The sequence below is a fragment of the Sciurus vulgaris genome (assembly GCF_902686455.1).
Source record: "Sciurus vulgaris genome assembly, chromosome: 4".
Taxonomy (NCBI): Eukaryota; Metazoa; Chordata; class Mammalia; order Rodentia; family Sciuridae; genus Sciurus; species Sciurus vulgaris.
This window is the reverse complement of record NC_136464.1, coordinates 146268225-146412403: the sequence shown is the minus strand read 5'-3', so window position 1 is coordinate 146412403 and position 144179 is coordinate 146268225. Positions and strand designations below refer to the sequence as shown.

General features: G+C 39.4%; 2 protein-coding genes across 5 annotated transcripts; one reads left to right on the top strand and one right to left on the bottom strand.

The window, feature by feature from the left end:
- Positions 1 to 63811: 63811 nt before the first annotated feature.
- Positions 63812 to 136205, bottom strand: NUDT15 (nudix hydrolase 15). 4 transcript variants are annotated; one of them, XM_079137688.1, is made up of 4 exons: positions 135887 to 136205; positions 131440 to 131636; positions 128118 to 128230; positions 63812 to 63874 (listed from the first exon to the last, which is right to left on the bottom strand). In XM_079137688.1, the coding sequence occupies exons 1-4, from the start codon at positions 136045 to 136047 to the stop codon at positions 63827 to 63829; spliced, it is 519 nt and encodes a 172-aa protein (XP_078993814.1). In that variant the 5' UTR covers positions 136048 to 136205; the 3' UTR covers positions 63812 to 63826. The 4 variants fall into 4 exon arrangements, with proteins under 4 accessions (XP_078993814.1, XP_078993813.1, XP_078993815.1 ...); XM_079137687.1 differs by lacking the exon at positions 63812 to 63874 and adding an exon at positions 107101 to 107247; XM_079137689.1 differs by lacking the exon at positions 63812 to 63874 and adding an exon at positions 122173 to 123041.
- On the top strand, positions 95044 to 118575 carry MED4 (mediator complex subunit 4). Its single transcript, XM_079137681.1, has 7 exons — positions 95044 to 95204; positions 107571 to 107637; positions 110505 to 110675; positions 113048 to 113105; positions 114539 to 114625; positions 116039 to 116170; positions 118029 to 118575. The coding sequence occupies exons 1-7, from the start codon at positions 95080 to 95082 to the stop codon at positions 118199 to 118201; spliced, it is 813 nt and encodes a 270-aa protein (XP_078993807.1). The 5' UTR covers positions 95044 to 95079; the 3' UTR covers positions 118202 to 118575.
- Positions 136206 to 144179: the final 7974 nt, after the last annotated feature.

The window sequence follows — 144179 nt, the reverse complement described above, 5'->3', positions numbered from 1 at the left end:
TATAAGCAGGAAGTTTTGTTCATTTTCTATTTTATGGAAACTAGACTATTTTCATATTATTTTTTAGTTAGAAAATGAAAGCAAATTTTCTTTAGGAAGTATTTTTGTCTGTTCCATGCAGTTGTAAGAGTATACCTGAGACTAGATAATTTATAAAGAAAAGAAGTATATTGGCTTCCAGTTCTGGATGCTGGGAAGACTGAAATCAAGGGGCTTCATCTGATGAGGGCTTTGTATCATGACATGGTGGAGGTCATTGCATGGTGAGAAAGCAGGTGTGGGCAAGCTCTTTTCCTCTTCTATAATGCCACTAATCCCGTCACAGGGGGCCTCATCCTCATGACCTCCAAAGGCCATCAATATATACATTTGGGGAAGCCAATAGAGTTTTCTTGTGGGTTTAAAGGCAATCCGACTTTACCACCAGGTCACTTCTATACTTAGGTTTCACAGATACCAAAAGTGGTCCTTATTATATCCAGAACTCTGCTGTCATCACATAGGACACTGCTAAAGGCTAAAGTTTCCTGGTAGATCAGAGAATTGGAGAGGTGGAGATGGACCTGTGGGAATGGTTGGGATGGTGAGTGGAAATGCCTGCTGTTCTAGATCTTATTAAGACTCCTTGAGAAATGACTCAGTGTGCTAATAGCAAGCACTGAAAAGGTGTTGCAAAGTGGCTTCCTTTACAGAGGATACAAGGTGATTGACTTGAAATGGTGATATTACAGCAGAATTGGAAGACAAAAAGGACTCCAGGAGATCCCATATACATGATCTTAAATAACTCTCAAAACAATGTACTGATTGACTTTGTGTGAGTTTCTAATACAATTCTAATACAATTTCTCTAACAAATTGTCACAAACTTTGTGACTAAAAAAAAAAAAAAAAGTATTCTTTCACAGGTCTGGAGGCCAAAAGTCCTAAATCAGTGACAACAGGCTGACATCAAGGTATTAGCAGGGCTGTGCTTCCTCCAGATGTTCTAGGGGAGAATCAGTCCTTCCTTCCTGCTCTCAGTTTCTGGTGAATGCCTTTGTTTGGGACTTCATTGCTTCAGTTTTCAAGACCTGCACCTTCAAATCTTTCTCTGTTCCTTATATGCCCTTAAATCATATGTAGGTCAGAGAAGAAATCAGAACCAATGATAAAACAGGTAATAATTGTACATGCCTGAAAATGTTCAGTGGTTCATATTCTAACACCTGTTCCATTCCAATCATATTACGAGGGGTTTGACTCTGAACTGGGCACATACTTAATTTTTGCCATCGAACCTAAATCTGTGAAGCAATCCCTTCTTCTTTCTATCAAGAATTAAAAGAGTAGATGGCCTCTCTTCTTCATCTAGACTTTGACATATCTGGATATGATGCTTGGGATTACTTAGCCACTTTGATATTGATATTTGAAAATCAAAGAGCAGGATATAGCCTGGGTCTTTGATGGCATTATTGAATAATATATGAAAAACTGCAAATCTGAGTCTATTCAGACTTCCTATTGAGTTACTTAAGACATTTCCTCTATGTTGTTAAAAGAGGTATGCATGCTGTATTAGTTATCTATTGCTACGTAACAAATCAGCCCTAAATTTTGTGGTTTAAAACAATTATTAATTTTACTCATACATTTTTAGTTTGGGCAGGGCTCAGCTGGGATGCCTTTGCCTTTCCCCCCATCCCCCTCCACTGCCAGTGGTTGTGGCTAGTTTGAGCACCGAAATGTGGGCTTTCAAGATAACTCACTCAAGTGACTCACACATTGGTGCTGGTTGTCTACTGAGCTCAGTCAGGGCTGTGTGCTGGGCCCTCAGTCACACTCCATCTGGGCCTCTTCACAGATTCCTTGGGCTTCCCCACAGCATGGTGGCTCAGTTCCAAGATATTCAAAGAACCCAAGCAGAAGCTGTATTCCATTTTGTAATCTCACCTTGGAGGTCACACAGTGTCACTTCTTCTGGAGTCACAAGCCAATCAGATTCAAGGGAAAGAACATAGCTGTCACCCCTCCGTGAGCCGAGTGTCAGAAGAATGTGTGACTTTGGTTGTCACAGACAGCTTGAGAAAGTATGCTCTGCCACAAATACTCTCATACATGAAAGAACACAGATAGAATGTCAGATATAAAGTATAGTTGTAATGTAAAGAAAAAAAAAAAGCAAGGGCTGGGGTGTAGGTCAGTGATACCTTGCATGCTTTAGCAAGTGTGAGACCCTGGGTTCAATTCCCAGCACCAAAAAACAAAACAAAAATCTAATTTAAAAACTTCCAAATGAAGAAAAATATTTGAGTATCATATTTGGCTTGGCTAATGGTGCATTATAAGTTAGTTAAAGTTTTTTGGAAAAATGTTTAACAGTGTGGATATTCTGACACAATATGAAAATATATATGCATGCAATACAAACAGTAAACAGGATGATTTTTTGATTTAATAATTATATGGATATTAAAAATATCTACAAATTTGTAGATAAAAGTAAATACACATATTAACAAAACTACTAAAATAGTATGCATGAAATATTAGAACTATGCTATATATACACATTTGCATTGATAGATTAGAGGTATATATGGAACAATGGAAATTTAGTTTAGTGGACTGAGATTTTTTTCTCTAAATTTGCTTAAATGAATAGTGCTGGCAGGAGGATGGCAAGTTCCAAACCAGCCTCAGCAACTTGGTGAAACCCCGAGCAACTTAGGGAGACCCTGTCTCAAAATAAAATATAAAAAAGGAGCGGGGATGCGGCTCAGTGGTTAAGCTCCCCTGGGTTCAATCCCTGCTACCAAAAGTAAATAAATAAGTAAATAAATAAATAAATAAAATTTTAAAATAAGTTAAATGGATAGTACTAATAAATAATTTTAACCCATTATATAAATCAAATATATCACAAGTTCCAACAGTCATAAATACAATAGATTAAAGAAAACTCATGAATCACCAGACTTTTAAGGAAAACCAAAACTGAAGGACAAGCAGTAAATTTAATAAACATAAACATGAATGCCCAAGGAAATAGGTATTAGAGCAAATAAGATTTAAAATTGCTATAATTACAAACCTTAGAGATATAAAGCATACTGCAATCATAATTACTGGCAGTTTTGTTTTATATTACTTTTAGTACTGGGCATTGAACTTAGGGGAACTGTACCCCTGAGCCACATCCTTAGCCCTTTTTATTTCTTATTTTGATGTAGTGTCTCCCTATGTTGCTTAGGCCCTGTTTAAATTGCTGAGCCTCCCTTGAACTTGCAATCCTCCAGCCTCAGCCTCCCAAGTAATTGAAAGTACAGGCATGCACCACTGTGTCTGGCTAGGCAGTTTTTAAAGAATTAGTTTTTGATGAAAATAAAAAAATGATCATTGAAATAATAGGCCTGCTGGGCATGGTGGCTCATGCCTGTAATCCCAGCAGCGTGGGAGGTTGTTGCAGGAGGATTGAGAGTTCAAACCCAGCCTCAGCAATTTAGTGAGGCCCTGAGTAACTCATCAAGCAAACCCCTGTCTCTAGTAAAATATAAAAAAAAGGGCTGGGATGTGGCTTTGTGGTTAAGTGCCCTTGGGTTCAATCTCTGGTCTAAAAAAATAAAAATAAAAATAATAGGCCTACTAGACAAGCCAAATAACAAAATAACTACACCAAAGAATAAAATAGTGAATTGTATGAAATGAGCACAAGAATTCAATTATAATAGAGCATACCAGACAGAAACAGAAAGTACTTCAAAAAAGAAATGAAATGATAAATTAATGCATTTTAATCACAGGAATGTATTTTTTGAAAAGAATAAAAACATACACCTATGGATAAATGTGGCAGGTAAACTTCTAAAATGGTCCCCAATGATGTTTGTTAGAAATGCAATCTTGTTTTAGTTTGTTTTTGTACAGAAGAACTTCAAAGTACAAGTTGGTAAGTTCTTCATAGAATTATTGTGAGAATAATTATCACCAAATACACCTCAGTTGCAGTTTACAAAGTCAGATAGTTTACTTTTCTCTCAACCACACTGCCATTGCCATACTGTGTGACTAAGATTTTTTTTTTTTTTTTTTTTTGCCATTGCACAGTGTTGAAATAATCCAACAATTTTCTCTTATCTGTTGCACAATAGCACTGAGTCAGAGAAAAATGTATGTCTTAAGTCAGGTCAATAAGAATCATATTAATAATAGTAGCCTTAAACTGCATATTTAGTGTACTTTATGATTAGTAGTTAATTGTAATGAGAAACTAATTACCTTTGTATCATAGTTCAGGTAAGAAGAAAGGCAAAAGTTGCATGATTTTTCCATAGCTGTCATCAACAGCAAAATTGGAATATTCCATAATTTCCAACTCTCTGGTATTTCCTTGGACTTCTATAATGGATTTTTGGTTTGGATAGACTTAACTTGTTTCAGGTAAAGATAATAAGTAATGCTGATTGAACACTGTTATATCCAGGAACTGTGCCAAGTGCTTTATGTGTATTAACTCAGGTAATCCATCCACAGGATGTTCACAAAAGGCAAGTAGTATTATCCCCATTCTAAAGGTAAGAAAAATGAGGTCTAGAGATAGTCAAGGACTGTACCAAGGTCCTGCAGGTAAGCAGCAGAGTCCAGTATGAAGCAGGCAGTCTGGATGTAGTCTTTACTCCGAACTTTGTGTGCGGTGGAGACACTTTGGTGCTGTGGAATGGAGGTGCTAGGGGATTTCAAGTTTTCATGGGGTGGAAAATGAGAAATGAATCCTATTATTGGCATCCAGGAGTGTCCCTAAAAGAGTTTTCGCTGCCCGGAGTAAATGCTGGTTCTAACAGTTGATTTGTAACCTCTTTCTGTTGACTTCTTTTCTTCCTCTTTTTCTATGGATTGACAGCCAGGAGGAGTGGCCACTGGTACCAAGCCAGCAGGCCTCTAGTGCTGAACAGTGAGTACACATGGAAGAGGAGCTTAGCGACACTGGAGGGAGGCACACATATGGTGAACTTTTAGATTTCAAATGTGGAAAACCCAGCTTCATTCTTTTACCATATTGATGTTTTTCAAATCACATCTGTCATTGGTTTTGCTTTTGTCAAGATTTTCATAGAAAGCCTTATCTATACTTTACCAGCTAGTGACCATATTTTTAATTTTTAATAATTAGTAATAAAAATATATGCTAAACAATTAGGAACTAAAATATTGGTGATTAGTAATACAAAGCTCACTGTAACAGATTTGTATAGATCAAAAATGTTTCACTTGGATCACAAATTTACAGGTAAATACAAACCCACAAAATTACTGAAGAAGACATTGCCATTTTTTTCTCTTTTCAGTACTGGGGATTAAATTCAGGGTGCTTTACCACTGAGCTACATCCCCCATTTTGTGACAGGATCCCATAAATGTGCCAAGGCTGGCCTCAAATTTGCCTCCTGACTCAGCCTCCCTGAGTAACTGGGGTTACACCATGCCTACCTAAAACACTGGTGAATTTAAATAATAATTTTGGAGTAAGAGCAGGACTCTAAGAAAAACGATGTGTAACAATAAAGGAAAACATCAATACATTAAATTGCACAAAATCTTCTCATGAAAATGTACCATAGCTGGGCATGGTGACTCATGCCTGTAACCCCAGCAGCTCAGGAGGATTGGGAGTTTAAAGCCAGCCTCAGCAAAAGTGAGGCACTTAGCAACTCAGTGAGACCCTGATACAAAATAGAACTGAGGATGTGGCTCAGTGGTTGAGTACCCCTGACTTCAATCCCCTGAGTCCTGCCCCCCAAAAAAGTACCATAAAAACCAATAGGGTTAAAACAGGAGGACAAAATTTATAACACTTGTGATAAATACCTCTTTTAAATACTATACAAAGAGCTACTTCAAATTTAATAAGATTATACCTATAAATATAACTAAAATTATAAAATTGCAAAGTATGTAGTTTACAAATGAGCATATAAGATGCTTTGACTACACTCAGAAATAAAAATATTAATATACCAATGAAATGTAATCTTTGATACCAAAGATTTAAACTTTTTATAGTACTCAGTGTTGACAAGGATGTGAAAATGTGACCTGATACAACTTTTTAGAAGGCATCGTAGTAGTATTCACGAACATTTAAAATTCTCAGACTTTTCGATCAAGTAATTCCACTAGGAATCAATTCATGCGTATATTAATACAGACAACCCTTAATATTCATGTCATGGTGCTATTGTTTGTAATGAGAAAAAAAAAACGCAAACAACCTAAATGTTCTTTGGCAAGGGAGAGGATAAATAAACTTGATGTTTCCCTTCCACAAAATATTATCCAGCTTTTAAATAATGAAACAACAATAAACATGCTTACTTAGCTGGGCACAATGGCCTGTGCCTAGGTCCTAGGTGCTATTGAACCCACGAGTTTAAGATCAGCCTGGGAACATAGTGAAACCCTATCTCAAGGGGAAAAAAGAGTGCTTACTTGGAAACATGTCCAAAACATATTATTCAGTGGAAAAAGCCATTTGCAGTATGTGTGGTATGATCCATGTGTGTATGTGTATCTGCTCAGTGGTAGAGCACTTGCCTAGCACATGTGAGGCACTGGGTTCAATCCTCAGCACCACATTAAAAAATTAAATAAAATAAAGGTATTGTGTCCATGTACAACTAAAAAAAAATGTTTAAAAAATGCTAAAATAGGCTGGGGATATAGTTCAGTTGGTAGAGTGCTTGCCTTGCGAGCACAAGTCCCTGGGTTCAAATACCCAGCACCGCAAAAAAAAAAAAAGCGCTAAAATATAGTATACACATGTGTTCATCAGGATGCTCTGTTGCAAGTAAACAGGAAAGCATGGAATTTACCAGATTCTATAATTGGAAGTATAGAGTTTGACTGGGTTTAGAGTTGGTGTTAATGGCTTAGTCTAGTAGCCCAGTTTGATTTCCACAATTCTCCTGGCTCCAACTCCTCCTCTAACTGGTTCCTGCAGTAGAGTTCACCTCCAAGCTTGGTTTGTTTGAGAGGAGACCCTCAGCAAATTTCCCTCTGCATCTTATTACTCTGAACTAGGCCATGGTAGTGACTCATGTGCCCATTCTCAACCCAGTCCTAGGGCAGGCAAGCATCTGCACTAATGATTTAGCCTTGGAAAAATGGTTACTGTCAAGGAAGAATAACTGAACATGATTGAGACAAATCATAGTTCACTTAAGAACTGGGGCTCACCAAATGACATGGCAGCTATACATAGAATAGAATGGATCAAAGAATTGTAGGGGCAGACACAGACTTTTAATTTTCACTTCTTGGTCTTCTACACCATCATTTTTTTTTATATAGTTGCATTTGTCTGACTCAGAATCTTAGCAGGAATTATATGAACAGATGGCGTACTCAAAAAGGTTTAATAAAGAGACTTTAATGAAGAGACTGTTTACTAAGGTGTGGGCAACTTTCAAAGAACAAAAAAAGGGGTGGTGAAGCATGCAGGGACTAGCAGCAGCAAGAAGTTGCCCTACACCTGGGCTCGAAGTGGGGAGGGGATGAAGGGGAAGGCAAAATGGTGATAAGGGAGCCTAGGGTGAGCTGTTGCTAAGGAAAAGAATGAAGAGCAGCTTCCACCTGAGCAATAGTGAGGCAGGAAGGCAGTGCTAGTGTGGGGAAATAATTAAATACTCCTGTCCTTCAGTCTCCTGTTGATGTTTCCCATTAGCCAAACCCAACCAGAAACTCAACCACAGTCCATAAGATGAGGCAATCTACAGAGGTCAGCTTCCTGGGATTCAGAGCAGGGGAGAGTGGTGGAAAAAGAGATCCTATGGTGGCAGGGGTACACTGATGGGGCAATCAACCAAGTCAGTATATTAATGGAAAACATTAATACTTGTGTTGGTTAGTTTTCCATTACTGTAACAAAATGCCTGAGACAATCAACTTATAAAGAGAAAAGGTTTTGTTAGCTCATGATTTTGAAGTTTTCAGTTCATGGTTAGTTGGCCTGTTGCTTTGGGGCCTGCAATGAGGCAGCACAAACATGGCCAGAAGTACATGATAGAGGAAACCCTTACCTCATGACTAGAAAACAAAAGCGAGAGAGGAAAGGGAAGGGTTCCTAATGTCACCTTCAAGGGCACAGCTCCAGTGACCCTCCCACTAGACCCAATCTCTCAAAGGTTCTACCACAACCTAATAGTGCCATGGGCTGGACACGAACCTTTAACACACAGGTCTTTGGGGGACACTTATCCAAACCATAGCAATACCTTTTTTAAATTAAAAAATATGGGAAATCCTTTCAGTGGCAGTTGCCATGGAGAGGAGGGGAAAATGGAAAGTTGTTGGAATGGGTAGAGAATTTCAGTTTTGCAAGATAAAAAAGTTCTAGAGACCTAGGACTCTTGTACAACAATGTGAATGCCCTTAACACTACTGAATTGAACATTTAAAAATTGGTACAATGGATTCTGGCCATTCTAATAATTGCGTAAAGGCATCTCCTTTTAATTTACCTTTCCCTAATGACATCTGATGTGGAGCCTCTCTTCTTGTGCTTATTTGCCATTGTCTATCTTTTTTGGTGAGATGTCCTTTCAGATATTTTGTCCAATTTTTAAAAATCTGGGTTGTTCATGTTCTTATTGCTGAGTGTGAAGGGTTGTTTGTATATTTTGGGTATGAGTCCTTTATCAGTCCCATGTCTCTTGCAGTCTGTGGCTTGGCTTCTTGTCCTTTTAACAGTGTCTTTTGCAGAGCAAAACATTTTAATCCAGCTTATCAATTCTTTCACTAACAACACCAAATGCTGAGAAGGACATGGAGCGGTGAGGACTCTTGTTTATTCATAGTGGAATGCAAAACAGTACAGCTACTTTGGAACACAGTTTGGCAGCTGTTTACAAAACAAAACATAGTCTTACCATACAATCCCACAAACTTGCGTATGCACAAACACCTGTACAGGGATGTTTATGATAGCTCATAATTGCCAAAAACTTGGAAGCCGTTGAGATGTCATGGGTAGGCGAGTGTATAAACAAATTGTGGCGCATTTCTACAATGGAATGTTATTCAGTTGCTCATCGTTATGACATTTAATTCCACTGAACTTCAAACTTAAAATGGCTAACAAGGTATCCTCTAATGCCATGGATGTTGTATCACAATAAAAAGATAAATGTGTAAAGAAGCCAGCCACAAAACAGTACGCTCATTTATAAGAAGTTCAAGGACAGGCAAACCTAATTGGAGCTGGGGTAGAGTTGCAACTGCAGTCACCTTGGTGGGTAAGGAAAGGATGGTGTGCATGGGAAGGAAATCGGAGGAAAGCAAAACAAAGTGTGCATTTCAAGGAGCCTGTAAAGGGGACAAATACGGTACCGTTAGCTTGGAAAACCTAGAGCGAAGATTTTTTTTTTTTTTTTTTTTTTTTTTTTAGGAAGGGGGAAATCAAATGTATTTTTAGCCTGAGGAACAGATGGAGAGGGAAGGACGACGGTGCAAGAGAGGGAAGAGACAGATGACATCCGGAGGTGTGCGGGGAGAGGACGGAGCGTGCAGAAGCGGGGTCATCCTTGGAAGGCACGGGGACACCTCTTACGCTGTGACCATGAGAAGGAGCAAGGACATGTGAAGGCTGACAAAGCCAGGGAGTGAAAGGGAAGCATGTCAAAAAAATTGGGAGTTGCCTAGTCTTTTCTTCACCATATTCACCTGCCTCTCCCCCCCACATCACCACTATCCACCAACGACAAGAACATGTCACTTGAACTTCTTCCCATCTGAACATATAGGTATTTGTTTAGAAGACCTTTAAGGCTTATTCAAGAGGCAACGTTTTGTTTTACTATGGATGCGGATTTTAGAATAAATCAGTTGGAAAATATATGTATTTTTAATTTCCTCTGTGTCCTGAATTTAATAAATGCAGCTGGGAAATTGATATCTTAGACCCAAATTATGTTGGGAATAGAGAGAGCTATCTGCTTTCCCCACAAAAATTCTGTCTTTTTTTTTTTTTTTTTTTTAAGTGGAAACTTTCTTTTCATTTCACAAAGAAAATTGATTTCAGACTTAGATAGCAAAATTAAATACATTCACATGCACTTGATGTATCAAAATTTTGTTAGCAGGAGGAGAATAATTGGAACAAGATTCCTTGTCTATTCAGAACACCGAAGATTTCATTATATTGTATCAGCCCATGATAAGATTCTGGGAGGGCTCTGGGATGTGAAGTCTCATTAACTTGGGAGTAGAGGCTTTTGTTGAAGGATAGGCAATATTGCGGTAGAGGCCTAGCTAGAAAAAAAGTACTTCATCAAAAGTGTTCTGAGAAGCCCCTATCGAAAAGCACACACACACAGTTCAACAGGTCAAATTATGAATGGCTAATGCGTCAGAGGGGAATGGAAATTTTCAATAATATTTAAAAAATGCAAATTAAAATAATACTAAGATCCCACTTTATCTCACATAATTAGCAAGGTTAGTACTTAAGGGTAAAGTGTGGATTGCTTATATAACATAAATTGATTTAACTTTTTTCAAAAAAGCAATAAAAGGATGTGTTTCAAAAGACTTGACAATGGTCATACCTTTTGGATCGATATTTTGTAGTGCCAGGATGCCATTTTTCAAAGAATTCAGAAAAGTGGATAAAGCTTTCTCTCATAAACATATTCACTAAAGTGCTGATTGTGAGAGCAAAGGCTAGAAACCCGGATGTCTTGCTATGAGGATATCAATGAAAGATATATATGACAGGGTAATTTTTATAGCCAAGCCATTTAAAATGTTTATGAAGAATTTTTAATGATGTGGGAAAATGCTATGTAGTAATAAGTGGTTCAGTACTATTTTTACTGTGTATATATACAAAAAGATGAGAAAACATCAAAATTTAAAGTAGTTATCTCTAAGTGACAGGGTTTTAGTGATTTTTATCCTTCTTTATACAGCTCTCCATTTTTTCACAATAGATGAATTGAAAGTTATTTTTTGGTAAAGGAAGAAAGTTCCCTTTGATCATTTTTGGTAATGGTTAAATCCCTGTTCTCTGGTAAATGGGCCAAAACATCTAGCTAGTGTCAGCTATTCACTCAACAAGATTCACCGAGAGTAGGTGTACACGAGGTGGTACCATATGTTCTGGGAACCAAGGACAGAGCAGACACCCAGACCTCAGACTCAGGCTGGCCCTCCACCAGCTTGCATTTTAGCGAAAGCTACAGCATATTCATTTTCTAAGGCTGCACAACAAAGGACCACAGATTAGGCAGCTTAAAAAATAGAAATGAATTTTCCCACAATTCTATAGGCTAGAAGCCCAAGATCAAGGTGTTAACAGGTTTCTCCAGAGTCTCTCTCTCTCTGGCTTGCAGATGGTGGTCTTCTCTCTTTTTCTTCATATCATCTTCCCTCTGTGTCTGTATCCACATTTCTTCTTTTTATAGAGATACCAGTCATGGTGGATGCGGGTTTGCTCTAATGACCTCATTTTTTTAAAAAAAATTATTTTTATTGTAAACAAATGGGATACATCTTGTTTCTCTGTTTGTACATGAAGTAGAGACATACCATTTGTGTCCTCATTTTAACCTAAATTACTTCTGTAGATATTATCTCCAGATAGAGTCACAATCTCAGGTACTGGGGGTTAAGGCTTCAGTTTATGAATTTTGGGGTGACACAGGTTGGCCCATAACGTCTAGCACAGCTGTTGTGTCAGGAAGAAGGGCTTGAAAAGCGGAGACCAGGCATTATTCTTGCACTCTCGGCACTTTTGTTAATTTCTAGAAAACAGTGTTGTGTTGACGATGTTTCGGTACTTGCTGATTTCGGTTTTCCTCGGTGTGTTTGTACATTTTGTAGCTTCTTTAGTTCACAGATTAACAGGAATGGAACACATTTTCATCCAGTTTTGATGAAATGCAACTGACATTTAAAATTTGTTTTCTCTTCAGTGTCAGAGAATGAATATTTATTCTTTGATGGCTGATATTACAAAGTCATTCATTATCTTTCCGAGAACAGATTGTGGTGTGAATTGATACCTGCTGAGTTCCCAGATGAGTATGTCATGATTCCCAAGAAGGTTTTGGCTGATTCTAAAGTCCCTAGAGCTGTAAACAAACAGAGGTCTGGGGAATGAATAAATTCTGCCTAGGCTAATAACTTCTCTGTGACTAGTTTTTAATAATATACAAAATTCACAAGAGTACTTTTTAGGATACCATATAGATTCTAACTTAAATTCCCGATTTACTTCCTATAAACCTTTCATTTGTTCTCAAATCCTTCATGACATGTGGCAGACTACAAATAAATTCGTTTAAAAATAAAGCAGATCCTGGAGGCTGCATGAATCACAATTGGAAATGTTTGGTATAGTGCATGCGTATGTACAATTCATTGCCCCTCCAATCCGAGAAGGGATGAGATGTTGCATAATCACTTGAGCGGCAGTGAAAAGGTAGGGTAGTCTAGCGATGCAGGACCTGGGCTCTGGAGGCAGCTCCAGCACTCCCCGATTCCAGGAGGCTGGTGAAGATGAAGTGAGTGAACCCTCAGAGAGCCCGTGCAGCAGCTCCTGCTGCATAGCAATGTGTGCAATATCTGAGAGCTGCTATTATTAGATTTTGCAGGGCTGACTTCCTGTCTTTGATGGGCGCTGGCCTTCTTGCCCTTTTCCCATGCTGCCTTCAGGCTTAACTCTAGTCAGTTACCCAAGGTCTAGTTCAGAGTCAACAGTGAGTTCTCTATGACAACTTAGAGCCCTTCTGCGGATGACATTTTAATAAAGGACACACTTGACCTCTTATCTATTCGAAGTTCAGCCTCCAGCTTATTGGATCCACCCAATTGCAGTGATCCTCTTTTCTATGGCTAGCAAAATTAAAATTTGCATAACTTTGGAAGGATATTTTTTTCTTTTTTTAAATTTATTTTTATTGTAAACAAATGGGATACATGTTGTTTCTGAGTGTACATGGAGTAACAGCATACCATTTGCGTAATCATACATTTACATAGGGCAATGTTGTTTGATTCATTTTGTTATTTTTTCCTTCACCCCCCACCCCTCCCACCCCTCTTTTCCCTCTTTGCAGTCCCTCCTTCCTCCATTCTTGCCCCCCTCCCACCCCCTATTAGGTGTCATCATCCGCTTATCAGTGAGATCATTCATCCTTTGGATTTTTGAGATTGGCTTATCTCACTTAGCATGATATTCTCCAATTTCATCCATTTGTCTGCAAATGCCATAATTTTATTATTCTTTATAGCTGAGTAATATTCCATTGTATATATATACCACAGTTTCTTTATCCATTCATCAATTGAAGGACATCTAGGTTGGTTCCACAGTCTGGCTATTGTGAATTGAGCAGCTATGAACATTGATGTGGCTGTATCTTTGTAGTATGCTGATTTTAAGTCCTTTGGCTATAGACCAAGGAGTGGGATAGCTGGGTCAAATGGTGGCTCCATTCCAAGCTGTCTGAGGAATCTCCATACTGCTTTCCAGAGTGGCTGCACTAATTTGCAGCCCCACCAGCAATATATGAGTGTACCTTTTTCCCCACATCTGGAAGGATATTTTTGGTGTTCTTCCATTAACCTAGAAGTACTTCTTATTCCCCTGGATTCTTCCACGTCATCTGTGAATAGTCCCCAGAGCACAGTCTCTCCCACATCCTGTTCCCTCTTAAGGCTCTTATGGTGGCTTCATAGGACTCAGTTGATTTCAACAGGACAGCCACGTGGTTGCTTTTCTCAGTTGGCAATGTCCTTGTTTCTCTTCCCCCAGCATTACACCTCCTTTAGTAAAAAATGGTACCTCAAACCTCTGGGATCTTACTGTTATTCCTCAGTCTTGCCCCTGATTAATGCTTACTTATCTTCTAGGTTATGCTCATTTGCCCTTGTGAATTATTGCCTGGAAAATGTGCTGCCTTATTTATACACTTTTTGTCACTCAGATTATAGACTCCTTAACAATAAAGGACATGTCCTTCAATTCTTTTGTAGGTGACCCTACTTTTTTAGATATTTACTAAATATTGCTTACGTTGGTCTTTTTTCCCCTACCCACAATTACTCTCCTCTAGCTTTTTCTAGCTGGTCTCCTTATGTTGACACAGACCGTCTAGACTTTTCTATCCTCTTTTTTATCTTGTATCCTCAGGTATCTTCTGATACTCATTTTACTCTTTTCTGCCACCCAATCCATGTTATTCCAGTGAAATTGAAGATATTTCTCAGAGTCCACGAAAGGGGGGAAATAGGCAAAGCAACTACTCCAGGTAGAACTGAGGCTTTCCTCTTTATTGGCTCCCACAATCTTCTTTATCGCACCTTCTCAGGTACCTTTCACTTATTTCTCTCTTTTTGTTGGATTGTAAGACTACCTCCTGTTAGTCTCATTAATCTCTAGTTCTTGGCCCCTTGCCCAGAACACAGTAAGTGCTTAATAAATGTTTATTGAGGAAATGAAAGATTTGCCCATGAAAATACTAATACTTGTCCTATTCTCTTTTGTTTTCTAAAAGCCTAGTTTTAGACTAATGCTGTAATTTGTGGGCACTGGCATCAGAATGCATGATCTATACCCCAGTTCCACCATTTCATGGCTAGGGACAGAGGGCAAATTACCTTCCCGAGACTAGTTACATCACATGTAAGATCTCACAGGGATGTTGTGACAATTTTAATACTTAGACCACCACAATACAATATTCAGTGAATGCCTTAGAAATTTAGCTATGGTTTGGATTTTAAAAAGGATATTAAAATGTATTGATATTTCCTTATACACAGAGACCAGGAAAATTACTAATGTATCATTCATTGAGTAGGCAATTCTCCAAAGGCTGTGCGTGGGAACAGGGACAGAGTTTTTACTCATGTGAATAATCAGCAATGTCAATATCTAGACATTTTTTTCATAATTAAATTTTTTATTTTAAAAATTTATAGTGGACTGGGGATATAGCTCAGTTGGTAGAGTGCTTGCCTTGGAAGCACAAGACCTTGGGTTCAATCCCCAGCACCACAAAAAAAAAAAAAAAAAAAAAAAAATTATGTAAAATGTGTGTGACACAAAGCTTGCCATCTAACCATTCTGAAGCAGTTCGTACAAGGTAAGAGCATTAAGTACAGCCCAATGTAGTTAGTCATCACTCCCATTTCCAGAACTCCCTCCATATTGCAAAACTGAAACTTTACCATTGAAATTCTCATTCACCCGCCCCTCCCTCAGTCCCTGGCAGTTACCATTCTACTTAATGTCTTGATGAATTTGACTACTCTGGGCATTCATTCTAAGATAATTGTTTCTTTTCAGTTATACATGACAGCAGAACCTATTTTGATATGCAAGCATTGAATATATCTTACTCTAATTAGGACCCTTGTAGATGTACATGACGGTGAGCTTCACTGTGGTGTATTCATACATGTACATTGTAAAGTTATATCAGATTCATCCCACTGTCCTTCCTTTTCCTATCCCCCCTTTTCCCTCCATTCCCCATTGTCTAATCTATTGCACTTCTGATCTTCTTATTGTGGGTTAACTTCTACATAACAGAGAAAAGATTCAACCTTTGGCTTTTTTTGGTATTGGCTTATTTCACTTAGCATGAACGTCTCCAGCTCCGTCCATTTACCTACAAATATCATAAAAGCATTCTTCTTCACGTCTGAGTAATATTCCATTGTGTATATAGACCACATTTTCTTTATCCAGTCATCTATTGAAGAGCACTTAGGTTGGTTCCATAGCTTAGCTATTGTGAATTGATATGGCTGTGTCACTGTAGTATGCTGACTTTAAATCCTTTGGGTATATACTGAGGAGTGGGATAATTGGCCAAATATAGGTACTTCATTTTAGTAAAATCATATGGTGCTCGTCCTTTTATGTCTGGCTTATTACACCTTGAATGTCTTTAAGTTTCATCCATGGTAGAGCATATGTCAGAATTTTCCATTCTTTTAAAGCTAAATACAATTTTTAAAAAATTTTATTTGTTATAAAACATTCCATTTCTATTGCTATGTGTTAATGTGTCCTGATTTTTATAACTATAGATAATGAAAATTGAGCTCAATCTGTATAAAATTATCAGGTTTTTTCTGTATAAAGTTATCCAGGTTTTTTGAGGCCTCAAATAATAATAGAAGATTACAATGAAGAAGAAGGAGGAGGAGGAGGAGGAGAGGAAAGACAAATCTGGTGTCCAAGAAACCACATAAAAGCATCTTTTTGCTTTTACCGGAAACATATATATATTAAAATGCATCTGAGATTCTGTTTAAGAAGCAAAGGAAAAGAGTTGTTACAATGTGTGACTTTGCTGTGTCTACCACTGATGATTGCCACATCATCTTGGTCAATGTATTCACTGACCATGAAAGTTGAAGACATGCACTTCCTTGGTAATATTGAGACTGAGTTGGCAAATGATCTCTGTGCTCTGGGGTGGGTGGAAAGGTGAAATGGAAGCTATTCTAACCTGCCAAGACTTGGGTAAAAGCCCTTAAAACTGTTTCTTTTCCAATAATTGCTAAGATTATTAAATTGCAAAACTGGATAAGGACACTTCTGGCACGTATTTTACTTCAGACAGCAAGCTACTAATGAAAAACCAGTGAGATATTAGAGAAGGAAAGGGCAAAAATCACATATAACAATCTTGGTACTTTAAAATGTATTTTTCAATTGGAATGAGAACTCTGATAACAAGCCCAGGAAATTCGCGAGGTATAGATGTTCTCTTTTCTTTTAAGGGAAAGAAATTTTAAATTGGATTTTATTTTATTACTCCAGGTGGAAGAAACATTTTTACATTCATTATTTATCCCCTGCCTAGCACAAGAATTATTTGAGGCAATTGAGAGAATATTAAAAATGTAATGTAAGAAATCGGAATAGAATTTCTCCTGCTTGCCTTTTGTTGTTCAGGCACTGACCTTTACTTTGAAAATATGGACAGAAATGTTTCACAAAGAACATAAACTCTGATGACCATGAGGAAACAGTTTGAGAAGCTTCCGGGATGGCAGTGGCTGTGTCTTATCCACCTAGGGTTGGTTGGTTGTGCTCTCTCTTGTAATTAGGATTTTCTTGGCCTGTAAATAGAGTAGCCATATGTTCTAGATTTTTTGGGACAGCCCCAATTAAAACATTCTTTCCTGTTGTTAGACCATGTGTCAGACCATGTGTTCTGATATTTTTATGTAAAATGTGGTCAGCTGAACCAAAACCCTTCGTATTTCTCTACCGGACCTTTTCTTCAGGGTATGTAGGGGTCTGTGTGTCTGGGCTGGGGTCCAAGTCCTAACCATGGTTTGAGATCCAGCTGATGTCTTTGAATTTCTGTAAATCCCATAAATCTCAGTGTGATTTCTTCTACCGTCTCCAGCTGCCTCCCCTCTCCCGTCTCCTCCACCTGGAACACTGCCTCGCAATGGTTGCACACGGTCTTGTATGGTTCTAATTGTTGTATGTGGGTTAGTCTCAGCTCCTTGACAAAATTCTGCAGTCTGGAGGAAAGGAACATTGCCTGAATTTCCCCCACAACTTCCATTGGACCTCACTCAGTGCTAGACATATATATATATATATATATATATATATATATATGTATATAGTAGCCCCTGGTTTTTGTTTTTGTTTTTTGTTCAGGGCAGTAATGTCTTTCAAAAAAAAAGTCCAGAACCCTGAACAAACCTGTAAATAGTCTTAAGTAAACCCTCACCACATCCTTTCAGAGTTCAAAAGTATATTTTCAGTGTTGAATTTCTGTGTGTGTGTGTGTGTGTGTGTGTGTGTGTGTGTGTGTGTGTGTGTATGTAAAACCTAGCCCATGTGTACTCAGGTAAGTTTTATGACTTTGTTATGTTATTCTAGACATATAGCTAGATATGGAGTTTTCTATCAGTTCTGTTTTAATACCTCTCTTCTTTCAAGCCCTCACCATGGGTGACCTCTTAAGCCTTGGTGCTCTACTAGCTAAACATTTGCTCCATGGAGTCACTTACAAGGAGGACCTTTACCCCTAGGTGATTTCTAGCAAATCTGCATCGCTCTGTTACCATCTAGGGGTGCTGGGTTCGTTGTCTGTGTTCAGCAAAAGAACAGGATATGATAGTAAGCAAGAAGTAGGTTTATTGTAAAAGAGAGAGAGATACAGAGATAGACTTCTCTGAAGAGAAGAGGCCCTAGAGCTGGGAATCTGATGGTGGAGTTTTGGCCTGTTCTTTTTATGGTCTCTGGAATTTCCTCCTTTCCTCTCTCCTCCCCTGTCCACATGCTCCTTCCTGTTATTGATTGGTCCCTCTGTCCACCCATCTGTTTTTGTATTTCTATTGGATCCCCTGCTTAGGAGTAGGAGTACAGAAGTGTCTGCCTGGTCGGGTCCTCCGTTTGTGTCCATGAGCACTTCTGTGAAGCAGGAAGTTGACCTCATGAGAAGACCCTCTCCCTGCTCCTTTGTGCTGGCCCTACCCCCACCTCCTCACTCGCCATCTTGCCCTGGCTGCCAGAACCTTCTACATCTCCCTCACCTCCCCTAGCTCTTCTCTATATTCCTGCAATAGGCAGAGGGTGTAAGCCCTGGGGAGACATGAACAACAGTAGGAATCAGGTTAACCTCTTCAAAATATCCACAACAGATGAGATTTGGCAGGCCCATGGTGGGGTTGGGCCTGTGTGTGCTGGAGGGCTCCAGTAGTTCTGATTTCAGAGAACCACAGTTCCAGAACTCTTAGTACCAATTTCTAATGACTTGTTTTAGGGCCTCTTATCAGCAGGTCTCAATCATGCCACCTTCTCTATCCAATTTCCCTGTTTCTTTCAATATTAATGCTCTTCTTTTTTCTGGGGAATTGGAATGTTTAAGAGGATTAATGTGCCATAATTGTGTGTTTAATGTGCGAGATTTATAGGAGTTATTTAAGAACTTGGAGGAGGTTTTGCTCATTAGTGATAAGTTTACTCTGCAGGTATTTGAAATGTTAAAATAAAAATTGACTATTAAATTTATAAATGCAGTTTAAAATGTTTGAGGAGATTTAATTATCCAAGTTTGTAAATGGTACTGATTTCTATATTTAGTTTCTTTAACACGAACTCACCAATTATTAATCAAAGAAAAATGAATTATTCTTAATTTGCATATCAATATTAGTAATTTAAACTCAAGAAAAAAATAGATTTTTCATTTTGGAACTTTAAAAAAGGAATTTAATTTGCTATCCCAGTGTGTATAAATTGTTTTTCTACTCCTAAGGATTCCTTTTCTGCTCTAGTCATAAATAAATGAAAACCAACCTCTGACAACATCAAAAGACAGACCCTCAATATGTTTAAAATTAACTGACATGTTTGTCTTTTTGTTCCTCAGAGTCCTGAAATTTCTGGAATATAAGTGATCCATGAAACCTTTCTTCAGTCTGAAGAGAACTATTAGCATTTTTAAAATTCTCTGTTAAATATAAAGTTATTTCATCAGGTATGGAATATGCAATACTTTCACATTACAGAAGGACTTTGCTCTGGATTGTAAGTGAACTATGTTAGTGCAAGCAGAACACTAATTAAATGATTGTGACTTTTCTATTAGTGGAAAAAGATCTCATACCTGGCACCCCAACCACTCTATCACTTTTCTTCTTAGGGACTATCTAGATTTAGAAGAAGGAGAGGCCTGGGGTTGTAGCCTAGCACTTGTGGGGCACTGGGTTTAATCCTTAGCACCACATAAAAATAAATAAATAAAATAAAGGTATTGTGTCCTTCTACAATTAAAATTATTAAAAATAAATAAACGAAAGAAGAAGGAGAGCAAGAGGAAGAGGAAGAGGAAGAATTACTATGCCAGCAGATTCAAACACAAATGCAAAACCCAGTTCCTCGGATACTGGGAGAGTTGAAACTGTAGCCGGCTCTTTTCTCACTTCCAGACTTTGCACATCTGCTCACATAAAACTGCAAATGAAGCCACTGCTACTGCATAGGCACACTATCCTTGATTAAATAACTGGACAGATGCCAGAGTATTTTTCATGCTCTCACACAGCAGGGTCTACAGTGAGTACACAGTATCAAAGGACCTGCATGTATGTATGTATATGTGATTTTTTTTTGGTACTGGGGATTGAACCCAGGGGTACTTTACCACTGAGCTACATCCCCAGCCCTTTTTATGTTTTAACTTTTGAAACAGGGTCTTGCTTGTTGTCCAGGTTGGCCAGTAACTTGTGATCCTCTTGTCTCAGCCTCCCAAGTTGTTGTGATTGCAGGTGTGCACCACCACACCCAGCAACAAATGACCTATATCATGACCTATAATGATAATCCCACACTATCTTTGGCCAAGCAGTTTTTTTTTTTTTTTTCCTTTGGCACCTTCTTGCTATTTATGTTTTTGTTAAGGGGAAAAAAAAAATGCCTACAACACTACCTTCTAGATTTATTAATGGAAGAATACCATGCAATTGCAAAACAAATAAAAATTGCCTTGGGTAAGTATTATTTGTGTGAACAAAGATTTTCTTGCTCTTGTAAACCAAAATAAAATTCTTGAATAAATTGGATGCTCAAACCAACACTAGATGCAACTATCTTCTATTACTCCAGAGTTAAAACTTTTGTGTTTTTTATCAACCTCCTTTATGTTTCAGTGGACTCTATTATAAGTACATGTTATACGTTTAAAGCTATCAAATACATGTCCTAATAAAATACTGGTGTTCCCCCCGCTCCCACCTCTTGCTTTATATTGTTGGGATTTCACGTAAGATTTCACTTTTAGAAAGGTTTCCCTTCCCAGGAAAGTCAGAAAAGCCTCTGGTTGACCTCAAGCTAAGGGCCCCCTAGTTTTCTTCTGGGATTCCAGTCTTTCCCCTCTCTATCTTATATGGTGCACCAACACTGACATCGTATCAATTTTCCTAAAGATTTCATTATATTCCTTCCCTTTTCAATGATCTTTAAAGGCTCTTTGTGGACCACTAACTTAGATTTCATGTCTCTGGGTTGGCTTTTCAGGTAGACATGCTGACTTTACTCTAGATTCCCCGAGTCACCCAGCAGACCTCCTAGTCCGGGAGAGGGATGGTGCCTCCATTGCCTTCTCTCCTGCCCTTGACAGGTCCTGCTAATCCTCCTGCACAGAGCCATTACCAACCTCTTAGAACTGCTGTGTGAAATGAAGCCAGTTGCCATCAGCTCTTTTCTAGTCAGTCTGTCTCCTCCCTGTGCCCCTCTTGTGCCCTGCATTTTGGTTCACTATGTCCTTAAATCTGAGGTTTTTCCCCCTCTCCCTTCACCTATCTAATTCTTCTTATCCTTCAAAGTCCATACACCCATGAACCCTTTATTAGCATCCTGAGTTCACAATGATCTTTTCTTCCCACAGACTTACAACTAAATTTTGCCTAAGAAGTTTCTTTGTTCCATGGTCTTCCCACTGGGGTCACAAACTTCTAAATTTTTTTTTAATGGACAGGTTTGTGAAAAAAGCTCTTAAATGCAATGGATAGGACTTGAGTTTAATCTCAGTTCTGTCATTCACTGATTCTGTTCTTTTAACCAAATCACTTACGCTTTCATATTCTTGCTTTTTCCTCTGTTTGAAGGAATAATAATCTCTGTTGTGTTTTTTAAAAATAGGTTTTTTTGTTATAGATGGACGCAATACCTTTATTTTATTTAATTATTTTGCTGAGGATCAAACCTAGTGCCTGGCACACGCTGGGCAAGTGCTCTATGACTGCGTTACAACCCCAGCCCTCTCTGTTGTGTTTTAAAATAGAATTGTCACCCATGGAATGGTCTGCTGCTTGTTCTGGCTTCCTTACTGGAGTCACCAGGGATAAAGTGATGGGTGTTAAGCCATTCCAGTGGAAAAACCTCATCTTCTCAACCCATCTGGAATTACAGGCTGTAGGGATCTGACTGATGAGAATATAGCTCACAAGAGACTAGTGGCCCTTGCTTCTTTTCTATATTCTCTCCCTAAGTGACTCCTCTAATCCCAAGGGCTTTAAGTGGTTTTCATATACCAGTGACCTCCAAATGTCTGGGACAGCCTGGACCTCTCTACTAAGCTTCACTGTTATATTATCTAAAGGGACTTTTCTCCCAGGAGGTCTCACATGCTTCTCAAAATGAACAATTCAAATTGAACTCTTGCTTACTCCATAATCTTTCCACTCCCTTCCAGAGTCATATCTGATCTATTTTTTCCTACATCATTTTAGTGAATGAGAAATGGCTCAGGTCAGAATTCTGAGACTGCTCTTTAAGGCTTCTTTGCTACACCCAATGTCTCACCAAGCTCTATTATCTTATCTTCTAAACATATCACAAATTTGTCCCTTTTTGGTCTTCTGCTACCACTCTTGTCCAAGATTCCATTATCCTTTGATTGGACTCTTGCAAAATTCTAATTTGCCTGTCCATTTTTACTTTAATGCCCCTTCAATCCATTATTTACTCAGCAACCAGAATCATCTTTTTTTCCTCCTCCTCCTCCTCCTCCTCCTCCTCCTCCTCCTCCTTCTTCTTCTTCTTTTTAACAGTTCTGGGGATCAAAACCAAGACCTTGTGCATATTAGGAAATGTTTTACCACTGAGCCACATCCCTGGCTCCAAGAAAGATTATTTTTTCTCTTTTTTCTGGTACTGGGGATTGAAACCAGGGGCACTTAACCATTGAACACATTTTATTTTTTGTTTTGAGACATGATCTCACCAAGGTGTGCAGGGCTTGCTAAGATTCTGAGGCTGGCTTTGAACTTGCAGTCTTCCTGCCTCAGCCTTCTGAGACACTGGGATTACAGGCATGTGCCACAGTGCCCAGCCATGAAGAATTTTTTAAAACCCCAAATTTTATCATGCTTAATCTTTTTAAAAAATATACATTTATTAGTTATTGATGGACCTTTATTTAATTTATTTATTTATATGTGGTGCTGAGAATTGAACCCAGTGCATCATCCATGCTAGGCAAGCGCTCTACCACTGAGCCACAACCCCAGCCCTTATCCTTACCTTTACACTCCAAGTAAGTCCAAACTACTTCCAAGTGGCTATTAGGGGCCTTGGTGATCTGGTCTCTGCCTACTTCTACTATCTCATTTCATGAGCTCCCTGTTCTCCTTGATTCCTTTCAGTCTCGTTGACCTTTCAGATCCTCCAATACACCAAGTTCTTTACTACCTTCTGCTTGACAGCTTTCCCTTCACCAATGTCTAACCTGCCAAGACTTGAGTTAAAGACCTTAAAATTGTTTAGCAATTGACATTCCTCAAAGTATCAAAAAAGCCTTTCCTATTCCTCTATTCTAATACGGTCTTTAACACGAGATGCAACTGTACTTTTGTTCATATGAGTATTCGTTTGTCTTTTCCCCTCTAGACTAGAACAGGAGGGCAGCAACCACTTTCCACTAATACCTAGCTTACCACCATTTCAGCATACTGACAACTAGGACCAAGGGATTTGTAAGATCTCCAGAAAAAATGTTCTGTGAATTTTACCTCTCTGGCCTTCCACAGTCATCCCTTTTGTTTGGCTTGTGCTGGATAAACAATATCAAATTCTGCCTTCCCATTCTTCAGTTCCTCTACCCTTCTAATAAGTCTTCATGATTACAAGCAATTGCATTGCTTCAGATAGATTATAATAGCATCGATCGGGTAATAGAAATACTCAACTAATAATAACAATAATCACACTACGCACATTTGTATCATACTTTATGATGTTCTCAGTGCTCTTAATGTCTACTATCTCATTTAATCCTGGAGTCTGGGTTTGAAGATATAGTTCACTACCTCATTCCTTTGGATAATTTCTAAAGTTGTATCAATAGCAGCTTATATCTAGTTCATCATTGAAGGAAGGATGACTTTAGTTGAAGACTGAATATATGCTTTTTGATGTTAACTTTTGGTAGTTTCATCTCCAGACAGAGACCTTTTACCAATACTCAAACTCTGGGGATTCTCATTGCGTGTTCCCCTCAGTTTACTGACTATAATTCCTTTTAGGATTCTTAGGACAGATAACAGACATACTACTAACTCATATTTATCAATGTATATTATATACCAGATAAAATCCTAAATACTTTACATGCATGAATTTATTCTGATTTTAAACTGCCTATGGCATAGGTTATTTATCAGACCCATAGGTTATTTATTAGAAAGGGAGATATTGAGACAAAGAGGCTATGTCATTTGTCTCCTTGCTAGTAAGAGGGGAACTTAGAATGTGAACTCAGCAGTCTGACTCTAGGGTCTAGGCTTTTTTGCAGCGAATATGTGAATGTCTATTCTTTAATGACATTATTCTTTAATGTGTTCACCAGCACTTTGAGCAGTGCTTACTGTGTGCCAAGCATTTAGCTTGGTGCAGACACATAGCTTGCACTCTAATGAGGAAGATGGGTTTGAACAAATGACTAATGATGTGTTAGGAAATCCCACACTGTGCTGCGGGATCATGGAGCAAAGGGACCTAGTTTAATCTGGAGGTCAGGGAAGGCCTCCCTGAGGAATGGCTTTTGGCAGAGGCCTGCAGAATGTGTGTGTATAGGTTAAACAAAGGGGAGGACAGGGAGACCAGCAGTGGTGCAGAGCAGTCCATGAGTGCTTGAACAACTAAGAGAAGCCAGGACCTGGAGTTTCTAGAATAAGGAGGCAAGAGGGATGAGGTGATGCTGGAGGACCAAGCACCAGTTCCCATCATAAATGGCCTCAGATGCCATAGGAAGGGTCTTGGATATCTACTGAAAAGATCTGAAGATTGCAGAGCTTTTGAAAGACTGCTCCAGCTTCAGTGAGAAGAAGGCAGTGTGATTCATGGGAAAGGTTTGGTCCATTTTGTGTTGCTGTGACAGAATATCTGGGACTGGGTTATTTATAAAGAAAAGGAATTTATTTCTCAGAGTTCTAGAGGTTGGGAAGTCCAAGCACACAGCACTGACATCTGGAAAGGGCCTTTGTGCTACCTCATAGCATGGCAGAAGGGCAAGAAAGCATGCCCAAGAGACAGGCAACAGAGGTGCTGAACTTTCTATTATAACAACCCTCTCCCATGATACCTGAGATCATGGTATGCATCCATTCATGAGGGCAGACCTCTCACGGCCTAATCACCTCTTAAAGGTCCCTCCTCTCAGTACTGTTATAAGGGCAATTAATTTTCAATGTGAGTTTTGAAGGGGACTTCGAATCATAGCAGGAGGTCATCGCAGTCTTGCAGGAGAGAGAGGCTGGCAGAGGGAGCAAGAGTGGCAGCAGTGGGGGGGGCTCTGAGGGATGGATGGGTCACAACATGCAGGAGGGAAAATGGTCAGAACTTGATGATTGACTGGATGTAGAGGGTGAAAGGAAGGGAATCAAGTTTTCTGACTTAAACAAACTTTTGACCATGGAACAAAGTTTTGACAAAGGGAAACGGAAGCAGATTTGGGTGAATGGATTGATGAGATGATGGATCTAATTTCAGGGTGTTGAAATAGAAGTGCACGTGTCCATCCAGCAGTTGGATTATAAGGGTCTGAAGCTCAATGAGGAATAGCCAAAGATAGAATTTCTTTAGTCCTAAAATGGACATTTTTCATGTTTACTTTCTAAAAGTAAGATGTGTCTTGAAATTAGTTGGTCTATTAAAAATGTTTATTCTTCTGAAAATTAGTATTAAATTAATGATAAACTATCACTGATGGTATCTTAAAGGATATTCTATTAAATAAGAATATCCTATAAAAACCTAATTAATTTGTACTTAATGGTGTCTTGAGAAATCAGAGGAGACTTTAAAACATCCTTTTGTCTTGAACAGAGATCATTAACAAAGACAAAACTCAGCACTAAACCCTGAATTTTGGCACAAATGCCAAATTGGTAAAGTCCAACTTAATGAGGCTTTACCATAATTGTTAGCAGACTTGAAGTGTTTGTTCTTTTTAAGTAAGTCCAAATCATTCCTTCCTCTATTTCTACCTCCAACACAATTTTGCTTACACCATTAACTTGATTAGCAGTCTCTGTCTACATTTTGCAAAGGTATGCTTTGTCAACCTTGGATAGAATAATGTGCCTAGGAACTTAATAGGGTTTTTCTGGGCATAAAATATTGCATCTTTTAGTATTGTGGCAGTGTTCATTGCCTGCACCCTCAGCCACCTAGGTGGGAGGAGATTTATAGAAAGAGAAAACTTAAGTTTAGCAGAAGAATTTTCAGGCATACTTTCCTCAAATGTCACATCATCTACTGACTCTAAGGTGTTTTTTGGCCATTATACCATAATATCTCCTTTATTAATTTAATATTTATAAGGGCACATATAACCTTTCCAACTAGATTTTCACCTGGTAAGGGTAGAAACACAACTACTCTTGTGAAGTTTTTTGTTTTGTTTTGTTTTTCATACTGGATATCGAACCCAGGGCCTCATACAAGCTAGGCAAGTGCTCTACCACTGAGCTATACCCCCAGGGATAGCTACCTTCTTTAACCCTTAGCTCTAGGCTCTTTACTGACCTCCTGCTCCTTTCTTTCTAGCCAGATCTTAGTGGAGCTCTCCAACTAAGATCCTCTAGGTCTCAGAGCCTAACTAATCACTGGCATAACAAAGGCACAGGAGGCTTTAAAAAACAAACCTTTAATTATTAACTTGTTCTATGAAACTGGTATTACCCTAATACCAAAACCAGATAAAGATATTATCAGAAAGAAAAACTGCAAACCAATATTTCTCATGAACATAAATGCAAAAACTCTCAAAATATTAATTAGCAAATCAAATCCAACAATGTATAAAAAGAATTATACACCACGAACAAGTAAGATTTATTCCAATTATGCATGGCTGGTTCAACATTTGAAAATTAGTCAACATAATGCACCACATCCGCAGGTTAAAGAAGAAAAATTACATGATCACATCAATTGATGGAGAAAAATCATTTGACAAAATGCAACACCCATATTATGACAAAAACTCTCAGCAGACTAGGAACACAGGGGAACTTTCTCAGCCTGATAAAGAACATCTACCAAAAAAACCTTACAGATAGCCTCATAATTAATGATGAGAATCTGTATGCTTTCCCCCTAATATCAGGATAAAGGCAAGGACAGCCTTTCTCTCTGTTCTTGTTTGACAATATACAGGAAGTTGTAGCCAGTATTGTAAGACAAAGAAACAAAACGTATATAGATTGAGAAGGAATTAAACAAAACCTTTATTAAGAAGTAAAGAGAGGCACTTGAAGTCTCTTTTAGGATTTGTAGACTTTCCTTATTGCATATTTTCTTCCTATTTCAAAGATGTCTGCTCTTATCTTTATCATTGCTTTCCTTCTAATTCCTTTGGGTTTATTTTGCTGTTCTTTTGCTAGCTTCTTAAAATGAAAGTTTAGACCATGTGGTCCATTGACACACTTGTATCCAGATGGTTTAATATGCCATGTTTTCATTATTATTTAGTCTACATTTTTTTTTTCTGATTTCACTGCAATTTCTTTTCACCCCTGCAAACTATTAAAAAATGTGTTGCGTATGCCTTTACGCCATGTACAAACAGAGAAACAACATGTATCCCATTTGTTTACAATTAAAAAAAAAAAAGTGTTGCTTAATTTCCAAACATTTGAAGGGAATTTTCTAGTTATCTTTTTCTTATTAGTTATCTTTTTCTTATTCATTTGTAGTTTGGTTCCATTATAGCAAGAGAGCATACTTCGTATGATTTCAAATTTGTGAGACTTGCTTTATGGCTTAGCATATGGTCCATTTTGACAAGCTCTCATGTGCTACTGAAAGCAATGTGTATTTTGCAGTTGTTGAGTAGAGTGTTCTACAAACTTCAATTAGGTCAGCTACCTTGTTCAAATCTTCTCCTCCTTACCGATTATTTGTCATTTGTTCAATAGATATGGCAAGAGGGCTAAAATTTCCAATCAGAATTGTGAATTTATCAAATTCTCCTTTAGTTTTATTTACTTTGCCTAATATATAGTCAAACTATACTTTTTTTTTTACAAATTATTTGCATATTAGATTTTAGTTGCATGCAAATTTAGACTGTTTGATCTTACTGTTAATTAATCCCGTTATCATTATGACATGTACCCTTTATCTCTAGAAATATTTCTTGCCTGGAAGTCTATGTTGTCTGCTATTAATGTAGCATACTAATTATCTTTTGCTTATTTTTTTAAATTCTTTTTCTTTATGACTTTGTGTCCTTATATCTAAGTTGAATCTCTTCTAAACAACATATAGAATTTGTTTTTATATCCAAAAGAAATTTTGGCCTTTTAATTTATAATCCATTAGCATTTAATGTAATTGAAGTTGAGCATGGGGTATGTGCCTATAGTCCAGCTACTTAGAAGGCTGAGGCAAGAGGAACGCTTGGGTCCTTGAGTTTGAGACCAACCTGGGCAACAGAGCAAGACCCTGTCTCAACCCAAACAAGTAAAACATTTAATAAAATTAGTAAAATATTTATGTGTAAATCTATTCTCTGATTTGTTTCTATTCCTATCTTTTATTTCACATTTCTTGCTTTTGGGGGAAGGGAAGAGTCAAGTGATTTTTATTATTCCCTTTTTTCTCCTATTTTAGCATATTGGTTATTACCTTTATGAGGCTCTGGATTATTTTATGTTCTCCTAAAATGGAGGCAGGCAGAATGCAGGTGAATCCCTTCAATCCTGTCAAGCTGGGTTTTAAACTTTACTAAGGTTAGTCTGTTTCATTTGTGCCTCTATGACCAGGCTGTAGTCTTTTGGGGTGTCAACTAGAAGTTTGGGTGGGCCTCTCACCACTCTCTTCAGTAGCACAGCACCGAAAATCTTTGCTCAGCTCTTCAGCCTCACAGCTGCTGCCGTCTCTTCCTTTTTCTTGCAGCTTCTATCTTTGCTTGCTCAGCTTAGAAGCTGGCACACAGCTTAAGGGGAGAGTTCTGCCTTTGCTTCTCTGCAGTTCTCTCTGGGATTTTACTACCACATCCTGGCCACTTGAGCAGCTTTGAACACCACTGTCTCTTCAGCTCAGTGGAATTGCTGCTTGCTCTGTTTCCTGCCTTATGAATTGGGGCCAGGGTGAATATGAAGCTTGCTTGGATGTGGCTGCCTTCTCTTAGACATATCTGCATTAGCTCCTTTCCAGTGCCTTCAAATGACTATGCTATGTGTTTTAACCATCTCTGTCGAATGTTTTCAGCTGGAGCATTAGCTCAGTATAGGCTACTCTGTTATGGTTGGAATCAAAAGGCTTCTTCTGGGGCTGGGGAGATAGCTCAGTAGGTAAGAGTGCTTGCCTTGTAAGCACAAGGCCCTGGGTTCGATCCCCAGCACACCCCACACCCCCCAAAAAAATGTCTTCTTCTTTCACAATTGGCATACTATACATTTAATAAGCCTGAAAGAACTCCAGAGAATGAAATAAAGAAACCATGAAAGCAAAAAAAACCAAACTGCAGGCAACAGAACTTCAGTCCTAAGACTGAAGGAAGGAAAAAAAGAATAAGAATTAAAAAAAAAAAAAAAAAAAAAAAAAGGAGGTTGGACAGGGAGCCAGGAGGCTTGAGTTCAAAGTACCACCTGTTTCCGGCATGAACTATCACGGTCTTAAAACAGTAGTCCCCGTTATTTACAGGGGTTCCAAGATTCTGCATTTGATGCTAGAAACTGTGGATAGTACCAGACCCTATAGATACTTTTTCCCTTATACATACACAACTATGAAAAAATTTAATTTATAAAGTAGGTACAGTATGTGATTAATGTAACTCAAAATAAAATGGAATTATAAAAATAGACTCTAATAAAAGTTATATGAATGTTTAAAAAATAATCCTGTACCAACCTCTTCCCTTTCCCACTTTGGTAGTATTTGTCATTAATGCCTCCTTGACCTCAGTTCCTTCAGGAGCAAGCAAAGTATAAGTGAGTAAAGAAAGACCACTTAAAGTGGCTTCCCTATCTTCCTAACAGTGTTGTACGAGATCAGCTTAGCCCTGAAGGCAAGGTTCACAGAGTGCCTACCCACAGGGACCTGGCTGATTTAACAATTTTATAGTTCTTGACAATTTCTTCTCATGCTCTATTTTTCTTTATTCCCCTTAATTAGAACTGTGGCTTAGACAAAACTGTGACCGCTGTTTCCTCCCCCGTCTAGGTCAAATGGTCCTGCTCAACCTCTAGAATGAAAGAGAACACAGGTGTTTGAGTGGGAGGCTGGTTTCGGGAGAGCAGGATAGCCTGGTGGGCCTGACCAGAGAAGACTCCCTGTGGACAGGCTAGAGAGGAAGCCAAACGACCAGAAAGGTTTGGGTCAGTGTGGAATCTGAACAAAATGGGCCAGAAATGTGATTCAAAACTAGAATGGCATGATGTTTGAATAGCCATATTGGTGTGTTCTTGTGTTTGGAATGACCCAAAACAACTGAATTATTGGACCTGATGGGAATGAGCTTCAGAGGCACGATCTCATTCTGTCTCTGATTACTTTTTCTGGGCTTTATCTTTGCCCAGGCCCCTCTGGTCATCATATTGTCCTTTATGTATTTTACCAGCTTCACCCTGGCTGATGTTCCTGTTGGTCATTTCAAGGTCCCCTTACATCTTTGCACACAGACTTTATGTTCTCATTGATAATCTGGCTCTTAGAGCATCGCTTCCTATTTCCAAATTTGGGGTGAAGACCTTGTTATAATCCCCACATCCTGATTGCACAATGAATCTCATAAACTTATTTCCTGACCTTCACACCAGTCTGGAAGGTCATCACTTTCATTTCAAAGATGTGGAAACTGAAGGTCACAAATGCTACGGCATCTGCCAAGGTCAAAAATCTTAATGTTTCAGCTTCTTTTTAAACACAGTTCCGACACCCCAAATTCAGAGATCTGCCTGCTGCTGCTGAATAAGTACTAGATGAGTAAATTCCCCCAAATCCTGAAGCCATCTGCAGAGAAAATGGGAACTAAAGAGAAAAAAACTCCCCAGTCTAGAATTCTTTCATATCTTTATGCCTTAATTTATGTTCCTCCTCCTAGAATCTCATTTGTTCACATCTTTTGAATACCTACCATGCGCTAAGAACATAGTAACACAAGACATAATGCCCATAGTCCAATAAAAGTATAAATGGGTATAACCTCTAAAGATGGCAATTTAGTGGGCTGATTTTTGTTTTGACACCAAGGATTGAACTCAGGGGCACTTGACCACTGAGCCCCATCCCCAGCCCTATTTTGTATTTTGTTTAGATACAAGGCCTCCCTGAGTTGTTTAGCTCCTCACTTTTGCTGAGGCTGGCTTTGAACTTGCAATCCCCCTGCCTCAACCTCCCGAGGTGCTGGGATTACAGGCATATACCATGGTGCCTGGCAGTGGTATTTTTCATCTTCCAGATGTTCATAATCTTTGACCAGCAATTCTACTTTAGGAATTACATACATGCATAAAGCTTATAGTCTAATGGGAACATTGACAAATACATAAATACATGCAAAGTATATGATCCCAAACTGAGATAAATATATTATGAAAGAAAAAAGTGGTCTATCAGGGTTCTACCAGAGAAACAGAGCCAGTATTTACATATACATGGCAGGTCGTGGGAGAGAGACAAGAGTTGACCTCGGTGGTTGTGGGACTGACTAGGCAGATCTGAAGTCTGTTCTGCTGGGAACTCAAGCAAGAACTGAAGCTAGAAAGGGGAATTTCTTTTTTCTCAGGAAACTTCAGTTCTGCGCTTAAGGCCATTACTCTGATTGGATGAAGCCCATTCATATTAACAAAAATAATGTCATTTAGTTAGAGTCATTTTAAGCTGAGGGTAATCATGCCTGATCTTCACAGCCACACCTAGGTTAGCCTCTGCTTAGAGAACGGGGCACTAAAGGCTAGCCGTGTTGACATATCAAACCAACCAACCAAGAGGACTAGAAACATGTTGCTTCAGAAACAGAAAATCTAATCCAACTACCTGAAACAGTAAGGAAACATGTTGGCTTATGGGACAGGAAATCCAGAAAGTGGCAGGCTGCTTTGGCTCTGGCTGTTGTCGACATACCCTCGACCCTCTGAGCAAGCTCGGGCTGCTTGACAAGATGGCTGCCATAGTTTCCAGGCCTCATCTCCACATAGGGAAGAGAGAAACCAGCACTCCCTGTGACGGGAAGATTTTCAGATGCCTCCAGCAAACCTCCTTTCACATCTCATTAGCCCAAATTGGGTCACGAGTCATTATTTGGGCCACTCTCTGTGACTGGGGAATGGCGTGTGCCAACAGACTTGGTGTTGAGGGACTGAGTCAGTTCGAGTGAGAGGAATGGGTGACTGTGATTTCCTCAGGCTAGGACCTCCTCCACTTTTTACAAATAAAAATGCTTGTACAAACAGGAACAGCTCAAAGCAGCCCTCCTAGGGCTCCAGATGGCCCAGCCATCCCTGGCTGTCACAAGGGATACATATCTTTGCCCACAGATGGGTGGAAACTCATTTATTGGGTTAGACAAATTAAGAAACTCTCCTTTCGGGATAAGATCTATTCCCAAGCAATAAGGCTTCTGCGCAATGGGGGAATAAGTGGAAAGGCTCTTGAGAAGACATGGGTGTTAAGAAGAAGGCCCAGCAATCCTGAATGTCTCCTAAGGTTCTGGTTTCACTGACTGGTTAGCTGCCAGTCGTTTGCTACAGCTGTATTATACCAGCTCACAAAAGCCAACCTCACCCCCAACTCCATGTTCAGTGGTGGAAATATTTACACCACTGAAATTGACAAATGATATAAATCAGTGTGTTTTATAATGGGGGAGCGGGAGCTGGCTGTTACTCCTTTATCAGCACAGCAGGGTAGTGCCATGCCCTGCACGAGAGGTGCACTGGACAGCCTTGGTCTTCAATTCCTTGTGGGAATTCTGCTCATCCTTTTTGTTGTCATTGTTAAACTGATGTGAAATTCACATTAACACAAAATTCACCATTCTTTTCGATCTCTGAAAAGCTCACTCAAGCTCATGTGTTATTGCCTCTTTATTCTTCATTTTGATATCCTATTTTATTTTTTGAGAAGGTAATACATTTATGTGGTTCCAAATGTAGAAGTTACAGAGATAGACAATTTTTAAAAATTCCCTCAATTATTTGCCCCAGACATCCAATTTCCTTTCCTAGAGAAAACCAATGTTTTTCTTTTTTTGCATACTTCCAGAAAATAATGCAATAAACAAGTAAATATTGAGAATATCAAACACATAGGTGCATGTGTGCACATACACACACTAATACACAAACAGAAATATTACAGTGACTTTGCTTGGTTGTTTTGATTATAAGATACATGAAACCAAGTATCTTGGAGATTGTTCCACATCATTATAAACAAAACTTCCTTATTCTCTTTTACAGCTGTGTAGTAATCCACATGCCAATAAACAGAGCTGTTGTGAATGCCTTTGTCCATACTTCTATTTGCATATGTGTGGGTATGTCTGGAGGGTAAAGTCCTATAAGTAGAACTGCTGGTCAAGATTATGCACATTCAAAAGACATTGCTAAACTTCCTTCTGCCAAGATTATGCCCATTTATATTCTTATTAGCTTGTTTCATCTCAGCATTATCCAAAAAATATGTTATCAAACTTTTTGTTCTCTTCCATTTGATAGACAAAGAACGATATATCATTGTAATTTAAATATCCTTTCCTTTTTGAGTGAGTTGAGCATTTTTATATGTTCGTGAGCCATTTCTATTTCCTTTCTGACTACTTATATCTTTTTTCATTTTCCCCCCCATGGGGTATTTGTCCCCTCTTTTTTATTCCATTGTAGGAGCTCTTTTCATCTGAAGGAAGTTGTCCTTTTGTGTAAGAGTTGTAAACACTTTCTCCCCCATTTTTTATTTGTATTTTGGTATTGTTTCTAATTGGTTTTCCTATGCAGTTTAAAAAATTTATATAGGTGAATCTGTCAAAGTTTTCTTATCTGGCTTCTTGAATTTATACTTAGGTCTTCCTTACCTTAAAAACTGTCAAAAAGTTTAACATTTCACAGAATTAAAAAATACAATAGATAAATATACGAAAAAATGTTCAACATCTCTAGCAATTAGAGAAACGCAAATTAAAACTACTCTAGGATTTCATCTCACTCCAGTCAGATTGGCAATTATCGAGAATACAAGCAACATTTAATGTTGGTGAGGATGTGGGGAAAAGGCACACTCATACACTGCTGGTGGGTGGTGCACCATTATGGAAAACAGTATGGAGATTCCTCAGAAAACTTGGAATGGAACCACCTTTTAACCCAGCAATCCTACTCCTTGGTTGATACCCAAAGGACTTTAAAATCAGCATACTACAGTGATGCTAGCCACACCAATGTCTATAGCAGCCCAACTCACAATAGCTGAACTATGGAACCAACATAGGTGTCCTTCAACAGATGAATGGATTAAGAAAATGTAGTACATATACACAATGGAATATTACTCAGCCTTAAAGAAGAATGGAATTATGGCATTTGCAGGTAAATGGATGGAGCTGGAGAATATCATGCTAAGCGAAAGAAGCCAATTCCCAAAAAACAAAGGCCAAATGTTTTCTCTGATATATGGATGCTAATTCACAATAAGGTGGGGTGGGGTGTGGTGCTAGGGTAGAGTTACTTTGAATTAGGTAGAGGGGAATGAAAGTGATAGCGCTGTTTACCTGTTTACCGGTGAGTCCTGCTTCCTCAGGTGTTGAAGTATAATGCCGAGAAGCACGCCGAGACAAGTGTAGAGTAGAAAGTAAGCTTTATTAAAGAAAAGTAGGGATATAGCTCAGTTGGTAGGGTGCTTGCCTTGCGAGCACAATGCCCTGGGTTCAATCCCCAGCACTGCAAAAAAAAAAAAAAAAAAAAGTAAAAGCAGACTTCTCCCGGGTGGAAGAAGGGGACCCAAAGGCTGAGTCCATCAGATTGAGCAAATCTTGTCCTTTTTATAGGTTTTATTCTCCCGTTCTCTCCCCCTTATCTCTTTCCTTCCTGCCTACGTGATTAGGCCTGGTTTTGCATAAAGTGAGAAGCGATGGGCAGGGGGAGGGTCAAGGTGATTCAGGCAGGTAAGGGCCCAGGGGGAATTAATTAGCATCTCCTTGTCTGTAGTCCATGACAAGGGCAGGTAAATTTGGTAATCAATGGACTCTGCAGGTCCTGGACATTCCATTTTTCCAGGGCAGTCTGCAACTTCCAGAGGCAGATGGCTTTCATGGCCCCATTTCCTCGATTTAACCTGATCCCCTATTCTACACTAACTTCCTGTCCCCAATTCTGGCTTCAAAAGGAGGGGCGGGGTATGGGGGTAGGAAGGGCAGTAGAATGAATCTGACGTTATTACCCTATACATATATGACTACCTGACTAATGTGATTCTACATTATGTACAACCAGAAGAATGAAAAATTACACTTCATTTATGTATAATGTATCCAAGTGCATTCTATGGTCATGTATAACTAATTAGAACAAATTTTAAAAGGACATGAAAAATTTAACGTATTTTTTCCTCTAGTATTTTTGTGCTTTCTTTTTACATTTAAATCTGCTTTATCTGGGTTTGTCGAGTCCCTACTCTCCCCCATGGATTATGTTGTTGCTTCAATTTTTTTTTTTTCATAGCACAACACTCTTTATTGTTATTTTAAGCTATTAGGTTTGGGGGGGGTTTGCTTCAATATTAGTATCATAATACTCATCTTTCCTCTACTGTTTCAAAATTCTGACTTTAGACATTGATTTACAGGTGAGGATGCTGCAAGAGTTGATACCTGCCATTTACACACAAAGGGACTCTCCCTGGTTTTGAGAAGGGACCGCAAAGCCTACATGTTTTAAAAAGATGTCTGTTTGATTTCACTTCCTACTAAATTTTATGTGTGGCAAGGGTGGGACGGGGAACACAAAAGTTCTTATCAAAGTTGAGAACATGGGTTACACAATTTGTTGATTTCATCCTTTTTATTGAAGAAAAAAATCATACATGTAAGTGAAGAGGGTGGCATGTAGCTCATGCATAGGCCCTGGGTTTGACTCCAGCATCACTGGAGAGAAAGAGACTCAAATACAGGACTAATTTCTATTTTGACCCTCTGCTTTCTACGGCTTGCTTAGTTCCTTCCTTTATCATGAAGTGCCTCATCGATTTCTTGGGTAGCTTCAATTTTGCTATTAACCACATTTACGCCGGACAAAAACGAGCATTGTGAAACTCCGTTAAACAGTCTATACCAAAGGAAGTAAAGTTCCTACTCGTAAAACAACATTTTGGTCACTTTTTTTTTTTTTTTTTTTGAGAATAGGAACTTCCTTTTGACTCAAGCTAATCTTGGCATCTGAATCTCTAGATAGTGGAAACTTCGACAGTCATTATTTTTAGTTGAAAGAAGTTAAAAAAAAAAAAAAAAAAAAAGAGGAAGTGCAGATAGCTGACAGTGGCCGGAGGTGGCAGCTGTCACATGCTGGTCTCCAGACACGGTCTAGGACCAGGGCTCCTTCTGCATTGCACACTCTTGTAGGATGGGTCTCTGGGTAGCAGGCTGGAGCCAGGAGGCCAGCCATGCAGCCTACGGGATCACTCATGAAGAATCTCCTCCGAAGGATGAGGAGGTTGGCCAGCTGAGGCTTGAAAAAGAAGTAACCTCATTCTCCAAACTACTCTGAACACCTCTATGTGTTACGGGGGGAAAGGTGCATTGCACACAGTCCCAACTCTATAGAACAGCCCTGGACTCCATGAAAATATGTCCTGGGTAGGGCACAGGTAGAGAACAAACTCTGGGATCTTCAGCTGGTGCTTGCCCATGCGAGATGGTTGCCCAGGGCAGACTGAGCCAGGATGACGTTTAGGTTGTTCTTTTGCCCAACTGGGAGGTAAGAGAATTTTGTCTTGGTCTTGTTTTTGTCAAACCCCTGACTCACTCCTTACTGTCCTCTGGAACTTTCTAGGTGTTCCTGTGGCCCTGGGCATCTCATAAATTATTCCTTCACTCTTAATACCATGAGACAGAAGTAAGGACCTATTTTTCCTTGTGAGAGTCACTGGCCCATTGAGTAAAAAAAAAGGCCAACCCACCAAAATAACCACATCCTCAAGTCAATTATTAGATCTATGTTATATAAAGAAAATACAACATAATTTAGTAAATACAACACAAATACAAATTGCATTCCTACTGTGTTTGCCTCCCGAAGGGGAGAAGGAAGAAGGGAATGTAATAGTAGAGAACGTAGAGAGAAAAGAGACAGGATATGAGAGGGGACCAAGGATTCAAGGTAGGAAAATGACATTGTTGACTCCTATAGAGGTTTCCCTTGAAAATGTCAAAGTAAAAACAAAAACAACTCTTCCTAGTTTTCCATGGTTTTCATCCTTAACTAGAGAGGGTTGATTCTGACTGTAGTAGTCAAACCATGATCCACAGTGGAAACTATTTTCTAACCTGCAAAGGCAGGAACTAAAGTTAACTACACCAAAGTCCTGGCAGAAGCCAGGGAACTGGAGAATCCGCCTATTGGCTGAAGGTCACGGCTGCAGTAGGGGAGGACAGAGCATGTGCATGTGTGCCAGGCATCCATACTGAAAGTCATCTCAAGGGTTCTGACGCCAGTGAACTTCACTGGCCAGCCTCCCAAGTATTTGCCTTTTGATATGGACCTCTTAAAAGGCAGGTCCCCCTGTAATATGCAGAGGAATAAGTCACTAAAGATGGCACTTCAGGTGCTACTACAAGAAGATATTTGTTTCCCTGGAGGGAGGGAAGAATTTTCTATTCTAGCAGAAACAAAAAAAAAAAAAAAGGAATTAAATATTTTTAGTTTCAACTCTGCCATTGAGAAGAAGAGATACTCTCTAGACATATTTCTGTCAAGATTTATTTTCCCCATCTCTAACCTCCTTTCTGACATTGTCCACATCTAAGTGCAACTTTTTTTTGGGGGGGGAGGGAGCACTGGGGATCTGACCTGGGGCAATTTACCACTGAGTCACATCCCCATTCCTTTCAGTTTTTTTTTTTTTTTTTTTTAATTTTGAGACAGAGTCTCACTAAGTTGCTGAGGTTGGCCTGGAACTTGTGATCCTCCTGTCTCCCAAGTCACTAGGATTATAGATGTGTGCCACTGCACCTGGTTAACAGCTATAGATGCTACTGGGAAAAGAGAAGAGGTTGTGTGAGGGGGACCCTCCCCTGTTTCAGCTATCGTCAGCTTTTCTGGCTCCCACTTCTACAAGACGACAGGGAGGGTCCCACCCACTGTGACTAACATCCCTGTTGAAACACTTAATTTTGTCCCCCTGAAGCATCGATGCGACCCAGGTGCTACACCCCCACTCTGACTGTTAACAAATAAGCTGCCGCTGCCGTAGGAAGTATTTTGGTGTTGGGGGTGAGTGCAGAGAATGAGTCACTGTCTATTCATTTTCTAGAACCTTCTGTAGCAGAATGCCCTTAGAGACTTTGCTAATGTAGCCTCTTCTAGTCAATAAAGTCAATGACAATTCCATCTCCAAGAACATAGTTGGTTTGGGGGTAATGATTTGCATTTAATGAAAACAATAATTTCACACATCCTCTAGAAAACAGGATTTGGCTCTCGTGTGGTGGAAAGTGCTTTTTGTCTTTTGTGCTAATCCAGTGAAGTTTCAGAGTTCAGAGACTTTCTTCACTATCAATGGATTCATAAAGATAAATGGAAAGTTCTTTGTCAGCAGGTTGGGGAGGTAACCAGCATTCAGAAGATCGTAGCTACCTACAGCAGGAGGAACTGGTTTTCTGCAACCAGTTTTATAAAACTAGTGGGGAGACTGATTTCCATTCAGGCAGAAGTGCTACAGCTGGTCTGTTCAGGATTTTCATGCCTGCCTCCTTCTCAGCCCTTACCTTGTGTCAACTGAAGTGAGTTCTACCTCCCTTGGTTTCAATTTCAGAAATGCAATTTCTCTGAAATGGCTCTTCACCGATAACCTGAGTACCCTGGACTGGCCCTGGCCACACCTTGCTTCTAAGGCAAATAAGCAACTTTAATTTGGGCTCCCAGGTGAAAATAACAGATAGTCATCAAGAACAGAGGGCCCTTGTCTGGACTTGCTCAGAAAATCCCCACTGCAGAGGAGGCTGCAGCTGTCTCTCCAGCTCCCTTGTGATGCATCCCTCATCAAGTAAGCAGGAAGTTTAATTCTGTCAAATATTAACCCTTGTCCTGACAGCCTTGGTTGCTTTAGTGGAGAGAAATGAGGGTAGAAAGTGAAGGAAAAGAGAAAGGAAAGAACCTGCAGAAAGTAAACAGAGGGCGAGCCAGGAAGTAAGGCAGGATCAGAAGGAAGAGATTAGTGAGAGGGTCAGCGGGTTGGCCAGACCCAAGGGGCTTCTAACACCACCATCTGATCAACTTTGAGGTTCTGTCAGAGTTTCATTCTTATTGACATAGAAAAGAACATAATTACTGAGGGGATAAAGTCAGGTTAAAAACAGCATTTTCAATATGTTTTTCCTCTTAAATATATGTTTGCATAAATTTTTGGAAAGTTATGAATAAAAATTTTAATTGTTACTTTGGAATGGTAGCATACAGATATGTGGATTTGTTTTTTTGTTTGTTTGTTTTGGTACTAGGGATTGAACCAAGGGCTGAGTCACATCCTCAGCTCTTTTTATATTTTTTAAATTTACAGACAAGGTCTCACTGAGTTGCTTAGCACCTCGCCCATTGTTGAGGCTGGTTTTGAACTCTCGATCCTCTTGCCCCAGCCTTTGGAGCTGCTGTGATTATAGGCATGTGCCACTATGCCTGGCTCCATTTCTGGTTTTTGAAGGGCACAGATTCTTAAATTTTACAAGTTTTTCTTAATCAGAGTGTACATGAGAATGAACTGGGAAATTTTTCAAAATATCCTGGCTAGGACCCCACCTAAGGTAGTTCCGATTCAGAATGATCAGGTAGGGTCTCAGTAGGAGTCTTTTGAAAAAGTTTCCAAGGTGTTCTGAGCTTATCCTGCTTCTGGAGAATCTCCTGGAGTGCAAAATGATTCTCTGGACTACTCAAGGGAAATATTAGAACGAATTTCATTTCCCAATGCATTCTATATATTATGCTATATCGATATGGATATGACATGTGCAATTTGCAAATAAATTGACATATTTGAGGGTGTGTTAAAATATTTTTCTTAAAAGGATGGGCGATCAAAAAGTTTCAAGACAGCTGTTTCAGAAAACTCAACTAAGATTCTTCTCTGGGCCGAAGTACCAAGGAGGAGAGAAACTTCACACCACTGACAGTGACTCACTCTGACCTACTTTGTTTCCTGCTTGTGGGTGTATTGTTTTTTACTGGTCTGGTGTCATCATTTGTGGGCATATTATCTTCCCAGGTAGGCTCAGCTGTTTCCTTTGTAAATACGCATGCACATACATGCAGCTCCCGCTGAGGTCTGCATTTGGGAAGCACCCGGAGACGCCAAGTCTGATCATTATTTCACAGTTTACCTGCTATACCCACATCTTCTTTGAAAAAAAAGAAAAAAAGTCAACTGGATTGTCTTAACTTGAAAAGTAATGCAATTCACAATAATTAATCATTAGTGACAAAATATCAATTAACAATTAAAACAACAGAAAAAGATCAAGAGTGAAAAGGAAATCTCCCAATTTCCAGGTAAAGATGGAGGATAGAATGCCCACAAGTGCACATCAACTTTTTCTCTCTTCTGAAAAAAAAGGTAAGAAATAATAGAAAGAACTTTTTTTTTTTTTTTAACTCTCCATAGCAACAACATTTTGAAGGCTGGAAAGTAAGAAATGTGGTCAAGGATATCACAGACTGCAGGAAAACTGAATCCTAAGTCAGCACTGAGGAAATCTGAGAAACCTACCAGAATCCCCAAAGGCTCAGGAATTGGCAACCCAGGCTGCTCTGGGAAGAGGTGGGGCCTGCTAAAACCAGGAGTGGTTCTGTTTGGGAAACAATTAGACTCCCGGGCTCCTCTGCTCCCAGCAAAGCCAAGGCGACACCCATCTCCAGAGAAACCAGAACAGAAGGTCTGTAGATTGGAGGACACCTGGCAGAGCTGAGGGCTGGGTGCTGTCCTGGAAACTGAGGGAGGAGTGGACCCATGCGGAGACCAACTGCTCTGTGCCCACTGGGCTCCACAGTGCCGGCAGCCAGAATGATGTGCTCTGGACGTGAGCCTGGAAGAGTCTACTCAAAGAAATTTTATCGCCCCCTGTGATGGGCTGACAGATCTGGCTTCATGGGAATGTTATAGGCCAGACTATGGGGGAAATGACTGGACAGACTCCATTTTGCTCTGAGACTCCATGTTAGTAGGAAATAAGCTTTTCCCATGGGAACACTCCGCCTGTGTGTCCATCATCGGTTGCTTAGCATGACATGGTTAGCAATACAAAATGACGATTCTTATGTAATGAAAACTTGCTCTCTTTTGATTCCTATGGCTCCTAAACGATGTACCATGTGAACAATGATTGTGTGGATGTTAGTCACCATTCTTTAGTTTGTTCCCTGGTAAGGGTTGTTTTGACCCACTTCCGCCTCTGTTGATGATCTCATGATGTTAGTTTGTAATTTCGAATCTTAGCAACGGACACTTATGATTAATGTGATTTTTGGTATAAGAACCCCTGCAACCCTATGGTCGGGGCTGTTCTCCCAATAGCCATTTTTTGGGGCATTGTGTGAGACAGTCAGCCGGCCAGCTTAATAAAGACTCTCAAATTTGTACTTCTCGGTGGTGATCAGTCTGTTCTTAAGTTGTGCCCCATAACACCCCCAAGGGAAAAAATCTCAAAGGCATTTATGTGGGGGTTCCCCAACTAAAAAACCCAGTCAGAGCATGTGGTGGAGCCTCTGGTCAATAAGCCCCTCAAATTTGTAGCCTCCATTCTTAAACAAGAGGAGATAATCTAGACTTACTAGACCTTTTAGAAAGGGTCTCTCATGAATTAAGAGACCAAAATGAATAGAAAGAAGTGACTTTGAGAAAAGGAACTGAGTAGGTTGAGGAAAACATCAAATACCCTTTGATTAATATCCCCAGAGTTAAGAGATAATATACTCACCAAAAAAAGAAGATGATGTAAAAAAGGGAACATTGGGGAAACAAACAAGAACACTTGGATATTCTGATTTCTCTTCAGAGCGTATAAATCTTTCACCTTTTACTAACGATATCTATGGAAAGGAACAACTCTTCTAGGTGAGCACTGTGGTACAAGCCTGTAATCACAATGACATGGAAACCTGACTCAGGAGGATCAAAAGTTCAAGGCCAACCTCAGCAATTTAGCAAGACCCTGTCTCAAAAAAGTAAAATGAAAAGGGCTGGGGATGTAGCTCAGTGGTGGGGCCCTCCTGAGTTTGATCCCCAGTACCCCCCACCATACTTGGAAATTAGAAATATGATAAAAATAAAATTTCAGTAAAAAAGAACTAGAAAATAAAAAAGAGAAAACCTCTCTGAAATTTGAACAAGAGAAAAAATAAAATGAAAGCAAAGATAAGAAAATCAAGAGACCAGAACAAGAGGTCTAATATATGCAAATAGGAGTTTCAAAAAGAGAACAGAGACACCAGAAGAGAGGAAGTCATTAAAGAAATAATTTGGTCTTTCCTCCCAACTACCAAGCATGCATTTCAGGAATCCTCATGTCCACATGAGGATGGAGAACAGACCCACACCAAGGTGCACCCGTGGGAAATCTCAGAACATTGAGGACAAAGAAAAGATGCTATAAGCATCCAAAGAGGAGAAGAAAATGAGCCCTGTGTAAGACATCTCACCAGCGACCTTCTCAAGGGGAATCATTTCCAAATTAGGATTCTATATCTAACCCAAAACAACAAGTAAACTGAGACAGAGGACACAAGTTTCCAACCAGAAAGGAGAAGAATCCCCGGATGAAGGTGAAGAGAGATCCCAAGGTCGGGGGACGGAGGGTCTCAGGTGCAGGCTAGAGTAGGGTGGAAGACTCCAGGAGAAGCTTTTTTTTTTTTTTTTTTCCCCAAGGATTGGTGAAATTATCAGAACACCTAAAGGTTCTGGATTGCTTGGGAACAAAGACAAATGGTAAACATCAAAAACATCAATGCATAGAAACTGAAACAACAAATAACAAGACAGTTATTAGCTCTAGGAACAACATAAACGTAGGCAAGAAAGGAAAAGTGATTACAGTGTAGAAGTGTGTCACAGTGTGAAGAGTTTTGTGTAGTCAGGATAGCATGAACGTTGAAGATTCACCCCACCAACATGACAACATAAGTGGATTGGGAGAATGGGGGTGGGGGACATAAGTCTGTACAGGGGAGGGGGCGGGGAGGGGCGGGAGAGGCATCAAATCCTGATCTGTGCTGGGGAAGAGTCAGATAATGGTTGAAATGGAAACATCAAAGCCTAATTTTTCAACCATGTTAATTTACAGAATTAGAGATAAATAACAAAAGAATCATCTAAAAGGGATTAAAACGTGGGGGAAATGGTGATATAATAAACCTTGTAGAACTTGTATGATAAACCTTGTAGAACTACTTGTTAGTAGATTATGTGCATACATAACTCTCCTGGGGAAAAGGAAAAACAGAAAAAAGTATCTATTAATAGCCTACTCAGGAAAATAAAGTCAATCTCTTTTCCTTTTTGGGTTCCAATTCCTCCAGCTCTGTTCACTACAGACCCTCACTGTTCTTGTGAATTCTTTAAAAAAATTCCAATGGCTATACACCTAGGCTGGCTCCTAGGTGTATCGGTCCTAGGATTCAGATTGACGGAATCCTCTGAGTCAGTGTCGACTCTGCACCACTGACCTCACCTTTTGAGGCTCCCAGAACATTAAAAAAGGAAAAGTTGTAAAAATGGGATTATAGAACTGTAATATGCTTTGCAAACAAACACCTTAATCAGATACTGAAAGATGTCAGAAGTCCACCTTTCAGTGCCTTTGCGAATGGGAGGCCCAGGCTGAGTGGCCTTCTGCATCCCCCTCACCGTGGCACCACACCGCCCTGAGACAGGTCTGGTCTCCGGAGCCTTTTCTGATGTTGCAGTCTTCCCCTGCCCTGTCTGTTTTTGTACTATTTCCTTCCCTTTTCCAGAAAGTGCACTATTCTGCTTTTACCTCCACTGAATTGCATTCAGTTCCCTGCAACTCCTCTGGCCTTCCCTCAGCTGGCTGTCACCTGTCCCTTGAATCACTTAGCCCTTCATTCTAACAACCATCAATCATTAATCAAAGCATCCTCCTTGGCCTGTTTTCCACCTTGGTGACATTCACGTTTAATGGGCGAATGCTCACCATTCCATGGTGCAGGTCACACATGAAGTGTTGCATCACCAGGCCCAGTCTCTGTGGTCACCCCATGTGCTGTGTCCTCCCAAGTTAATCATAATCCACAGGGACTCACTCTCCAGGTATGCGGCCACCTCATAATTATGTGGGTTAGAATTGCATTTTTAGACCAGTGATTTGCAAAGCTGGCTGCATACTAGAGACACCTAGGGAGATTTTTAAAATATAGATTCTGGATCTTACCACCATCCTATTTTAACTGTGTTAAAAACTTGGCCTAATAAAGGAGCCTGTTCTCATTAGATAAAGAATCTTCTTTGTTTCTTCAAAGACAAGAAAAGGAAACTAGTGGTGATGGTTTGCAGGGCCTGGCTGAACAAAGAAGTCTGTCAGATGTTTAAGTTCTACTTTCCTTTTCTTGCATTCTAAAGAAAAAGATTGTTTTTTGTAGAACATGGTCATGAGTATTGTTTTCATTTCGTAATCCTGCTATAAGAAAAAAAAAATTATCTTAAATTTGGTGGCCTAAAACTACACAAATGTATTATCTCACAGTTCGGGAGGTCAGAGTCTGGCAGGGGTCTCACTAAAGAGTGACAGCTGCAATGTGTCCCTGCTTCTAGAGGCCACCCACATTCCCTGGTCCCTGGCCCCATTTCTCCAGCAACGTTTAACGGAGTCCTTCTCACGTGATGTGGGCATCTCTCTGGCCTCTGTCCTACCTTCCTCTTCTGCTTTTAAGTACTTTTCAATACATTGGGCTTACCAGATAAACCAGCATAATCTCCCTCTGAAGATCAGCCAACTGGCAACCCTCTGTTTTTGCCGCATGACCTAACATATTCACAGCTTTAGGGAGTTTGACCTGGACATCGTGGGATGTGGGCAGGCATTATACTACTTCACAACCATATTTAGTATTTTTCCAATAACCTTTAGGTATGATATGAGTGATTTTAACCCACACACACTCTAGAATTCCAGATGAAGTTCCCAGGTTCTGGGGCACAGTGACACACCCTTCCTTGTATCTGGAGGCCTATCCTGGAACTCAAGGACCTGCTGTGACCAGGTTCTGCTTTTACATCAGGCTGGAGAGAAATTGTCCAATGGCTGCAAAATAGATCATCTCTGGGTTAAGTTCCATCCACCATTAATCTCTACAGCTGCACAGGGATGCAAAGTCACATGCTCCCACGGGAGCCTGAGTACCTTTCTATGCTTTCCTCTGAATCAGAAGCTCAAGTTGCAGGGCCCAGTAATCTGTATTCTTGAAGACTACCAGCTTACTTCTGTGTAGTTAGGTGTAGAACATAATGTTTTAGTTTAATGAATATATTATAAGGAATAAAATATAAAGTTTGCAAAAATAAAGGTGTGCTAGTAGCATCTATTAATTCTTTGAAATACCTTCATGTGTGTGTGTATGATGGAAGGAAATCAGATGAAAAGAATGCTCTTTATTTAAGAAAATCCAGAGTGGGGTTGTGCCTCAGTGGTAGAGCACTTGTCTCACATGCAAGGGGCAATGGATTTGATCCTCAGCACCACGTAAATAAATAAAGGTATTACGTCCACCTACAACTAAAATTAAAATAAAAAAGAAAATCCAATAGATTGAAATTATATTTACAATAATAATAATAATAATTTCCTTTAAACAGCAAATTCCCTTGTGAATTTAAAATATTTGTCAATTTGCAAAATCCAATTTACATATTGTTTCCAGGAACATTTCTCTTGCTTTAAGCATGGTGTACCTGAATCCTGAAGAAGCCTTGGATTTTAGGGTGCATATCTAATTTGTCTGAGGCGTCCGTTGACCACGTCTTCTTCCCCTCGGGTTCCAGCTGCCAGTCTTGTGCAGGTGTGCGAGTTCAGCGATGCCCTTGTTTCTGTAATTGGGCTCACCTGGCAACACCTCGCAGCTCAGCCCTATGCTCCCCTCTGGGTTTTCTTCCCAGTACCAGAGGAGTTTCAGGAGCCCCAGTGCAGCACTGCCCCAGGCATCCAACAACCCTGATCTTGGTCCTCTCTTGAGATAACTAGGTCCTCAGCTTTTTTTTTTCTAAACCCTAGGCTATGGTGGAGCTTCTGCTTGAAGTTTCTGTCGTCCTTGAACCTTTCTTACTGTTCCATCCAATGGCAGGCTCTGGCAACACATAATTGGAAACCTTAACCTTGTGCAGACCTTGAGCTTGACTCTCACAAGATACACCTCGGGCCATGAGCATGCGGTGCAGGAGTAGGCTTTGCTGTCCCCAGCTGAAGACTTCACTGCATCAGCCGTGGGCTCTCTCCAACTTCCACTGAGTTGCTCGAGTAGTCTCACTGCGCCTTCTTCATACTGGAATTCAGCTCCCTGGCTCTGTCTGCAGCCCTGGGCCTCAGCCTGCTTGTGTGGACCCTTCACACCTTGCTCAATTTTTTTTTTTTTTTTGGTACAGGGGATTGAACCCACAGATACCTAACTACCAAGCCACATCCCCAGCCCTTTTAAAATATTTTATTTAGAGACAAGGTCTTGCTAAGTTGCTAAGTGCCTTGCTAATCTGCTGATGCTGACTTTGAACTCTTGATCCTCCTGCCTTAGCCTCCCAAGCTGCTGGAATTATAGGTGTGCACCACCTCACCCAGCACCCTGCTCAATTTTTACTGTTTCTTCTCCTTCCAGGATTACAGTACACATCCCCAGCTACTTATTGAGATCCTACTTTGAAGCAGCTCCGATCTATCCATCTTAACGTGGGCATTCACTCCATCTGAGAGAGCAGTCTCTTAGATTTCCATACTGACCCAGGGTGAGCCTCAGGGTCACCCTCTGCATGCAGCAGTTGGAATGGTCACCCATCCCTCATGTACTGTTATCCAACCTGAGATGGATAACAGTACATGAGATGGGTTACCCTTACCTCTGGCCCCATGGTGTCCTGGAGTTATTTGAGTCTCAATCCCCCCCCCAAATAAATGTGAGAACCTGGACAGTTTGTTTAACTTGTGTGACGCTCAACAGGCTTGATGGGCTTCCTCCAATCTAAATGATAGGATTTACTTCTTAAGGTGGCTGTGTAATAATCTATTTAAAATTACTTGTGCTAAGCATTAGGTAGTGTTGCAGGGCACAACTTAAGAACAGGCAGATCACCACTGAGAAGTCCAAATTTGAGTCTTTATTAGCCAACTGGCTGACTGTCTCACACAATGCCCCAAAAATAGCTTTTGGGAGAACAGCCCCGACCATAGGGTTGTAGGGGTTTTTATACCATAAGTCAGTACATCAATCATAAGTGTCTGTTGCTATGATTTAAAACTATAAACTAACATCATGAGATCTAAAATCATAAGTAGAAGGGGAAGTGGGTCAAAACAACTTTAGTTGGGTACAAATTAAAGAATGGTTACTAATATCTAGACAATCATTCTCTGATAGGGTACATTTGTCCAAGAAAAATAGGAACCAAAAAGAGAATAATTTTACATTATATAAGAATTGCCATTTTGTGTTGCCAAACCTGCTATGCTAAGCAAATGTTGATGGGTACAGAGGCAGGGTGTTCCCATGGGAGAAGCATTTCCTACATGACATGGGAGTCTCAGGGTAAAATGGTGTCTATTTAGTCATTGCCCATACAGCCTGACTTATAACATTTCCATAGAACCAAATATGTCAACCCATCATAGGTAGGGCAGTATTAGTATTTCTTTCTTCTTTCTCCCTTACTCTCCAGTGAGTACTGGACCAACTGGCTAAAGACACATATGGCTCATGGCCAAATAAGACCAGAAATTTCTATCTGTTTCTCCTACCTCATCTCTACTTTCTCAGAGATTAAGGCAGGCCTGAGCCACTTGCAATTTTTGAGGCTCTCAGTGTATTATATAAATGTTCAGCAAATGGAAATACAGGAAACAGGCTAAGAGAAAATATTTATCTGATAAAATACCTGATAAAGGTCTTGTGTCCAAAATATACAAAGAACTCCTAAAGTACAACAATAAGAAAACAAACAACCCCATTAAAAAGTGGACAAAGATCTGAACAGGTACCTCACCAACAAAGATATGCAGGTGGCAAATGACCATATGAAAATGTGTTTTACATTATGTCATTAGAGAATTGCAAATTAAAACAATAGTGAGATAATACATTTGCATACATATAGAAATGCCAATCCAAAATGCTGACAATGCCAAATGCCAAAAAAGATGCAGAACAGCAGAAGTCTCCTTCACTGCTGTTGGAAATGCAGAAGGGTGCAGCCACTTTGGAAGACAGTTCAGCAGTTTCTTACAAAACTAATGGAATCTTACCGTACGATCCAGTATTTGTGCTTTTTGTTATTTACCCAGTTGATTTGAAAATATATGTCCACCTGGGCACAGTGGAGCACACCTGTAATCCCAGCAGCTCAGGAGGCTGAGGCAGGAGGATTGCAAGTTCAAAGCCAGCCTCAGCAACTTAGTGAGGCCCTAAGCAACTCAGTGAGACCCTGTCTCAAAATAAAATATAAAAAGGGCTGGGGATGTTGCTCAGTGGTTAAGCACTCCTGGGTTCAATCCCTGGTACCAAAAAAAGAAAGAAAAAGAAAATGTATGTTCACAGAAAAAATGCACATGAATGTTGATAGCAGCTTTATCCACCATTGCCAAAAATCAGAAACAACCAAAATATCCTTGAATAGGTGAAGAGCTAAACATATTGTATCTCCAGACAATGGTATATTAGTCAGTGATAAAAAGAAATGAATTATCAAGTCTCCACAAGACATGGAGGAAACTAAAATGCATATTGCTAAGCGAAAGAAGCCACTTTGTAAAGGCTACATACTGTATGATTCTAAATAGTTGTATTTTGGAAAAGGCAAAACTTAAAGAGATGATTTTAAAAATCGGTGGGTTTAGCGGAAGAGGGTGAACAGGTGAAGGGATGCTTTACCACTGAGCCACATCCCCAGCCCTTTTTATTTTTTATTTTTGAGACAAGTTCTTTCGAAATTACTGAGGGTCTCATTAAGCTACTGAGACCAACCTCAAACTTGTGATCCTCCTGCCTCAGTCTCCTGAGTCGGTGGGATGACAGGTGTGTGCCACCACATCCAACCAAAAACTCAGTGCTTTAAAATCAAAGCAAAATATAGTTTATACAATAATGCTGCTCAAAAAGTAACTGTGGGATTATAAACACCTTAATCCATAATGCGTGACGGGTGAGTGGTCCAGAAATGAGAGCGTGCTCCCAGCTGGAGCGCAAGTATCATCTTGCAATGCTCTCAGTGTATCTCTAAGCACGTGAACCCTCACTTCCAAATGACCAGCTTGGAGATGCTTCCTGACGTGAGGCCTCTGTTAAATAGCACCATAATGGGCTCCCCTGGAGAGTCCACCTCAACCCCAGCAGTTCTGGTCTTAGCCTGTAGGAGGGCAGCTGCCTGCAGGGAGACATTTCCACAGTGTGAAGCGCCTGTCTGCCTAGACTGCCAAGCCTCCCCAGCCTCGCCATCTCCTCCTGGTCCTCATGCATCTGCCTGAGTCAACCAGGTAGCAGGAGTACAGGAGGCAGCCCCCCTTTAAGCACCGTGCTTTACCTGCTCAGCCAGGCTTTCTCCTTTGTTTGGAGCACACTGGGTTACTAGTGCCCGACAGAGATGGGGCTAGCCAATAAGAAAGGAGAAACGGTTTCCTCTGAGCGGGCCTTCCTGCCAGAGCCCCTTCTGCATGCGGCTACACTGGCTCTGCTTCCTCTCTTCCCAGGCACAGGCCTAGTCAGAAACCAGTTTGTGGGCTGGGGAGATAGCTCAGTTGGTAGAGTGCTTTCCTTGTAAGCACAAGTCCCTGGGCTTGATCCCCAGTACCCGCCCCCCCCCCCCCAAAAAAAAAAACAAAAAACAAAAAAACAGTTCGCTTGTTGACTTCACATTTCTTTCACTTCTTTCCATTTTTTTCTCTTGATAGTGATAAATATTCCTTCCAGAAAATTCATAAGTCACAGAAATATATAAAGAAGCACAGAAAAAAAAAAAAAAAAAAATCACCCTAAGTCCTGCCTGACCCAGAGAGAGAACCACGGGCGTTGCCGCTTAGTTCCGCATTTCAGGCCTCAGCCTTGCAGAGTTTGGATTTCGCCCTCTCCATTTTACTAAAACCGCTCTCCCCTAGCGGGTGTCGGTGGGAGGCCATCTTTCCGATGTGCTCAGGGTTCTGTTGCGTCTTCCTTCTCAGGGTCTTCGGCCCTGCAGTTAGTTCCCTTTTCCTGCCTTGGTCGTCTCTCCTTTACTGACCCCTTCCCCACTGGTGTGCAAACATGCCTTGAGAGTGTTCATCTTGAAACTTCCCTTAACCCGGGTATCTCCTCTCCACTCCCTCTTCATGGAAAAACATCTCCAAGGAGACACCCTGTCTTATTTGCCTTCTCTGCCTCCTCACCTCCCGCCTCTTCCCTTTACTACAGCCGGGTGTGTCTTTTTCGGAAACGGCCCTACCAAGATTGTTAGTGGCTCCTACTTTGCTGAGTCTAATGTCACTTCTCTCTCCTCTTGCTTCACTTCCCTTGGCATGGTTCACTTCCCCCTTCTTCCAGAAATAATTTTGGCCTCGGTAGATAAACACACTGTCTTGGTTTTTCCACTTAGTTCACTCCTCTTTTGCAGACTTGTTAACTGGTTCTACTTTCTACGTCTGACTTTTCACTGTTGATTAATTCCGGGTCTTCTCTCTATAATCGCTACTTGGTAAACTACCATCCCATTGTTATAAGTCTCATTGCAAATCTCTCTCTCCAGTTATGGCCCTTGGAATTAGTTCAGATTGCATAGGAACATACCCTCTGGCCCCACTCTAAAAAGGTTTGTCTTTTTTTTTTTAGTTGTATGTGCCTTTACTTTATTTTATGTGGTGCTGAGGATCAACTCAGTGCCTCACATGTGCTAGGCAAGCTCTCTACCACTGAGCCACAATCCCAGTTACCACCCCCCACCATTTATTAAAATTCAATACATGAGAAATTTGAAGAAAGGAAAACTAGGACTGCTATGGTGCCTTGGCAACCATCAGAGACTCTGGAAACTCCTTTTTATCTGTTTTATTAATCCTAACTTTTGGCTTCCATCCTCAGGGACTCTTCATTATTTCAAGATGGCTGCTGGAATGCCAACTATTTCTCCACATCCTAGATTGCAGATAGGAGAAAAGAGGGAGGACCAAGGGGCTCACCTCCAGTGAGGTTAAATCCTTTTTTAAAAAAAGAGTCTTTTCTAGTTTTTTTTTTCACAAAACTTCCTTTATATCTCACTGGCTAGAATTTAGTCACATGACCACACTCAGCTTCAAGGAAAACTGGTAAATGTAGTCTTTATTTCAGATAGCAACGCACTCAGCCAAATACCAGGATTCTGTTACGAAGGAAGAAGATGGATGAATCTCAGGTAGGGCTCTAACAGTCTCCACCACACCAGCCCTGACTTCTTCTCTAAGCTGTATCCCACCTCCTTTCAGGTGTCTGTAACAGGCATTTCAAACTAACTTTGGACCAACCTCTGGATTCCCCCAATCCTCAGACCTTTTCCTCTGGAACTTTCCATTTTAGTAAATGACTTTCTTACATTGTTCAGACTAGAAAGCCTAAAGTCATTTTTTTAAAGTTAACGAAAACCCCAACATATTGAAAAGCAGAGGGGAGTCTCCTTGTACTGCCTCAAACTCCCCTCTCCTCTCCCACCTGTCTAGGTGGGTCCTTTCCATGAGCGCCCACACATGCCTAAGCGAGAAGACCTGAGCTGATTCCCAGAGTCTCCTGTGCACCCCTCTCTGCTTCTTGTTTCGGTTACATTCACAGTAAGGGTAGTACCATTTCCTGCTGTGCCAATCCTTGCCCCAGTTAAGATACGTGCTCGGGGGTCCCTCTCTCTCTGCTCCCTCCTGCTTGGGTAAGACTGACTTCTGGTTTGTGTGACCCTTCTGCTGGACAGTGCCTTCCTATCCCTCCAGCACCTGTGCGGATAACACACTTTGTTCTATGTTCTTTAGATTACTTGTTGGTCAGAATGGTGTGGCTCACCTTCCTCTCTTGAATATAAAATCCCCGTGAGTGCCTAGGACCAAGCATGGTGCATAATATACAAGCAGTAAATGTGGAAGAATGAACCAACAAATTGATCCCTGGACATTGACAGACCTTGCTCTGAACCTCAGTTCTACCTCCTTACGTGATGTGTGGGCAAGTTACTTAAGAGGTCTCAATTGTTAAAAAAAAAAAAAAAAGGCATGAGACGACCTATGTCACAAGATTACTTTCAACCAGGAAGATAATTATGTAAAATATTTAGCATAGCACTTGGCACACAGCACTCAAAATATGATAGCTGCTATCATTAATCACTACATATCTGCTGGTTTTGGTCCTTGAGAATATTTCCTTCCATTCTCTCCTCTTCTGGCTTTCTGGATACCATGCAACGCTAGTGTCTCTGGAATGCTTCAGAGCGCGTGCCGTGACCACAACCCTATCAGAGGACTGCCTGATCTTGACCCTCCTCGCTGGGCGTCTGGTATTGCTCAGCCATAACTGTCTGGACAAGGAACAGGCACCAGATCCAAAGGTAGCATCCATGAGTTGGCCTAGGAATGACTCATGCTCAAGAGCTCTGATCAGCTGTTCTCTACGATGGGTGATAAGTAACTCAACAGCGTAGGTGACTTCTCCGATGAAGGTGGACAGTAGAATATCAGGAACAGCTGAAGCAGGAACAAGAGGTTCCACAGTGTCAGGGCACCAGTGCTGGGTTGAGGGACACAGCCTGGTCTCAAGAACTGCTCTGGGTCCTGATGCCCTTGTAGGCCCCACAAGTCCCACCTGCTATTTGAGAATACCTTCCAGCTTCCTGTACAGCTTCACAGTAACCTCGAAGCATTAGGTCACGTATCTCTGTTCCTTGCCTGACCAAGAAATCTAACAAGCACCCTCCCTTGGCAATTTCACTGTGTTGATTCAACAGCCTCTGGTGATCAGGAGCTACGATTAGTCATCCACTCCCTCGCTCTCGTAACTCGAGCACGCCCCTCTCTGCTGGTAATTCACCAACTGCAACTCTGTCCCCACCTGGGCCTTGAAAGACCTACTCTAACTTCTGGGCCCCACCGACACCTCAAAAGAAGCACCTTCCTAACAGACTCATGATTTCTTCCTTCCTTCTCTGACACAATCCTGTCCCTCCTCATCTGTGCCTTGTCTCAAAAAATGACACCACCTAGTTCTAGAGACCAAGGCCAGAGACCCTGGAAAGATCTTTGCCATGTTCATCTCTATCAACCCCCACATCAATCAGCATTTGTGGATGCATTGGTTTCTTTCTCTTTATAATGATCTTTAAGGAGAGGATGACCTACCTCAGCCTTTCCCCTTCACTTCTCCTGCCTTACTCAGTCTTCCCCCAGCCATGCTGACCTGCTTGCCAGTCCTTGAACAGGTCAGACACAGTGGTGCCCCAGTGCCTTTGCATATGCTATTTCCTTTACCTGCAAAGAAAAATAAGCTTTTCTTGAACTCCATCATGTGTTTGCTCAAATGTCTTAAAACTACCTTTCCTTATCATGTTTAAATTCTAAGAACCTGCCAACAGATTCTCTTTTATGTTTCTCCCTAGGTTTCTAATATGCTATAAAATTTACTTCTACTTTTACTTACCTATTTTCTCCTACTCCCTACCTTGTGAACCCACACCATAGAATGTTTGCACCACAAGGGCAAGAATATATATTTTTTTGTACTGGGGATTGAATGCAGGGACACTTAACCACTAAGCCATGTCCCCAGTCCTTTTTATTTTATTTTTAAAAATTTGAGACAGGGTTTCACTAAGTTGCTTAGGGCCTCACTAAGTTGCTGAGGCTGGCTGTGAACTTTCGATCCTCCTGCTTCAGCCTCCTGAGTCACTGTGCAGGTGTGTACTGCTGTGCCTGGCAAGGACAGGAATTTTTATCTCAAAGGCTCCCAGTAGTGGCTTGTACATTGTGAACACTCAATATATGTGAGGTTAAGTAAGTAATTAACTAATGAATGATTCCATCTCTTCCCTGCTGCTGTTCCTGTGCTCTTCCTGCACCATGCTATACCGTGGGTAGGTTTCTGATCCACATGGAAAAATGACAAGTCTGGTAATTTGCAGCTGCCGTCTGGAATGCCGCAAACTTGTCCTAAGAAGCTGCATTCTCGTCCTTCTAGACCATTAAAAGCTAAGATCTGTCAGAATGTCCTCAGCTACAACAAAACCTCCATCCTTGCCACCAAAGGCGGCATCCTGTACCTTCTGAAAAGCCAAAGTTCCATCTGGATCTTCTAGGAGTTCGATGGGGCCTGAGTCCTCCACCTCTCTGTGAACTTTTTTTTTTCTGCTCAAAATGAAACTCTCTTTTCTAAGATGTAAATATCAGTTTGGGATGACTAATTTCTATCCAGAAGTCATGCAATATTCTGGTTTTTGAAAAAAACATTTTCCCCTTATAAAAACATATCCATAGCACACACCTGTAATACCATCACCTTGGATAACGGAGGCAGGAGGATCACAAGTTCAAGGCCAGCCTGGGCAACTTAGTGAGACCCCCCCCCCCCCCCCGTCTCAAAATAAAAAATAAAAAGGACTGGGGATGTGGCTCAGTGGTAGAGCAGCCCCGGGTTCAATCCCCAGCACAGAAAATAAATAAACAAACACATGCACATTTCAGAAATGATTTTTAAGTACAGGGGGACAGGGAATCACTCAAAGATAATCACTATTTGTATTTGTCGTGTCTCTTTCTATGAATATTTTCCACATAAATATATGTTTATTTCCTCTTTTTAATAAAGACTATTATGGAACTCCAGACATGGTGGCACATACCCTGGCTCAGGAGGCTGAAGCAGGAAGATGGTGAGTTCAAAGCCAGCCTCAACAATAGAGAGACGCTAAGCGTATCTTTAAATAAAATACAAGATAGGACTGGGATGTGGCTCTGTGGTCTAGTGGCCTTGAGATCAATCCCTAGTACCAGCCCCCTCAAAAAAAGATTATTATGCAATAAGATTGTGTGTGTGTGTGTGTGTGTGTGTGGTGTGCTAGGGACCCAGCCCTGTGCCTGGTGCGTTCTAAGCAGGTACTCTATCACTGAGCTCTATCTCCAGTCCCATAGTTTTCTTTATTTTTATTTTAATTTTTTTTTTTTTTTTTTTTTTTTTGGTACCGGAAATCAAACTCTGGGACACTTAACCACTGAGTCACATCTCCAACCCTTTATAAATATTTTAATTAGAGACAGGAGATAGGGTCTCGATAAATTTCTCAGGGCCTGCCAGGTTGCTGAGGCTGGCTTTGAACTCGGATCCTCCTGCCCAATCCTCCTAAGCCACTGGGATTACAGGTATGCGCCACGACTCCTGGCCCATAATTCTTTTTTTTTTTTTTTTTAATTTTTTATTTTTTTTAGTTGTCAATGGGCATGTACTTATTTATACGCAGTGCTGAGATTTGAACCCAGTGCCTCACACATGCTAGGCAAGCACTCCACCACTGAGCTACAACCCCAGCCCCCTGGCCCATAATTCTTAATAAACATTTAATCTAATTTAGGTAACTACATTTTTTCCTTTTTAAAAAAATCATTCTCCTACATTTGAACACAATATTTCCAGCTTCTTGTGTTAAACTAAAATCGAGATGAGTTGCTTTGTGCACATGGCTTTTCTAACTTTGTCCTTGACAGAATTCTCAAGAAGAATTCTGGATCAAAGGGCCTGAGGTGTGTGAAGGGTGATAAAGCTCTTGATACAGCTTACCTGCTTTAAGGAAGTATTTTTCCTGAGCTCCTTTGGGTGCAAGGAATCACTCAAGTTATCTCAGTCGTTGGGAAGTTTGTAGGAATGACATTATAGAAATCCTCAGGGTAGGAATCCAAGCCAGGGAAACAGAACTGTCGTCGCCTAAAGAACGAACAGATGTTAACTGACCTGCACAGACTGCACTCCACGGTGCTTCTGGGAGCCCCGGGGACTGGCTGCCTTATCACTCTGCAGCAGAGGCAGTCCGTGAAACCCTGCCCCTGAGATCTGCCATTATAATTGGTCTGTTGTTTTCGGCTCCCGTTGCAGACTCCTCTACCAATTTCCCCATAGACGCCATCTGATTGGCTTGTTTAGACTGAATCGCTACTTCGGGCAGTCTCCTTGGTCACATGCATAGATGATGCTATCTTTGGTCAAGTGCCCACCTCTGTCTTAATCCTTTGAGGGGTTGTGTGAGTAGAGCATAGAACCTCTGTGTCCAAACATGATAATCTGTGCGTAATTAAGATATTTAACCACCAATGGCTCGGGCACCCAGCAGTCACTGGATGTGCGACATGGAGTGTCCCTACTAGATACCTAAATGATGACCCGGGGGGCACAGGGATCTGTCTCTCCAGAACCAGTGTGATGGGTGCACAGCCATCAGGAGGGCTAGAGACCACAGCAGCACCATTCACAATAGCCAGAGGTGGAAGTGACCCCAATGTCCATCAGTGGATGAATGCACATGGAAGGAATATCATCCACAATAGAAAGGAATGAAGCACTGGCCCATGCGACACTGTGGGCGGACCTTGAAAACATCATGCAAAGAGGAAGAAGCTGGACACAAAAGACCGTATGCTGTATGAGTTCATTTATACAAAATACCCAGAATAGGAAAACCATTCGGGACGGAATGCAGATGGGTGGTTGCCAAGGACTGGGACGGGGGCTGGGGGTGGGGTGGGAGAAACTGCTCAATCTAAGGTTTCTTTTTGGAGAGATGAAAACGCTTTGGAATTAGAGGTGGGCTCACTCCTTCTTGCCAATGCACTAAATGCCACTGAATTGCTCACTTTACAGTGGGTAGTTTTATGCTTTTCAAATTCCAGCTTTTTTTTTTTTTTTTTCGGTGCTGGGGATTTGAACCCAGGGCCTTATGCTTGCGAGGCAAGCACTCTACCAACTGAGCTATATCCCCAACCCCCAGCTTATTTTTAAAAAGTACATTTAAAAATGTGCAAAGTTGCTATGGACAAGTAGTCACTGGCCTTCATTTTTAGTTTTGCCTTGTTCGAAGGTCCATTTTCTTTCTTTCTTTTTATCAGTAATATGTATTCATTGGTTTGCCAAATATTTACCAAGTGTCTTCTGGATGTCAGGTACCGCTCCTGGTACTGTGTGGGGTATGGCAGTGAGTGACAGCCCCTTCCCTGCTGGAGGCTAAGAGGCCAGCCCTACTCGCCTTTCACACAGTGCCTTGAACCACACGTGTGCTGAGCACCAGGAAGGGGCTGCACGTAGCTTCACAATGTGTTTCCTGGCTTAGTCTAGAAGATCTTCTGGACAAAGTGAGTTTTTATGTGAGATCTCGAGAGTGAGCAGTTGTTGGATAGTTCATAGAAGGTGGCAGATGGAAGCAGTCCAGGGATAGGGCAGTAGGGAGAGGGTACACCAGATCCCTGAAATGGGAAGGAGACTTAAAAGGATTTGGTTCTTTAATCCTTTAATCCCTGTAAGCAATGGGAGGTCTCGAAGTGAAGAATCTTGAGGATTGTGTGCATCTGAGGTATAACTAGATTAATTTTTTATCCGACTCTCGGGATTGGAAGTGTAGCCCAAAGGCAGAGAGCTTAGTATGTATGAGGCCCTGGGTTCAATTCCCAGTATATATGTATAAAAAAAAAAATCCCACTGTAGATCCAACAACCCTCCTACAGGATACTCATCCAAAGGCAAGGATAACTGCAACTCCAAGTTCCTTGCAGCATTAGTCACAATGGCCAAGATACTAAATCTACCTAGGTGTCCACTGACAGATTGATGAATGAATAAAGAAAAGGTGGTAACCAGACACAACAGAATACTCTTCATTGATTGAAGAACGGTTGGAATCCTTTCATTGATGGCAACGTGGATGAACCTGGAGGACGTGATGATAAATGAAGTAAGCCAGGCACTGACAGGGGAACACTGCAGGATCTCACTCACACGTGGAATCTGAAAGAAGTGGATCTGGTAGAAGTCAGGGGCAGAAGCTGCCAGAGTGGGAGGGAGGGAAGAATGGGGACCGTTGGGTCCATGGGTACAAAATCACAGTTGCAAAGGAGACATAAGTTCTCGTGCTCCATTGTGCAGTACAGTGACTATCGTTACTACTCTACTGCACATTTTAAAATAATTAGATGGGATTTTAATGTGCTCACCACTAAGAAATGATAAACATTTGAGGCAATGGACTTGCCTAACACCCTCACTTGATCATCACTCAGTGTATAGATGGACTGCAACATCACGCTGTGCCCCGTGCATGTGTACAGTGATTATGTTCCAATGGAAACCAAAACAGAACTAAGAGAGAGAGAGAGAGAAAAAAAAAAAAAAAGGTCCCACAGTGTATGAAATGCCATGTGGAGTCCTGCAGAAGGGCAGGGGGCGAGTTACAGGGTGTTGCCATAGGCTTTTCTTTTAAACAACAAAGATTATATATATTGAGAGGGTACAGCACGTTTTGAAATCTGCACACACAGTGGAATGGCTAAATGACATGTATTACTTCACGTGCTCATTGTGAGGTGAGAACACCAAATTACTGCCTAACAAACTTCGAGTGTGCATGTTGTACAGTCAATCTCAAGAACTCATTCCTCCTGTCTAAATTTTGTACCTTTTAATGAAACTCCCTCCCCCTGCCAAGTCCTTTCCCTCCCTCATCCCTGGTAACCGCCATTCGCTACCTTGTTTTATAAGTGCAATGAGTTTAGATTACTCACGTGAGTAAGAGCATGAGATTTTTGGATTTCTGTGCCTGGCTTATTTCACTTAGAAAATGTCATCCAGATTCATCCATGTTACTGATGACAGAATTTCATCTTTTTAAAGCCTGAATAGTATTCCATGTTGGATATATACCACCTTTTCTTTGTCTTTTCATCTGTTGGTGGACTTGTCTTGAGCTATTGTGAATGACATTGCAATAAACTTGGGAGCGGCAGGTATCTTTTGAACGTATCAATTTCTTTCCTTTGGATGTATAGTCAGTAATGATATCTAGGTCATATGTTAGTTCTGAATCTAGTTTTTTGAGGGACTTCCATACTCTTTCTCTAATGACTGTACTAATTTACATACTCACCAACAGCATACCAGGGTTTCCTTTTCTCCATAATATGACCAGTACTAGTTGTCTTTCATTTTTTGACAATAGCCATTCTAATGGATATGAGGTAATAGCTCAATGTGATTTTAATTTTTGTTTCCCTAATGATTAACGATGTTTGGGCATTTTTTTTCCCCCATGTTTTTGCTGGTCATTTGTGTGTCTCAGAAATGTCTATTCAGATTCTTTGCCCATTTAGTAAAAATCTTTTTCTTTTCTCTTTCCCTCTGTGAGAGGGAACCTAGGGATTCTGTACCACTGAGTTACATCCCCAGCCCTTTTAATTTAGAGACAGGGTTTCTCTCAGTTGCCCAGATTGGCCTTGAACTTGCAATCTTGCCACAGCCTCCAGTTACTGGGATTACAGGTGTGCACCACTACATCCCGAATAATTTTGAGAAAAATTTAATGAGAGAAAGTGGTGGTTTGGACTAGGGTGATGATGATGGAGAGGATATTTAGAAGATAAAATCCAAATGAAATAACAATAAATTTCTAATTTTCAAAAGCTAACATCGGATAGATGAGTATCATAGACTCCTGAAAAAAATAACAGACAACTACTGACATATAGATAGTTCATTGGTAAAAATGCCTTTTTCTCTATCTTTTTTGACTTCATGCCCTTTGATTACCAATACATGTGACCACAATTCTGTAATATCACTTTAAAAAGTAGATGATTCAGTCTCTTCTTCAGTGTGATTGGTTGAAAGTGTTTTATTGTTGACAGCGGAGACGAATAAAGCATTCCACTCCACATAGACATGTTTACTATTTGAAGTGCTGCTATAGATTTGTGTTCTACAACCTAGAAATTTATATAAATTCTATTTCACATCATTCCCATTAAAAATGATAAATGTAACCTGTCTCCGTGGTGCATGCCTGTAAATCCCAGCCACTGGGGAGGCTGAGGTAGGAGGATCACAAGTACAAAGCCAGCCTCAGCAACTTAGCAAGACTCTGCGCAATTTAGCAAGACCCTGTCTCAAAAGAAAAAATAAAAAGGGCTGTGAATGTGGTTCAGTGGTTATGCACCCCTGGGTTCAATCCCCAGTACCAAAAATAATTATAAGTATATGGAACATTTGTAATTGCTAAACATTCCCAACAGGATAAAACATGTATTTTGATCAGATATCTGTAAAACCAAACATTCTGTTAATAATCTTCCATGTCTAACAATAATCTCCCACAGGTTGACTTCTGTTTTTTTTGGGGGGGTGGATACCAGGTACAGGTATTGAATATTGAACTCAGGGACACTCAACTACTGAGCCACATCCCCAGCCCTATTTTGCATTTTATTTAGAGACAGGGTCTCGCTGAGTTGCTTAGCACCTCACCATTGCTGAGTCTGGCTTTGAAATCCTGATCCTTCTACCGCAGCCTCCTGAGTCACTGGGATTACAGGCGTGTGCCACTGCACCCGGTCTGTAGATTGATTTCTGACTCCACGTGTCTCAAGCCTTGTTTCTTTTCTACTACCTACCTAATTCTGGTATGAAGCACTCTAGGACATATTCATATTTTAATATGACTGCTGGCCATACATGGGCAGCGAGTGCACCCTGTACAAATGAGTCCTACTATAGCCAATGTTATCTTCAGGTCAATTCTCTTCAGCCAAAGTGTCCAATGCCACTCCCTTGCCATATTTTATAGGAGCAAGTGTGATGGGGGCAACATCCCAGTTTAAAGACAGCAGTGGTTTTAATCAATCATGATTATTAAATTATCTCAATTCGCAAAGTCTTCAAAGACAGAACATGTTGAAAAATTGTTGTGGCACCTGCCAGGGTCTGGAGAAGGACTGTACAAGTGCGGGGACCTGAAGTGTATGTGATTGTAGTTTGCTGAGAGTTCTCCCTCTGGCTCTGTGCATTTGTGATTTTCTTTCTCTTTCTTTGTTTTTTGTTTTGTTTTGTTTTTGTTTTTGTTTGGTACCAAGGATTGAACTCAGGGGCACTTGACCACTGAGTCACATCCCCAGCACTATTTTGTATTTTATTTAGAGACAGGGTTGCTTAGGGCCTCACTTTTGCTGAGACTGACTTTGAACTCACAGTCCTCCTGCCTCAGCCTCCTGAGCTGCTGGGACTACAGCTGATTGCCACTGCACCCAGCTGCATTTGTGATTTTGCTAGATATTGCCAAACTGTTTCTCCTAGAACTTGTACCATTTTCCCTCCCCTCCTGTTGCAACTCTTCCCTTCCCAAGATCTGGGCTGCCAAGCGTGTTCTCAAACGCCTAGCTGTTTGGAAATCTGATGGGGAGAACAAAAAGAACTTAGTATAATTGTATCATTCATGTTCCCTGATTAGGAGTGTGTCGGAGCATCTTAGGTGTAAGAGCTGTATGTCCTTCATTTTCTGCAAATTCTCAGTTCATTTTCTTTGCTCTTTCCTATTCCATTATCCATCCTTCACTTATTGTTTCTATGTTGGTAGATTAGCTTTTCATCTCAGTACTGTTTGCAAATAATTTTTATCTGTTTTATTTTCTTGTATGTGTATGTTTTGTTGTTATTTTGCCAGAAAATGTTTGTTGTTAATTATTACAAAAACTTTATTTACTTTCTCTTATAACTTCTGAATTTGTCATAATAGTAGAAAGGTCTTTTCCACTTCAAGATTGGTATTTTTCCCCCTTCAAAAATTTGGTATTTTTTTATTTTTAAAATTTTTTATTGGTATGTTATAATTAAATGTAATAGTGGGATTCCAAATGTCATTTTTTACATGCACATAATTTCAATTTCATTCCCCATTACTTCCCCTTTCCCTCACTTGCTCTGCTTCACTGATTTATTATTTCTTTTTATTTAAATCATTATTGTTATTTAAATTAGTGCATTATAATTATACATGTATACATATTTATATGTGTGTACATAGATGGAATTCACTGTGGACATAGCGTGTTTGGTAGATTTCATTCCTGTATGTAGTATTTTATACTCAATTTTTTTTTTTAATATTTGAAATCTTTGATTCATGTGGTATGGAACATTTTTAAAAATGGATGATTTATGTGAGGTTTCTTCTGAAGAAAGTGGACTTCTAGGTACTATTCAAAGAGAGGATACTGTTCCTGAGCCTTACCTGCCCAATTAAACCTGCACTTCTAATTAAAGTTTGAATATTGCTTTGTCGTCCTTATCAAGCCTGTGTTCACTGGACACCTGTTACGTGTTGTGTCATTACACTTTCCTGTGTCGACCATCACAACTTTGGGAATGGGAGAGTTCCCAATAGGACCGGTCTACTCTCAGAAATAGAAACAATAAATAAATGTAATGCTCGGCAACCAAAAATAAAAATGCGTCATGCTTTCCAGACATCTTAATATTCATAGCTGCACAGAGAGCCCTGTCCTTTCTTCATGGTTGGTGCCACACGCTTCCTGTGCAGGAACTCGCCCTTCTGGGATGAGCAACCTTTGTAGTACAGGTACTTATTTTCCAAGAAAAGATCAAATGCTCCTCTCGACTGGAAACACCCACTCTCCCTGTTGACTTTAAGGGCTTCTCGCTCTCATGTTCCAGACGTGTTCAAACTAAACCCTGGTCAGAAAAGTGGGTCTGGGTTCCCACTGCAACCTCTTGTCTTTGACTCTGAGATTAGATCAGAGAAATAGGCTAAATGGGGTGATGTAGGTGAAGGAAAGCAAAGTAACAAATATGTAGGATGAACAAATCCAGAGGTCGAATGCACAGCGCCAGGCTATACTTAGTAATATTGCATCGTAGGGGGAACATTTTTTTAATTTTATTTTTTATTTTTATTTTTAGTTGTAGATGGACACAATATCTTTATTTTATTTATTTATGTGGGGCTGAGGATGGAACCCAGGGCCCCGCACATGCTAAACAAGTGCTTTACCACTGAGCCACAACCGCAGCCAAATTTCTAAAGAGTAGATTTTAAGTACTCTCGCCACACACATGCACAAACACAAATGGATAACTCAGTGAGATGCTGGTGACCATTAATTTTCTTGGTTTCAGTAGCATATTCGCTACATGTGTATCAAAACGCGATGTTCCCCTTAAATACATACAATGAAATAAAAAAGTTTTTTAAAATTTGGGTATTCTTTATTCATGATCCTAATTTAAAAATTGTGTAAGACTTTACATTAATTAATACTCATTCAATATTCCAAAAGTAGTCCTTTCTCTGGCGTCGATGAATCACAGTCGGTTGTACAGTTCTTCCTTTGGTCCTTCACAGAGCTCTTTGAGCAAATTCAGGGAGCTGAAGTCAACTCCCTGCTGAAGAGGAATTCCAGCTCTGGAGCGCGATCAGCAACTAAAGGACAGGAGGAAAGTTAACGCTGAAAGGTGCCTCCGAGGTCTCTCAGTTAAGCCCCTCATTTTAAAGATAAGGCAGCAGACGCCCAGAGACAGGAGCTTAATGACACGTTACCTATATTCATCTTGAGCCATTACGCCCATACATAAAAGAGCTACTTAGCCTCTCTTAATTTCATTTAATTTGTGTAGTTACTATGTTAGTTTTGTTTACCCTTAAAATATGTGGAAGTATAAAAGAAAAAGTAGAGGGGAAATTACACTAAGCCTCCCTACATGAGAAAATCATGGCCAGACAGAACCCCATCAGCCTCACTGCTCATTGGCTGTGTGATTACAGCCTAGTTACTTAATCTTTCTGAGTCTTGTTTTTTTTTTTGAGACAGGGTCTTGCTAAGTTGCTGAGACTGGTCTCAAACTTGAGATTGTCCTTCCTCAGCCTCCCAAGCCATTGGGATTACATGTGTATGCCACCATGCCCAACTGAGCCTTCAATTTTTTTTTTTAAAATCTCTTAAAGAACTATAATAATATTCATCTCATAGTGAGGATTAAAGTATATCACAGGATAAAACATTCAGGTTAGTGAGGCATAGTTGTATTTAATTGTTAGTATATTACTACTACAGTTGTGATAAAACTATAAAATTTTGTATTATATTTTTTAACACATTATATCAAATTTCCCAGGCCATCAAAGAATCTTTATTAATACACATTTCTTTTTTGCAGGGGCAGTACCAGGGATTGAACTTAGGGGCACTCTATCACTGAGCCACATCCCCAGCCCTATTTTGTATTTTATTTAGAGACAGGTTCTCACTGAGTTGCTTAGCACCTTGCCATTGCTGAGGCTGGCTTTGAACTCCCGATCCTCCTCCCTCAGCCTCCTGAGTCACTAGGAATTAATATACATTTTTAAAAAATGTCATGGCCATCTTTGTAGAGAAAAAAGGATTATTTTCCATTTTGAGCCCAAGTTCACATATACCTTCTTCCTAAAAGGGAGGGAATAAGGCTGAATTAGCAGTTCCCAACAAAAGAAAAAGGAAACAAGGGTTAATTCAGAGGAACTATTTTGGAATAAACAGCTGGGTTTATAAGGTATGTGTATGGAAATGCTTTGATGCATGCATTTAGAGAGTAAAGGACATAGAATAATTGATGGCTATAGTGGCAGATCAAAGCATCTCAAGCGCATCGCAGTCTGTGCAGTTAAACTGTTTGCACTTTCCTGCATTTAGTGTGTGTATTTTGTGAGCATAATAATAATTTGTCCTCACACAGGACCTTTCATCTGAGGAGGAGCTCAAAGCACTTTGAAGATGTTAATAAGAAAAAGACCTGCTAATTAAGATTGCTCAAAAATAAAAACTCTCCTTTCAGCATGTTTACATGATTGCTGGGAAGGTCTGACTCAAACAGATTGGCTATCACAGGCAAGTGGTTTCATATGTTCTCTTCTTAAATCACACTTTTGGATTTTGTGTACTAGCAAAATGGTTTTCTCTGTACAATCACACTGGAGGTAACATGAATAATTTAATAGTTTATAGCGTTCTTGATTTGGAGCGCATACCTTATAAATCAAACCCACGAAAATAAGTTTAGGAGGACAGAGTATTCCCAGATCTTTCTAAAATTATATTTGTTAAAGGAAATTCAAATAGCAAGACTTGTAGAGACCTTTGTCCCTGTTCATCAACAGGATGACTTTGTTATTCCTACAGTCTTCCACCTCAATTTCCCCACATCAGACACACGAAAGCAAATCCCTGCATAGATGGATCAGTTTAGTTAAATCTTGCCAGTTCAGTTAAATCTTGCCTAATCTCAACCCTTGTACAGAACACCCTTCTCTCTCCTACCTGGGAAGCTATGTTACTTATCCAACTACTTAGTATTTAAGTCATTTTTATGTTAGTTTTTTATAGTTCTCCTATACAAGAAAGTAAACCCAAAGAAGGCAGAAAATATGTTTTACTCCTATTAACATTCTGTAGTAGGCTTAGCACAAGGCCCGATTCTTAGCACAACATATCCATTAAGAACTATTCCTTTTAAGCCAGGTATGGTGGTACACGCCTGTAATCCCAGCAGCTCGGGAAGCTGAGGCAAGAGGATTGTGAATTCAAAGCCAACCTCAACAACTTAGCAACTCAGCGAGAGCCTAGTAAAATACAAAATAATAAATATATCTCTAATAAAATACAAAAAGGGGCTGGGGTGTGGCTCAGTGGTTAAATGCCTCTGAATTCAGTTTCCAGTACCAGAAAAGAACTACTACTTTTAATTAAGAATTTTATTACAGCATTTTTGAAATAGAAAAAAGAATGGGAAATACCACAAATGTCCATCAATAGTGCACTGACTAAAGTTATGATGCATCTATATAGTAGATTAATATGTCAGTATTAAAAAGAATAAGAGACACTTGGAAAAGTTCAATGATATAATGAATGAAAAACTCGTGTAGAAAAACATATATTTTAAGATTTTTTTTTTTTTTTTTTCAGAAACCAGACCAAACTAAATGGACAAATGAATGATTGATTGATGTGTGGAATGGAGACCCAGACAGACTGATCAATTTTTGTTGTTGTTGTTATTCATGGAGAAAGGAAGCAAATTATCAATAGTGAGTATTTCTGGCGTGTGGAACTGAGGCAAGAGGGCTGATTGTGAGGAGCTAGTCCTTTACTTTCTACTTCAAGCTCTGTATTGTTTGAAGTTTTAGCAATAAATAAGTATATTGGTCCTAAAAATAGGAAACTGTTTATTTACTTGAAGTTTAAATTCATTGAACTTGCTTCACTTGGGCAGGTGACCTAATATCCCATATTTCTCAACTTCATGGCCTTTCTGACAGAGCTTTTGGCACTGAGGACAAAGTCTTCCTTTTTCTAGAGTAAGCATTTGGCCCGATTCAAACTGACTCCCTTGGGCATCTCCCTGGGGCACCTTTCCAGGGTCTTGCTTTCTAAACTTGGTATTCTAATGGGCCGGGACAGATTCCCTGGCCCTCTCTGGAAGCTGTCAAAATCTGTCTGGTAACTTTCCTAGTCCCTTCTGGTCTCTAATGAGGCATTGACTTTTTCATTTGTAAATCAGTTTAGACAAAAGTCAAGCAGGAGCTTTTGCTGCTCCTGAACCCGCTCTGCTCTTCCCTTCAGTTGTTGAGCTCTCACTTTCTTGAAACTCCTGCTGCCCTGGAGATGATCAGGCACTGCTACCTGGACTAACGTCATTCTTCATTCTGGTGGGTGTTCTGATGGCAGGACTGTAACCTGTTTCCCATACTTGGTTCAGGTTGGCTTGCTGCCAGCACGATTGTCTCATTGAAGGAAAACTCAACACTCTAAAATAGGAGAACAAGAAGGAATTTGTGGGAATAATGGAGATTAAGTCACTTTGATGGGATCTGTACTGGCCATTTTCAGTGAGGTTGGTTTAAGGCCGATTTGTGGTTACATAAACCTGCCAACAATACGGAAGAGGAAAGAATACCCCCTGGTGGTAAAATTCCATCTCTGCACTGTTTCCCCTAAATTTCAGCTCCTGTTCCAGTGGCACATTTATTCACAGGAGTCTGTAAGTAATCCTATCAATCTTAATTTTTGAGTGATATACAGAGATATAAGCATTAGAATTTCCATTTCCTTATTATGCTTCCCCCCTCAAGGTACTGTTATTTATCACATAGATAAAATGCTTAACTTTGTTTTGTCATTTTATTTATGGAAAAAGAACCTCCATCATGACATGCGAACTCTAGAACCCTAATTGGGTTTTATGTGCCATTCTTAATGAGGTTGTTACACTTACTGTTATGCTCATTTCAGGATCATTTTGTTTTTCAAAATGATGTAAGAGATTTTGGAATACTTACAATGTGAGACTCCCTTCTGCTACAGCATTCAGAATGCACTCATTGTCTTAGACTGGAGCCTTCCTGTCCATCTAGTTACTCATTGCAGAGAACATGATCAAAACAGATGCCCCAGCTCTTGCAATGAGCAGCCCTGGTGTGGAATGTTCAGTGGAAGTCAGCATTCCTGTGGATCCTGGACATTTGCCTTCCTGAGCTCTGCCTTTGACTTTCCTTTTGGGAATAATGCCAGAAAGGTCACTGTTTGTGGTTCAGAATATTCCTTTTAGTTTCTGTTTTGTGAGAACTCCCTTTAAAGCCTTTTCCCTTGACCGTTTGTCCTCCTACTCCTGAGATTGCTTCTGAAGTGGAAAGTTTAATAAATCCAGGGTTCCTGCTGGGCCGCTAGGCATTGCTACTGGCTCCTTCACTTGTCAAATAGAGAGTAGAACGTCCTTGGTGAGGCTGAGGCCCTGGGACTAAGGTGAAAGAGGATAAAGAAGGTTCAATCCATTATCTAAAACTTGCATTTGCTCCTTGTCAGGATGCTCAGGGGCCAGCTGGTAAAACAAGCTACCTTTCCTGTTTGCCTGCAGCTTCAGGGTTACCCCAGGACCTGGGACTCCAGTCTAAAACCCAGGATTATCCCAAGCCAACCAGACATGCTGATCACACCAGTGCGGGTTTTCAATTGAGTAAACAGTCCTCTTATTTTCCCCTGTTAATTGTCATTCCTTTTTTACCCCCTGTGCTTCAGTCCTGTTCCTGATCCATCCTGGTAATAGCCGTGATACTTGAAAATGATTACACATTGAGGGTTTACCACATTTCAAAAGGGTCAACCATGGAAAACTTTTCATTTGAGTTTTAAAATCACACAGATGTGAACTTGAGACAGGCACGCCTACACTGCTCTACTGGAATAACTTATCTTTGTTTGTGGGCACACACAGTGAAGGCTGACTATTACTTGCAAGGCCCAGTGGTGGGGGTGAGAAGCTGAAGGGATACGCAGATAAATGCCAGGACGACTCCCAAGTGCTCCCAAGTGCGTGGCGTGGGAGGTGGAAGAACAAAGGAGAGCTGTGGGCTGGGACAACTGGGAGAAGCTTAACCCAGGAAGTGGGATGTGGAGAGGGATGGAGAGGAATCACAAGAAAAGGTAGGCCTTCGATGAGAAGAGACGCTATTGCGAGCAGAGGAAATAGCTGCCTGCAGACCCAGGGATGCCTGGGTAGAAGCTGCATGGCTGGTTTCCTGAAATGAAGTTAAATTTTCAACTGGGTGATCAGTTGGAAGAGGATGAGGACAATTCCCGTATTTCTGCATTGTTGCATTTGCATTTGTTATAAGCAGAATGAACACATTACCAAACAGAGGAGCATTTCTTTCACTTCCTGTCCCTCTGCCAGCTTTTACAGTGTTAGAGCTGGTCTCTCTACAGAATTACCCAACTGTGTCAGTAAATACTTGGGGTGCAAAGAACTGGAACACTGTCAAAACTGCATACTGCTCCACCCTTCCTTCTACTGAGCCCAGGACAGGGCGGGGCAGCCCTAGGAGTGTGAATGAGAAAGCCATCCTTCACCTCCTGAAACTAAGTGCTGGCCACAGACATTTGGAGCACCAGACCAGCATTCTTGTTCCCAGTAAATGTATGAATATTTCCACATGAAATAGGATTTGAAATTACTACTGGTCTTCCTGACATTTTAGTTCTTGAGAGTGGGTCTCCAATGGTCTTATCACAGACTGGACAGAGCAAAATATCATAGCATGATTTCACCTCAATGATCTTTTCCTTACAACAATCTCACTGTTCTTTAGTGAAAGGAAACTTTTTCAATCCAAGCAAAGAAAATGTGAAGATGTGTTTGTAAACCAGATTACCACCAGCATAATTGGGACTAAGGAAGACAGAAACAAAAACAAAAAGTACCTTCAGTGAGATCTGAGAGAAGAACATCAAGAAGGTTCTTATAGCTGGTCCACAAGTGCTCAACATGAATGGTTTTATTTCCCCTCATTTAAAGTAAAGTTTTCAAATACTCCTGGGAAGATTTTGCCTTGCTGTAGTCTTATACTAAGAGCCTGCATCTGTATTTTCCCTTTGGTGAGGAGTAGATGGGGCCTTGGGTACTTAAAGAGAAGACATTTGCAGCTATGAGGAAATGTTGCCAAAAGGGAGGCATAGGAACAGGTGTTAATTTTCCATCACTATGATAAGACACCTGAGACAATTAACTTACAAGGAGGAAAGGTTTATTGTGGCTCATGGTTTCAGAGATTTCAGTCCATGTTCACTTGACTCTGTCATTTTGGGGCTAGTGTGTTATCACAGTACATCATGGTGGGCACACATAGTGGAGGAGACCTGTTTATCTCATGGCAATTGTGAAGCCAAAATAGATAGGGAGGGGCCAGGATCTCCATATCCCCTTCAAAGGCATGCCCCTCAAAAGCCTAGCTTCCTCCCACTTGACCCCATTCTTTCTACCACCTCCCAATAGTGCCATAGGCTGATGCCCAAGCCTTTAACAGGCCTTTGGGGGACATTCAAACTATAGCAGATCATAAAACCAAAGTTCTCATAGTCAAAATTACTGAAACTCATAGTAGCTTTTCAATGAAATTGAATCACAGCATCACTCAGAAAATAGTCTGTAGTTTTGATTTTCTTTTTCTTTTTTTATCTGTGATTCCTTCACACTTATCTGGGATGGTCTTGATCACTTACCACCTTCTTTTTGTCATTCAGTTTTCTTCCTCCCCTCAACTCCTGTAAACTGTTTTCAACTGCCCTGTTTCTGATCTTGAACTTCACTTTGGTTCTTGCTGGTTGAGTTTATTTATTAGCTTTCAAGGACTGCCTCTTTTTTCTAAGGAATCGTGACTGCCACTAGGTAGTATTCTGTCCTTCAGAAAACATGAATGCCAGGTTAAGTTATTGAGTTGAATAACCGAATCTTTTAAAAATACTGTGATTGCCCTTCGGTGTCTTATTTGATTTATTTGAAAACATCAGTTGATAACTGCTATCCCTATGCTTGTAAACATGGGAGGGACATTTCATTAGATAGTGTAAGTGTGGATTGATCAGATACATTCTCCTTTTTTAAAAAACTGGCTACATTTTTTTTGTGTCCACTGATCCTTAATCGTATCCTAGCTGAGACTCCTCCTCCCCCACATTCAGTTTGTCTCAGGCATCCTCTTTTCCACATCTTTTTGTAAATCATTATTTAAAAAAAAAAAAAAAAAAAAAAGCTTTGCAATTGGTTTTGCCCTTGGTGATATCAGATAGATCACTATCAATTGGAATTAAATGCTAATGTAAGGTGTTTGCTATTAGGTTGAAGATTTCCTTGGAGAGGGGCCCAGTTCTCTCTATCTTTTTTGATAAGCAGCTACTTTCAAAGTCCTGACTTGAAGATCCTTATTTTGAATTAGAAATTCTTATCTCTAAATATTCGAACAGTCCCAGACAATATGGGCATCTCCAAGTTTACCAGACAGGCATCTCCAAGTCTACCAGACAGTCACCGTCCACTGGAGCTCCACATTATAAGTCTAGGAAGTACATGGGCATCCATAGTAGACTAACTATTGTATTAAAGGGTGGTCTGACACCCAACCAAGAACAGCTGTAGACGAATATTCTACCATTTCTGTCATTTAGATACCACTGCCTCGTCATGGTACTGTCAACAAGTTCAGCCTGGTTTATGGCTGAAAACACATTGCATCTATCAGACCATTAGCTCTTTCTGCGTTCTTCTGGGTCAGGAAGCTGACAAGGAGAAATAACCCAGTTTCCAAATGTGGACTCAGAGGCATAGAGAATTTAAATAGCTGTGACAGGATCACTAATTCAGACCGCAAAGTGGTGTACTTGTAAGACCAGGAAGGGATCAAAACGGTCCACAGGCCTGAAGGCAGAAACCGCTGCAGAGCCTGCGACTCTTCTAGGTAGCAGAAGAGCTGACTGACCTAGGACGCCTCTGCCTGGAACTCCTCCTGTTCTTAACACACAGAGGTAACCAGGCTGACTTGAGGCAACGTTGTCCACATATGGAAGTCTGTCCCTCAGGTTATCTTCTCTCTGAGTCAGTCTTCTTTTGGTCTGTGGCTAAGCAAGTGGACTCCTGGACTAGAAATGCCAGAATTTAAACGTTGGCCCTGCCACTGTGACTTGGGGCAAGTTATCTCACCTCCCTGTGACTTTGTTTCCTCTTCCGTAAAATGGGTATTATTAATAGTACCTGCTTCAAACGGGGTGCTCTTGATTGTATGAGTTAGTTGTGGAAAGCACATAGAACCTGACATATAAATGCTTAATAAATAATGTTTCTTTTCTTCTAATTTAATGTGCTTTCCTTTCTTCTTTGGAAAGCCCTTCCCCTGGCAGGGCCTCACTTCTCTTACTTCTTTCTATCCAAATAGCAAAGGATCCACACTCAGCCATTAACTTTCAGTGAGAAAGAGGTTCATGTCACCCCTCCGCCAGCTGATTTGCCTGTCAAGCTTTGTCTCTAATTGTAGAATGAAAAATCTTTACACCCTGATTAAGGAATTTAGGGGACCATCGATGTTTGGTGGGGTGGGGTGGGGAAAAGTAGGAGATGAAAAGAGGTAAATTTTCAGTTACCCTTGAAACCCTCCAAAAAGAAATCTGCTTAAGTGTTTTTAGAAGTAATTGTGTGTGTGTGTGTGTGTGTGTGTGTGTGTGTGTGTGTGTGAATGTATTGGAGATTGAACTCAGGGGCATTCTACCACTGAGCTACATCCCCAGTCCATTTTATTTTTTGAGACAGGATCTTGCTAAATTGCAGAGGCTGGCCTCATACTTTTCAATCCTCTTGCCTCAGCCTCCTGAGTCCTGGGATTATAGGCCACTTAATTGTGTGCCACCACACCCAGTTGCATGTACTTTTAAGATTTCTCTTCTGCAAAAGCTTAATTCTACCTACCTAACCAGAACCCCCTTCCCATCAATTTTTTCTTAATAAATCCCTCTTCCATCCCTATCCTGTTTCTACCTCAGCAAGAACATTCCCTTTTCTTACCCTCAGTATTTTGTCCTCTTTTCTCTCTCTAAACCAAGACCTCCAATCATCAATAATGCAGGGTTCATGTGTTCTCTGCTCTCATGGGGGCTGGGGTAGGGGCTTCTGACCTAGTTCTGCTCACTCCAGTGCTCTGCTCCATGATTATAATATGAGGACCTGAAGTGAGAAGACAGAAGCTGCGAAGCATGATTTTTCATATATAAAAGAAACATTAGTTACATATGTGATTACTCATCACTTATGACCAATGGCCTAACAGCATAATAAAATAGTCTGTTATTAAATACATAAAATATGCACTTTATTAGTGTTTATTTGGAAATAGCAAAACTCTATTCACACGATGGTCAGCCTTCTTCATTAATTGCTTTTGTAGCATTACCATTTGATCATGGCCTTGCCCCTCGCATTTCTGCTTCCGGGCGTGTGTAATTAAAGATGAGAGACTGGAAACTCAACTCCCAATTCTGCCAGGAGACAGGGATAGCCGGACAGGGGGTGGGGGGCGGGTAGAGGTTAGAGAAAGAATTCCCCTAGGCCTGATATGACTTTCCCCTGGGTTTGTCCCTAAACTTTACCACCCACGGGTAATCTTTTAAAACCACAAGGCTTCAAAGGCTGTGGTTCTTAAATTTAAGCTTCAGTCATCCTTGAATGACAACCTTGGTTTTTTTTTTTTTTTCAAACAGAAGGAGATATTAGAGCTTATGTAGCATTTTGAAATGACATATACAACTTGACTCATCAGAAACACTGGCTGTTTTGCTTACAGGTCTGGGAAAATTTGAGGTGGTTGTTAAAATCTTAGTTTTTGCTGTCTGACCTTATTCTCATTTCTCTACTTTTTTTTCCCTTCTTATTTTGGTTCGGGGATTGCACCCAGGGCCTCACGCATGCTAAGCACATGCTCTTCCACTGAGCAACACTTTCAGTCCTTATATTGTTTTAAAATGTCCTTTATTAAAATTCCATTATCTCCCCCACCCCCATTCCTACCCCTTTCTCTGTGTCTACTTTCAATCACAGCAGCCAGAGAACCAGGTGTCCTTTTTCCCAGTGCCCTTCAGTAGAACTGGCCCTGTGGTCCTGTCTCACTGCATGGGAAAGGCAGGGAGCTGGGGCCTGTGGAAGGATGTTTTTTTCTTGATAAAATAGAGCAGCTCTCTTACTGCCCTGGCGTCCCTGTTTCCTGCCTTGTGATGTTGTTATGCAAAGATGTGATGGTTGGAGCTGTGGAAGTCACTTTGCCACCATGCCTTTCTGCCATGATGTTCTACCTCACCTTGGACCCCAAGCAATGGCGTTGGCTGACCACGATGGAACCTCTGAAACTGTAAGCCAAAATAAACTTTTCCTCCTCTAAATTGTTCTTGGCGGAGATTTTGGTCATAGTGGCACAAAAGCTGACTACAACACTCCTTAATAGTTAGAGGAGAATATGGTGCAATAAACTACAGAATCAATCTTTCCTGGTGCATGGTAAGCTGGTCCCTCCTCTCCAGGACATTCCACTTTGGCAGTTGTATGAATGACAAGTTTGGAGTTTCAGATATCCGTGCTAATCATGTACCAGGGGGATATCCCTCTGCAGGTGAGTCTGGAGGCTGTTGTTCATGCAGTTAGTAAAGGGTGTGGCTATATACTCAAGCTTCACTGGCCATTCGAATGGCAAGGACTGTGTAGTCTGTTGTCTGTTCCTGTGGTACGACTTCCTCCCCAGGCCCTAGGGTCAGTATTGCTCAGGGAGGAGAAAAGCAACCCTGTCCCCAGGCAGCTCCTTCAGCTCCCCGTTGCCCCACAGACCGGTGACCTGGCCCCAGAAGCTGCCCTCTCCTCTGCTTATAGATTTGCAGGACTTTCATGAGGAGCTCGTTCTCCATTGCTTGGAGGGGTTGATGGATTACTGTTCTCCTTTTATTTGATCTTGTCAATCCCATGTTTGAGATGTCTTGGAGACAAAAGGGTTTTTACTGCTGATTCCTTGTTGCCACTGTCCTGACCAAATCCCTCTTTACCAAATGAGCTCCCCTGGAACTCACTACTGCCATTGCGAAGCCAGAAAACAAGATCACGCTGGCTCTACTCCAAAAGCTCGTCCACCACTCTTTCCCCAGTGTCCTTCCCTCTGGGAAGTAGCCGTGCTGAGACTATTGTAATGATGATTACAGAGCAGCTAAAGAAATTCATAACCCTGTCTACATCAGGCAGAGGGAGCCCTTGCCTCTCAGAGTTACTATTCCATGGACAGGTACGAGGTAAACAGGTCTTCTGTACTCAGAAAGTGTGGGAGCTCTTCATTTTAAAAATATACTTATTTATTTGTTTTGTGGTACTAGAGATTGAACCCAAGGCCTTATGCTTGTTAGGCAAGTGCTCAACCACTGAGCTACAACTCCAGCCCTTTAAATTTTTTTATTTTGAGACAGGGTCTTGCTCAATTGCCCAGGCTGGCCTCAAACTCAGAGTCCTCTCTCCTCCTCCCGAGTAGCTGGGATTACAGGCATGCACCACCATACTTGGCTCTTACTTATTTTTGAATCCCACAAAAGAGTCTTGTTTATCCAGTTGCAGCTTTCTCTATTAGAGGCTCAGACCAGCCTCCTGGGTGGATGGATTGGAAGATTAGAAAAAATTATGAAAAAAAGTGATTCAACTTTTCTTCTTTCCAATGGTTCCAGGATTCTTTTTTAGTAATTCTTTTGCCTCAAGTCAATCTATCGTGTCCTCCCTTTACTTCATTTATTGTTGTGGTGATTTTTCTTTAATGCCAGAAATTTAGGATCCATCCATCCATCTACCCAACCAACCATCCCCATACCCCTCTAGTAATTGATTTGCTTTTGAAACATTTACTGAGCCCCTCCTCTAAGTGGCTTTCTAAGCAACTGGGGTTACAATGATTAATAATACATAATCCCTGCACATGAGGAGCTTGTACGCTATTGAAAAAGATTGAAAAGTAAATAGGTAATTATAGTTCTCACACAGTGTAATAAGTAATGTTGCTGCCTTCCTGGCACAGAGGGGATGCATGCCAGCGACCTTGATCTTCCCCTTCTGTCTTTGTGGAACAGGCCTATTCCATCCCACTGCGACTTCACATCAACCTCATTAGACTCTCCAGGGTCTGGGCTAAAGTTCAATTTGTAAAAGGGAAATGGAAAGTGCTGGCCATTTGCTAATGAACCCATTCACTTCAGAAGCAAAAGTAATATATCAGTGATCCTGGGAGAAAACATGCTTTGCTGCTTGAGTCAGCTTTTCCTCCTTTCCTTTTAAAAATGAATTACGCGGAGCGCTGGCAAACGCTAATATCTGAAGTGTCAGGGCGCTTATCCAGTCAGTTCAAAATATTTACTTTGAATTGCAAATTCACTTCCCAGGGTTCTGTGGATGCACTGCGGTGTTTACAGTTTAAAATGCTGCAGATGAACAATTATTTTGTCACGCACCTCGACTCTGAACATGTCGAAGAAGCATACTACCTTGTAGTTCTTTCTTAACGTTCTAGTCCCAGTAGCAGTCACCTTTCCGATGGGGCTAACTTGTACAGCGCTGCTGCCTCCGCGCGCCCCCTGCAGGCTTCTCAGATAACCTTGATTTAGACCTGTGTGACCTTTCCCCGGGCATGAGAGGACATTCATGGCATTTGTTGTATAGATCTTAGGTTTGTCTTAGCAACGTGATTGGATATATGTTGCTGTCATCTTAAGCACACACCTCAACTTGTCTTAATTGTTCCCAGGCAAACCGTGGGTTTAATACACTTCTATCAAGTACTTTTAATAAGCTACTCCCACCCCAACCAGGCACCATGTAAAACACCAACTCTGACTCTCACTCGCGTTTCATGACCTTAGGTCTGATTTTCTTCCACAAAAAAAGGAGAGTCTTACTCGTAATGGAAATTTATACAGTTTTCTTTGTTTCCATAAATGAGACTACAGGTTGTGTTTCTCAAACCCACCAGCCCAAAGCTGAACTTTCCATTACTTTTAAGACCAGTCTCTTGAATTTCTCACCTAAATTAATGTCACTGCTTCCACACCAATCTCTGCCACCCAATCTAATCATCCAACTCTTTCCCCATCCCCTCAATTTCTCCCTCTCTGTCCTCCTAAACTCAATCAGCTGACCAATCTTTGTTATTTTAACTGTTAAATATTTCTCAAATCATCCACTCCTTCTTATTTCCCACTACATGGTTCAGACCCACATCATTGCTTTCCTGACCTGTTGCAATACATCCTTAATTGGTTTCTCTCTTTTTGTCTCACCCTATACTCCTTCAGGGACTTCACCACATGATTCTGTTACTCCCTTGCTTAAAAATTTTCCTTTGAGGGCTAGGGGTGTAACTTAATGATGGAGCATGCACTTAGCATGCGTGAGGCCCTGAGTTCAATCTCCAGCACCAAAAAACCATATATATATATATATATATATATATATATATATATATATATTGGTGCATTATGATTGTCAATAATAGTGGACTTCCTGGTTACATATTCATACATACACATAACATAATTTGGTCAATTTCATTCCCCAGTATCTCTCCTTACCTCTAGGTCTCCCTTCTATTTTGATAAGATCACATACACTCCCTGTTCCCCTCAATTTTTTTTTTTTTTTTTTTTTTGGTCTCTGGCTTCCACATATGAGAGAAAACATATGACTTTGACTTTTGGAGCCTGGCTTATTCTGCCTAACATAATGTCTTCAAGCTTCATCCATTTTCTTGCAAATACATACTTCCTTTCCTCCTGATGGTGCAGTAATACTCCATTGTGAATATACACCACATTTTATTTATCCATTCATCTGTTGATGGACACCTAGGGTGGTTCCATAATTTAGCTACTGTGAATTGTACTGCTATAAACATGGGTATGCATTTATGGTTATGGTATGCTGACTTTAGATCTTTTGGATCAATACTAAGGCATGGTACAGCTGGATCATATTGTGATCCCATTCCTAGTCTTTTGGGAAAACATATGTTTTCCAACCATTGCACAGTTTCTTATCTAATTCCTTGATTGATTTCAAATTGATTTTTCTGTGGGGCGAGAGACAGGACTGTAGTTTCATCCTTTTACATAGGATATCCAATGTTCCCTGCATCATTTTTTAAAAAATGGCTCTTTTCTCCAATGTACTTTTTGGCACCTTTGTCAAGCTGATAACTGTAGATGTGTGCATTTGTCTATGTGTCTTTTGTTATATTCCATTGTCTGTGTGTCTGTTTTTATGCTAGTATCGTGCTAGGGATTTTGTGTGTTATTTTTATGGTACTGGGGACTGAGCCCAGAAACACGCTACCTCTGAGCTACATTCCTAGCCCTTTTTAAATTTTATCTTGAGATAGGTTCTACTTAAATTGCCAACGCTGGCCTCAATTGAGATCCTCCCGTCTCAGACTCCTAAGTACCCAGGGATTACAGGCATGTGCCCCCATGTCCAACAGTACCACACTGTTTTTGTTAATATGACTCTATAGTATTATTTGAAATTAGATATAATGATGCATCCCACATTGCTTCTCTCTCTCTTTCTCTTTTTTTCTCTCTCTCTTTGGCTATTCTGGGTCTTTTATTCTTCAATATGAATTTTGCAACTGTGTTTTCTAGTCCTGTGGAAAAATGTCATTGGTATTTTGGTAAGAATTGCACTGAATCTGTAGATTGCTTTTGGTTAGATGGCTTTCTTAACAGCATTAATTCTGCCTATTGAAAAATGGGAGATCTTTTCATCTTTTCGTGTCTTTTTCAGTTTCTTTCTTTGGTATTCTATAATTTTCATTATAAAGGTCTTTGAACTCTTTGGTTAGATTTATTCCTAAGTTTGTTTGTTTGAGGCTATTGTCAAAGGAATTTCCCCCTGGATTTCTTTTCCAGCAGATTCATTATTAGTATATAGGAAAACTATTGATTTTTATATGTTGATTTTGAATCCTGCCCACATTATTTTTTCTGGAACTTCCCATGGGGGTAGTCCAAAAAAGGCAATCACTCAAGCTTTAACCAATCAAATAATGTATTTGTCCTGCTTCCTCATTCACCCTATAAGAAGTTTCTCTGTCTTGCTCCTTTGGTGGAACCCCAAGCTCGTGCTAGTTTGAAGCTGCCCAATTCATACATCTCTGGCTTCTTAAATAAACCTCTTAAAGACTGAATGTGCCAAAGTTCATCTTTCAACACTGTGTATGTGTCTGTATTTCTCAGTAGGCTGAAGTCCTGGAGAACATGGAGCAGACCCTCATTGTCCCATTGCCCTACACAAGGCCTGGGACATGGTTGGTATATTGTTCAATTCTCTTGTGACAAACCCAGCCAAACTCATTTCCAACCAGTGCCCCTTCCTTGAGTCCCACCCCACCCCTCTCTGTCCTCCTAACGTCCTAAGTCCTTGGCCATCGGGGTTTCCATCAACCCTTCACTTCCCCTTTGCTCTTTGACCTAGTTCCCCAAGAATGTGCTGGAGCACTTCTTCACCAAGAGTCAGTTTTCCACCTTGGTTCTTTTGCCTTCGGCTTCTTTGGGCACTGCTTCTGGGTTTGTGCCCTCCTGCCTCAGAAGTGGTTCTTGTGGTCAGCATCACTCTCAGAGGAAAAAAAAATGGAGCGAGATGGATTCATGAAACATCATGACCAATATTTTTTGTTCTGAATCCATGTTTCCAAGGCACTGTTTTTGGTTCTTTTTAGAGATACGTGACAGTAGAATATATTTGGACACATTATTCATACATGGAGTATAGCTTATTCTAATTAGGATCCCATTCTTGTGGCTGTACATGATATGGAGTTACACTGGTCATGTGTTCATAAATGAACATAGGGTAGTTATGTCCGACTAGTTCTACTGTCTTTCCTATTCCTTCCCTTCCCTTTATTACCCTTTGTCTGGTTCAATGAATGTCTATTCTTCCCTCTCCTCCTTTATTATGTGCTAGCATTCACATATCAGAAAGAACATTCAACCTTTGGTTTTGGGGAATTTTTCTTAGTATAATAGTTTATTTTACTTAGTATAATAGTTTCCAGTTTCATCCATTTACAGGCAAATGTCATATTTCATTCTTCTTTAAGGCTGACTAATATTCCATTGTGTATATGTATCACAGTTTCTTTATCCATTCACTGTTGAAGAGCACCTAGGTTGGTTCTATACCTTGGCTATTGTGAACTGAGGTGCTATAAACATTGATAAGACTGTATCATTATAATATGCTGATTTTAAGTTCTTTGGTTATACACCAAGGAGTGGGATAACTGGGTCAAATGATGAGTTCATTCTCCATGGCTCTTTTGGATCATCATTGAGCTTACCATATTACAAAGCAGTTGATCCATAGGCATGGACTCCTGCAATCACTCACAAGTTACATTTCTCATTTTAATTGTCTTAATTTGCATTGTTTTATTAACTTCTTAAAAATTATTTTATATAAAATAATTATAGTTTCACTCAGATTTTTTACATTGCAAGAAAAAAAAAATCAAGTTAGCTTGTATGTGGGTGGGAGAGGCCGCCTCACATGGGGCAAGACTGGAGACAGGGATCAAGGGAATTCATGAATAGAATGCATGAACCTTAGGGAGCTGAACTTAGAAAGTGGCCAGGAACAAGGTCATTTCTAGAAACTGACACTCACCCTCCTTTCTTCTTTCATGGGCCACGTGGTCTCTTTCTTCTTACCACTCTTTCCCCCCATACAGTACTCTGCATAGCTTTTGTCTTGCTTATAGCATTTACATATTCCTGGAATTACTTCTTCCTAAAATTTGGTTTACATAGACCATCATGGTCTCTTCAACTTTTCTCTGCATCGATTTCATTTCATGTAATTTTGTTGGCTCGGTTTCCTTAGAAAGTTGGCTCCAGTTTAACTTTTTAAGCCATGGATAAATAAATATGTACTCAGCCTACTTTGCTTCATCCCATGACAAATATTCTGCTCAAATACCTGCCATCTCTCACTTGAATTAGCACAACACCTTCTAATGTCTTTTCCAGGCATCATCTACCCCATTCTGGATTCATTTTCCATACCCTTCAGAGAGTTCCCATTGTTACCATGATAGAATACAGTTAGTTGAACATCCTTCCAAGATTCCTTGGGCTCTAACCTTTTGACTGGATCCCTAGGCACATTCTAATTCCCAGCCTCATCTCTCCCCTTTCCATCTTGCACTCTGCCTCTCATCATAATAAGATTATTTCATTTGTGTAAATATACCAGGTACCCTCTCTCATCCATTCCTTCCATCTGGAAAACTTTCCCTTTTCCTTGACAACTGACCTTTTCCTATTCAACCTTCAGCTCAGCTTAAGCATCACTTTCTCCAGGAAGCCCTCTGTCATGAGGTTACTTGACTGTGCTGCTCTGTTTCCAAAACACTGTACTTTCTCCATCATATCAAAATAATTTGTTTTGCCCGTATTTAGTTGTTAGTCTTTTTTGTAGAATATAAGCTTCCTGATAGCCAGGACTGTATCTGTCTTGCCCACTACTTTATCCTACTGGATAACAGGTACTTAAATGTTTGATAAATGAGTGAAAAATATCACAGGTCACTGGTGCTACTAGATATTGGAGTGAGCGGTTCGTGACAAATATGTGTTCTTTTGTCCCAACTGATACACCTTAAGCAGGTCAATGAGAAGAGAAGCATCCTTAGCAGGGGCTGTGACCCTGATAGGTAACCCGATCAAAATGTTTAGCATTGTAATCTACTCTGTTTTTGTGAACTGGATGTGAAATGACTTTATCAGGTTGTAGGCCTCCCATGAAGCTCAACCAGAAGCAACTTACTGCCCTCTCCACTGTCACTGTAGCAAGAATAAAAGACCAAGCCCTTGCTGTGATCTGCAAAGGCCTCTGTTTTGTGCTCACTTTGTCCCATCTACCCCAGCTTGCCACCTTGCAGCCTTCTCGTTTCCTCACGCGCCCTCACGTTACCCTATCCAGAGCCTTTGTACTTGTTTTCATTCTGCTCCCTCCTGTTTTTTTTTTTTTTTTTTTTTTTTTAATGGTGCTGGAGATTGAACCCAGGGCCTTGTGCTTGCAAGGCAAACACTCTACCAACTGAGCTATCTCCCCAGCCCCCTCTCCTCCCTCGATCATGGGATCGAGGCCTTCCCTTTTGTCCCTTGGTTCCTAGCTAAAGCGCCACCCTCCTCAGAAAGCCTTTCTGTGACCAGCCGACATGGCTCTCATGTTTCATAACATTTATCATAAACTGAAATTATCTGGTATGTTTTCTGCCTCCCCTCTAGAAAGTAGGAGGGCAGGGAATTGTTGGGTTCATCCTCTGCTGGAACATCAGAATCTACAATGGTATGCGTAGGACCACAGTTGCTCAATAAATATGCTGAATGAATGAAGGAACAGGAAAGTTTGTGCTCAAAGTTGGGCAAAAACTTTCTATTTGAACTCTCTCCAATCTTCTACCATCACATTCAGTTTCCCGAGAGAAATGTAGGAAGGAGACAGTTGATCCAAGTGTGCAAAACTGGCTGATAGACGTTCCTGTGCTGTCTGCTCCGCCCTGTGGGCTTCTCCCTGTCTCTACCCTGCCGGCCTCCGACCTTGACCCTTTCTCATGACGGCTCAGGGCCGAGGCAGTCCCAGAGATCTTCTTTTTTCCTTTTCCCTGGGGCCACCCTGAAAATGCCCAATTCTCTGGGGGAAATGCCAAACAAAAATTGTAAGCATACCAATTATTACCCGAAATAAGAGAGGATTAATTAGAGTTTTATAATTTCTGGACTTTTTTGTTCTACCTCATTGTCCTTGATGATAAATACGGGCCAGGCTCTTCACTCATGCTGGGGATGCAAAATTTACTGACCACCACCTTAGATTGTAAACAAGTCAAAAAGGCACAGTTTGGCAAACAGATTTAAATATGCATCTGTCACAGCACTCACTTGCCAAATGATGTTTGTGTGCCCTATTTCCACCACTTTACATCTAAATCCGGCATTACATGCTCTGTGGGTTTGATGTCTAAAGACTCAGAGAAGAACCATTGACACTTTTAGAATCCAGTGATCTAAATTCTCTTTGAAATTGTAAGGTCTTTGTTGAGGAATGTCACAGTCGTCCTGCCAGAACCTGAGAAATACCTCTGGAGCGCTTTGCACAGCACATTGGTGGGACAGGAGCATTGTGTCCAAGCAGATCTTGGAAATGGATTGCCTGGTCATCCAGCAAGTGCGTTTGTCTGGTTGAGAAGAGATAAAAAGCTGGATCAGACAGAGTGAACTGTGGCCAACATTTGGCAAGGGTTTTCCATAGAAAATAAAAGGTCTTAACAAAGAGCCAGGCATGCTGTTTCAGATCTCCTAGGAGAGAGAATTTGGTGACTGTAATTAGAAATTTTATATCAGGTGTTAGATTCACAAAATGGGCAGGCAACTTTCTGGAAGCCCAACTGCTGGGGACAGGGTGTCACTGTGTTCTTCATTGCTTTGAGGGCTGCCCCAAGGGAAGAACTTATGGGGAGGTTTGAGAACCAGACCTGGCTGAGACCCAGCATGTCGAAGAGCAGCATGTTATCCAAGAAGAGGCAAGGGCCAAGCCCCAGAGAATCTGAAAGGACAAAGAAGCCACTGTTCAGCTCTGACAAGTGCCAAGAAGCCTGCTTTAACCTCATTGCATTTACTCAAACATGTAGCAGTAAATTCATCTTTATGCCTTTAATGGAAAAAATCTGGCCAGGGTCAGAATCTGATAACATGAGTTTGGATGCATTTGAAAGTAAATAGAAAAATGGGAAATAATGATGATGGTTATTGAGAAGGTTAAACGGGTTGGGAATTTTGTGGTTTTGAGGTGGATTCAATTCTTCATTTCCTGGCACTTCGATGTTTATCTCTGTGCCTTTGTGGGGGATACAGTGACTCTTTTGCACATCGGGTCATATGGTACTTTCTGAATGGTGATAAATATTCAGCAACAAGGTTGAGGCAAGCTAAAACAAATTTTGCCGATTGAACTGTATTGTTTTTCTCATAAAGCGTTTTTGGAAATAAAATAAAATCAGTAAACATTTATCAAGCATCTGTCTATCATGTGAGAGGCTAACACATAAAAACAAACAGATCTGAAATGCAAGGAAATGAAAAACAACCCAGCAACACTGAGGTTATAGTCAATCTTTTCTGAATTGTCTCCACAGAGTTAGAAACAGGAAGTAGACCAACTTACTAACAGCCCAAAGGGAACTTTTTCTGGGAAATCTCCCTCAATATAGCCAAAACAAATATTTTGATCTAAGAGAAAACAAAGGTTGAAATGAATATAAAACCGACCTTCACATTAAGATACCAGATAAGTCAAACCACTTCAATAGAAGACTAACACTTACAAGACGGTAGGTACACGTTGTACAAGGCTGAAAAGATATGAGTGACATACAGAGGCAGACTTAAAACTGGTATTATTCTGTGCAAAACAGGTATTATTCTATGCAAAAAAAATTTTTTTCTTTATCTTCAAACCTCTATTTTCTTTTCTTTTGTTTTTCTTTTTTGCTATTGGGAGCAATGTTAGAGTGAGAAGAATTTTTAAAAAATTATTGTATCTGAAGTTCATGAATTTGAATTTGGCAAAGTCTGTCATGGATTGCATGTCCATCACATGAAGAAATGATGGGTTTGTATTGGCTAATTATCTGTCCTCCAGCAGCATTGATTTATTGATCAATGGCTGCTGAGAGAAACCAGTCTCTACCTTAAATCCCTGAATCCAGAAGGATCTTGGAGGCATCAAGCCTATGTGGACTGTCTAAGTTTATTTTGTGCTGCTATAACAGAATACTACAGACCAGGTAATTATAGTGAATGATAATGTATCAAATAACCATTCGGGATTATGGGAAGTCCAAAATCAAGTTCAGTCTCATTACACATTGGAATTAAGTTGATGAGAGATTTTGATTCTCCTGCTGATAGTGACTCCTTGCTCTAGAGCTCTTCCTCTCTCAGTGCCAGTCTTCAAGCCTACCTTCAATGCTGAGCCCAGAGAACTTCCATCTCAAGAGTTTTTGCTTTTGTTCCCTCAGGAAGCTTTTCTTGACCACTGTAGACTTGTTTACCTCTCTAGGCACAGCACTTATGTGGCACATAAACAGCTTTATAAATATGCATTGAAACAATAAGTGAATCTCTCAAAGGAGGCCAGTGATGATGGACACCTTTCTTTTGAGTTACTGACAACTGGGAAGTTTTTAATGATGCCTGGAAATTTTCAGGGAGAAGATGAAACTATTTTTAGGCCTGATTAATTCTTGAATATCTTTCCACTGAAACCACACCACAAATATTTAAAGGGAATGAGAAGTTTAACCTAAACTGTTTTTTTATTCTCAAGGCACAAGAATGTAGGGAGTTGAAGGCAAATGCCACATTCACCGCAGGGCTAAGAACTTTAATTAACACTGAGCAATTTTGGACAGTGGAAGTTTTTTGTTGTTTTTGAGAGAGGGATGGGGAATCTTCTGATGAGAGTCAGTGTAACTAGGATGGGAGGGTAGAGGAGGCTAGGGGTCTTATTCAGAGGGTGAGCCTTCTCAATGCAAAGCAGCCCAGTTACATTTAACCTGGATAACTTGGTTTATGAAAAGCAGTTTAAATGACACATTTTGAGGTTTTATCATTTATTTTAAAATTGAATTTGCTGCCTTAAAAGACAGCAATTTCCTGGAAACCCATCCTTTTCCCTGGAAACTCTTTGATGAGTGATACATGGCATCAGAAACCATAAATAGTTTTTTCTTTATATAAAAGCTTGATGCTGAATTGGAGGTGTTTTTTGTTTGTTTTTGTTTTTTTGCGGGAGTGGGGATTGAACCCAGGGGTGTTTTACCACTGAGCTACATCCCTCGCCCTTTTTATTTTTCATTCTGAGATGGATTCTTATTAAGTTGCCCAGTCTGGCCTTGAATTTAGGATTCTCCTGCCTCAGCCTCTTGGAGCCACTGGGATTACAGGAATGCACCACTGTGACTGGTTTGAATGGGGTGATATTTTTACCTAGTATTAGAGGTTTTGAGGCCCAAGCCTTGAGGTGGATTCTCAAGGTTTTCTGTTTCCTGGAGAGGGGAGTTCATTAATGCAGTGGGTGTGTTTTCCTTTCCTCACTGCCTGGCAACCAGGAAGCCTAGTTCTGACTCTCCACCTTAACTTTGACCTTGAACATGAGCCTTGAAACTTACCTTGAGATCTGGTTCAGGAAAGAACACAGAGAACAGAAGAAGTTTAGTGAAGCTAGTGTTTCTTGAGTTACAAGGTTCTGGGACAGTGCCCACCACCACAGCTGTGAAATATTTCATTTTGGGTTGAGGATGTCATACATTTTTAAAGTTGCTTTTAAGAAAATTTAAAAAAGAATGAAGGAAAAACATTGAAAACAATGTTTTGTTATTTAGAGGCAAACTGTAGATAACTCTAGATAATTATGATTTGTTCTGGAAGTCTTTTTATTCCCTTCTGTCCTGGCCTTCAGTGATTTCAGCAGCTCTGCCAACAACAAATTCAGCATTTATTAGTGCCCACTTGGTTCACTATATTCATGTGCAGTAGATACACCCTGTGCAGTAAACAGCAGGATTTCTAAGCTCAACACTGGTTGGTGCCTGGGACCACCATGCAGTAAACAGTAGGATTTCTGAGTTCAATGCAAACATGGTGGTGTCTGGGCACTGGTGCCGTACCAGTGTGTTAGTACGTTCTGTGCTGATATAATATGTACCTGTTATAATGAACAGAAATTAGTTTGGCTTATGGTTCTGGAGGTTGGGACGCCCACGATCAAGGGGCTATATCTGGTGTTGCACACCCCATGACAGAAGGGTCTAGAAGGGCACACCTGCCAGAGGGAAGGGGGCCTCTTCACCATGACTAACTTCCTCACTCAGTAGCAGAATTAATCCAATCATAAGAGCCTCTAATCACCACTTACAGGTCCCACTGTTGCAGGGAACGTTCATGTGCAGAACAGACAGCAGAACCTGTGGGTAAAAGGTGGGTGGCTGGGGGTGGGTGCTAAATAGGATGGTGACAGTCTATAGAAGTCCTCTGCCCTGATTTCTCTCTTTCTCAGTGAATCAAATGAAATAAGATCCTAAATTGACAGAGGGGAGGGGAAAGGCACTGCTGGGTATTTGGAAAGAGGTAACAATTATGTTGAGGACAGTGGAGAGGAACTGGCACAAGGACACACGAGTCTGATTATCCGGTAGCATGATGAGCCCCATGGAAGTCTGGATTTTAGAGTCCTACATTTCAGGTGTGACGAGGTTTTTACTGGAAGGAGTCCAAGAAAGTCCTATGAAAGGAGGATTTGAACTTGGAACCATACAGATTTTTTCCTTCCTTCCTTCCTTCCTTCCTTCCTTCCTTCCTTCCTTCCTTCCTTCCTTCCTTCCTTCCTTCCTTTCTTTCTTTCTTTCTTTCTTTCTTTCTTTCTTTCTTTCTTTCTTTCTTTCTTTCTTTCTTTCTTTCTTTCTTTCTTTCTTTCTATCAGAGATTGAACCCAGGGGCACTTAACCACTGAGCCACATCCCCAGCCCTTTTAATGTTTTATTTAGAAACAGGGTCTTTCTGAGTGGCTTAGGGCCCTGCTAGGTTGCTGAGGCTGGCTTTGAACACATGATCTTCCTTCCTCAGCCTCCCAAGTCTGAGGATTACAGGTGTGCACCGCCATGCCTGGCTACCATCCAGATCCTTAACATTGATCAGGAAGAATTGCAGGATGTATCAGTAAGCAAGACACATGTAAATATTTATTTAAGGACAGCAGTAGAATTGATGCTCAGAGAGAAGGTGGGCAGCCTTTACCCCTCAGAGAAGAGAAGACAGTGAATTGTCCAGGTTGAGCTCTCTGATTATGTATATGATTTAGGGACGGTTGGATCTGAGGCAGGTGGGTCATTGTTAGATTTTGCTGATTTAGAAAACATTTACCAACTTCCTTGGAGATCAAGCCACATGGCAACCAAGTCCCAAGGTGACCACCCTGTACTTAAAGGTCAGAATGTTCTTCTTGGTGGAACAGTCTAGCCATTAATCACTTGTGGGCACATTGTGTGAGTTCCTCAGGTGGATGACATTTTAAAGAATAATAGGTCTAATCTCTTATAAGTATACACTGAATGTTCTGTTTAATCAAAAAGCAAGCTTCACATAATTTGTCATGTTTTTGGAGTTCTATGATTACTAAGCATCTCTCCCCATAGGCCCATTTTAGTTTACCTAAGAGACTGGCTTGTGTTTTTCTCCAGCCATATTAAAATGCATTGGTACACGCATGTCATAGGTAAAGCTGTATGTTACCCAGTGTGTGGCCTTACCAAGTGTTATGATTTGGATATGAGGTGTCCTCTAAAATCTCACGTGTGAGACAATGCAAGAAGGTGCAGAGGAGAAATGCTTGTAAAAGTCTTAATCCAAGCAGTGATTTAATCCCCTGATTGGGATTAACTGAGTGATAACTCCAGTGGGAGGGTGTGGCTGGAGGAGATTGGAATTGAGGCATGGCTTTGGGGTATATATTTTGTATCTCTCTCTGCTTCCTGATAATGCAAGCTGCTTCCCTCTGCCACACTCTTCTGCCATGATGTTCAGCCTCACCTCAAGCCCAGAGGAATGGAGCCGGCCTTCTATGGACTAAGACCTCTGAAACCGTGAGCCCTCTACAGTTGTGCTGGTTGGGTCATTTAGTCACAGCTGCAAGAAAGCTGACTAAGACACCAAGGCAGTAAGACAAAATCAAGATGGAGCAAGGGAGTCAAAGGAAGATGCGAGGCAGGGATTAGAAATCTCCAGACCTATGACATGCAATGCCACTGTATAAGCTGCTAGGTCTGCCCTAACAAAAAATTTCACAGCCTGGGTGTGAAATTAAGCAACAGAAATTGATTTTCTTACAATTTTGGAGGTCAGAATACTAAGATCAAGGTGTTGGCAGGTTTGCCTTCCTGAGATCTTTCTCTTTGACTTGTTTTTATGAGAACACCAGTCAGATTGGATTAGAGCCCAACCTAAAGACCTCTCTTTAATCACCTCTTCAAAGGTCCTATTTGCAAACTTTTCAAAATTCTTCACACACAGTAAAAAATGCATTTCACATCTGCCCTAGTACATACACACACAAATATATAACTGAAAAATGAACCTACAGAGCCGCGCCACATTCTCTGGTGTTTAAGGCATTTTATGTTATTGTCTGTTTTATTTTAAAAAACATTTACAACCAAAAGGCAAGTAATAATTATAGTTCTATGTAAAAATAGCATCGTAATGTAAGCACTGAGTATTGATTTAGCAACAACCAAAAATTTGGTCCTCCCTACTGAGAAGACGGGGGAGAAAAATGGGACGTGAAAAGAAATAAAAGTATAAGAGTTGAGTAGAGATATAGAGTATATACATATCATTTAAAAATAGGGGAGCACAAGGTAAAACAAAGTTAAAAATATTGAGAGCACCTGTCTCTAAGGAATGTGATAGGATGTGATGTAGCAGGTAACTTCCGTTTTTGTTAGAAGTTTTTGAACACGATTTGACTTTTTTTCTTTCCAAAGTTCAGAATCATTTGTTTATTTTAATTGACAATCATTTTAACTGACATATAAAAACATTAAAATTATGCATATTAATGTTTGGATCAGTTTACATATATCTATCTCCTTAAACCTTTATCATTTCTTTGTGGTGAAAACATTCAAAAACACTTTCTGCTAGCTTTTTGAACAATTTGACTTTTAAACTATGTGTACATGGGTTTGATGAAAATTGAAAATAAAACAAAAGACTCATAGGGGATGTGGCTATCTATCCTGCTGATTCTTAGGGACAGGCCTGGTTGAGTTTCTTGTTGCAACCCCAACTCTCTGCCAACTGCTTGTAGCTGTTTATTTTTCTTCCTCAGAATACCAGGCTGTGCATTTGACAGTGTTTGCATTTAGGTCAGTAGTTCCCAATTCTTTCTCAGTATGTAAAGAAGTCAGGTTAACCATTAGTAAAGAGGACAAAGAGTTGGGTGTGGTGGTACATGCCTATAATCCCAGTGACTCTGGAGGCTGAGGCAAGAAGCTTGCAAGTTTGAGTTCAGTCTGAGCAACTAAGTGAGACACTGTCTCAAAATATAAAAAAATTTGCCCTAATTTGTTTTTTTTAAATTTTTTTTATTTTGAGACAGTATCTCACTGAGTTGCTTAGTGCCTCACTTTTGCTGAGACTTGTTTTAAACTTGAGATCCTCCTGCTTCAGCCTCCCAAGCCACTGGGATTATAGGTGTGCACCACCACACCTGGTTACAGTTTGATTTTTCTGCCTTTGATGCAGTCAAGAAGAAATAAGGCATACACATGGAGGCATAAAAGGTAGAAATGAAAGTTGAGTTTTATAGAAACAAAAGGTAAGGGGAAGGAAACTCCAGAAACTTTGAGCATGAAAAATAGCCTAAAGACTCGATTTGGGAGATTTTAAGCAAGTAGACCGAGAAAAGGATTCTTGCAAAAACTATTAGAATTCCCAAAACTTGAGATGGATGAAGTCACATCAGTCCGTTACTCAGATTCCTATGAATTTGGGGAACTCTCTTGAAATTTTAACAAGAACACTAGTGCTATGATCTGAATGTTTATGTCCATCTGACCTACCAAATTCATAATGCTGCGATGTGAACCCTCAAGGTGATAGGATTAGGAGATGAGATCTTTAAGGGGCCATTATGTCATAAGGATGGGAGTCTTCATGATTGGAATCCATGCCCTTAAATAGGAGTCCCAGAGAAAGTTCCCTTTGACCACTGTCATGTACAGTTAAGAGTGAAAAGAGAGCCATCTGTGAACAGCAAGTGGGCCCTCACCAGATGCTGATTTCTCAATGGCTTGATCCTGGACTTCTTAGCCTCCAGATGTATGAGAAATGAATTTCTATCGATTATAAAAAAAATCAAAACAAACAAACAAAAAGGGTTGGGGATGTGGCTCAGTGGTAAAGTATCTCTCAGTTCAATCAATCAATCAATCAATCAATCAATCAATAGGACAGACCCCACATTTCATTCACTGTACGACCCCAGTTGGCCTCTTCATCTCTCTTCCCCCACTTCCATTATTTAAATCACAGGGATAATAAATCTAGTTATTTCATAAGAGCATTATGAAAATTAAATGAATTAATATTTTTAAAGTACTTGAAACAGGGCTTGGCATGTTAAATAAATAAAATTTCACAGGAAGGTATTAGCATCCTCTTTGAATGTATAGATTAATACTTTATATTTGAAGTTACTGGGAATTCAGGAATGCTTTACAAAATAATTCAAATTTTGTTAATCACACCAGATTCTGTGCAATTTGCATGAGAGTTTGTGGAAGATGCTATTACTTATCAGTCTATAGATAATGTTCAGTGTGCAGATGAATTTGAATCTGAGGAGGTATAGAGTTCAAAATACACATACATCCTCCATATACTGATCCTCACTGTCTGCAAAGCAGCACCTGTAATTGGTCATAAGCTGATTAGAATCTGCCCTCAATTTTTATGTGGAAGCTAAACTAATATGATTTCCTCTCTCCCTCCACAAGAATTGTGGCCCAAGATGACCCTGTAAGAGTTGAGTAAACAAAGCCAACCACATACTGCTGGAGTTTGGCATTCTGGAAACTTAACATAAGAAATTATTGACTAGGACACTGGGAGAATAATGCTCAGAATGCAATTAGAGTTAAGAAAGTTTGCATCTAACTTATTCCATTGCCTGAGAATGGACTTCATTAATGGTGGAGTTAGCTCAGAGCAGAAAACAAAAGTGTCTATGGGTCTTTTGCGCTGTTTAGGGGAGAAGACACCTGATCTATGAACACAAATGTTGCATCTCCTTAACACAATATCCACGCACTGTGGAGATATATGGACTAATGATTGCATCATTAATTTTTAAAACATCTTCATTTGTTTTACCAAATGAACACAAAACAACCAAACAACATGCCAGTGATACCTGGCTTCTTTCCATGTAGGTTTGTCAATAGGGAAAAATGTGCTTAGCATGATTATTTTTCATTTTAACTGAATAAATTGGCTTTCTGAATTATGCAGCTGCTACCATGAGTGAATTTACTCAAGTCCCTTAGGGAATTGTCAATTCTGGGTGCTCAGAAGGAGTCAGGATCCAAATGAAAGATGACAGGCCGAGACTTGTGTCCGTAGGTGGCATCTGAATCTTGTCTTTTATAACAGCAACGTGACCCAGTCAGAACCCCTCACTCTCACAGGGTTGTAACTCTGGGTTTTCCTGGTAGGGAACGTTCCCTACTTCATTGCTCTCTCCAGGAAAAGCGTGCTAAGGTGCATTTTCAGCTTTGACACCCAGTTCTGGTTTTAAATTGGTGCAGTATCAATCATTTACAGTTTTCATTAACTGTCACTCACATACTATATTGACTCATTCAGTTCAACAATCATCCATCAATGATCAAAACCTTTTTTTGGGGAGAGATATGAGCACAGAGATTAATTATAAAAACCATGGAAGCAGCTTGGCTGGTAGCATATGCCTGCAATCCCAGCAATTCCTAAGGCTGAGGGAGGCAGAGGGGGATTGTAAATTATAGGACAGCCTCAGCAATTTAGTGAGACTCTGTCTCAAAGTTAAAAATGGGGGTTGGGGCTGAGGATGTAGCTCAGTGGTAGGGTGTTCCTGGGTTGTTCAATTCCTGGTACCACACAGACACACATACACACATACACACACACCCTAAAAAACAAAAATACCTGTGGAAGCACCCAAGTGCCCATTGTCAGATAAATGGATAAGCAAAATATGGTGTGTGTGTGTGTGTGTGTGTGTGCATACACGAGCAATGGAATACTATTCAACCTTAAAAAGGAAGGATATTCTGACTCATGCTGAAACATGGATGAACCTTGAAGGCATTATACTAAGTGACATACACCAGACAGAAAAAGACTAATACTGTGTGATTCCACTCATACAAAGTAATTCGAGTAGTCCAACTCATAGAAATAGGAAGTAGAATGATGGTCGCCAGGGGCTGGGAGGAGGTTGGAATGGAGGAGGTTGGTGTTTATTGAGTGTAGAATTTCAGTTTTACAAATGAAAAGATTTTGGGAGATGGATGGTTGCTTAATAGTATGAAGGTTAATAGTATGTATGTCTTTAATACCCAGTTAATGCTACATTTATAATGGTTAATGATGGTAAATTTTATGTTACATGGGTCTTCCTGGTGGTGGGGAAGGAAGAATATGGTTCCTGTTCTAAGGTGCTTACTGCAGCCTCCCAGTGGGCCAGACAGGAGGGTTGGAATAGCATGGAGTTACAGACTGAAGAGAGGTTAATAGCGAGGAGACCCATCTCATATGAAAAAACTGATGCAAAATGTAAACCATTAAGTAATTCCCTAAGATGCTTAAAACCTGTTGATCAGAGGCCTCTCATTATCCTTACCAAGAAGAGTAAAGCAGGAGATCACAATACCAGACCTTAAACTACAGAGCAATAGTAACAAAAGCAGCATGGTATTGGCACCAAAACAGACATGTAGACCAATGGTACAGAATAGAAGACACAGAGAAAAATCCACATAAATATGATTATCTCATACTAGACAAAGGCGCCAAAAGCATGCATTGGAGAAAGGATAGTCTTTTCAACAAATGGTGCTGGGAAAACTGGAAATCCATATGTAGCAAAATGAAAATAAATCTCTGTCTATCACCCAGAACAAAAATCAACTCAAAATGGATCAAAGACTTAGGCACTAGAACAGAGACCCTGCTTAACAGAAGAAAAAGTAGGTCCACATCTTCATCGTGGTGGCTTAGGACCTGACTTCCTTAACAAGACTCCTAAAGCACAAGAAGTATAATCAAGAATCAACAAATGGGATGGATTCAAACGAAAAAGCTTCTTCTCAGCAAAGGAAACAATAAATAAGGTGAAGAGAGAACCTACAGAATGGGAGAAAGTCTTTACCACACGCACCTCAGAGAGAGCTCTAATCTCCAAGATATATAAAGAACTCAAAAAACACCAAAAACCCAAATAACCCAATCAATAAATGGGATAAGGAACTGAGCAGACACTTCGCAGAAGAAGAAATATAATCAATGGAAATGTGAAAAACTGTTGAACATCTCTAGCAATTAGAGAAATGTAAATTAAAACTAAGATTTCATCTCACTCCAGTCAAAATGGCAATTATCAAGAATACAAGCAATAATAAATGTCGGTGAGGGTGTGGGGGAAAAGATACACTCATACATTGCTGGTGGGACTTCAAATTGGTGCAATCACTATGGAAAGCAGTATGGAGATAGATCAGAAAACTTGGAAAAGAATCACCTTTGACCCAGTGATCCCACTCCTCAGTTCATACCCAAAGGGCGTAAAGTCAGTGTACTATAGTGATGGAGTCACATCGATGTTTATAGCAGTTCAATCCATAATAGCTAAGCTGTGGAAACAACCTAGATGCCCTTAAACAAATGAATGGATAAAGAAAATGTGGTACATATACACAATGGAATATTACTCAGTTTTAAATAATGAAATTATGGCATTTGCCTGCAAATGGAAGGAGTTGAGAATATCCTGCTAAGCGAAATAAGGCAATCCCCAAAAACCAAAGGCTGAATGTTTTCTCTGATATGCGGATGCTGGTAATGGTGGGGAGGAGGAGCAGCTTAAAATGAAGAAACTTTGAATTGTGCATAGGGAGGGATGGGGTTGGGGACGGGAAGAGCGGTGGAATGAGACAGACATTATTGCCCTATATACATATATGATTACACTACCAGCGTGACTCTGTACAGCCAGAGGAAAGAGAAGTTGGGTTTCATTTTTGTACAATGTGTCAAAATGCATTCTACTGTCATGTATAACTAATTAGAACAAATTAAAAAATAAAAAATTAAAAACTTAAAAAATAAACTTCTTATTGCTGTAGGAAAAACAGAAGGCCCAGGAGAACCAGCCCACGCTGTGTCTCCTGGTTTTGGTCCAGCAGTCACTCCCAGAATTTGGATCCAAGAAATCCTCAAGGCACCAGCAGATGGCGCCGGCGCCCGCAGTGCACCTCCAGGAGAGCAGATGGCGCTCTGTCCTGGTCTCTCTATCTCTCGCCTCCGTGATCCTTTCTTTCGCTTCCCCAGCCGGCCTCTCACGGCGCCAGCGCGCACTGCGCATGCTCTGGTTGCTGAGCTGCTGAACATGGCGGCTTCTTCGAGTGGGGAGAAGGAGAAAGAACGGCTGGCTGGTGGCTCGGTATCTTCTGGCGGTAACAGCACGCGGGAGCGGCTGTTGTCTGCGCTTGAAGACCTGGAGGTCCTGTCTAGGTAATGCTTCCGGCCTGAGAGCCCAGATAGAGCCGGCTCCGGGCCGGGGAACTGACTCCGGGACGTTTTGCCTTGGTCCCCGGGACTCGGAGGGGGAGGGTCGAGTTCAGGAGTCTGTGGTACACAGGTGTCATATGTGGGGTCTCCATTCTCTCTGAACTCTTGAATACCATTTTCCCCCGCTAGAGGACGTTTTAGTAATGATAGTGACTCTGGAACGCTAAGAACCGTGGAGGACCTTAAGAAATCTCTGGGTCTGAGTCCTTTCGTCCGCATTCAGCCTACAGTTGAGAAACGCCTCGTGGGTGCCAAGCGCTGGGAGACTGTAGAGAAGGGAGGCTGGAGGCCGCAGTGGAGCTGCTCAGTGTCAAGAGGGAGACAGATGTACAAACCACTGGCACAGGGGCAGGTTTTAGAAGAAAGGTGAACTGCAGACTATTGGAGTACAGGAATAGGGCACCTGTTCCGGCAGTGGTCAGGGCAGGCTTCCTGAGGAAGAGAATTCGCCTGACTCGTTAGGCGGCAGGTAGATGTTACAGCCTGTGCAGAAGCCTGGAAACACAAGTTCATCCAACGTGGTGGAATTCAAAGTTGTTTGGGTTGGCTGAAGTGCAGCCTGTGTGGCAGAGGTAGGAGATAAAATTGGATGTCATTGTCCCATGTTCCATTACCTTTCACGATAAACCTTTCAAATTGGAGCCTTTCTTAATGACTGTATGTTAACTTGGGTGTTAAAATGCATTGGTTCTCTTTTACGAAATGTTGCGCATATTTGCCCTCTCTTTCCTATCTCACTGTCATAATTATTTAAATGCAGGCTCCTTAACAGTTTTACTTGCTTTCGTGCTCTGTACTTTATTTTTCTGTAATGCCTAATACCAGAATTTGTGTTTAAAAAAGTTGTCTTGTATCACTTTCCTATTGAAAAGTATTTGCTAGGATACCATTGTCCAATGAGCTGAAGTACCAATACCTTAGCCACAGATGGACTGAATATGGACATATGCATTGGTGTTCCCGTGAGACCATAATGGAGCAGAAAATTTTTTATTAACTAGTGACTTTTTAGCCATCATAACATTGTAATGCAAAGCTTTGTTTGTGGTGATGCTGGTGTGAACAAACCCACTGTACTTTTGGTTATAGAAAAGTATATCAATTATCTACAGTGTATAGTATCTGATAGTGAAAAGTAAAGGATATTGTTGCTGTTTTATGTGTTTATTGTATGTTTACATAGATTCATGAACAATATTTCCTTCTTTATCTTTGTTGGATTTGTAGTTCGTAGTATAGGATCTGTATGTTTCCTCATTAGCTAATCTTCTTAAATGAATGCTCACATTATTTCTTACTAAAATGAAGCTAGCAAGACAGTATTTGGAGCAAGATATTTTCAGTAAATTATTCATTCCTTTGTTCTGTGTAACCTGTCTTTGGGATAACTAATTTAACCTTCCTTTAGTTTATGTTGTTGCTCTTTGTGAGTTACTAAAATTAAAATGAACACTATAAATGTTGCCTAGCCTATTGCTTTTCTAAGTGGGACTGGTGCTCATATGAAAAATTCAGTATGTTCAGCTTAAGGCTGAGCATTAAGGAGTCTGTGGTGAAATACCTTGAAGAGGTAGCCATGTAGTTTGATACAAATTTGTGTTTAATTTAATTCAGAACAACTAATGATTAATTGGAAAATGCTATTTCTCATGTATGAACTGGTTTTCCAGTTTGAATTGTGGACGGTGTTCTACTTGAAATATCCTTAAGCAATTTTTTCTGGAAGAATTCTCATCTGAAGGTTAAATTTAATACTGGTTGACTTCTAACATCTTTGCTAATCAATCGTGGTGGTGTAGTTCAATGTGAAATTAGTGAAGTTAAAATGTTCTTTACTTTTTTTTTTTCTTTATTTTTTTTTATTGTAAACAAATGGGATACATGTTGTTTCTCTGTTTGTACATGGCGCAAAGGCATACCATTTGTGTAATCATAAATTTACATAGAGTAATGTTGTTTGATTCATTGTTATTTTTTCCCTTCCCCCCACCACTCCCACCCCTCTTTACCCTCTATACAGTGCTTCCTTCCTCCATACTTGCCCCCCTCCCTAACCCTAACTCTAACCCTAACACTAACCCTTCCCTCCCCCCCATTATGTGTCATCCTCCACTTATTAGCGATATCATTCGTCCTTTGGCTTTTTGAGATTGGCTTATCTCACTTAGCATGATATTCTCCAATTTCATCCATTTGCCTGCAAATGCCATAATTTTATCATTCTTTATGGCTGAGTAATATTCCATTGTATATATATACCGCAGTTTCTTTATCCACTCATCAATTGAAGGGCATCTAGGTTGGTTCCACAGTCTGGCTATTGTGAATTGAGCAGCTATGAACATTGATGTGGCTGTATCTCTGTAGTATGCTGATTTTAAGTCCTTTGGGTATAGGCCAAGGAGTGGGATAGCTGGGTCAAATGGAGGGTCCATTCCGAGTTTTCTAAGGAATCTCCACACTGCTTTCCAGAGTGGCTGCACTAATTTGCAGCCCCACCAGCAATGTATGAGTGTACCTTTCTCCCCACATCCTCGCCAACACCTGTTGTTGCTTGTATTCTTGATAATCGCCATTCTAATTGGGGTGAGATGGAATCTTAGGGTGGTTTTGATTTGCATTTCTCTTATTACTAGAGATGTTGAACATTTTTCCATATGTTTGTTGATTGCTTGTAGATCTTCTTCTGTGAAGTGTCTATTCATTTCCTTAGCCCATTTGTCAACTGGATTATTTGAATTGTTGGAGTAGAGTTTTTTGAGTTCTTTATAGATTCTGGAGATTAGTGCTCTATCTGAAGTATGATTGGCAAAGATATTCTCCCACTCTGTAGGCTCTTTCTTCGCATTGCTGATAGTTTCCTTTGCTGAGAGAAAGCTTTTTAGTTTGACTCTATCCCAGTGATTGATTCTAGCTTTTATTTCTTGTGCTATGGGAGTCCTGTTAAGGAAGTCTGATCCTAGACCAACAAGGTGAAGATTTGGACCTACTTTTTCTTCTATAATCTGCAGGGTCTCTGGTCTGATTCCGAGGTCCTTAATCCATTTTGAGTTTAGTTTCGTGCATGGTGAGAGATAGGGGTTTAGTTTCATTCTGTTGCATATGGATTTCCAATTCTCCCAGCACCATTTGTTGAAGAGGCTATCTTTTCTCCATTGCATATTTTTGGCACCTTTGTCTAGTATGAGAAAATTGTATTTATTTGGGTTTGTGTCTGTGTCCTCTATTCTGTACCATTGATCTACCTTTCTATTTTGGTACCAATACCATGCCGTTTTTGTTACTATTGCTTTGTAGTAGAGTTGAAGATCTGGTATTGCAATACCCCCTGTTTCACTCTTCCTGCTAAGGATTGCTTTAGCTATTCTGGGTTTCTTATTCTTCCAGATGAATTTCATGATTGCTTGCTCTATTTCTGTAAGGTACGTCATTGGGATTTTAATTGGAATTGCATTGAATTTGTATAGCACTTTAGGTAGTATGGCCATTTTGACAATATTAATTCTTCCTATCCAAGAACATGGAAGATCTTTCCATCTTCTAAGGTGTTCTTTAATTTCTTTCTTTAGTGTTGTATAGTTCTCATTGTAGAGGTCTTTCACCTCTTTTGTGAGATTGATTCCCAAGTATTTTATTTTTTTCAAGGCTATTTTGAATGGGGTAGTTTTCCTAATTTCTCTTTCTGAAGATTCATCACTTATGTATAAAAATGCGTTGGATTTATGGGCATTGATCTTGTAACCTGCTACTTTACTGAATTCACTTATGAGTTCTAAGAGTTTTCTGGTGGAATTTCCAGGTTCCTCTAAATATATAATCATGTCATCAGCGAACAGGGATAGTTTGAGTTCTTCTTTTCCAATTCGTATCCCTTTAATTTCTTTGGTTTGTCTAATTGCTCTGGCCAGAGTCTCAAGAACGATGTTGAATAGAAGTGGTGAAAGAGGGCATCCCTGCCTTGTTCCAGTTTTTAGGGGGAATGCTTTCAGTTTTTCACCATTTAGAATGATATTAGCCATGGGCTTAGCATAAATGGCCTTTACAATGTTAAGGAATGTTCCCACTATCCCTATTTTTTCTAGTGTTTTGAGCATGAAGGGGTGCTGTATTTTATCAAATGCTTTTTCTGCATCTATTGAAATAATCATGTGATTCTTGACTTTAAGTCTATTAATATGGTGAATTACGTTTATTGATTTCCTGATGTTGAACCAACCTTGCATACCTGGGATGAAGCCCACTTGATCATGGTGCACTATCTTTTTAATATGTTTTTGTATGCGATTTGCTAAAATTTTGTTGAGAATTTTTGCGTCGATGTTCATTAAGGATATTGGTCTGAAATTTTCTTTCCTTGATGAGTCTCTGTCTGGTTTAGGTATCAGTGTGATATTGGCTTCATAGAATGAGTTTGGGAGGGTTCCCTCCTCTTCTATTTTATGGAATACTTTGAGATTGGAATGAGCTCTTCTTTAAAGGTTTTGTAGAACTCAGCTGAGAACCCATCTGGTCCCGGACTTTTCTTTGTTGGTAGGCTTTTGATGACTTCTTCTATTTCAGTACTTGAAATTGGTCTATTTAAATTGTTTATGTCCTCCTCGTTCAGTTTAGGCAATTCATATGTCTCTAGAAACCTGTTGATGTCTTCGAAATTTTCTATTTTGTTGGAGTATAGATTTTCAAAATAGTTTCTAATTATGTTTTGTATTTCAATCCTGTCTGTTGTGATATTTCCTTGTTCATTCCGAATTTTAGTGATTTGGGTTTTCTCTCGTCTTCTCTTTGTTAGTGTGGCTAAAGGTTTATCAATTTTGTTTATTTTTTCGAAGAACCAACTATTTATTTTGTCAATTTTTTGTATTGTTTCTTTTGTTTCAATTTCATTGATTTCAGCTCTGAGTTTAACTATTTCCTGTCTTCTACTACTTTTGGTGCTGTTCTGTTCTTCTTTTTCTAGGGCTTTGAGCTGTAGCGTTAGGTTGTTTATTTGTTGAGTTTTACTTCTTTTATTATGTGCTCCATGAAATAAATTTCCCTCTAAGTACTGCTTTCATAGTGTTCCAGAGATTTTGATATGATGTTTCTTTGTTCTCATTTACCTCTAAGAATTTTTTAATTTCCTTCCTAATATCTTCTGTTATCCATTCATCATATAATAGCATATTGTTTAATCTCCAGATGTTGGAATAGTTTCTGTGTTTTACTCTTTCATTTATTTCTAACTTCAATCCATTATGATCTGATAGAATACATAGTAGTGTCTCTATCTTCTTGTATTTGCTAACATTAGCTTTGTGGCATAATATATGGTCTATTTTAGAGAAGGATCCATGTGCTGCTGAGAAGAAAGTGTATTCGCTCTTGGTTGGATGGTATATTCTATAAATGTCCGTTAAGTCTAAATTATTGATTGTGTTATTGAGATCTATGGTTTCTTTGTTCAATTTTTGTCTGGAAGATCTGTCCAGTGGTGAGAGAGGCGTGTTAAAATCACCTAGTATTATTGTGTTATGGTCTATTTGGTTTCTGAAATTGAGAAGGATTTGTTTGACATACATGGACGAGCCACTGTTTGGGGCATAGATGTTTATGATTGTTATATCTTGCTGATTTATGCTTCCCTTAAGCAGTATGAAATGACCTTCTTTATCCCTTCTGACTAACTTTGGCTTGAAGTCCACATTATCTGAAATGAGGATGGATACCCAAGCTTTTTTGCTGAGTCCATGTGCATGGTATGTTTTTCCCTATCCTTTCACCTTTAGTCTATGGGTATCTCTTTCTATGAGGTGAGTCTCTTGCAGGCAACATATTGTTGGATCTTTCTTTTTAATCCAATCTGCACTTCTATGTCTTTTGATTGATGAATTCAGGCCATTAACATTCAGGGTTATTATTGAGATATGATTTGTATTCCCAGTCATTGGCTCATTTTTAAAATTTTATTTGTTTTTTTTTTTTTGACACGACTTGGTTCCTTCTTTATTTGACAATTCCTTTAGGATAATTCCTCCCTTTGCTGATTTGCTTCTTTGTTTTTCATCTCTTCCTCATGGAATATTTTGCTGAGAATGTTCTGTAATGCTGGCTTTCTTTTTGTAAATTCTTTTAGCTTTTGTTTATCATGGAAGGATTTTATTTCATCGTCAAATTTGAAGGTAAGTTTTGCTGGGTATAAGATTCTTGGTTGGCATCCATTTTCTTTCAGGGCTTGAAAAATGTTGTTCCAGGCCCTTCTAGCTTTTAGGGTCTGGATTGAAAAGTCTGCTGATATCCGTATTGGTTTCCCCCTGAATGTAATTTGGTTCTTTTCTCTCACAGCCTTTAAAATTCTGTCTTTATTTTGTATGTTAGGTATTTTCATTATAATGTGCCTTGGTGTGGGTCTGTTGTAATTTTGTATATTTGGAGTCCTATAAGCCTCTTGAACTTGATTTCCCATTTCATTCTTCAGATTTGGGAAATTTTCTGATATTATTTCATTGAATAAATTGTTCATTCCTTTGGCTTGTTTCTCTAGGCCTTCCTCAATCCCAATAATTCTTAAATTTGGCCTTTTCATGATATCCCATAGTTCTTGTAGATTCTGTTCATGATTTCTTACCATCTTCTCTGTTTGTTCAACTTTGTTTTCAAGGTTAAATATTTTGTCTTCAATGTCTGAGGTTCTGTCTTCCAGGTGTTCTATCCTATTGGATATGCTTTCTATGGAGTTCTTAATTTGATTTATTGTTTCCTTCATGTCAAGGATTTCTGTTTGGTTTTTTTTCAATATCTCTAACTCTTTATTGAAATGATCTTTTGCTTCCTGTATTTGCTCTTTTAACTGTCGATTGGTGCGATCATTCAATGCTTGCATTTGCTCTTTCATCTCATCGTTTGCTTCTCTGATCATTTTAATTATGTACATTCTGAACTCCTTTTCTGTCATTTCTTCTGCCATGCTGTCATTGGGTTTTATTGATGTAACATCTAGATTTGTTTGCAGCATATTCTTTCCTTGTTTTCTCATATTGTTCAGGTATCAGTGGACCGCTGAGTTATTGCAGATTTCCTCTATTGACTTACAATGTCCCTGAATATTTCTATATATATCCCCCCTTAGCCTTCAGTAGGCTGAAGTCTTGGAGGAAGTTGATAATGCGGTGCTCCACAAGGAAGCTGCCTCTCTAGGAGTGGTGGCCTTCAGGTGGGGTATAATCCCTGCTAGTGGGCAGAGGTGCCTCCACTTGTTGACCAATGGTCATCCAAAGGGGACCTAGGCTGCGGGCTGAGGCAAGGCCTGTTTGGGCCTGAGTCTCTAGTTTTACCGTCCTTGTGGGGAAACCTCACCTGGCAGGGAAGACTCACCCGGTGGGGAGGTCTTGCTGGTCAGTTCCCTCCTAGAGGTTCCCCTCAATTTACAGCTACCGCCTGGGCTGGGCTGCCTTCCTCTGCAAAGTTCCCAGGGGCCCGGCCCTACCTCCTGGGCCTGGGAGCCTCACCCTTCGCAGATGAATCTCCTTAGGCTGCCCCTCCTCAGAGAATCTGCCCGCAGGCCTGGAACCTTCCCTCCGCCCTAAGCCTGTCTCTGTGCGGCTCTTCCACCCAAAAGCCTCCTAGATCCTGGGACCCTGCTCTGCACCTAATCGCCTGGCTATGCGGCCCCTTCTCTGAGCAGCCACCTGGGGCCCCGTACAATCGCTCTGAGACCCAGAGACCCGCCACACGCCTCTTCCTCCAGACAGCCGCCCAGTATTCCGGTGCGGTCACTAGGAGTCCAAGAAACTCACTGTGTGCCTCTACCTCCCACCAACCACCCGTAGCCCTGGGCAATCAATCACTCCGAGTCGAAGTGACCCTCCCCGTTCCTCCTCCTTCTCCAGATAACCCCCCGAGTGTTCAGGAGCGGTCGCTCTGAGTGGCTCTGAATCCACGTGACCCGCAGCACGGGTCCTCTGGGCAACCGCCCGGAGCTCTGGTGCGGCCACTCAAGACCAAGCGACCCACCACGCTTCTCCTCCAGGCAGCCCCCTGTGTTCAGGTGCTGTCACTTTAAGTCCAAACAACTCACCACTCGCCTTCTCCTCTGAGCAGCTGCCTGGAGTGCTAATGCAGTCACTGCGAGTCCAAACGCCCTGCCGTGCTCCTCCTCCTCCTACTCCTACTCCTCCGGGCAGGCCGCGGCGTTCACAAGTGGTCTGAGTCCAAACAGCTCGCTGCACCGCTCCTCCTCTGGCAACCGCCTGTAGCTCTGGTGCAGTCACTCCGAATCCAAGCGGCCCCGCTCCTCCTCCTCCTTGTCCTCAGGGCCAGCCCCGGTGTTCAGAAACAGTCGTTCTGAGTCCAAACAGCTGGCCGCGGAGCTTCTCCTCTGGCAACCGCCTGTAGCTCTGGTGCAGTCACACCGAATCCAAGCGGCCACGCTCCTCCTCCTCCTCCTCAGGGCAAGCCCTGGTGTCCTGAGTCCACAAAGCTCTCCTCGCCACTCCTCCCCTGGGCAGACCCCGGAGCCCCAGTGGTTGCTCCGAGTCCCAGCGCTGTGCCCAGCGGCCTCCTTTACGGCGCTCCCAGTTGTCCGAGTTCACTGCTCCAGCGGGGGGAGGGGCGTCTCGCCGGCAGCTCTACTTCACAAAGTTTCCTGCGTTCCGGGACCACCGTCCCATCCGGGACGCCTTCCCAACGGGTGAGAGTCACCCGGCTGCTTTGAGTTGGTCCCAAGTGTCTCAATATCTCCTCTTTTGAATCCTGAGTCCTGGAGCAACATGAAATGCAGCCACCCTCTAGGCCGCCATCTTGAAACCCTCTTCTTTACTTTTTTTTTGTTGTTGTTTTTGTTCATTTTGACCAGCCATATCATGCGGATGGTAGGGTCAATTTTTCTGTAACTATATCTTTGTGACACCTTGTTTAGGAGGTTGCTACAGCTGTTTGTTCTGGGTCTCATTCAAACTTTTCCCTTTAATATTCACTGAACTATTATTTCTTACCTTTTTACTTTAAAGCCCAGTACGTTCATTTCTTTCTAAACTTTACCTGATGTAGCATAATTTGTTTTTCCGTTTTGCTGAGTAACTGTGTGTGTGTGTCTGTGTGTATTTTATATTCACCAAGTTCAGAAGCTATTTTTTCTGAGCCTACCCAGCCAGGATAATGGTCTTTGAGAATTTCTTCAAATGTTGGACAACTCTGTAGTCATCCTTTGAGAATTTCTTCAAATGTTGGACAACTCTGTAGTCATCCTTGAGATCTTGTCTTTGGATTGACTGCTAGGCGGGTTTCTGAAGTGTATTTTCCTGATGTTTTTGGTTCCTGTGGATTTGCATATACTCAATATTCATGTACTCTTCACTTGAGATGGCATAATTAAAGGTTAGATTTTAGGCTAAATTCAGATTTGACCAATTTGTAGCTTTCCATATTTGATTTCTTTTTTTTTGCTTCTTTGCTGAGTATAGCATTTCCTGTTTGATGAGATGAATTTACCCACAGTAGTAAATCATTTAAAATGTTCCTCAAAAACCTGAATGTTTCTGAAACTTTCTTCAACTTTCCAGTTGTACATGACCAGCTGAAGTGCTGAGTTTCTTTTGCTTTCTGTGAAAGAAGCTGTAGTTCTGTTGTTCTTTCTCTAGAAGTGCCTGAAAGACTGGTTTCTCTTTAATTTATAGTCTTCCTTACTGTATCCATCAACAGATTGGTTTCTTTTCTTTTTCTTTGATTCTTGGGTGATTTATCTACTATCTTATTTGTTCATCCCTAAAGAACGACATTAAGTAAGTGAAAATTTACCTCTTAGGATCCTGAAGATAATTGGATGGTTGGTGGTAGTGGAAGAGATAATACTTACTGGTTTGCCACCTCTGGGTCATTAGAACTTCTTTACAGAAATTTAATTGTGTACCTTAGAACTCACTGTCCTGCAGAAACCATGTTGATAGGCGTCCTGAGTTTTCCACGCCAGACTATTAATTTTCTTTACCTATAATTTACTTGAAGTGTAATGCCACCAGTTTAATAAAGGCTCTAACTACTATGTAAATTATAGTCTCTGGGGGAATGTAGCTGGATTCTAATGTTATGCCATGAATAGACCTTCTTCCTCTGTGTTGAGGCAGGGTTCTTAACTCTACACCTATAACCAGAGAGTGGGCATGGAGATTCCTTCAACTTCTTTTCATAATTGAAGAAGACAGAAGTTTCTTCTTTGTCCTAGGGACTGCTATAGAACAGCACTAAGTCTTAGAGACTTCTCCATCCTCTGTACTCCTATGCCTAATGTAAGCCTTTGTAAAACTTTCTGTGAATGTTTACTCCCACATTTGCAAGAAAAACAGGAAAAGGCTTATTCCCCATTTCCCACCATACCCCCTTCAATCACCACCACCCCTTCCCACCTGAAACCACCTCTTAGACCAGAGGTCTCTCCTATTACTCATCTCTGGGGTTCATCAAAAGATTCATATGACTCTTCATGCATTGTCACTTTATCAGCAAGTTCTATCACTTTGCTTTCCATGTATATCCTATTCTGTCCATTTTCAGTACTAAATCCTAGAAGTTATGATCTAATCAAAACAAGTATCATCTTTGCCTGAAATACCTAACTTGCTTCCCATCCTGACCCAAGTAGCTTGGTGGTTGTTTAAATATGTCAATCAGGTCACAGGCTTCGTTGTTTTAAATGATCCAGTGTCTCCTCACTGCACTCAAAATGAAACACTTAATCATTTTCTGTACTGTGACTATAAAGTCCTACATACCTACCTTTTTTCACTTTGTATTCCTCTCCTTAGTGCCCAAAGAATCTCTGGGCTACTGAAGTGGCTGTGTCTTCTGGTCATCATTCTTTCCTCCTTGGCTGAAGGCTGGCTCCTGTCATTTAATTCATATCTTACCTCAAAGATATACCCTTAGAGACGCTTTCTCTAACCATTCAAGTGTCCAACTCACCTTGCAGATAGTCTTTAATGTAATACTTTGCTTTATTTTCTTCCCAACTTTTATCACTCCAGCTTTATTTCATTTAGTTATTCCTATCTTCTGTATTAGAATTTAAGTACTGTTGTTCATTTTTATAACCTAAACATCAAGCAAATGGCTGGCACATAAATATTTGATGAATGAGTAGATGAATGAATGAAGACTTTGCATTTCCATATCTACTTTTTTCATTCATTAATTCATTCATACACAGTGATATGGAGAAGTAATAGTGGAGAGGATTCAGTCCACTTAGCACCAGTCAGAAAAATGGTATGAAGCTAGCAGGAAAGGTAGACATATGCAGGTAAAAATAGTGTGGCAGCCAACAAGAAGGTACAAACACTAGGAATAACCAGAGCAATGTCAGGTAGGTAACCGTGAAGCTGTCCTCTCTTGCGTAATTTTGAGAACTCCCAAATATCAGCAAGTTTGAAAGTAATACATAATATCATCTGCTATATATGTTTCCTGATTTGATACTAATTTTCACATAGAAAAATTGGCATATCTATTAAGATAGAGTTTTATTATATTGTAAGCATCCCTCTTAGCTCATGGATGTTTGGCTAGTAAATTCAATTAGAGAATCATTAAAAAATGATTCAAGCATTCCTTAATTGCTTTACCTTAAAACAAAAACTTGTGTTCTATCACCTATCTTTCATATAAGACAGGAGTCAGGAAGCTATTGGTAAAGGGTCAGATAGTAAATATTTATGTTTTTTTAGGCCACATGGTCCATGCTGCAAATTAACTACTTAGCTCTGCCCTTGTAGAGGGAAAGCAGCCATAGGCTATGTAAGTCATTTGGTATGACTATCTTCCAAGAAAACACTATTTACAAAAACTGCAGATGTGCTGAGTTGATGGTTTTCATGCATTGTCTACATTTTCTATTTGTTTTTCTTTGAAGTGAAGTGAGAACTTAGCCTCTCATCAAGCAGTTTTAGGGCAGACTCCTTGAACTTTTCTGCCTTTTCTCTGGTTCTTCACAGTTGTCCTTTGCAAACCTCTGTTGAGTCTAAGTGTTCAGCTTAGGTTTTAATGGAAAGACTTCTTTTTATTCATAGTCATATTTCATTGGCATTACATGGATATTTATATAATTATGGTAATGAGTAAAACTTGTATGAATAAGTTTGTTAACACACACAACTGAATCTTGGTGAGAGTGCAGTGTGGCTGGTTAGAGCTGAAGTACACAATTAGTACAGGGCAGCAGCCATGAGGGTCCAGCATGCATGAGTACAGTGAACCAACTTGGTTGGGTAGAGAGCAGTTAAGGAAGTTTCTATTGTAATTATTTTGCTAAGTGTTTTTTGTTATTGTTGGTTTTTGTTTTAGGGAGCTTATAGAAATGCTGGCTATTTCAAGAAACCAAAAATTGTTACAGTCTGGGGAGGAAAACCAGGTAGGTGGTTTCTTTTTTTAAATAAAAATGTGTGTGTGTGTGTGTGTGTGTGTATGTGAGAGAGGGGGGGGGGGGGGGGGGGAGACAGTGTTTCTGTTTTCTATCTTTGGTTACTTTGGGAACAGGTTTACTTGAAACCTTTAAATTGATATTTTCTTTACATCACATAAGGTAACTGTGCTTAAGAAGCATTTTATTATTTTCCCTTATGGTTCTAATTATACATTTTTAATTTCATCTTTTGAATTAGCTAATAAAGCTTTGTTAAATAGAAATTAATATTTTGAAAGTGAATGTCCTCATAAACTTAGCCCTTTATCATATACATTATTCCCTTAATGCAACTTGAAAATGAATGGATGGAAATACAGGAACATACAACTGTAAACAGAGGTTATTTTGTGAGTGTTGAATTTACAGATAGTTTTTATTTTTTTTAATACTTTACAGTTTTCTACACTGCAGAGTTTTTTTTTTTTTTTCCTGATTCTGGAATATTTTAGGAGGTTAAGGGAATAAAATTTGTTTTCCTCACAGTAGTTTTAAAGAGAAAGTAAATGGGGAAGATTAACCTTCTTTAAAGAGGTAAAATAGAAGAGAACAGTGTATAATAGACTTCCCCATCATTTGTCTCATCATTCTTTTAGTTTTATCTTACAGCATGTTTTGAGGACAGAGAAATCTGATGTACTCATTAGAGAAGTGTTAGTGAACCTGTTTTCCTCCAGGATTAATCCCTTCAAGAGGGGAGAGGGAATTCAGATAAGGCCACAAGTGAGAGAACCTTAGGGATGCAGTATTATGGTTTTTGTTTTGTTTTTAGAAAAAGAAAAAAAAAACAACACATTTATTGTGTTAAGATACCTAGTCTTGAATAGTCTTTTAATAAATACCTGTGAGATTAAGTAGGAATTTATCCCCTATGTGCAGAAAATGAAATGTAAGTCCTGACTTTATTTTCTAGGCACTTATTAAATGCTTGCTATGAGTCAGGCACTCAGAGATTGTTCAGAAGGCAATCAAAATAGAAGTAGGATCTGTATAATCAAACCTCCTTAAAATTTTTAAGGAGTAGTAATTCTGCCACTTGTTATCTTGTACTTAGTACTCTGTATTCCTGTGTTATTTTCATTGAAACTATTAAGTATTAGAGAGGAATATGCCCATTTGAAAATTTCCTAGCCACTGTTTTATTTGAATATTTATAATATCATATGGAATCTTAGAGTTAGAAAGGCTCTTCATTGTCTTCAGTTTAACCTTCTGCAAGATTGAGCTCCAGGGTGAACAAATGAGCTGGTGGTAATGGGAAGTGGAACTAGAACCTGGGTCTTCTGACTTCACTTGAATAAATTTTCCCTGCTGAGCAATCTGAAGAGAATATTTTTCTCTAATAGTATACAAATTAGGTCAAACTGTAAACTTCTTGAAAGTTGTCATGGAACTAATGTGTACTATTTGATTTGATAAGTAACTTTAAAATATAGCTTTTATAGATGTGGAATCTTAGCTTTCTCCTCCTATGATTGGGAAGAATGGAATTATTAGTCTATTAAATACTACAGTTTATTTAATTATTTTTTACTCCAGAAAAAACTTTTAATTGTTATTTAAAATATTCTGGGGCTGGGGTTGTGGCTCAGTGGTAGAACATTTGCTTAGCACATGTGAGGCACTGGGTTCAATCCTCAGCACCACATAAAAAATAAAAATAAAAATAAATGAATAGAATAAAATATTCTCAACACATGGACCGAGGTTGCAGTTTAGTTTTCTGTTTGTTTTATCTGGAGAGGTTCTTTAAAAATGAGAGGAATTTCATGTCAAAAGGAACTTGAAGAAGCATGCCTGCAGATATTAGTCTTTAATGAATTTTTAAAAATAGTTTAAAAATTGATTTTGGATTTTTAATAGCCATTTCCTTTCTGAGGTTTTAGTAATTATAGCATGGTAAAATGAGAGTGGTTAAGACTGACTTGCATCTTAATTTTGTAATGGGTAGTGGTAACTAGCCTTTGCCAAGCTCTCTGTGTACTTAAGAGGTGCATTATATCACGAGTCCTCAAATAACTTTATATGACAGGTACTACTAGTTTATCTCTTTTCCTAAGGAGGTAAGGAAGTCTCTCAGGCTTGGAGAAGCTGTTGGACTTTTCCTGAGTTACAATGCTAGCAAGTGAGAGATTAGAGATTGAACCCCAGACTTTGTTTTATGCATTTTAATCTTCATTGCCTTTTGCTGTATCCTTGTACACCTATTTATGTATTTACTGTGTTTTGAAATCACTTTTTTAGACCATCTTCATGCTAAGCAGTGAAATCACAGGTTTAGTTTTTTTTTTTTCTAATATGTGTTTATACAAATATGTAATTATTAGAGTAAGTTCTTGGTGCCAAGTACCATTACTAAAGTATCAAATAATGGTAGAACTTTCATTACATTGTATTTTAAAGAATAAATTTAAATTTTTATCTTCTCTGGGAAATAAACCTGCTTATTTTGGCATCTTTTTTGTTTTGTTTTGTTTTGTTTTGTTTTGCGGTGCTGGGGATTGAACTCAGGGCCTTGTGCTTGCAAGGCAAGCACTCTACCAACTGAGCTGTGTCCCCAGCCCTATTTTGGCATCTTGATAGTTCTGAAAGACTAGTTTTGTTTTGCATGAAAGAAGAACACAAAAAGTACAAGGTCTTGATATTAAATCTGTTTCTCAGAATAATCATTGATAGACTATTTTTATTGTTAACATATTGTTTTTGGAGATGTTAAAATTTTATAGCCCGGCCAATTCAGGAATGGATTCTTTGTCTCATTGGAATGTAGCCTTTCAATATTCTATTGTCTGATTCAGTCAACTATTACATGACAGGTCTTGGAATTATTAATTCACCGAGATGGGGAATTTCAAGAACTAATGAAATTGGCACTTAATCAGGGGAAAGTCCATCATGAAATGCAAGTTTTAGAAAAAGAAGTTGAAAAGAGAGACAGTGATATTCAACAACTACAGAAACAACTAAAAGAAGCAGAACAAATACTGGTAAGTTGGCAGTTGGTTTTTGAAGAGAAAAGGAATATTGTTAATCTATTTCTGAAAAATAAATCTATTGTAAGTATTTTGAAGAGGAAAAACCTTGACTTTCCAAGTCTAAAGGTGACATTCTGTGAGTAGTTAAATGAACGGCCATTATCATTTCCTTTTATACTTATTATTTTCAGATAGTCTGAAAGTGGTAAAATTATCACTTTCTAACTACATTTTCATTATTTAAATATTTCACATAATGAATTGTAGAAATGGGAGGTTTTACTTTTATCCTGGTCTAATGTAAGTTTTTAAAAAATATTTTTCGTTGTAGATGGACACATTTCATTTGTTTATTTTTATGTGGTGCTGAGGCTCAAACCCAGTGCCTCATATGTGCTAGGCTAGTGCTCTACCACTGAGCTACAACCCCAGCTCCTAATGTAAGTTTTAATTGTTAACAGTCTAAATCTGCAGTTTTTAAAATAATTCAAAATCAGTAAAAATATGTAATTTCATAAATTGATTAAAATTTACATTAGTTGATTTGGTCTTCCATCTTAAACCAGGTAGGATTTAGATATGTGTCAAAGACCTTTATTTTTCCTTTGTTATTCTTGGCTACTATTTTGAAGAGGCAATTTATTTGCTATTATTGGCCCAGTTTGTTCACTGAATACTAACTAATGTAATTGTAATATGATAGTATTACAGAAACAGCAAAGTTTGATTTTCATGTGGATCAGACATTGCTGGCATTCTTATCACTAATGAACCCCTTCAAAAATGTGTCAAAACGGGTTCCAGTAAATAGCCTAAGCAGTTCAGGATAACTTATCCACCCCTACTGAAGAAGTACCCCCATGCTTTTTAAAAATATGTTTATATTAAAATCTGTTTTCCCTTATGAAAGTAATATTTGATTATCTAAAGAAATTTTAAAAATACAGAAAAGTAGAAAGAAAAAATTGCCTTTAATCTCGCAGTTGTATAATGCCACCATTAATGGTTTGGCTTATTATTTTGAGTTTTAGTTGAATTTGGTGTTTTACCTTATTATAATTAGCAAAATGCTAACAATCTTTCAAATACTATTTCTTGCAACCTGAACATTTTCCATATAATTATATCCTCTTTGTTTAGTTTTTTAAGTTTGTGTTATACCAAATGTTTTGATAACTATCCTTGCAAACAAAGGTTTTTCAGAATTTTGGAATATAATTTTCTTCTTATTTTTTAACATACTGGGGATTGAACTCAGGGGTGCTCTACTACTGAGCTGTACTCCCAGCCCTTCTTATTTTGAGACAGAGTCTCACTGAATTGCTGAGGCTGGCCTCTAACTGGGGATCCTTATGCCTCAGCCTCCTGAGTTGCTGGGATTACAGGCACACACCACCACTATGCCTGGCTTGGATTTAATTCTTTTTATTAGATTTCTGAAAATGTCATTATTAATTAAAGGCTGTAGGTCCAAGGACCATGAGAATGGATTTTTTTGGTTAGATAATAGCAACTTACATTGAGTCCTTAGGCACTAGGTCCTATTCTTTACATTTTATATGCATTCTCTCAGTCTTCGTAACAATTTATATAAAGTCAGTGCCAGTATTCAAATGAAGAAAGACTCGAAATGAATAATTTGCCTAATGAAGCTAAAAAGTAGAGAGAAGGGAATTAAACTTAGATCTCTCTGACGTCATGCTTTTTACCACTGTGCTTATAGCTGAGGATATGCATATAATAGCTTAATTTTATTTTGTCTGTTAGTGGACCTTGGATGATGAGGTGTTGCTTTTGTGATGGCAGTCATTAAACATTGAGGTGATGCATAGACGAGTAAGAAAATCAGTCCAAGGGGCTGGGGTTGTAGCTCAGTGGTAGAATACTTGCCTACCATGAGTGAGACGCTGGGTTCAATCCTCAGCACCACGTAAAAATAAATAAATAAAATAAAGGTATGGTGTCTGTCTACAACTAAAAAAAATTTTTTTAAAGAAAATCCAAGAATGTTGTTTGTAAACTAGAAAAACTTGCATCTGTCCTTCAATTAGATGCAAGAATAGGAAGCTTTTAAGTGTGTAGCCTGTATCTCTTCTGCAGAGATGATAGATGACAAAATAGATTAGCAGACCATACAATTTATACCTTATTTCTAACAACTATTTGTGAATGGGAGGCTAGGTCGTGAATATAATATTTCTTTTAGTAAACATAACTGCTATAAATGATAACAAGAGTTATTTCAGAACATGAAGAATAAATTTTGGGGGTTTTCAAATTTTGCAAATTTTTCTAGTGAATAAGGAATCTTGTCAATTAAGCCCAATTTTTACCTTGATATAGGTAAAAATAAATCATATTTCTTTTAATGTTGTTTAAATTAGGCAACAGCTGTTTACCAAGCAAAAGAGAAACTCAAGTCAATAGAAAAAGCAAGAAAAGGTTAGTACCATGGCAAGACTGGATGACCTGAGAAACCCGAGTTCTTGTTTCAAGAAGCTGATGAGAATATTACTGGTAATCATTTGCTGCTGTTGAAAAGATTCCCAATAAGTTTTCAATTTAAAGTGTGTTATGTTCTACCATTGTTCATCCTTAGGGAGGTTATAAGAAACAGTAACAACATCAGATTATAAGAAACATTAATAGAAGGCAATTTATGGCTGTATACTCAAATGTACAATAAAGATAGTGGTTTATAAAATTGTGGGAGAAGGAAATGAGAAATGGGATTTGAATTGAATCTTGAAGGCCAGGACAGAGAATGAAAGAGAATGTCCATTGGCCAATGTATATGGGAATATTGTGAAGTCAGAGTTAGCAAAAGCTTTGAGATGTAAGTATATTTAGTGATGCAGGGGCCCAGAGAGCCTTCCTTACCTGTTCTCTCACCTTATTCTTCCTTTTCTTTCTCTCTCTTTAAAAGTTGAATTGCTTGCCTTTAATGATTTGTAGACTTGATTTACCTTTAATCATCTCAGATTTCTTGTCTAATTTTCTTTGCTCTTTCCTATTTCTTTGGGGACCAACTTTTTTACTGTTACATATGAAAAAAAAAAAAAAAAGCTGATATCCTCTGAGAGATGGACTAGGCTTCTCTAATAGGAAACAAATCTCCAAGACATATGATTGAGGCTGGCTTTCTGAAATCTAGTCCATAGTTTTGTTGTTTTTAGTCCTCAAAAATTTTATACATGTACACAGTTACTTTGTTGGTGGAAACAGATCTAAAGTTTATACAATGAAAAGTGAGTTGCTCTTTTACAGTTGCTGTAACTGTTGTTGATGTTTTTGTATATGTACTTGCAGATTTTTTTTCCTAGATCTGTGAATATGTATGATAAAAATACAAACACACATACATGTTATAAAATAAAAATTAGGTTATGCCGTACATATTTAGCAACTTATTTTCATCTAATAAATACATTTGTATTTATTACTCTCTCTGAGTCTGTTCAGAAATTGGAGCCATGTTAATCACAAAGAGTAGTGTGAACTGTGCTGATTTCATAGCTTGGATGTCACTGGGAAATGAAACTGTTTTCACAGTTTTATTCACTGTTGCTTTCAGACAAAGTAATAGTAGTTGATGGTAGTTAATAATTGAGATTATTGAGCATTATCATACTAGTCTCCCAAATTTGTTTCCGTGAGTTGATTTTGCTGAATGAGTGTCTTGTTCCTTAGTTTGGTAATATGTATAATTTAAATTATAATGTGGTATATATATAAATATTAGGGAAGGTAGGTGGCTGACATTATCCTATTTTCAGTTAATAATTTTAAGTATTATATCTGACTATTATATATGCACTTCTAAACTTGTATGTTTCCTAGACTAAATGGTCACACTGTCCCCTTAACCTTCTCAGGTGCTATCTCCTCTGAAGAAATAATTAAGTATGCACATAGGATCAGTGCAAGTAATGCCGTGTGTGCGCCACTGACCTGGGTTCCAGGTAAAAATACTTCCCTTATACTAGTTGTATGTGGTTTTGAAAATTTTTAGGCGTCTGAATACAAAGGTACATTTAAATCTAAAGTGAGTTTATACTTAAAAACATCGGCTAATGAAGATGTTTTCGTATCTTTAATATCTTATAAGTAATGATGTGTTTTATAAATCTGGTTTTCTGTAAAGCTATTTGCACTAGGAAATGTGTTTTTCTTTTTAAAAATAAGTTAATAACTGGACACAGTGGCATATACCTGTAAGTAATCCCAGTGGCTTGACAGGCTGAAGCAGGAGGATGGAAAGTTCAAAGACAGCCTCTACAACTTAGTGAGGCCCAAAGCAACTTAGTGAGGACCTGTCTCGAAATAAAAATAAAAAGGGCTAGGGTCTGGCTCAGTGGTTAAGTGTCCCTGGGTTCAATCCCTGGTACCAAAAAATAAGATAATAACTTTTAAAAGTACAGTTAATAGATGATGCTTCCTAAGCAATAGGTTTTTATGCTTATAAAACATAGGCCGGCCAGAAGCCAACTCTGTAGAGCCATTAGGATTTCACAAAGCACTGAGTGCCCAGCAGCAAACACAACAGGTCTAAAAAGAGCTGGAATAATTGGAAACAGCAAAGAGTAACAAGCTGCAACTATATTGACCATGGATAAAATATAAGACAGGAGATTTATGGTAGAGCATTAGCTTCTTTGGAGGAGTAAGAAAGTTATCTCAACTTCTGAAAATTATGTTTTACCATGATAAAAGCATGAAAAGGAAATAGAATGTTGGGGGTGAGTAATCTGAAGTTGGTGAGAAACAAAACTAAAAAGTTCATTCAAATCTGGCCATGTTTTTATCAACCGAAGACTGCTATTTAGTGTGCTTTCATAATGGGAATAACATTCTTGCTGATATTCTACTACTAATTATGAGAATTAATTTTTAAATGAAAAGATCAGAAAGATAGAAAAAGGTTTTAATTTAGATAGGCCTTCCAATAAACATTTCAGTCCTTCCTATCTTAAAAGTATCCTGATCCCTTTTCCCTCAGTATATATATAATTTTTTAAACTGGAAAATGCAGTTAAGTTAGAAGAATTGAGATCAGTATAATTTTCCTAAATTGTCATTTGGAATGTTTACTAAAATGACTTGTCTTCTCATTTTGTTTCATATAGAAAATGGTATATTCTTGAGAAGATTCAGAGAAGAAACTAAAAACATGTATTTTATTATGCTTTTAATAGCAATTGATAACATGACTTCATATTTCAAATTTTAAAGTGTTAGCTTGAATTCTTTATTGTGGATCAAGGAAAATTAATACATTAACAAAAATATTAATGCTTTATATTAAAAATTACATATAACCTTTTTTTTGTAGATATATATATATAATTGAGTTAAAAGTAGTCTTTATTTTTTAGGGGACCCACGTAGACCATACCCAACTGATTTAGAGATGAGAAGTGGATTACTGGGTCAGATGAACAATCCTTCCACTAATGGTGTGAATGGTCATTTACCAGGAGATGCCCTTGCAGCAGGCAGACTGCCAGGTAATGTTAATCAGAAGAATGTTTTCAAACAGACCAAGGTTTTTCAGAGATGACAGTGATGGGCTATTTGCAAACATTTGAGATTCTAGACCCAACTTATTTTAATAGCTGGTTCTCTGCCAGTTTATCCTGCTTTCTGCTTATTCCATTCTAAAGGCTCTTCTAGACAGAGCTTATGAAATTAGGCTAAGCTGCTTTTCTCTCTTATCTAATAATATTCCACCATCCTCCTCAGGCATTAGACCGCTCCATTTTTGTTATTGCTTAAACAGCATTTTTGTAGTTGTGAAATATGCATATAAATAGAATAATAAATACATATTTTGTAGGTAACTTGTTTTGATGTAGCAGAACATTGTAAAGTAGAAAATGACAAAAGGAAAAATTTATTCTTTCTGAAGCAGTCAGAAATATTTTAAATATTTTTAAAATATTTTAAATATTTTTGCTTATTTCCTTTTTTAATTCCTATATATTTGCACTGTTAAAAAAAGTATGCTGTAGATACTGCTTTGTTTGCTTAACATTACATCTTAATGAGATTCCTGTGTTATTAAAAATGCTTCGTATTATTTAGCTACCTAAAGTACAAACTGGGGAACTGTACATATATTAACCTTGGCTACTCCTCATCTTTCCAACTGCTGTTGTACTGGATTATATGCCAGTCACAATCTGTCAGGAGGCAAAATACACCAGTGGTTTGAAGGAAAATTGAAAGAATTATTAACTATAACAAGGTGTTTCTAAGTTGTCAGGAGAATTGTTTTTTTAAGTACAGGAATAACAGAAATGGGGAGCTGCTGCCACATGGAGGACTAAGACACAGGACCTAAGGAAAGGACAGTAGGAGAGGGTTTAATACTGCTGTGCCCATTCTGCGACAGAGAAGTTAGATAAGGTTTCAGAGGCCAGCACTTGCAGCAGGAAATTACCCACCAGGTTCCAGGACACTTAATTGGGAATCTACCCTTTGGTATTGTAGTGAAACCTACCAGGAAACCACCCTCAGGGATGCCACTGAAAGTTGCTGAGACATGTAAGCACACTTGACAGGCCACACCAACCAGGCCCCAGAGAAGTACAGGGGAAAAAACCCATTCTATCCTGTCTCTGTTCTCTGTTAGTCTCACCAGCGCCCTCTACTGACAAAACTTGACATTGTGTTAGCTGGCAGAGGAGAAATGGTTTCAGTGTCCAGGAAAAGGTAGATTTGAAGCTAACTGGCACACCTATCTAGTTAATATCGTAACACTCCTGTTTGACTCTTTTAAATCTGACTGCTTTTTTTAGTCTTGAACTATACCTTCTTATGTGTTCTATTAATTTTTCTCATAAATACAGACTAAATGTTTCTTGGGCATTTCCTTATAGTTCTTATTCATACATTGTTAATCAACTATTTTTGATCAGAATCATTTACAATATCAGTTCCTCTATCCTCTAAGAGAGTATTCAGTCTACATTAAATATAAGTTTTAGTGTAGATTTTATTATCTGCTTATAATGTAATGTATGATTAACAATTTTTTTGCATATAATAGCATGTAATATATACATAGACTTAGGAAGTACATGAGTTATAATTATAAATGTCTTGCAAAAGAAAAATTATATCGACTATTTGAAGTTTCTTACATTTTTTTAAAAAAGCAGGTTCCTAGTTCCTAAAACATGCTTTTCTTTGCTCTTTCTTAATTTGATCATCATTAATGTGACTAAATGTGCATTTTTATTTTGAGCCCTAAAAAATTTACTTCAAATTATTTGCATTAAGGGAGGAATGGGGATAAATACAAATAGAACTGTAGATAAATTACAAATAGAACTGTTCTTATATGCTTCTTTCTTTCTCTAGATGTCCTGGCTCCACAGTATCCATGGCAGTCAAATGATATGTCAATGAATATGTTACCGCCAAATCATAGTAATGACTTTTTGTTGGAACCTCCTGGGCATAATAAAGAAAATGAAGATGATGTAGAAGTTATGTCAACAGACTCTTCAAGTAGTAGTAGTGACTCTGATTAAAAAAAAAAAAACATGAAACAGCATACAGAATTGAATATGTAGAATTCTGTTTCTTGAACACTAGCAGGGAAAGTAAATTGGATACTTGTAAGGAGAGCCACATAAGTGACTGTGATGGAATTGTGCAGCACATTAAAATCAAAGTGGATTTTTTTAAAAGCCCAAACTCATGGTTTTACTTCTAATCCACTGGACAAATGTTTGGGATTACACACATTTTATTGTTGAAGAAAAGATGATTCCGTAGTTCAGTGCTGCCCTGCCCTGTTCTCTTCCAGTTGTGCTGGATTTATATGTAGTAGTTCCAGAAATAAGATTTGAGGCAAATGACCCATGTATATATTACCTGTAGGGTTCCAGAAATTATTCAAAAATATATTTTTTTAAAAGCAGTGAATTACTGAGTCTGCATCATATTTCGGAATAAAACCCCTCATTTGAAAGTAAAGTCTTTGGCTTATGCTGCAGGAACAGAAGAACTTGCCTCAATTTGTACTGTTTGTAATTATTATAATTTTTGTAAATAAAGTTGGTTTTGTTTATGTTTCTTTTTTAATTTAAACATGCTTTCAGTGTAGATACAATATTATTTCTGTGACTCCAAAGGCGTTTTATAACAATTCTGCAGTGAAAATGTACATGATATAATGAATATATCTGAACTAGTAATTACAATTGGTAAGTTTCTCAGAGGTCCACATTTATATTAGAAGAAATTTTTTTTAATAATTGAAAAATTTATTATAGTCATGTCTGATTTTAAGAATAAATTGTATGAGAGGTTTTAGAACAAAAAGAAACCATCTCTTCCCTCTTATTCCGATTCCCAAAAGTAATCACTTTTAACTTGTGGTAAACCGCCATGTTTGAATAAGATACTTGTACAATTATTTCTGTTTTTCAGTTATCAGACAGTGTGTCTTTTTTTTCATTGCAAATTTATTATAACATGTGTTGTGGAACTGTTAGGAAATATAATAAAACACAAAGGAAAAAACTGTTAGCGTTCTACCTAGAGTATCAATTAACATTTGATAATAAGATTTTTCTTTTAAAAAATCTACATGTATACTTTACTTTAAAAAATGAGAATAGTATTTCCTGAGATGCTGCTATTTTTTTTTTTTTGTTAGTAACCTATATCATTTGAATTGAAAATTCAATATTTAAGCCTTCCCTTGTTGGTACAGTGCTAGGAATATTTTTCCATTTGAGTGTTTGCTTTATAAGTTTGCTGGCTAACATCCCATTATGTGGAATATGTCAAAATGTATCTGCTTTTTATTATTGGGTATTTATGATTTGTTATAACAGTTTGTTTATGAACTATTATCAAAATTTAGGATACATTCAGGGGCTGGGGTTGTCGCTCAGTGTTAGAGTTCTTGCCTAGCATGTGTGAGGCATGGGGTTTGATTCTCAGCACCACATATAAATAAGTTAATTAATTAAATAAAGGTCCATCAACAACTAAAAAAAAATTTAGGATACATTCAAAGGAATTTAAAAGTTTTTTGATACTGTTTTCAGTTGCTGCTATAACAAATTACCATAAACATGTTGGCTTAAATTAACAGCACAAATTTATTCAGAATAAATTTTTATAGGTCAGAAGTTCCAAATAGGCCTCAATGGGCAAAAATCATTGATGGGTAGGGCTGCTTTCTTCCCTGTAGGCAGTAGTGAAGAATGGTTCCTTTTCTAGATTTTGGAAATTATCCTCATTAAGTAGCTTTTGGCCAGCTATTGAGTCTCACGCTGTGTGACTGACTGACTCTTCTACATACCCCTTCCACATTTAAAGAGTTCTTGCAATTATACCAGGCTGGATAACCCAGATAATCTTTTTATCTCAAGTTAGCTAATTATCAGCAACTTTATTCCATTTGCTGCTGTGCTGCTAAGCAATGGTGTTCTCTAGGTTAGGTGTATTAAATACATTTTCCACTTAAAATATTTTTAGTTTACAGTGGGTTTATCAGAATATAACCTCATCATAAACCAAGAAGCATCTGTATTTATAATAGTCTGTTGATGGGTGGATGAGTGAACAAAATGACACGTACATGCACAGTAATATTCACCCTTATCAAAAAAAAGGAACTGCTGAAACATGTTATAAATGTGGATGAAACCTGAGGGCATAAGGCTAAGTGAAATAAAAGTCACAAAAGGGTAAATGCTATATGGTTAAATTTATGAGGTACCTAGAGTAATCAAATTCATAGAGGCAGAAAATAGGTGGTTACCCGGGGCTGGGGGAAGGGAAAGTAGGGAATTAGCATTTAAAGGGTATGAGAAGATGAAAATAAGGTTTTGGAGATGGATGGTTGTATAGTAGTGCTATGGTCAAAAGACAAGTGTTGATGTTATGGTTTAGATGTGAAGTGTCCCCTAAAAGCTTATGTCTGAGATGGTGCAAGAAAGTTTAGAAGTGAAATGACAGGGTTATGAGAATCAACCTCATCAGTACATTAATCCCCTGAGAGGGATTAACTGGGTTGTAACTGTAAGAAGAGAGGGTGTGGCTGGAGGAGGTAGATCACAGGGGGTGTACCTATGGGGCTTACATTTTGTCCCTGGTCTGCAGTATCTCGGCTTCCTGGAGCCGTGTCCTGAGCCAATTTCCTCTCCATGCCCTTTTGCCATTATGTGCTGCCTACCTTGGGGGGCACAGCAACAATGAGACCTCTGAAACTGTGAGCCCCAAATAAACTTTTCCTCCTCTAAAATTATTCTTGTCAGTACTTTTGGTCATAGTCACAGTGTTCAAAAAAAAAAAAAAAAAAAAGGCTGACTAAAACAATCAGCAATGACCTGGAGAACCTGAAACCCTCAGGATGCTGGTATAAAATGGTAGACATTTTATTCCTTAAAAGTCAAACATAGTTAACTGTATAGTCCAGAAATTCCACTTTTAAGTATATGTCAAAGAGAACTGAAAACATGTCTGCAAAAACTTGCACACAAGTTTTTAAGTTTTATTCACAAAAGTCAAAAGAAACAAGTGTCCAACTTATGAGTGGGTAAATAAAAAGTATATACATCTATAAAAAGGAATGATGTACTGATACTACATCATGAATGAAAAAGTAAGTGAGCAACTAGAGAAATGCAAATTAAAACTACACTGAGATTTTATCTCACTTCAGTCAGAATGGCAATTATTAAGAATACAAGTAACAAATGTTGGTGAGGATGTGGGGAAAAAGGTACTCACACGATGCTGATGGGACTGCAAATTGGTGCAACCACTCTGGAAAGCAGTATGGAGATTCCTCAAAAAACTAGTAATGGACCAATATTTGACCCAGCTATCCTACTCCTCAGTATATATCCAAAGGATTTAAAATCAGCATTTTATAGTGACTACATCAATGTTTATAGCAGCACAATTCACAATAGCTAAGCTATGGAACCTCCTGGGGGCTCTTCAACAGATGAATGGATGAAGAAAATGTGATATATATACACAATGGAGTATTGCTCAGCCATTAAGAAGAATGACTATGAAATTTGCCAGTACATGGATGGAGACTACCATGCTAAGTGAGAGAAGCCAGTCCCCAAAGGCCAAATGTGCAGTGTTTTTGTTGATATGGAAGCTAACCCACAATAAAGGCAGGTGGGGGAAAGAATAGAAATTTAATAGATTAGACAAAGGGGAATGAAGGGAAGGGGAGATAGGAAAAGGGTTTGCTATGTACATATAATGAATACACCACAGGGAATCCTGCCACCATATGCATTAGCAAGAATGGGCTCCTAATTAGAGTAAGATATATTCCATGCTTGTAAAATTGTATCAAAAATGGATTCTGTCATGTAAAACTACAAAGAACCAATAAAATAGTAAGTGAAAGGAGCAACACAAAAGCATGTGTTGTATGATTCCATTTTTATGAAAGTTCTGGAGTAGGCAAATCTTTAGAGCCAGAACGAACGTGTGGCTTTAAAGAAATGTTGGAAAGACAGATGGGGAGTGACTACCAATGGTTACAGGGTTCCTTTTTTTTATTCTTTCAGATTTTTATTATACGTATTATTATACGTAATAGTGGAATTTATTGTTGTACATTCATATATGTGTAGATAATACAATTTATTTGTTCTGTATCATTCCCCAGCATTTCCCTTTTCTTTTCCTCCTCCCGCTCACCCCCAGTCCCTTTACTACATGTAGGATTTTTTCTTTTTTATTTTTTTGGTACCAGGGATTGTACCTAGGGGCACTTAACCATTGAGCCACAGTCCCAGACCTCTTTAATTTTTTTAATATTCACTAAGTTGCTTAGGGCCCAAGTTGCTGAGGTTGACCTTGAACTTGTAATCCTCCTGAGTTGCTGGGATTACAGGGATGTGCCACCACACCTAGTTAAGGTTTCTTTTTGATGGAAGTAAAAATGTTCTGAAATTGGATGGTGATGCTTGAAAAACTGAATCAACTAAAAATCACTGAAGTTTACACTTGATTTCTTTAAAATTATTTTTATATATTTCAGTTGCTAATGGACCTTTATTTTATTCATTTATTTATATGCAGTGCTGAGAATTGAACCCAGTGCCTCACACATGCTAGGCAAGCGCTCCACCACTGGGCCACAACCCCAGCCCCCAAGTTTACACTTTAAAAGGGTGAATTTTATGATGTATGAATTACATCTCAATAAAAAGTATAATATCAATTTGAAAGTTATGTCAACATCGAGAAACAACTTAGAAAAATATTCTAACAACTTCTGCAATTTTCCAGGAATAAAACTTTACCAGGGCTGGAGGTGTGGCTTGGTGGAAGAGTGTTTGCCAAGCATGTTCAAGGTCCTGGGTTTGATCTGCAGCACTACAAAAATAAAATAAATAAATAAATAAATAATCAAGATTGGTAAATTTAGTAATATATGCCATAAAACAAATATTCAGGTTTGAAATTCTGAGAGTATAAATATTTTATCTCATAGTTCAATTTGCTTACCTTTGTATAATCAACATAAATTAGCTTTACTGGCATACCAATGTATATAAATTTCTTTTTTTTCTTTTTTTTTGCGATACTGGGGATCGAACCCAGGGCCTTGTGATTGCGAGGCAAGCACTCTACCAGCTGAGCTATCTCCCCAGCCTGCTATATATAAATTTCACCATGTCATTACACAGTCAATAAAATATTGACCAATTAAAAAAGGAAAAAAATGGAGGGGATGGAAAGGTGACACATGGAGTAAATATGGCAAATCTGGGTACTTGCTGAATGGGGTACAGGAATGTGGGAGTTCATTGTATTATTTTCTATTTCTAGTATGTTTAAATATTTATGTTAAAAAACCTCCACATCAAAAGTTCCCCTCAAACACTGTTTTAAAATGCTGGAGAATGGAAAAGTTTGATCTCTTCTGAAACCTTTGATGTTGCCAAAACTCCAATTCAGGATTGCAGCCATGGAAGGAATGTTTTTTGATTCTATCACAATACTTTGAACATAGCTATGAGATTCAGGCCACTTGTCTTAGTTTGCTAAGGCTGCAATAACAAATATGACAGATTGGGTGCTTTATGTAATAGAAATTTGTTGTCTCACAATTCTGGAGGCCAGAAGTCTAAGATCAAGATGTCGACAGGGTTGCTTTCTTTTGGGGCTGTCTCCTTGGCTTGCAGGAGGCTGCCTTCTCACTGCATCTTCATGTGGGTCTTTTTTCTACATGTGTGTCCCCTGGCATCTCTTATAGGTGTTCAGATTTACTTTTGATGAAGACAAGAGTCAGAATGGCCCATACGAATGGCCTCATTTAAACTTAATCGCCTCTTTTACTGCCTTACCTCCAAATATAATCGCATTCTCAAATATTGGGAGTTGGGTCCTCAACAAAGAACTGTGGTGGGACACACTGCTGTGCATAACACCAGCTAAGAGCCTATATAAATTACTGAATGTTTAAAGAATGTTTACCTAGGAAGATATTTGTTTTTTTATTTTTCATTTATTTTTGGAACTGGGGTTTGAACCCGGGGTAAGATATAACTGAGACCTTTTCATTTTTTATTTTGAGACAGGGTCTTGCTAAGTTGCTTAGCTGGCTTAAAACTTGTGTTCCTTTTGCGTCATCCTCCTGAACTGCTGGTATTATAGGTATGTGCCACTGCACCTGGACATGCTTTTTAAATTTTACATTCAGTTTGTTATATGTACATTTGCATGTTGACTTCCCTTGTATAAACAACTTATCTCATGGTCATTTAAAGAAATTCATGGTTACAAGGTAGGTTCTTTTACTCCTTAAATAAGGCATACATTTCCTCAATCTTTTGCTTGAATTTCCCTTTAATTCTGACCAAAATACTTGACAAGAACAACTTAGAAAAGTTTATTTTGGCTCACAATTTCAGAGGATTTGGTCTGTGGACAGCTGCATGAAGGCAGAAACATGGCCGAAGGCATTTGGGAGGGAAGCTGCTCAGCTCATGGGAGCCAGGAAGCAATGAGAGAAAAGAAGGGTCTGGGGTGAAGATAAACCCTTCCAGGGTACACTTCCAGGGCATACTGCCAGGGGTCTATTTCCTTCAATCAAGTCCCACCTCCCAGTAGTCCACTGATGAGACCCGCACCCTCATGATCCAATCATTGCCTAAAAGCCCACCTCTGAACCTTGCTGCACAGGGGACCATGCTTCAGCACATGAGCTCTTGGGAGACATTTCAGATCCAAACCATAATACCTTCTGTTTCGTGGAATCATATATTAGCATTAGAGACCTTTGAGGATGTGCAGATCAGGCATATGGAATAGGTCTCAATGACTGCTGCTGACAGCTGTATTGAAAAGGCTTCCTAGGCTGAATGAGAAAGAGTATTTGCCATACCTGATGTAGCTTAGTGCCTTTAGAGGCGTCATTCAATCATTTGTTCATTCATTGTAAATTTGAGCACCTCTATGTTCTGGGCACTTCATTACATGCTGAGGGTATGGCACTGAATAAGACAGAGGAAGTCTGCCTTCCTGGAACTTATGAAACACAGGGAGAAATAGATCATAAGCATACAAATAAATAAAATGAATCCAGATAATATAATAAAGAAGAAAAGGAAAATATAAGGAACCAAGTTTCAAATTCAACAATTATTACAACAACTTTGTTTTTCAAAAGAAGGTAAAAACATACCTTCCAAGGGTTGTGGAAGAGACCAGCAAAGTATTCAAAAACAAATAAATAGATACATGAATGTTAAAAAAAAAAAAACTACGATTAATGTTATATATCATTATAAGAATTTTTATAGTTGAACACAAGGGTCTCTCATGAAGTATAACCCAAAGTTCTCATAAACTTTAAAACAAAAGCAAGAAACGTCATGCTTTGGGTGTGCTGCTTTTCCCCAGACTAAAATGTTCACCATTTGATCTTGGAGTATTTAAACGTAAAGTCCAAGACTCACGAACACTATACTTTTCTCAAAATGAGTATTCCTAACCCTGTCTTTGATTCTATTGTGTGTAGTAAGTCTGAAAAAAGAAATCATTCTGAAAGGGGAAAAAGTGTGTCAACTACAATAGTTCGCAAAGTCAACAATCAACGTTAATCATTTCGCTATCATCGAAAACACAGTTGTTGCTGCAGGTTAATATGAAAATATTCTCAGACATTTGCTATTAAGTGCTTTAAGAATGAACTTTTTCCAAATTTCCCCCACTTAATCTTTTTCTGATCTGGTAAGTTTTATGTGTATAGAGTACACTCTAACATGGTTTCTTTTTAATGAAGTATAATTAGTATTGTTAGTATTTCGTCAAAGTTATTACAATGTGATTTTGCTACAAAGTGTCAACAGTTTCATGTGCTTGGTAAGCTGTAGTTGCCTATTTAGCTAAGCACACCCCATATTATGAAAGTTAGACTTGTGCAAAGTACAATGGCTACTGTCTCAAAAGTAGTATTTCTCAAAGTGTAGCCACAAGCCTTGAATGTCAGATCACCTGGGTGGTTGTTAGAAGACAAACTCAAGAACCTGCTCCTTAGCAGCTGAATAGGAATCTTCATGTGAGGTCTTATGCACACCAAGTTTGGATGGACACCAAGTGCCTGAAACCTTCTTAATCACTACAATTTACTATCTGAGAATCCCCTCTAGGAGTTCGCATTCATAAACCAAAATAGACAAAGAATATACCAACAAATATACCCAAACAGGAAAAAAAAGGAACCTCTTCACTGCACAAAATTCAGTGTATCAAGGAATACACATTTATCAAACTTGAACTCCTCAAATATTCTGGCATCAAAAAATGTATAAAGATACAACTCACAGAAAATGAGATTTACAAATGTTAAATTATATACACATAAAATTTTAAAAAAACAATTGAAAAAGAACTTAAAAATGATATTCATAGACTAGAAATTCCTTTGTAGCAAGTATTACAAAAATACCAGAGTCTTTTGAAAGTGCAAAATTCAAATGTAAACTTAAAGAGAAATACAGGATTTCACATAAGTGGGCTCATAAAGGATATAATCTTATGGTCTAATCCGGAAGTTCTCAAATTTTTTGGGTTTTGGATCCATTTATACTTTTAACAATTACAAAGAGATTTTGTTTTTGTATGATTTTTTTTTGTTTTGTAGGCTCTCTATTGAACTGAAACACTTCCATTGCACCTACCCCATCTAGAGATACTTATTATATTAAGAACAAAAACAAAAAATGTTTGAATTTTTATTAATCATTTTCAAAGAAAAATCTAACATACATTAACATAATGTTTTTGAAAAATAACTTTTTCTAAAACAAAAAATTTGTAAGTGAGAAGTGTCACACATTTCTGCAAATACCGTTAATATGTGACTTCATATTAAAAAGCAGGATTCTCATATCTGCATTAGCATTCAGTCTGTTACAACGTCACACCTCAAGCAGCCTCTGCAAAATTCCACCATAGGCTCGTGAAAGAATGAAAGTGAAAAAGTTAAATGATATCTTAGTATTTTAACCATAGCTTTGGCCTTGAATACCCTGAAAGGTCCTCTTGAGGACCCACCTAGACCGCACTTTGAGAGCCACTGCCTTAAAGTACTCTCATTTTACACATAAGCCTACTGGATCTCAGGCAGAGAAGGTGAGAAACTCAGAGTGACCTGCCTGTTAATGGCAGGATACAGATCTTAGATGCGTGGTCTCACTTCTCTTAGTTTAGGTTCTCAATCAGAAACCTGAGAATACGCCTTATTGGCCTATCCTGTTCTCTAGTTATAATATAATTGTCACAATATATTACCAAAAATTTTTTGAATGCAAAAGGAAAATCAACAAACATGATGAAATCTGCAACAGATATTGGAATTGGAATTATACCTGAATTTGAACTGAAACACTTGTAAGGCAAGTTCCACTGTAACTACCCCATGCAAATTGTAATGACAAACCACACGGTAAATATCACAGATAAATATGGAAAGATTAACCACAATATCCCTATTTATCCTCCATTCTGTGTCTGAAATACATTTCAATGATCTATTCAGAAAGATTTTTCTCAAGGGTGGTAGGTATTACACCTGAACTTGAACTGAAATATTTGTAAGGCAAGTTCCGCTGTAACTACTCCATGCAAATTGTAATGACAAACCACACAGTAAATATCACAGATAAATATGGAAAGATTAACCACAATATTCCTATTTATCCTATATTCTGTGTCTGAAATACATTTCAATGACCTATTCAGAAAGATTTTCTCAAGGGCGGTAAGTATTTAAGAGAATGCAAATAAATTGGCAACATATGGAACTTTTTTTTTTTAGATAAAATGGAGTTGTTCTGAAATGTAGATATTTTACATTCCCTAACTAGACCTTATTTTTGTCTTTTAAAAAATAAAATCAAGGCGTCTTCTTGGCACCTAGAGATTATTTCCCTTATATCCTACCAGATGGTTCAGATCTTCTTTAAATGGATCATAGCCTTGCTCTTTTAAACATCGGAGTGCCCAGAAGAGCTGGTCTACTGGAGGAAATTCTTCCCAAGGAACCCATTCCCAACCTAGAAAAGAAAGAAACCAAATCAATGTATTTAGCTGACAGAGAATAAGGAGTACTTATTCTGGTAAGCTATTTTTTTTTTTTTTCTTTTGGGTACTGGGATGGAGCCCAGGGTTGCTTAACCACTAAGCCACATCCTCAGCCCTTTTTATTTTATATTTAGAGACAGAGTCTCACTAAGTTGCTGAGGGCCTTCTAAATTGCTTAGGTTGGCTTCGAACTTTTGATCCTCCTGCTTCAGCCTCCCAAGCGACTGGGATTACAGGAATGTGCCATGGTGCCCTGCTAGTAAGCTAATTTATATTTAGAAAAAAATGAACTGAATTTAGGAGGGATCTATTAATAAATCCAAAGTGATGCTTTACATTAGCTTAACTATACAAATACGATTTGCACTTAAAATGAAGATCTTAAAAGAAGAGACTGGTGATCATGTAAAACATTGTGTTATTTGAATAGGAAGTCAAGTTTACACATACCACATCATGATAAAACCCAGATTTAGTATAATTCAATATTTAAATATTTACCTAAATATTTAATATCTGAACACATATTTAAATATTTGTTTCAAAATGCAAAAAAAACTTATATAGGTACATTAAAATATATCAGTTTCTTTCCCTATAAAATAAGGTAAATTAGAAAATTCCTAAGTTATCCTTCACCTATTTAAAAAAAAAAAAAAAAAAAAACTAACAGAGGTTGCGCACAGGAAAAAAAAAATACTGTGCCTTGGAATATTTTATATAGAAAGACAAATACAGAGGGAGCTTATTTTTAAAAAATCCACTGAAAAAGGGAAAATTTAACAGTGTTTGTTAGTTGGAAAATGCACGAAATCATAGAAAAAGATTCTAGAGATTGGTGTTTTCTTTAATGATTTAGAAATAAATAACATAAAAGCACAGATACTCAAGACAGGTGAATATATAAATATTATTATATTACGACATACACTCCATGTTCTAAACAGGAATTTTTAGAATTATATGTTTTTACCTTTGTATGAGTGCTTTTTCTTCTACTAAGTGTTTCTCTGCCTATGAAATACAGGTATGTATTTAGTACAATAATGCACAGAACAAAGAAGCCATGAAATTGGAACAAATACAGAAAGAGCTGATTAGCAACTGTGATCACACACTAACCGCAAGAGAGAGAGATCAAGAGGAGGAGAGAATATTACCCTAGGTAAATGTATGATTACGCAAATTGTATGCCTCTACTTCATGTACAAACAGAGAGAGACGAGATGTATCCCATTTGTTTACAATAAAAATCAAAAAAAAAAAAAAAAAAAAAAAAAGAGGAGGAGAGATAAGGAGATGGAGAGAAATCAAGATGCCCAATAACGTGCTGCAAGATACTGAATTAACTGAGTCTCAAAACAGCTGTCTGTAGCGGGTGGTGCAACCTGAAATTCCAGCCTCTGCAACTTAGTGTGACTGTGTCTCATAATAAAATAAAAAGTTCTGGGGACATAGTTCAGTGGTAGAGCACCCTTGAGCTCGATCTTTAGTACTTGAGTGGGGGGTGAGAGAATGTACATGTGCTGTGATAATTTTATCCCCCATTTCCTAGAAAAAAAAAAAGTTTGAATGATTTTCCTAATATGAACGTACAGCTCTTGGAAAGATGAAGTAAATGGTAAACTGAAGCAGGCTCTCCAAATCCAGGACCCGAGGAACAATGGAAAGAGACTGCATCACTACCCACTGTTACCGTTTGGTATGACTTGAGTGGATCCCACAAAGGTTCCTGTCCTGGAGGCTTGGTTCCCCAGGGTAGGGATGTTGGAAATGAAAGGTGGGGCCTAGTGGGAGGTGATTAGGTCTTTAAGAGGGATTAAAGCTTTTCTCATAGGTTCTCTGTGGTGTGTTGTTATAAAGAGTGAGCCTGGCCCTTCCCGGTCTCTTGCACCTCATTTGCACACATATCTTCTGTACATGGCTGCTTCCCTTTCCCCTTCTCTAGCACATTTTCATTTTGAAGACACTAGATGTTTACAGGGGAGGTCCAGTACATAAGACTACTTGGGGTGTGTGTGTGTATGTGCACATATACACATATTTTTTAAATACATATATTTAAAATTTTTGATTTTTTTTTTTAGTTTCTTGTCTTTTTTTTTTTTTTTTTAATAGTACTAGGGATTGAACACAGAGGTGCTTTATCACTCAGCTTTATCCCCAGACCTTTTTTACTTTTGGAGACATGGTCTTGATAAATTGCCCAGGCTGGCCTTGAACTTGTGATCCACCTGTCTTAGTCTCCCTAGTATCTGGGATTATAGGCATTAGTCACTGTGCCTGGCTTTCTTAGTTTTTTCTGGAGAGATGACACATGTGAAGCCTTTAGAACAATGCTTTTGTCATTGAAGCTTTCAGAACATTCAATTCAACATAGAAGGTAACAGACAACTCTTTTGTCAGTGTGATCATTCTCTGCAAAAGGAAGGTATTACTTCTCCTATGTAGATGAGAAAACTGAGGAAATTACACACACAAAAATAATATTTTTCTTAAAATTACAACCTGAGAAAAAATTAAACATTAACAACAACAAAAAAAATGAATACTTACTGAGCACTTACTATGTTTACTAGGTTTGCATATATATTAACTCACTTAATCCTTATAATACCCCATCTAAAGTTGTTACTATTACCACAAATGAGAAAAGAAGTCCAGACATTAAATAACTTGCCCAAGGTCACAGCACAGAGTAAAATAACCAAGACACAAACCCACACCATCTGGTTTCTTATGTTCCTCAGGATTTTAGCATATCTGCGTATCTATATTGTCCAGTCTTTTGGGGCTGCTATAACAGAATACCTTAGATTAGGTGGCTACAGAAAACAGATATTTATATTGGCTGGAAGTCCAATATCAAGACCTTGGCAGATTTGGTGTCTGGCAAGGACCCATTTCCTGGCTCATAGACAACCATCTGCTCTCTGAATTCTTATATGGAGGAAGGGGTGAGGGGTCTATCTGGAGTCTTTTTATAAAGGCATTAATCCTATTCAGGAGGCCCCACCTCCTGTTAGCATCGCCCTGGGTAACAAATTTCAGCATATGAATTTTGGGGGAACACAGATATGAAGAGAACATAATCCTCTTCATATGGCAAGAGAGTGTAATATTCCTGCCAACAATATGCCCTCCACAAAGAAATATGCATTATAATATATAATTATCTTACTTTCATTTTTTTCAGGTTCTACATTCTTTGGTTCCGAATCATGAGTCAAATCTACTTCTCCTTTCATTAATATGGTGACGTAATGGTAATTCTCTTTCTCAGTGAAAGAATTCACCACCGAGGCAAAGCGGACATTTTTCAGGTGAAGAGCTGCTTCTTCCCAGGTTTCTCTTTGCGCACATTCTTCCCAGGTCTCACTGGAAAACAAAAATGTACTATTGTTATTAAATTCTATTTATGTAAATATCTTTGCCATGAAATTCTTGGTTAGAAATCTCTAGCACAAAGCAAAAACAACCGCAATTAGCCTACTCTTTAAAATGGTATATCAACAACCCTGCCTTCAACATTCTGCACATCCTATAGTAACCTAAATACCAAAAGGACTTCATATTAAAAAAAAAAAAAAATTAACATTTAGTCAATTTGGCACTAATTCATAGGCCTGGAAGCAAACCTATGCAACCAGGGGAAGTTTAGTATATTAGTTAAGAGCACAGGCTTTGTAGTCAACTAGACGTAGGCTGGATATGAAAGTCCATTACTTGCTACTTTGGATAAGCAAAAAGAGGAATATTACCTTCTCATGGGGTTGTTATAATTGTATGGGAGTATATTATGGCTCTTCCTACACTCACAGAATTTCAGTTTAAGCCTCAAAATTAAAGACAATAGGCAACTAGCACCTCTAGATTCTCATGAGTATAGCAGAAGAACAAGCAGATGTCATCTGAGCTCAAAGGTTTGCTAAGGAAGTCTTCTGACCCTAATCCTACACAGGTTGCATAAAAAAGGCAGGAGGTATTTGGGAGGAAGTAAAGTTGTGAATTTTCAGCCTACTATGAATATTTCCCTTGTTCCCAAAGAGTGGCTGACTGTTCCCAACCAGTTTAGAGAGACTCTCCAGAATCAGTTGGGATAGGGTATGACTCCCAATAAAGAGATACTGATGTGTCACTCCCCTGCCAAAGACATATAATGAGCTGTAGAAACTCAGCCCTACCCCAGTGTATCAGAACAGGGGTGATAGGAGGGCAAGGACTCTTGTAGAAAACTGAAATGTGTTCCTTACAGTTTCAGGATACATGTGAATACAGGTTGACACTTATTCCGGCCTTAGGAATTTGGAAGGTGAGAGACTAACTAGAGCAGTCAGTTCATGAAAGCTGAGCAAGGAAAGTGGGCAGCAGTGAAATAGCATCATTTCTATTGCATATTTCCTTTGGGCAAAGCAGATGTCACAAAAGACTGCTGGGTATTCTAATAGGAAACCCCAATAGGAAAAAAAATGCAGGGTGATGTACTAGAAGCAAGAGCTAGAGATGGGGCACTAGGGTCACAAAAAGTTGCCCAGGTCAAGGACAGAAATCCTCACGGAATTTCTGAACAACTGACAAACACGTACCAAGAAAGAAAGCACACACCTGGATAGAGGATACCAACAGAGAGGGCACCAATGGACAGATTACAGCTGTCCTAGTCACATAAAAAGTTCATTACTTCTTCCTCCTCCACACACTGGAGAAGGAAAGTCAGAAACAGCAGTGAAGAGAGGAAGAGTTGGACAAAGAGCAAAACAGTGGCTTTTATCTCCACACTACAGGGAGAGATTAAGCATGAGAAGTGAGACTGAAGGTTTAAACTGGACTTTTAAATGCTTGGAAGTGAATCATAATTATAAGCGCAAAAGGATGGAGGCAGACCTCAATGGATTCAGAGAAACCTTAATTCCTTTGCGGACTCTGGTTTTATAGGGTACAATGATGTAATCATTGGAAGCCCAGTACACGCACTTTTGACCGCCAGGGGCTAGTTGTACAGGTTAAAATTTTAACTTAGGAGGATGGTTGTAAAAGGTTGAAACTCATTGTTCTTACTCTAGGATCTATTGTTTCCCAGAGTGTCCATATTTGCTATGCCTCCATTTAGGGCTAATTTGCAATGGGGGAAGGTCTGAGTTTAGGGCCCACTGTTATTAGGAAAAGGTGCCACTAAGAGAGGTTTAACGTTTGGCCAATTTCCCCTCCCTCATCTGGAGCCACACTGTCCCTCTTTTTTCTTGGGGGGCTGTCATTTAGGAATATGATTTTCCATAACCCTTCCATAATAACCAAAATATGATTTGTTTTTGTGAAATAAATAATAAAATTTAAAGGAAATGTCACCAGAACAGAGAAAGGAAAAGATAACTCATGTTTGAAGACAATGGAAGGAGAAAAGAAACCCATTTTCTGTTTGTTCCCCCATCAAATTTAGCCCATTTGATACAGTTATATAAACATCAAATGAAAGGGTACCTGAGAAGGGCTTAGCATGCTATCTAAGCACTTAGAAAAACCTCAATCAAGGTCAGTTATGATCACTTGGTAACTGGATCAAGACTCCTACACGTTCTTGTGTTAAGATAGTTATCTCTAGCAAGTGCTCTAGTAATTATTCTTTTAGCCTGTGTTTAGTTTGTGATCTAAGTTTGGCTAATGCACACGGACAATCAACAAAGTACAAATGTGTGGTTATGTGGGCAATTTTGTTCATAATCTAAGAAACTTAATTGATGGTTTATCTTAATTATCTGAAATGATAAACATGATGCTTTAAATTCTGAAGAACATTTTAAAAACTATGTAAGTTAAAAGAACATATGAATTTCGTATTTTATAAAGGCCAAATTCTGATTAAGCACCAGAACTATACTTCTAACTACCATTTTATAAGAAATATGGTGGGTTACAACATGGACATAATGACATAAATTCTTCAGGAAAAACACCCCACATTCTTCAACAAATAAATGGCATGAGCAACAGGGGATCAACAATTACTTTTAGAGTGAGGAACAATGCAATATATGCACTTCCTTTGATCTTGATTGGTACACAACAGTGAAAAGACATTTTAAAGAAAACTGAGGGGCTGGGGAGATAGTTCAGTCAGTAGAGTGCTTGCCTTGCAAGCACAAGGCCCCGGGTTCGATCCCCAGCACCACCCCCCCCCCCAAAAAAAAAAAAAAAAAAAAAAAAGAAAGAAAATTGAGGAGTACCATACATAGACTATCAGAAAATACTAAATAATTATTTTGAGGGGCTGGGGTTGTGGCTCAGTGCTAGAGCACTTGCCTAGCATGTGTGAGGCACTGGGTTCGATTCTCAGCACCACATATAAATAAATAAAATAAAGGTCCATCAATAACTAAAAAATATTTTTAAAAAGTAATTATTTTGAGCCAGATGTAGTAGACCACATCTGTAATCCCAGCAATTCACAAGGGTGAGGCAGGAGGATTCCAAGTTCCAGGCCAGTCTCAACAATTTAATGAGGTCCTAAGCAACTTACAGAGATCCTGAGTCAAAATTTAAAAAAAAAAAAAAATGTATATAAATAAAAAGGGCTAGGGATGTAGGTCAGTGGTAAAGCACCCCCGGGTTCACTCCCCAGTACCAAATATAAAAGTTATTTTGTTGGGTAGGAAAATGGTATTGTGTGGTTTCTTTTTAGTCTGAGATACACAGACATATACTGAACTATTCAGGGTTTCTAATACTTTAGGTTTCATCTTTATTTATTAAAGTAAGGCCTTCATCTATTAGAAGGGTTGTAAGCTGTTGGCAAATGGAGAGACACCAAGGAGGCTCCTCACACCCTTTCTTTATTTAGGGATAATATAACGGAATGTCTTAACACAGCCCGGAAAAGCAGGTGTGAGGGTCTGTATTTTGGGTGGGCAATGGAGGAGCAGTTAGATGGAATAACAAGACGCTCTGTGGAGGTTCCTAAGGATTCACTCTTTTCTCCGTTTTATGTATGCTGGATTTTGAAAATACAATAAAAAAAGGCAAAACGTCCTGGATCTGGAGGCTTCAGACGCTGTTGATCTATTCTTCATTTCAATCTTATTACTTCAGGATCCACTTCTTGCAACCCATACTTGCTTCACTTTCGTGTAGAACTCTGAATCGCCCAACCCCCTCTGTCGGTCTGACATAGTTTACAATCGCAAAAAAGAGCCTTCAAAGAATATTTCGCCCAACGTCCCCATTTTTAAGACGAAGAGAGTGAGGCGCGGTCTCACTAGCCCATTGGCTCAGCGTGCAACTCGAGCAGTAGGTATTAAGTGTAGCCGTGCACGTCAGATCGCAGGGGAACCGTGCAAATGTCGTGACGACACCCGACTGCTCGAGCTTAGACACGCCCTCTGTCCCCTCGCTTGTGCACACTAAGACGCCCTTTTACTGAAGCTGCGGTCAAGCGAGGACAGACGTCCTTATTCAAACCAGGATCCCTTCTCGGCGGGAACCTGCCGGGCACGGAAGGGAACCCGGAAACGAAAGAGAAACGACGCAGCGTCAGCGCGGACGAGCGTACGTGAACACGCACGGCGCATGCACGGCCCGAACGTGTCCTTCTTGCGCGCGTTCCGCTTTCCGGGGTCGAAATGGGAGTTGCTTACCCGAACTCCAGATGACCCCCTGGAAGCTGAAAACTGCCGGCTCCAAAGGACCCTTTCCTCTTCCCCAGGAGGACGCAACGAGGATGCTCGCAGCTGGTCACCACCACTCCGACCCCCACCCCGGGCCGCCGCCGCCCCAGCGGCTCCGCGCTGGACATCATAGCGCCGGCGGGCCGGCCTGGCCGGGCCGGAAGTGATGTGCGCTCCGCGCTCGCGGGAGCTCCAATCTCTGCGCGAGCTGGTGCGGGCGGCAGAATCAAAGCAAGAACCACCCCGCCCCGCCTCAGCCTTTTGTACCTGGTGTTACCACCTCGCGCGGGTTGTCAGCTTTGGAAGCTGGGTTTCCCCTTTGAGGACGGCGGGCCACCAATTTAAACTAAGACCCCTTACCGTCTATTTTGAGGTAGGATAAAAGACAAAACGAAGGAGACATGGGGACAACGCAGGTGTGGCTAGATTTAAGTCACTTTCACATACCTTGATTACAAACAGCAATATTAAATCAATTGTTGGACCTTGTTACAGGTACACCCCTGTAATGCTATGTTCAAAAAAGCAGAATGCATCGAAAACAAAGAAGAAAGGAAAATAACACCAATCCCAGTAATGGACCACCTGTCAGTAAGTGACCTTGATTCTGATAATGATCAACTTAGTGAATGACTTCCCTGAATCCTGGTAATGGGGAACCTGTCCAGTTACCAACACAGAAGTGAAAGCATCCTCTTAGATCATATTCCTGTATTATTGATCTTATCCGTATAAATAAGCTTGGTTAATGATAGGGGACAGACATAAGCAGTGGGAACATGAGGCGAAGGAAATAATTCTATAAACTGGGCCCACTGTTCCTACCCCCCAACATGTTTTCACTTTTAAAAAGCAGTTTACCTGCAACTTTGCCTGACTTAATTCAACAGGATGTTACCTTTCTCAGCAAACTGCCTGTTATCTCTAGGGGAAAGGAAGGCCTGAAATGCCCATAAAAAGAACACAAGTTACCCCGAAGTAGGAATGGGGTACTTTTGTGACTCTTATCCAGACCAGATCCCAGAACTCAGGGAGATAAGGATAATTATTCCTGACCATGAAATCTGTACGAACAGGTTCCAATTAGAACCAATCAGCATGGGCCACAGTGACCTAGAGTTGTCATGCACAGTGGAAACTTGAAAGTCTGATGTCATCCTGCCTTCAGCCAAAAGTCAAGAGGTGACCTGAGCCTGCTCAGGACTCTAGAAACTTCCCTGGGATTCCCTCCCAGGGGGGTCATGCCCTTCCTGTCCTCTGAGAAGACCCAGTCTCTTTCTTGAGAGGATCCCACTTTTTTTCTTTGCTCTCCCTTTTGATAAACTCATGCCTGTTGTTCTGAAATCTTTCTGGCATGATTGCAAGAATTGGGTGAGGAGGGCCTTCGCACTGCCTCCTCTTCAAGGCAGGCCTCTGTCCTGTAACAGTTCAGAAGTAATTAATGTGTTCACCAAACTTTGCATTCTGTCCTCTCAGTGAATTTATTTCTTTCACTCAATAAATTCAGTCTGTGGTTGGCCCTTCCTTAAATTCCTTTTTGCAAGGATGTAAAGGACCCTCACCACCTGAGTTGAGGTCCATCTCCCTTTTGGGGTACTTCTTCAGGACCCTAATCTGGGTGATACTTTAAACACTCATTTATTCACTCCCAGACCCTCCAAACCAATGATTATACGCCTGCTTTTATAAACCTCTGTGCCATTGCATGTTCTTTTTTTCATAAATGATCCTCTCCACACAAGAGAACTTACTATATTTCAAATCACTGAAGTATACCTGGACAAGAACAAATTGTGTAGAAACTAATCTCTGTGCTACTTTCAGAGACAGTTTTAATTCTTTGAACTATTTCATTATTTGCATAGATATTTCTAAGTATATGCTTATTCTGCATCCTAAGAAGTCCATAAAAAAGTTTTTAGAACAACTGAGTTTAGCAAAGTCATAAATTTCAAATATACAAAATTGATTATATATACTAGCAAAGAACAATCAGAAAATTGGACTTTAAAACCAATGCATCTATAATAGCATAGAAAATATAAAATAAGAATAAATTTAGCAAGAGATGTGTGTTCATTTTATTAAATCTTAAATTTAAATAGAAGGAAATAAACATTATGATCATGAATCAGAAGACTGAATATTGTTAAGATGACAATTATCTCCCAGTAGATTTATATACATTCAGTGTAATCCCAAACAAAACACCAGAAGGTTTTTTGTCTCCACCCCTATTCCCTACCCACCCCAGTAGAAACTGATAGGTGGCCTGATTCTAAAATTTATATGAACATGCAAAGGTCTAAATAAACAAAATAATTTTTCAAATGAAAAATTCAGAGGATACACAGACACAGACACACAAGAAATGAAAAGACCCTCAAACCATGCTTGGGACCATGTATAAAAATTAACTCAAAATGAATTGTAGACAGAAAAACATCTAAAAGTGTAAAATTTCTAGAGGAAAATCTTTGTGGTTTTGGGTTAGAGTTAGGCATAGATTTCTCAGACATGACATTAAAAGCATGATCCTTACAAGAAAAATTGATAATTTGGATTTCATCAAAATTAAAAATGTATTCTCTTTAGGAGAACTTGCTATGGTTTGAGTTGTGGTCCTTTCAAATTCATATGTTGAAACACTGCCCCTAATGTGAAGTAATTTGAAAATGGGGACCTTGGGAAGTAATTAATTGAGATGAGGTCATAAGACTTGGAGCACCCATGATAGGATTAGTACCCTTATAAAAAGCGATCAGAAACATCCTTCTACTCTGCCCCTGATCCCCCAGGCACAACAAGAAGTTGAGCATCCACAAGCCAGGAGAAAGTCATCACTTTGAACTGAATTTACCAACACCTTATTAATTTTGGACTTGCCAGTCTCTAGAACTATGAGAGAGAGATTTTGTTTCTGCCACAAAGCTTATGGTATTTTGTTATAAGAGTCCAAGCTAACCAAAATACTAAGAGAATAAAAAGACAAACTACAGACTGAGAGAAAATAATTGCAAAGCACATATCTGATAAGGGAATGGATCTAGAATATATAAAAAAATTCTCCAATACTCAATAATTAGAACAAATTGAAAATAAAGGGGCAAAAGAATTAAATAGATATTTCACTAAAAAGAGATACAATGGCAAATAAGCACATGAAGATATGTTCAATATCATGAATTGTTAGAAAAATGGGAATTTAAATTACAATGAGATACTTCAATGCCTGTATTAAAACGAGTAAGATTGAAACACATACACAAATGCTACTCCCATCCCAATACCAAAAATGCTCTAAAGATACAGAGTAGTTAGAACTCTCATGAACTGGTGGTGGGAATGAAAATAGTATATTCACTTTGGAAAACAATTCATTGTTTCAAAAAATGTAAAGTGTATGCTTATCATACTACTTAGCCATCCTACTCCTAGATAATTACCTGAGATAAATGAAAGTTTATACAAAGATCTGTATACAGCTATTATTTGAAATCATTAAAAACTGGAAACAACTCAAATATTTCTTCCATTGGTGAATGAATAAATCAGTGGTGACATTTATAAATGGAAAATTACTCAGCAATATAGAGGAATAAACTTCAGATAACCACAATGACATGGACGAATTGCAGTCCCATTATGCTCAGTGAAAGGAATCAGAAGGCTAGGGTTGTGGCTCTGGAAGAGTGCTCACATAGCATGCGTGAGCCCCTGGGTTCCATCTTCAGCACCACATAAAAATAAAATAAAGGTATTGTGTTCACCTACAACTAAAACAAAATATTAAAAAAAGAAAAAAGAAATCAGATGTAAAAGGCTACATGCTGAATAATTGGTGGGAAGGGGCAAAATAGGTAATAAATAATTGGGTTAGGACTGGGTCCCATCAGAGAGATGGGGGCTGATTCAAAAGGAAAGGAAATAAAATGCTATTATCTCCAAAGCCCTTTCCCCTCCTCCTCCAACCCGTTGCAGAGGCTATCTGCCTCCAGGGAGTTGATCCTCCCTGCAGGGAATTGTAGGAGTTGTTAATGAAGTACCTCCTGGGCAACCCTTTTCCTGCCCATTTGGGCAGACCTGGAGAGGCACCCCTGGAATGCTTCCTTCACACCTTGTGGTCACTAGTCATGTAGGCAAGATATGGGGAGGAGGGCATGAGAACAAAGGAAATCTAAAACCTATGAAAGGGGCAGGACACCCCTACTTCCTGGGGCACCCAGCTCTGGGGTCCCTTCTCTTCTGAGAAGTCTATCTCTGTTCTATTCTTTAAATAAAACTTGCTTTATAGCCTTGCCTCAGCATTTCCCAGGTGTTCAGTCTTCAACATCTGGGGAAATGGGACTTGGCCCTGATTGATTCTCATCACCATTATAAATTCTGTACTTAAGACAATCTGGAATAGGCCCAACTTGAGTCACAGAAAACAAGTCAGTGTTTGCCTGGGACTAAAGATACAGAAAAGGATTGACTACAAAAGGGCATGGGACATTTTCTGTAGTGATTAAGTGGATCTATATAGTGGTTATGGTGGTGGTGACTTGACTGTGTGTTTGTAACTCAGGATTATGTACTAAAAGGGCTGAATTTTACTATGTGTGTATCTGACATTAAAAAAAAAAAAGCAAAATAGAACAATGTAACGTTTGTTTGCAGGAAAGATAAGCCAAGATGCATTTTAGCAGTACAGAGAATGAAGGCACTGCATAATTAAACTGTTGCACTTAATATCAAAATTTGTCATCCTTTTGAGGCTGGGGAAAAAGGGCAATCAGTGTAGATAATGAATGACTGGGTCAGGAAGATGGGGGCTGATTCAAGAGGAAAGAAAATGCTAATACCTCCAAAGCATTTCCCTCTCCTCTAACTTGTTGCCAAGGTTACTTGCATCCATGGTATAATATAAAGCTGCAGTCATTTTACCGCTTCCCCACCCTTTACCCTGTAGCCATTTCTCCCTCTCCCATTTACAACCCAGATCCTCAGTCTTGGTGTTTCTTGGGTGTTCAACCTTCAGCAAGGGGTGGGGGGGATGGGACTTGGAGCACAGGTATCATCTCTGGTCTCACTTGTGTGTAGGTGTAGGTTCGTGTCTCTGAAGAGCATATTCCCAGGCAAGCTAGCCTTTGACTTGGGTTATGGGGAGTCAGGCTCCTTCTCTCACTGGGCCTTGGAGGACTTGGGGGACTGGTGGTGTTTATTATGGACATTTCTGTTAAAGAGAACAGTCTGCTCCTAAAACATAGTAAGGATTTGTGGGCTAAGAGTGGGTGAGTAGGTGAGGAGGACAGCCTCTGACATTTAGGATAAGTTACATTCAGTGGTCAGTTTCACGTTTTCCTTTATTGCATTATAATTCCATTTTATAATCCCAAAGTCTTCGATGAAGTCTGACTAGATGTTACTGCCTGGTCTTAGCTATGCATTGAAGAGATGGAATGGGACAAGAGTCTACCTTCACATAAAGGAAAGACTGAAGAGGAACATCAGTGCAGAGAAGCATTAAGGTCATGGAAGAGTCTTTGAGCTCGTACTTCCAGTACCCTGAACAATGACTAACACATAAGTGCCCTTAAATGAATACCTGAATGAAAGCTGGTCTCTACACCAATGTAACAGAATAGTTTCAATGTATTTACACAGCTAATAAATGATTTTTCCTGAAAACCTTATGCTGTATGTAAAAAGGTTGCATGAGTCACATAAAGCACAAATAGTTATGAAAGGAAAACACCATGCTGACATTTCTGAATCAGGTAAGAGAAGTACAAACCAAACCATTTAGATGTTACTCACTCTAATCAGAGAATTCACATGTCAGATTCCCTTCTGCAGGGTCCCAACCACTTGAACAGGGTACACCAGTAAGTACTGCAGCATTAGATCCTGACAACCTCTTAGGGCCACATCTCCTTCCTCGTTTATCCACATTCCCAGCTGAAGGGTAGAGGCTCAGACACGGGTTCCTCATCAGCTTAACTCCAAGACTTTACAAATGTGAGCCCTTCTCCTTCCCCTACACATGGAAATTGAGTACTGTCCATCTGGAGGACACTGAAATTCTCCCCAAACTGACTATTTGGTTCTGCTCCACTATATTTTTGTTTTAATGACAGTTTATCTGTTTATTTTGCATTCATCTTATTTATCTATTAAGTCAGTTTTTATCTGTAAGTTCTCCTATCTCACTTCACAATTTACACTAAATAAAGATCTCCTCATTGAAAACATTGCTAGCAATGAATCATGAACAGATCTTCCTTTACTTTCCTGAAAGTTACGTGACTCACACAGTTAGGATATAAGATGAAATGATTCAGTTACGGTAATGCTGCCCAATTCTTCCTTCCTTCCCCCATGACTCTTCAAGGGACTGATTTGGGAGAGAGGCCACTGTCTCTCATCTATTTCTTCATTCCTCCTTGCCCTAGGCAACCTTGTCCTAGCTGAATGTTCTTGGTTCTTCTGCCTAAGCCTCTGGTTTGAACTCACCCACTTTCTTTTTCTACTTTCCTCTTGGCAGTCCCTGTGTTTGACATTTGAAACAGTGTAATTCAAAACCCAGCTTGCAGTTTTCTGTAGTTTTGTGTGGTACCTATTATAACTGAATTGATACCAAAAGCTCAGTACTTGTCCCTAATGCTGATCCCATAACAAGGAAACGGTTTTGAGAGAAAAAAAAAAAAAAAAGAGGTTTTTATTGCTTTGCTAGCAAGGGAGAAGCACTCTTGCCCCTGAGGCTATGATTCTATCAGCTAGCAGGAACAGGGGACTTTTAAAGAAGGGGTACATAGACTACACTCCAGTTGTACCCTGACAGGATTTATATTTCATTTGTAGCCTTGAGATTGCTGTTTCTTAGATCCACAGGTGCCAACCCCAAATTTGGATTCCTTCATTCCTGTGGTCTGTGAGCCAAAGGACAGATTACTTGACCTAGGACTGGAAGAAAGTTAATCTTGCTTCCCCTTTGATTACAAGGGGGAGAAGGAAATGAGGAAAGAAAAAAAAAAAATGTTAGTTTTAAAATAAGCTGCGGTGGCAGAGTAGCAAGATTTGTATTCAAAGCATGAAGTGGACCCCATTAGAAAATCAAAAATTCAAATCACACTGCAACTCAGATGTCTGTCTGGCCTTTCCCCCAACACTCTTCATCACTAGCTGGAATGTGGGTCTGAAGCCAGAATTGAGGACAGGCAGTTAGTGTAGAATAGGGAATCTTGTCAAATTGAGGAATGGAGGCCATCTGAGTCTGGGAAGTTGGAGACTGCCCCTGGGAGATTGGAATGTCAGGGTCTCCAGTGCCCTTTTGATCACCAAGGTTAACTGCCTAACTACCCCTCCCCAAAAGGCTTCAGGCAGGGAATCGCTAATTAATGTTCCCAGGATTCCTACCTGCCTGAATCCTCCCTGAGAGCAGAACAAAGGAGACCCTAATCTATAAAAGATATAGAGTGTGCTCACTTCTTGGGATTCTAGAACATCAGCCATGGCCCCCTTTTCCCTCCCAGGAGAAGTCCGTGTTACTACTTTTAAATAAAATCTGCTTAACGTATGCTTGCCAACACCCGAGGAAGCAGACTGTCACTGGTAAACTGTATCATCAGGTCTGTATAGAATTAATTAAATGTTCATTATGGTTTAACTTGATCTAATCAAATAATGTAACCAGTCCCTTTAAGTCATGTTCGGTCGGTCTTGATTAAATGATTGACCTCTCAGCTTATCTTCCTTGTGCTTCTTTACTAAAGATACCCAAGATATATGGTGTTTTTATGTTGTGGTTCATACAACATTGTAACACTTTGAAAAGAAAGCATCTTTTAATTAATATGAATTCAGCATGGTGTTCATGGACCAGCAAGAGATCAGAAGAATCCATTCTCATTTTCAAAGTGACTGTACAACTTTGCATTCCCACCAACAACGTATGAGAGATCCAGTTTGTTTTACTTCATCGCTGACACTTGATACCAACCATCTTTTTAATTATAATCATCCTAATGTGTGTGTAGGAATAGTTCATGGCTATAGTCTGAATATGTCACCTCCAAAATTCATGTGTTGGATACTTACTCCCCAATGTGACAGTATTGGGAGGTAGGGACAAATGGCAGGTGTGTTAGTTTGAGGGCCCTCCCTCATGAATGAGTTTGTGGTATTATAAAAAAGTGCTTTCGATGTGGATCTCTCTTTCTTCTTCTCTTTTTCCATGTGAGGGCATGGTGTTTCCATCCTCTGGAGAACTCAGTGTTCAAGG

Excerpts from the sequence above, each read along its gene's own strand:
- MED4 (XM_079137681.1), top strand. The coding sequence starts at position 95,080 with ATGGCGGCTTCTTCGAGTGGGGAGAAGGAGAAAGAACGGCTGGCTGGT. Across the intron at positions 95,205-107,570 it reads GACCTGGAGGTCCTGTCTAG|GGAGCTTATAGAAATGCTGG; the intron begins GTAATGCTTCCG and ends TTTTTGTTTTAG. Across the intron at positions 110,676-113,047 it reads AAGAAGCAGAACAAATACTG|GCAACAGCTGTTTACCAAGC; the intron begins GTAAGTTGGCAG and ends TGTTTAAATTAG.
- NUDT15 (XM_079137686.1), bottom strand. The coding sequence starts at position 136,047 with ATGATGTCCAGCGCGGAGCCGCTGGGGCGGCGGCGGCCCGGGGTGGGG. Across the intron at positions 128,231-131,439 it reads AGAACCTGAAAAAAATGAAA|GTTGGGAATGGGTTCCTTGG; the intron begins GTAAGATAATTA and ends TTTCTTTTCTAG. Across the intron at positions 125,199-128,117 it reads AAGAAGATCTGAACCATCTG|TTCCAGGAAGGCAGACTTCC; the intron begins GTAGGATATAAG and ends GTGTTTCATAAG.